Raw genomic sequence first — 137,178 nt, forward strand, 5'->3', positions numbered from 1 at the left:
TGGTGAGGATGGGTGGGGGAGGGAAAAAAAAAGAGGAAATGGGAGAGACCTTGGAGGACAAGTAGGAGGGCACCCAATCGTTTCTTGGGGGAACTGTAGGAGGTCCAGGAACAAGCTGAGACATGGCCTTGTTTCTAGCCCTTGTGACCCCAGCCAGATCCGGGATCACATCCGTCTCCCTTCCTGGCTGACCTCTGGGGGCGGAGGCACAAAGAACCGCAGGTGTCATTGTGTCCTGTAATCCTCACACAGACCTCAGGCCTGGGGATTTTGATCCCTCTTTTACAGATGACATTTCTGAGGCCCCGTGTATGGACGTGACTGGCCAACATGCCCACACAGCCTCCATCACAAGAGCCTACGTAAGACCAAGCCCTTGCCTTCAAAGGACAGAAAACACAAAAGCAAACAGAATATGGTGAATTAATTATAAAAGTACTGATGAGCTGATGTGAGGAGTGGAGACCGTGTATGGAGAAGCCAGGCTGACCTTTCTGATGAGTTCATGTTTTAGCTGAGAAGGACCTAGCTGTAGGAAGGCTGTCCCAGAGAACGGCAAGTGCAAAGGTCCTGAGGTCTTACAGCTAAGCACAGCAGAGTCAGAATTTGAATGGAAGCTTGAGTCTCTGCACCCAAAGTCTGTGCTTGGCTCCAGGAATCACGATTCCAGGTTCTACTGCTGACTGAGGAGAAGGCAGGAATCAGAAAGATGATAGGGTACATGCAACATATAGCATTCAACCTCTTATGTATGTGAAAAGGACAAGGGATAGGGGCTCATATTTCCTGAATCAGTACTAGGCCATGTGGTATAAGGAAGATTATTGCACTGATGTATGAATTTACACCAGTGAAAAGCCTCATAAAGTATTAAAATTCAGCCCTGTTTCTCTGTACGTTTAGTAAATTATCTTTATGAAAACGAATGACCTTTTAGCTGGAAGGAACGATCAATTCGGTGCAAATATAAAGCCTATATTATGGAAAATGATCTAATTGGTTGTTTGCGATTAAAGGTTTCCCAGAAAATCTGGATTGCCTGAAACGATAGGTCAGTAAACAAGATGTGGTTCATGGGGGACTGGGTCATTTCTAGTGTGTAGAGGGAGAGGCCTGAGGCCACCAGGGCAAGGAACTTGTTCATTGAACTTTTCCCTGTCCTGGGGGGGGGGGGGGGGGTTGGCCAGTGGATGAGCATCTCCTGTGTGACAGTTTGTTTCACTGTCTTTGCTTTGATTCCATGACAAAGATAATTTGCTACTAGTTATTGACTCACCTCTTGTGTGCCCTGACTTTTACATGTCTATATATCTTTGAGGTGGGGATTAGTCTCCCCTTTTTACAGAGGAGGCAACTGAGGTCCAGAGAGGTTAAAGAAAATCTTGACTGAGGCCGCAAGTTAATGGGGTGCTGCCACCAACTTCTGTTTGATTCCTTTTTTTTTATGTTTATTTATTTTTGAGAGAGAGAAAGAAAGAGAGCGAGCAGGGGAGGGGCAGAGCAGAGTGAGAGACATAGGCACAGAATCCAAAGCAGGCTCCAGGCTCTGAGCTGTCATCACGGAGCCCAACACGGGGCTCGAACTCACAAACCGCCAGATCATGACCTGAGCCGAAGGCGGATGCTTAACCCACTGAGCCACCCAGGCGCCTCTCTGCTGATTTTCTCTGAGGTGACTACTGTGTCAAAATCCCCCAGGGAGCTGATTAAGAACACAGGCTTCTGGACAACCTCGTATTCAGCTTGGACTCGCTGGGGGTGGGGGGTGGCCCAGGAATTTGCAGCCCATATCCTGAGCTTTACTCTGTGTACAGTCCACCCCGTGCTCCCTAAGCCCTCCTGCACCTGCCCGATCTAGATCCCCAAGGATCCCAGATCCGAGATGGTGTTACACAGACTCACCCCAAAGGTCTGACCCCACAATGTGGCCGATCTCTGCAGCATAGTAGGACCCTGGTTCCTGGCCTCCCTCTGCCCCAGCTCGCTGTAACATCAACCTTTCCCCGCTCTGGTTCTCAGATGTACCAAGTGAAGTCACCCTTTCCAGTGACTAGATTGTGTGCCAACCCCAGGGGTAGGGAGGAAGGAAAGGCTAGGGAATGAAGGGTCTTCCCCCACCCCCACCCCCACCCCCACCCGCACTCTTTTCCAGTGGGTAGGAAGAGCTGGTTTACAGGAAGTGTGGCCACAGATGCCGACCCTCTGACCCTCACCCTACTGGCTGGGAGGAAACTAGAAGCTACGGGATTCACCAATCGGAAGGCAATATGCAAATATAGCCCTTTGTTAATTGCTGATGGACGGATGTGTAGCGTTCATTCATGCGCCCTGGTGGAATTTACATTCTCCTAAACTGATAAACCCAGAAATGAACAATAGAATTTCAAGCGGGGTGAGGCCAAGAGGACAATGCACCAGGGAGCTGTGAGCCCCGCACTATCAACATCCTCTGGGGGTATATTCTAAGTGCTGCAGGGGAGGGCAAGGCCAATTATCCCGGTGGTGAACTGAGGGGTGAGAGAGAGGAGGTGCCCGTGAACAGGAAACCAAAGTAGGAGCAGGAATTTCCTCCCCAAGAGAAGACAGTATGTGGGAAGTAGGACTTGGCTGGAGGGAAGGGTGTGCAGGGCAGGAGAGAGCTCAGCCGGGCGACTTCGGGCAAGTCACTTCACCTCAAGTCCTGGCTGGCGGAGGATTAGAGATTACATGTACCACACCTAGCGTACCGTAGGCACTCAATAAATGCTAAATTAAAGAAAGCTCTAAATGGTAACTATTGCTGTTATACGGGGAGAGGCTGTTATATCAGTTCTCTACGTTTAGGGTTTGGGTCCTATCCGTTTGTCCTTTCCTTCCCCCCAAAGCTTGGACCTTCAAGGTATCTGTCTTCACCTCTCCCTCCGGAGCTCTGCACACCCGTGTTTTTGTCTGCCTGCCGGAAATGGACTCCAAGTACAGCAGGAAAGACTCGGATAAGCTCCAAGACAGGACTTCCTTGTCTTTCTGTTGGAGTCGCAGCTGTTGGGAGGAGGGGGGCAGGGCACATTTCCCACAGAATTCTGGAGCTGGAAGAAGTCTCTGAGGTCATTTATCTAATCCAGGCTTTTTCTTTTTCTTTTCTTTTCTTTTCTTTTCTTTTTCTTTTCTTCTTTTCTTTCCTTTTCTTTCCTTTCCTTTCCTTTTCTTTTCTTTTCTTTTCTTTTCTTTTCTTTTCTTTTCTTTTCTTTTCTTTCCTTTCCTTTCCTTTCCTTTCCTTTCCTTTCCTTTCCTTTCCTTTTCTTTTCTTTTCTTTTCTTTTCTTTTCTTTTCTTTTCTTTTCTTCCTTTCTTTCTGGGACAGATACCCAAAGTAAGCAATGCATGTTACATCAGGACAGGGTGAACTCGAGTTTTATGGAGACTGAAGTTTATAAAAATTTGGAGACCTCATTAAAATAAAATAACATAAAATTAGGTATTCATGGAGACTGAAAAAACACATTCTGATAAATGACAAACTTTAAAAAGCTGACAAATACCATAATCGTAAAGTCAGAGCAATAAGACATTTTTTCTTAACTGCCTGACATTCCATGTAATACTTTTTTTTTCTTTTTCTTTTCTACAATTTGGGCTGCATGCTCTTCAGAGAGCAGTGACTTTATTATATTTTCTATAAGGAGAAAGTAAGGTCAGGCTTCCAGCATGTTTGATCGAAAAAAAGTTTTTCATTTTATTATGTTAGAAAAGTTTTTCTCGGGGCACCTGGGTGGCTCAGTGGGTTGAGCGTCTGACTTCAGCTCAGGTCACGATCTCGCGGTCTGTGAGTTCGAGCCCCTCGTCGGGCTCTGGGCTGAGGGCTCAGAGCCCGGAGCCTGCTTCGGATTCTGTGTCTCCCTCTCTCTCTGCCCCTCCCTGGCAGCTTGCACTCTGTCTCTCTGAAAAATAAATAAACGTTAAAGAAATTTAAAGAAAAACTTCCCAGCTTTATAATCTGTTATTGGTAATGTCACATAAATCTCAAAGTTTTTTTTAAATTAAAAAAAATTTTAATGTTAATTTTTGAGAGAGAGTGCAAGCAGGGGAGGGGCAGAGAGGGGGGACCGAGGATCCGAAGGGCTCTGTGCTGACAGCAGCGAGCCCAATGTGGGGCTCGAACCCACGAACCCCGAGATCATGACCTGAGCTGAAGTCAGACACTCAACCGACTGAGCCACCCAGGTGTCCCAAAAGAGTTTTTAAAAAAGAATCTCTACACCCAATGTGGGGCTCGAACTTACAACTCCGAGATCAAGAGTCATATGCTCTGCCGACTAAGCCAGCCAGCGCCCCCACCCCCTCAAATCTTAAATTTTTAATATTGTCACATTTGGGGAGGCCAAATTTTCTGTGCTGTTTCATCGGGAGCTGCAAAATTTTGTCAGAACAAAATGTGTCCTGCTATAGAAAACGTCTGGCATGACACACGGACGCACTCGCTGTTTGCACTGCTACGGGCGTGTGTCCTACGACTAGAGGTGTTCTGATCCATTCTGTTCTGCGGGATTCCCAGCAAAGAAAATCGTGCGTGGCACATTTACAGTTACATATGCTGTGTGGTCGACTGTCCTCCCAATGGTGCCGAGTTCTCTTGTAACCAGGCATCGGCGGGAACTGAATCCACCCCCCCCTTGTGATTCCACATATCTGAAAATTGGAAGAGGTTTCCATACACTCGCTTCTGGCTCTGCACAATGCAGACCTTGGTTCTCCTCCATTGTCCACCTTCTTCCCACATTGGGTGCCAAGGGTACATATCGTGGTGACGTGGTGATATGACCTCTTTCCCTGCCCCTTTGTGTCAGGACACCAGCTGAATCTGGAGCGTGGGTATGGGTGATAGGAGTGTTTCTGGAAACCGTTGTCTATACTAGGACAGCTAGCAATCACCTAACTCTTCCTAGAAGTGACTGTGAGCATTATAATTATAACCCACTAGGGGCGCCCGGGTGGCTCAGTCCATTGGGCGGCCGACTTCGGCTCAGGTCATGATCTCACGGTCCGTGATTTGAGCCCCGTGTCGGGCTCTGTGCTGATGGCTCAGAGCCTGGAGCCTGCTTCGGATTCTGTGTCTTCCTCTCTCTCTGCCTCTCCCCTGCTTGTGCTCTCTCTCTCTCTCTCTCTCTCTCAAAAATAAATAAACGTTAAAAAAATTTAAAAAAAAAGACCTTCAAAAAGAAAAATAATTGTAACCCACTAAAACTCAAACTAAATGCATGTCCAAATCAGATTCCCCTTAGTTGGACCTCAAATTAGACCTAGCCTTCAAAAAGAAAAAAGCAGGGGCGCCTGGGTGGCTCAGTCAGTTAAATGTCTGACTTCAGCTCAGGTCATGATCTCAGGGTTCGTGGGTTTGAGACCTACATCGGGCTCTGTGCTGATGGCTCAGAGCCTGGAGCCTGCTTCAGATTCTGTGTCTCCCTCTCTCTCTGCCCCTCCCCTGCTTGCACTCTCTCTCTCTCTCTCTCTCTCTCTTTGTTTCTCTCAAAAATAAATAAACATTGAAAAAAATTAAAAAGAAAAAAGAATTTTAGTTACACGGAACAATCTCCAAGATATGTTGTTAAGAGAATAAAACCAAAGTGTGGGACAGTATGTATGGCAGGCTCTCACCTGAGAGGCATGGAACATATTTCGGGAGGGAAGTAGGAGAATAGTATCCCCCTCTGGGTGGTTGTGGGAACTTGGGTAGGAGGAAGACTCGCTTTTCCCTGCACAACCCTCTCAAGCTCTATGAAGTATCTTATTTATTTATTTTTATTTTTGAGAGAGAGAGAAAACGCACGAGTCGGGGGAGGGACAGAGGGCGAGGGAGAGAGAGACTCTTAAGCGGGTTTCACCCTGAGCACAGACCCTAACTCGGGGCTCAATGTCAAGACCGAAATCAAGAGTCAGATGCTTAAGGGACCGAGCTACCTGGGTGCCCCTATGAAGTGTTTTTTCAATCACATGTATGTCTTCATTTTTCATTTTTCTGAGATAGATGCTTAACAACTGACAAGCTATTTTTCTTGGTAATTAAAAAAAATATCTTTTAATGTTTATTTTTGAGAGAGAGAGAGAGAGAGAGCATGAATGGGGAAGGGGGGTGGGGACACAAAATCCGAAGCAGGCTCCAGGCTCTGAGCTGTCATCGTAGAGCCCGACATGGGGCTCAAACCCACAAACTGCGAGATCGTGACCTGAGTCGAAGTTGGACATTCGACTGACTGAGCCACCCAGGCGCCCCTCTTGCTAATTTAGAGTGTTCCTTTAGTGGCCAGCAGGAGGAGACAAATTCTTTCTCTCCTGGAGAGAGGTTACCCCCTTCCACAACCTCCTAAAAACACAGTGGCTGTGCCCTGCGGCTGGAGCTCAGACTCCAGGTGGGGCCTTAGGAGGAAAATAAATTAAATAAGTTGTCATTATGAAGTCCAGGGAAGCTCTGATTTTAAAATAACTCAATTGTGGGGCACTCTGCTGGCTCGGTTCGTGGAGCATGTGACTCTTGATCTCGGGGTCGTGAGTTTGAGCCCCACGTTGGATGTAGAGGTTACTTAAAAATAAAATCTTAAAAAAAATAGCTCTATTGATATATAATTCACATACCTGTGACTCAGCCATTTAAAATGTACAGTTCAAGGGGCGCCTGGGTGGCTCAGTTGGTTGAGTGTCCCATTCTTTTTTAAAAAAAAAATTTTTTTTTAACGTTTATTTATTTTTGAGACAGAGAGAGACAGAGCATGAACGGGGGAGGGGCAGAGAGAGGGAGACACAGAATCCGAAGCAGGCTCCAGGGCTCTGAGCCGTCAGCCCAGAGCCCGACGAGGGGCTCGAACTCACAGACCGCGAGATCGTGACCTGAGCTGAAGTCAGACGCTCAACCCACTGAGCCACCCAGGCGCCCCGAGTGTCCCACTCTTGATGTCAGCTCAGGTCACGATCCCAGGGTTGTGGGATCAAGCTCGGTGTTGGGCCCCGTGCTGCATGTGGGGCCTGCTTAAGATTCTCTCTCTCCCTCTCTCCTTCTGCCCTTCTCCCCCACTCTCATGCTCTGTCTCAAAGATTAAAAAAAAGTGTACGGTTCAATGTTTTTTGGTATACTACTAATTTTTAAAAATTGTAGCAACTCATGTATAACATAAAATTTCCATTGTAGCCATTTAAACATTTTTTTAAAGTTTATTTATTTATTGTGAGAGAAAGCAAGCATGAACGGGCGAGGGGCAGAGAGAGAGGGAGAGAGAGAATCCCAAGCAGGCTCTGCACTGTCAGCATGAGCCTGACGGCGGGGGGGGGGGGGGGGGGGGGGGGGGGGCTCAAATTCACAAACCGTGAGATCACGACCTGAGCCCAAATCGAGAGTCAGACACTTAACTGACTGAGCCACCCAGGCACCCCGAAATCTGGATATTGAAAACCAGTGGGTTAGTTGTCTGCCTTTTGCCAGGAAATGGACAGACTCTGGTGAGCAATCCCTTATGCTCTTTGCAAATCAACTTCTGGGGGCTGGGCTGACCGTGACCTGGGGCCTGAAGGCTGGGGAGGGCGGGGCTGGGGGGGGGAACCTCTAGATATCTGCAGGGGAGAAGGGCTTGTGAGTCCACAGGCAGGCCCCTGGAACCTCCAGCTGACAGGTGGGTGGCCAGGACAGGGAGGAGCAGCAGAGGGAGAAACCAAGACCCAGAGATCTCTGGACATTGAGCTGGAAGGTCATCGCTCCCAGCCCCTCCTGCCGCAGCTGGGGACACCGAGGTTGGGGGCTGTCCTATGCTCACTGGAGAGGAGGGTTGTCTGCGGAGCTTCTGCCCTGTGAAGGCCCCTGAACACCTCACAGTGAATCTAATGATGTAGGTGAGGGGCCTCGCAATGGTCCGAAGCATGGAAAACACTCAGTGAAATGCCAGCCATTAGCTATTAATTACAGAATCATAATAGCCGAGCTCCTCTGATGTGCCAGAGTCTGTATGTGAAGCCCACCCCATATGTCCTCTCGTTTAGCCCCGTGGCAATCCTGTGAAGTAGAAATCTTTAAAACGACTTCTTAGGAGCGCCGGGGAGACTCAGTTGGTCCGAGTCCGACTCTTGGTTCCGGCTCAGGCCATCATCTCATGGTTTGTGGGGTCGAGCCCCGTGTTGGGTTCCGCACTGACAGCACGGAGCCAGATTGGGATTCTCTCTCCCTCTCTCTCTCTCTCTCTCTCTCTCTCTCTCTCTCTCTTTGCCCCTCCCTGCTCATGCTCTCTCTCTTTCTCTCAAAATAAATAGATAAACTTAAAAAAATAAAATAAAATAACTTTCTAGGTGAGGAAGCCGAGGCCACCTGGCCAGCCCAAGATCACACCGTAAGAGGCAGGGTCAGGACTGGAGGGTGATGTCATCCCACTGAGGCCCCAGGGCAGGGCAGCTGTTCTGGACTTGGGGCCACCGTCCCCGCCGGTGTCCTCAAGTGGTCTCCTCTAGCACCGTGCTGGCAGCTAGTGGTCCCCTGAGAGGCCTCTGGGAGTTGCACGAGGGCCCACGACTGCTCTGGGTGGTGCCTCTCTGAATTGTGAAGTTGACCGTAGAAGTAGGATGGGGCCCGGGTTCTATACCCCTTCTGTCCCCCTGGGAGGCAGAGCATAGTGCCCGGGTGCTCCATGGATTCTGACTAAGGGATGGGCACAGAGCTGAGCTCTCTGTCAAAGTAAATAAACATTAAAAAAAATTTTAATACAAAAAAAAAAAAAGAGCAGCGGTGGAAGTGAGGGCTGCTCCCCCTGGAGAGAAGCGGGCAGGGGTGCCCCAGGCGTCCTTCCAGGACAGGCATTGTTAGGGTGGTTGAGCAGGTGTTCTGCATGGCCCAGGGCAGATCCGGGGCCAGCTGGGCATGGGGAGGAGATTGTCCCCGGGGAAGATGTTGACTCCACTGGAGGGAGGTCTGTTTAGCGGCTTCGTGGGTTCAAGGTGGACTGCAGGCCTTGGGAGGGGGTGAGCTTGCTCCGGTGGGGGGGTTCCTCTGCCATTTACCACATCAGGGCAGATAAATGCCTGTCCCCCTTCCCTTACAGACACAAAAACTGCCCATCTGCCCCGAGGCAGATATCGTCCTGCCCTAGAGTTTGCCAGCAGCTCTGGAGCAGGCTGGGAATGCCAGGTTGGGGGTTATGATCCAGATGTTTCTGTCCCCCAGGGATCTGCCCCATCAGCTGTGACCAGGAATCAGAGCGGACCAGACTCCATTGTCCACAGGAAGATTGAGTGGCCTCGGGGAAAGGGGGGGATGGGGCACAGGGCTGAGGTCTCCTCTCCCCCAGGAAGAGCCCTGCAGGACCACCCCAGGAACAGAAACAGTTTGATTTACTTGTTTAATTTCTAGAGAGGCTTTCTGTATGGAAAATGTCCCTCTTGCTGCTTGTATGAAGCCAAACACAGAACATGATGGCCTCTTCTGTAAAGCCTTCCAGCCCCGTGTGTGCATAGGTAGGTGTGAGCCTGAGAAGGAGCCTCCCTGGTCCAAAGGGCCTGGATAGTATTCTGGGTGTGTGTTGGGGGGGGAGGGGAGGGAGGAGGTGATGGGGCCGTGCTCCACGAGATTGGAGCTCTTGCTGATGATTCGCCATCCAGCCACCCATCCACCCGGCACCCCCCCTCCCCACCTTTGAGCTGAGATGGACACGTTAAGGCCCATCCAAAAACTGGGGAGGAGTTCTAGGTGGAGGAAAAAGGCAAGGACAAACGCTTGAGGCTGGAATGAGCTTGGTGAATTCAACGGTCAGCCTGGCCAGGGGACGTGGGGGGTGACTCAAGGCAGCAAGGTGGACAGGACCAGGTGAGGTGGGCCTCATCGGCCAACAGGCGAATTTGGATTTTGTTCTAAACGCCGGAAGAAGCCGCTGGAGGGTTTAGACCAGGAGAGTGGGGGTGTTTTCACTTCCATTTGTAAAGATCGCAGGGGATGGGGAAAGGGTTGTGGGGCAGGAGTGGAGGACGGGGGTGGGCGGGAGGGGTAGTTAAGTGGCTGCAGCCCATCCCCCACTTCGCCAAACTCCTTCCTCCTTCAAGGTCCCTCCCCAATTCCAGGTGAGGCGGGGATGATCCAAGGGCTTCAGTGGACCTAGGTGATCCCGGAGGGACGCCAGCCAGGCGTGTGGCCAGGAACAGCCAGCAGCTGGGCTCAGAGTGGAGCCGGAGAAACTGGTGGTCAGGTTAAATAAAGAAGATCTCTGAGCCAGAGGAGGCAAGAGCTCTGTGGAAGTTTCTTGAAGGACAGACGGTCAGCTGGTCAGAACTGGAGAAGCAAGACTGGACATCCACTGGGGCAGAGCCCGAACACCCCAGCAGGCCTAAAAACTAATATTTAATAACAGCAAACGCTTACTCAGCTCTGAACACGGCTCAGGACTGCGTTTAGCACTTTGCGTACATTCTCCCTTAAGGTTCACGAATGCCCCGTGAGGTGTGACAGTTCCCATACTACGGATGGACAAACGGAAGCCCAGAGAGGTTACGGGACTTGCCCAAGGTCACACAGCTCGAGAAAAGCTTCCCTGTGCCTGAGGCTAACACATCTGAAGGAAGACTGATGGGGCACCTGGGTGGCTCCGTCGGTTGAGCGTCTGACTTCGGCTCAGGTCATGATCTCCCGGTTCGTGGGTTCGAGCCCCGCATCGGGCTCTGTGCTGACCGCCTGGAGCCTGGAGCCTGCTTCGGATTCTGTGTCTCCGTCTCTCTCTGTCCCTCCCCCACTCACACTTTGTCTGTCTCTCTCTCACAAATAAATAAAAATTAAAAAAAAAAAAAAGAAAGAAAGACTGAGGCTAGGAGGGCTTTGATCTATATGGAGACCAGAAAGCATACATCATGAGCCCCCAGCGCCGTCCGGGAGATGGAACCCCTAACCTGGTGCCGTGAGCTCCTGGCCACCTGGTGGTGGTACATCTGGCTGTCACCAGCATCTTTCCCCTCACCCGCCACATGTTCCTGTCCAAGCTTCCCAGGCTCTGGGAGAAGGGACATGGCTTCCCAGGGAGGGCTGTCCTCCCAAGGGGGCAGAGGAGGGAGTACGTTCACCAGCCACAATCCATGTTGTTCGGTGCTGCTCACTGCAAATTCACCCAAGCCTCTTCTCTGTCCTCTCTCCTCCTGGACACTGGGGTCGGCAGCACAGGTGGAACTGTCACCCATTTAGGGAGTCTCCCAAGGGAAGGAAGACATCTGTTTATTTATCTTCTTAGCATCTATCATGTGCCCACATGCTACATAGGTTAAGGCTTTAAAACAATTTTTAATGTTTATTTATTTTTGAGAGACAGAGCATGAGTGGGGCAGGGGAAGAGAGAGAGAGAGAGAGAGACACAGAATCTGAAGCAGGCTCCAGGCTCCGAGCTGTCAGCACAGAGCCCGACGCGGGGCTCGAACCCACGGACCGTGAGATCATGACCTGAGCCGAAGTCGGACGCTCAACCGACTGAGCCACCCGGGCGCCCCAGCATAGGATAAGTTTTTAAATTAAATTAAAACACTTTCACGGTCACCCTGAGAAGAAGGTGCTATCAGCTCCCTTTCACAGATTAAGAAACTGCAGCTCAGAGTGATTTGCCATGGCGACTCAGCTTGTAGGTGACACAGCCAGGACACTTACCCATCTGATACCGGTGCCTCTGTGCCCCTGCCCTGTTCCCTCTGCCATCCGAAGGAGGATGTTGGGGAGGGGGTGAGCAGGGAGGGAAGCAGGATGTGTTGGGCTGTTTGTTCTTTAGGAGGAGAAGGACAGGACAGGAGATAGACAGGGATCTCACAGGCCTCGGGATCAAAGTCTCCCAACAGCAGAAGGACCAGGGGGCAACAGTCACCAGAAACCGGGGGCTGACTCCCCACCAGGCACCCAACGCACTCCAGAGGCTCACCGAAAGGTTTGGATTTCTTATAAAATCAGAAGAAAATGAACTTTTGGGTAGAAAAAAGTGTGGGGCTTTTTGCTTTTGTTTTTGATTGAGATATAATGGACATGTCATATCATGTTAGTTTCACGCATGCAATGTAACAATTTGATACTTGCGTATGTTGGGAAATGCCCACCATGGTTAAGTCCGGTGACCATCCAGCGCTGTGCAGAGTCGCGCAATTTGTTTTTCTTTCTCTTTTCTTGCATGAGGACTTTAAAGATCTACTCTGTTAGCAGCTCTCAAATATGCAAGAGTATTATTAAATATAGCTACCATGCTGTACCTCCCATAATTTATTTATTTTATAAGTGAAAGTTCGTACCTTTTTTTTAATTAAAAAAAATTTTTTAATGTTTATTTTTGAGAGAGAGAGAGAGAGAGAGAGAGAGAGACAGAATGTGAACAGGGGAGGAGCAGGGAGACAGGGAGACACAGAGTCAGAAGCAGGCTCCAGGCTCCAAGCCGTCAGCACAGAGCCTGACGAAGGGCTCCAACTCACAAACTGTGAGATCATGACCTGAGCTGAAGTCCGACGCTCAACTGACTGAGCCACCCAGGTGCCCCTGAAAGTTCATACCTTTTGACCCCTTCACCCATCTCACCCACCCCTGAGAAAAAATGTTTAATATATAACATTTTTTAAAAGTTCCATTATAGCTAACATACAATGTTATGGTAGTTTCAGGTATATTAATATATAATGTATAATTTATTATATAGGTGATATATAATATATAATATATTATACCTATATAATATATAACTTAAATATAATAATTATAATAGAATTTACATATTATTATAAATTAAATATAACATATTACATATTGTACATTATATATAGGTATATTATATATTATATATAGGTGCATTGATAGATTCATTCAGTGCAGTTGTAAAATATAATTATATATATGTGTATATAAAAATATATGTGCATATATACATATATATATATATTAATGTAAGAAGGGGCCCATGAAGGCAGAAGTGCCTTGAACCCGCAAAAGTCATAATGGGGCCCTGGGGGGTTGCCAGAACATTCCCACAGGCCTGGGGACTCAGATGCACCTGCCGGGTAGGGGCGAGCCACCTTCCTCACAGCCAACACAGGTGGGGCACTGGGCTCCTGGTCATAATAATAAATAATATCTGTTAACTATTAACAAAGCTCCAGGCTCTATCTCCCTTAATCCTTATAACACGTATGGTCTCATTTTACAGAGGAAGAGATCGATCTGAGAGGTTAAATAACTGGTCCCGAGGTCACATAGCTGGGAAGTGATGGCACCCAGATTCCAGTTCCAAATGATATCCGAGGACCTCTTCCTGCCCCAGGATCCTGGAACTTTCTGCAGCCTTTCATTGGTGGGGGTGGGGGGTGGTTTGTAATTAATCGTGTTTTGGTTGTTTCCCGTGCTCAAGCTCGTCTCCCCTCTTAGGCTTGGTCTCTTTAAGGCCTGGCTGTGTTTCTACTTTTCTTCTTGGAAGCTCTCAATCCCATGCATTGAACAAAGTCCTATGTACCCTGTGTGGCCAGCTCGGCGATGTCCTTCTTGGCACCCTGGAGGGGTGCACGCTGGCAGTTTTGCTGTGGCTGCTCCTCGCTGCTGCCTCTTAGGGCAGCCTGATGGCCTCATGCACAATTCAGGGAGGGCAGCTCTGTAAGGCCCATCGCGTAGCCTGGGAACCTGCTTGCATTGCCACTTCATTCACTTAACGCTGTACCACGAGCAAGTAACCGTGGCCATGGAGGGTCTCCAAAAAGTGTGATTTAGAAACAATTTTTTTTTTTAATTTTTTTTTTTCAACGTTTATTTATTTGTGGGACAGAGAGAGACAGAGCATGAACGGGGGAGGGGCAGAGAGAGAGGGAGACACAGAATCGGAAACAGGCTCCAGGCTCTGAGCCATCAGCCCAGAGCCCGACGCGGGGCTCGAACTCACGGACCGCGAGATCGTGACCTGGCTGAAGTCGGACGCTTAACCGACTGCGCCACCCAGGCGCCCCGAAACAATTTTTTTTAAGTTCATTTATTTATATTGAGAGACACAGAGAGAGTATGTGAGCAGGGGAGGGGCAGAGAGAGAGAGAGAGAGAGCGCGCGAAGGAGAGAGAGAGAATCCCAAGCAGCCTCCATGCTGTTAGCGCAGAGCCTGGTGTGGGGCTTGAACTCACAAACTGTGAGATCATGACCTGAGCAGAAATCAAGAGTCAGACGCTTCACCGACTGAGCCACCCAGGCACCCCCAAAAATGTGATTAAAAATAAAAAAAAAATTTTTTTTTAATGTTTATTTATTTTTGAGACAGAGACAGACAGAGCATGAATGGGGGAGGGTTAGAGAAAGGGAGACACAGAATCTGGAGAAGGCTCCAGGGTCTGAGCTGTCAGCACAGAGCCCGATGCGGGGCTCAAACCCACAAACTGTGAGATCATGACCTGAGCCGAAGTCGGATGCTTAACCGACTGAGCCACCCAGGCGCCCCCAAAATGCAATTTTTTTTTTTAACTTTCTTTCTTTATTTTCAGAGAGAGAGACAGAGCACAAGTGGGGGAGAGTCAGAGGGAGAGGGAGACACAGAATCCAAAGCAGGCTCCAGGCTCTGAGCTGTCAGCACGGAGCCCGATGTGGGGCTCAAACTCACAAACCGTGAGATCATGACCTGAGCCAAAGTGGGACGCTGAACTGCCTAAGCCACCCAGGTGCCCTGGAAGGTAAGCAATTTTATTTTTTTAACGTTTATTGATTTTTGAGAGACAGAGAGAGACAGAGAACGAGCAGGGGAGGAACAGAGAGAGAGGGAGACACAGAATCTGAGGCAGGCTCCACGCTCCGAGCTGTCAGCACAGAGACCAACGCGGGGCTCGAACCCACGAACTGCGAGATCATAACTTGAGCCAAAGTCAGTTGCTTAACTGACTGAGTTACCCAGGCGCCCCAGGAAGGTAAGCGTTTTTAAGAGAACCGGGCTGGAGATACAAATGTGGGTGATTTTGATTTTTTGTTTCTTTTCTTTCTTTCCTTCTTTCCTCCCTCCCTTCCTTCCTTCCTCCCCGCCCCCCTTACCTTCCTTCTTTCTTTCTTTTAAAATATCTTTCACTCATATCACATACATACGCAGAAAAGCGTCCGATTCAGAATGTGGTCGTGTTCCCCCGCCTTTAAACATTCTCCCAAAACAAGTGAACGTGTCCGTTCTTTCTACTTTGTGCATTCTCTGAAACCTTCCACAGTGAGCCAGGATGACTATTATAATCAGAAAAATACCACCTTTACAAGGGGTAGTTTCTGTTGATTAGGGAGTTTCCGTTTCCAAAGCACTTGGAGACTCCTTATCTCGCTTGGGCTTTTTACCGCAGCCCCGGGAGAAAAGCCGAAAAGGGATTGATTTCCCTGTGGCTTAAGAGGAGGAAATCACCCTCCTCCGGGGGCGGGCAGGGGACTGGAGGTGGTGTCCCGTGTAAGCACTGGGCAGCAAGCCACCCATCAGCTCCTGGCACCAGAGGGTTCTGAGCAGGGCTCGCCTCCCCCCCCACCCCTTCCAGAGTGGCCATTGCCAGCTCTGATGGAAACCGCTCTGGCTTGGCCAAACCAGGGCTCTAGAAAAATCCCGCTTCTGGGAATCCACCCTCAGTAAGTTGTCAGGAGGCAGTCAGATTTTATATGCAAATAGATTTAATGCAGCAGGACTTTTAATGGCATCCGTTGAGAATTAATGTAAGTGTTCAGCGGGAGGAAATTGGGCCAATAAATTGAGTCATTGAAAAGTGGCATATTTCACTGCCATTAAAATCTAGTTCTGAAATATAGATTTGTGGGTTTAATGTTTCCTGAACGCAGCAGAATAAACAATTGCACAGACAGAGGGATAAAAATCCACTGAAAACCGTGAGGAGTGAGTGAAGTGTGCCATAAACAGAACAGGTGCCCTCCGGGTGGTAAGGTTATGAATGTTTGCTTATTTTTTTTTTTTTAAATTAAAAAAAATTTTTTTAATTTATTTTTGACAGAGAGAGACAGAGCATGAGTGGGGGAGGGGCAGAGAAGAGGGAGACACAGAATCCGAAGCAGGCGTCACCGGCTCCAGGCTCCGAGCTGTCGGCACAGAGCTCGACGCGGGGCTCGAACCCACAGACCGTGAGATCATGACCTGAGCTGAGGTCAGACGCTCAAGCGACTAAGCCACCCAGGTGCTCCTAAAAGAAATTTTTTTAATGCCTATTTAATCTTGAGAAAGAGAGACAGAGTGCAATCGGGGGAGGGGCAGAGAGAGACAGAGACACAGAATCGGAAGCAGGCTCCGGGCTCCCAGCTGTCAGCACAGAGCTCGACGCGGGGCTCAAACTCACAAACTATGAGAACATGACCCGAGCTGAAGTTGGACGCTTAACCGACTGAGCCACCCAGGCACCCCTATTTTATTTTATTTTAAAAATATTTTTATTTATTTTTGAGACAGAGCAAGAGCAGGGGAGGAGCAGAGAGAGAGGGAGACACAGACTCCCGAAGCAGGCTCCTGGCTCTGAGCTGTCAGCACAGAGCCCGACGTGGGGCTTGAACTCATGGACGGAGCGGTGAGATCATGACCTGAGCCGAAGTCGGACGCCCAACCGACTGAGCCCCCCAGGCGCCCCAACTGTGTATCATTTTTAAGACTTACACGTACAATCAGAAAAACCATCGGGTGACGGGAGATGACAAAACAGAAGTCTCTCAAAACGAATCTCGACATTGCAGAGAACGAGAAGCTTCGAGCTCTTTAAAAAAAAAATTTAATTATTGTTATTATTTTAAAATTTATTTTATTAATTACTTATTATGATTATTTATTTATTTATTTTTAAGATTTTATTTTTTTAAAGCTTTGAGCTTTTTAAAATTTTTAATTATTATTGTTATTTTAAAATTTATTTTATTAATTACTTATTATTATTTTATTTATTTATTTATGTATTTTTAAGATTTTTTTTAAAAGCTTTGAGCTTTTGTAAAATTTTTAAATATCATTATTTTAAAATGTATTTTATTTACTTATTTTATTTATTTATTTTTAAGATTTTATTTATTTATTTAAAAAAAATTTTTTTTTTTAATTTTTTTTTCAACGTTTATTTATTTTTGGGACAGAGAGAGACAGAGCATGAACGGGGGAGGGGCAGAAAGAGAGGGAGACACAGAATCGGAAACAGGCTCCAGGCTCCGAGCCATCAGCCCAGAGCCTGACGCGGGGCTCGAACTCACGGACCGCGAGATCGTGACCTGGCTGAAGTCGGAGGCTTAACTGACTGCGCCACCCAGGCGCCCCAAGATTTTATTTTTTTAAAGCTTGGAGCTTTTTAAAAAATTTTTAATTATTGTTATTTTAAAATTTATTTTATTCATTACTTATTATTATTTTTTTTATTTATTTTTAAGATTTTATTTTTTTAAAGCTTCGAGCTTTTTTAAAATTTTTAATTATTATTGTTATTTTAAAATTTATTTTATTACTTATTATTATTATTTATTTATTTATTTATTTATTTTTAAATTTTTTTTTTTAACGTTTATTTATTTTTGAGACAGAGAGAGACAGAGCATGAACGGGGGAGGGGCAGAGAGAGAGGGAGACACAGAATCGGAAGCAGGCTCCAGGCTCTGAGCCGTCAGCCCAGAGCCCGACGCGGGGCTCGAACTCACGGACCGCGAGATCGTGACCTGAGCTGAAGTCGGCCGCTTAACCGACTGAGCCACCCAGGCGCCCCTATTTATTTATTTTTAAGATTTTATTTTTTTAAAGCTTCGAGCTTTTTTAAATTTTTAATTATTATTTTAAAATTTATTTTATTTATTACTTATTATTATTTAATGAATTTATTTATTTTTAAGATTTTTTTTTTAACGTTTATTTATTTTTGAGACAGAGAGAGACAGAGCATGAACGGGGGAGGGGCAGAGAGAGAGGGAGACACAGAACCAGAAGTAGGCTCCAGGCTCTGAGCCATCAGCCCAGAGCGCGATGCGGGGCTTGAACTCCCGGACCGCGAGATCGTGACCTGAGCTGAAGTCGGACGCTTAACCGACTGAGCCACCCAGGTGCCCCAAAATTTTATTTTTTTTAAAAGCTTTGAGCTTTTGTAAAATTTTTAAATATTATCATTTTAAAATTTATTTTATTTACTTATTATTTTATTTTATTTATTTATTTTTAAGATTTTATTTTTTTTAAAGCTTTGAGCTTTTAAAAAATTTTTAAATTATTATTGTTATTTTAACATTTATTTTATTTATTACTTATTATTTTATTTATTTATTTGTTTTTTTTTTATTTTTTTTATTTATATATGAAATTTATTGTCAAATTGGTTTCCATACAACACCCAGTGCTCATCCCAAAAGGTGCCCTCCTCAGTACCCATCACCCACCCTCTCCTCCCTCCCACCCCCCATCAACCCTTAGTTTGTTTTCAGTTCTCAACAGTCTCTTATGCTTTGGCTCTCTCCCACTCTAACCTCTTTTTTTTTTTTTTTTTTGTTCCCCTCCCCCATGGGTTTCTCTTAAGTTTCTCAGGATCCACATAAGAGTGAAACCATATGGTATCTGTCTTTCTCTGTATGGCTTATTTCACTTAGCATCACACTCTCCAGTTCCATCCACGTTGCTACAAAAGGCCATATTTCATTTTTTCTCATTGCCACGTAGTACTCCATTGTGTATATAAACCACAATTTCTTTATCCATTCATCAGTTGATGGACATTTAGGCTCTTTCCATAATTTGGCTATTGTTGAGAGTGCTGCTATGAACATTGTGGTACAAGTGCCCCTATGCATCAGTACTCTTGTGTCCCTTGGATAAATTCCTAGCAGTGCTATTGCTGGGTCATAGGGTAGGTCTATTTTTAATTTTCTGAGGAACCTCCACACTGCTTTCCAGAGTGGCTGCACCAATTTGCATTCCCACCAACAGTGCAAGAGGGTTCCCGTTTCTCCACATCCTCTCCAGCATCTATAGTCTCCTGATTTGTTCATTTTGGCCACTCTGACTGGCGTGAGGTGATATCTGAGTGTGGTTTTGATTTGTATTTCCCTGATAAGGAGCGACGCTGAACATCTTTTCATGTGCCTGTTGGCCATCCGGATGTCTTCTTTAGAGAAGTGTCTATTCATGTTTTCTGCCCATTTCTTCACTGGGTTATTTGCTTTTCGGGTGTGGAGTTTGGTGAGCTCTTTATAGATTTTGGATACTAGCCCTTTGTCCGATATGTCATTTGCAAATATCTTTTCCCATTCCGTTGGTTGCCTTTTAGTTTTGTTGGTTGTTTCCTTTGCTGTGCAGAAGCTTTTTATCTTCATAAGGTCCCAGTAATTCACTTTTGCTTTTAATTCCCTTGCCTTTGGGGATGTGTCGAGTAAGAGATTGCTCCGGCTGAGGTCAGAGAGGTCTTTTCCTGCTTTCTCCTCTAAGGTTTTGATGGTCTCCTGTCTCACATTCAGGTCCTTTATCCATTTTGAGTTTATTTTTGTGAATGGTGTGAGAAAGTGGTGTAGTTTCAACCTTCTGCATGTTGCTGTCCAGTTCTCCCAGCACCATTTGTTAAAGAGACTGTCTTTTTTCCATTGGATGTTCTTTCCTGCTTTGTCAAAGATGAGTTGGCCATATGTTTGTGGGTCTAGTTCTGGGGTTTCTATTCTATTCCATTGGTCTATGTGTCTGTTTTTGTGCCATGTTTGTTTGTTTTTAAGATTTTATTTTTTTAAAAGCTTCGAGCTTTTCGCACAGCAAGTCTCCCTGTTCGAGGATGAGGAAGTGGGGCTCAGGACCTTGGGTGGCTTGCCAAGCTCACCTGCTGGTTGTGCTGGCTTCCGATGCCCGGCTGGGCGCTGGTCCTGTGCTGGGCCGGGCACGGGGCAGGTGGCTCCGGGCTGGGCTGGGTGTGCCCGGACGAGGAGCCTGTCATCCGTCCTGGGAGATGTGAGGGGGGCAGACACCCGGGCAGGAGGGACCAAAGTCCTCATGTACGGCCTTGGGGGAGTTAATGTGTAATATTCTAGAATATAAACTGGGCTGTGAGGCGTGATCTTGAGCGCAGACCTCCAGGAGTCACCGGGAGCCGCACCGGGAGCTGCCACCATGTCGGTGAGGATGCCGGGTTGCCCACTGACCACCTCTTCCGTTTCCCACATCTGTGCTTCAGTGGGGCAGCTGGTAGGGGGCGGGGGGAGGGCAGCTGGAGGAAAGCCACTGCCCCTCTCCGGGCCTCGGTTTCCCTGTCCGTAGACTGACCAAGGCGGTCACACGGCGTCCACAGCCCTCTAGGGTAGATGTTCTCTGCTCCCTCCACCACCACCCTGCTGGGGGAGCCGAAACCTACCTCTTCCCCTCTCTAGACTCCGTTTCTCATCCGTAATAATAACTGCCAACATCTACTGGGCTTTAACTTTTTTTTTTTTAAACGTTTATTTGTTTTTGAGAGACAGAGAATGAACAGGGGAGGGCCAGAGAGAGAGGGAGACACAGAATCTGAAGGAAGCTCCAGGCTCTGAGCTGTCAGCACAGAGTCCGATGCGGGGCTCGAACTCACGGACCGTGAGATCATGAACAGAGCCGAAGTCGGATGCTTAACCGACCGACCCACCCAGGCGCCCCTATTGCGATTTATAAAGATGAAGAAACTGAGGCTCAGAGGTTAAACCACCCAACATTACGACCTGTACGTTGCAGGCGTTTGAGTGGATCCCCTTTGCAATCTTTGATTCCAAACCCGGCGCTATCACAGCTCGCTGTGTGGCTTCAGATAAGTCACTCTCCCTCTCTGAGCCTCAATCTCCCGCATTTGTGGAATTGGATCACAATTCTTCTGAGGATTAGACGGTGTCTTAATTTCCGGTGGCTACGGTAACAATATTCCCTTGCAGTTTTGGGGGGTGGAGGCCTGAAATCAAGTGGTTGGCAGGGCATGCTTGCTCTGAAGTCTCCAGGGGAGGATTCTCTCTTGTCTCTTCCAGCTTCTGGTGGCTGCCGGGAGTCTGTGGCATTCCTTGGCTGTAGCTGCACGACTCCGATCTCTGTCTCTGTCTTCGCATGGCCTCTTCTTCTGTGTGTCTGTGCCTCCGGGTCCACGTTTCCCTTTTCTTTTTCTTTTTTTTTTTTTTGAGTGTATTTATTTTGAGAGAGCGCGCGCGCACAAGCGAGCAGAGCGAGCATGAGTGGGGGAGGGGCAGAGAATCCCAAGCAGGCTCTGCGCTGTCGGCTCAGGCCCCGATGAGGGGCCCCGAACCCGTGAACTGTGAGATCATGACCGGAGCCGAAGTCAGGAGTTGGACGCTCAACGGACTGAGCCACCCAGGGGCCCCTCTCTTCCCTTTTCTTATAAGGACACCAGTCACATTGGATTGAAGGCCCACCCTAAACAAGTCTTAAGTTGATTACGTCTGCAAAGACCCTGTTTCCAGATAGGTCGCATCCGTTAAGTTTCAGGTGGACGTGACTTTTCGGGAGACGCTGTTCAAGCCAGTCCCTGTAAGGTGCAGGATGTGACCGTGACTGGAGGGGTCAGTGTGGCGGGGATGATGCACTCCCCACCCCCTGCCTCCCAAGGGCAACTTTGTGGCCCAGAGGCCTTCCCGTCTTTCCCCTTCTCTGGTGGTCCCATCCCTGCCCTCTCTTTCCTCCTTCTCCAGAGATCACCTAGTCCAAATATCCTACATTAATGATGGGAGAACCGAGGCCCAGAAAGGGAGGCAGCTGGCCCCAGGTCACTCAGCCAACCAGGGGCAGGGTCGGGACTCGATCCCTGACCACCGACTCCTGCCCCACTCCCCAAACTGGCTTTGCCCCCCGTTGTCTGTCTCAGACTTTGCTGAGTGAGGACAGGGATCCTGGGTCTGCACGCTCCCACCGGCACCCTTCTCTGTCCAGAGGCACCTGTCCCTGGCCTTTCTGGTGCTCCCGTCCCGTAGCAACCCCCACCTCTATCCTTGGGGGCTTTGCTCCTTCTGTTTCAGCCAGGCAGCTCCCAGGAGGTAGTAAGGGAACGGGGCTGCTCTTCCCTACAGGCGGGCCCCAGCCTGACTGGTCCAGGGTCCTGGAGGGAGTGGGTGGGCAACTGGGGGGAGACGAGAAGACTCAGCCCGCTCACGAGGTCTGGCTGTAGCCGTGTATGTGTCTCAGAGCGCCCGTCTGTGACAGCTTGCTTTGTGGCAGGACATCTATGTTTCTGGTAACGTCTGAACATCTTTGGGAGGGACCGGATAACCTTGTCTCTGAGCGGCAAACTTGTCTATCTGTGAGACGCTGGAGGAGAATTTTAACCCAGCCTGTCTGGTTCTCAAGACGGCAATCCAGCTGTCACACCAAGCGTCCCTCGGACCGGTGAGGCTCTCCTGCCTCTAACCCCCGTTTTCTCAACGGCGGGGAGGTTTTTCCCACCTGGGGGCATTTGGCCACATCTGGGGACATTAGCGCTTGTCACAACTGGTGGGGAGGGTGCTACTGGCATCTGGTGGATACAGACTGCCAGTTCCACACCCTCGGATGCACGGGCCATCCCCACGACAAAGAGTCATCCCGCCTCACCGGTGTGGGGGCTGCTGGCTCCACTCTCCTGGGCTGCGCACAGCCTCTTTTCAGACCTGCCTTTTGAAATGTCCCGCCCTTGGGACAGCTGGGCAAGCCCGCCGTGTGTGTGTGCACGCTGGATCGCCTTCCCCCTTGGTAAAAAGAAGGCAGCTGCCGGTGGGGGGAGCATTGACTATCCTCCCAAGGACGCTGCCCTTGCCTGTCAGCAAAGCGCCCCAGGCCTGTGAGTTTCAGGCGTGCGGGCTCCAGGAAAAAACCCAAAAATCTGTGAACAGAAATTGCACAACGTAAACGTGTTCTCCCACGAGAAGTTGGAGATCTTCGGTACCTGCTGCGTGTGTCCTCTCCCCCCCACCCCCCACCCCCCACCACACGCCTTCCGAGCATGGATGTGGAAAAAGGGACATTTTGTAAGTGTTGGGTAATGAGCTTTGAAAATAGCTTCAAGGGGCGCCTGGGTGGCTCCGTCGGTTGGCTGTCTGACTCCCGCTCGGGTCGAGATCTCACGGTCTGTGGGTCTGAGCAAACCCACCCCGCCCCCCTCCCCGGGCTCTGCGCTGACAGCTCAGAGCCTGGAGCCTGCTTCGGGTTCTGTGTCTCCCTCTCTGTCTCTGTCTCTGTCTCTCTCAAAAATACATAAATAAATAAGCATTTAAAAAAATAGCCATCCTCCCTCCCCATTAAAAAAAAAAAAGAGAGATAGCTTCAAGACCCTTCCTTTAACCACGGAGCAGCTGTGGGAAACTTGTGCTATATAGAAATCTAGGCGCTGTTAAGGTCCTACGGAAAAAGGAGTGAGTGAATCATAACAGCAAGTGATCATAATGGTATCCGTCCCTCGATTTGCCTGTAGCTCATGCCAGCCTCTATGTCTGGGGCTCTGCAAACGTGACCTTGCCCCTCCCAACGGCCTGAAGGTGGGTGCTATTGACCTCAGGGCCCCCCGGCAGTGTCTGTCACAGAGGGGGCGGCTTAGCACTGGCTGTGAATGGATAAATCAAATGAGCCCATTTTATAGATGAGGAAAGTAAGGTCTGGAGAGGGACTTTGATAGGACATGTCAAGACATGTGACTTACAGAGCTTTATAGTTCCTGGTTTTGGATGGGCCAAGCCCTGCACGCCTCTGATACAATCACTTCCTGTTAGTAAAATGGCTCCAAGGTTTTGCAGAAGCTGAACACATCCTCATTTGGGGGGTTCTGCTAAGGGTGCCTTCATCACCTGAACCTATTTGGGAACTGTAAGGTCAGCACAGACCACAGTACCCACTTCACAGATGGGCATACTGAGGATCCCCCAGCTGGGCCCCATGTGTCTACATTCAGCTGTTCTCATCAGGCTGGGTGGATGAGAGTGAAGCAAAGTAGGGAAGAGGGAGTTCTAGAAGGCTCTGACCAGCGCACTCTAGCTTTTTCCCTTCCCAGCTCAGTGCCCTCGAGGGTGCAGAGGGTGAACGAGACCTGAGGCCCCGTGAGAAGGTGCCGGTGAATGGGGGCCGCCAGCAGAAGGGCTCTGGGCATGTGCGTGACGTGCTTCTCCGTTGGCACAGGGAAATTTTGAGATCGTGAACATGGACATGAAGTTGGGCTCAACCCTGAAGATCAAAGGCAAGATCGCCAGTGACGCCGTTGGGTGAGCAAGGGGAGAGGCCAGGTGGGCCCGACACGGGGAGGGGGGCTGTCCACAGGCCTGGAAGGTGGGGGCAGGCAGGGCAGCCTTGTGAGATGGTCACAGGGGAGAGCGACCTCAGGGGCCTTTTTTTTTTTTTTTAAATCCTTTGCTCGTGCTCACATCCCTGCCATGCCCCCCGCTGGCTCCCCTCCTGTTAGGGGCCTGCCTTCACCTCCGAGGCTAGGTTTGGGGACCCCCCAGAATTTCACAACTCGTGCTATTTGCTCAACTCCGTGGCCCCCAAAGACACTGAAGGGGGTAGGTAGGGAAGCCCCTAGAGATCTGCCCAGCCCCCTGTAGGTCAGGTGTCTCTAGGGAAAGCCAATTCCACGCCCCCCCCCCAGCCCTCCTCACCCAGCTGAATGGGCAGAGGCCAGCCTTTCACACACATTACACCAGAGAGAGCCACCAGGGGGCGCCAAGTGGACTCTTTTGTATCCTCTCCCTTAGAACTAGCCGCACTTCTAATTCCGTTGTTAACAGCTCGGCACTCGGGCTCTCCCGTGGGCAGAACACGGTTACAGAATTTCTTGGGACTGATCCGCAACCGCTTTTAGTTGAGGAGAGGCGGGCAGAGGCGTAGGGTAGGAGCCAAGAGGAAAATCACTCCTTTCTCCTACTTGGGTTCCCTAAGTATACGGTCATGGTCTGAGCCCTCCCAGTGAAGGCACCCTATTCATGACTCAGAATGTTCTACTCTCAGGGACCTTGGCGGTCTGACCCAGGCTGTAGGGATCCTGTCAACAGGTCACACGGCCCCTGATTGAATACCTGGAATGACAGGGAGCTCGCCACTTGAGGTTAGCCGTTCATGGCCAAACTCAGCGGACCTTCAGATACCTAAGGACAATTCTCTCCCCCAAGGACAGGTCCCCCGAACTCCTGAGATTGTCACTATCAGTCACCCTCCTGTCAAGAGCCTTAGTCCCTGTGCCAAATGGAATGACGCTCCAGTGCTGAGTCCGAGCAGGTTGTCACCTCCTTTGTTTTAAGGCACAGGCCTCTGTTAACACTTTTCTTTTGTGATTTCTTTCAGCTTGTGGTCAACCAAGACCCCGCGACCCGAGCAGCTTTACCCAGGGCTGGCCCCTAATCCTTGTTACCCCCTTTCCCTGCAGATTTGCCCTTAATCTGGGCCAGGGGTCATCTAAAGTGGACCTGCATTTCAACCCACGCTTCCATGAATCTGTCATCGTCTGCAACTCACTGGATGGCACCTGGGGGGAGGAGCAGAGGGATGGTCACATGTGCTTCAGCCCAGGGTCAGAGGTCAAGGTGAGGTCAGAGGGGAGAGGCGCCCGAGGAGGATGTCAAAGAGAGAGCCCAGGTTGGGGGGGGGCACCCTGGCCTAGACATGGGGTTTGGCACTGTTGAGGCCAACCCCGGGGCTGCCGTGGCCCATTTTCCAGGGCCTCCGGCCTCCCTGACACCCTCCCTCCTGCCGCAGTTCACCGTGACCTTTGACAATGACGGATTCAAAGTGAAGTTGTCAGACGGGCACCAGTTGACCTTTCCCAACAGAATGGGCCACAGCCACCTGAGCTACCTGAGCATACAGGGTGGGTTGAGCATCACCTCCTTCAAGATCGACTGAGCGGAGAGCACCTCACCGGAGTCAAAGAGCCCACTGCGGATTCCCGATCCTTCCCGATCCTGAGCTCCCACTCAGTCACAGATCAGCGGCCGCTGAGTCCCGGCTCCTGATCAGCAGTTCCTGCCCCTGGGACCCTACTTCCCTCCCCTGAGGCTAAGACCAGACAAAAGAAGCCACCTTTACCTAGTCTTCCTGCGTCAGTGCTTGTGGTGATTTCCATAGTGCTCCCAGCAGCCTCATGCGACAGGGAAGCAAACTGAGGCATAAGGTCGGAGGGCTGCGAGGTGGGGGTTGGGACATGCTCCCAAACACCTCTAAGCACCCGCTGCAGCCTCTCGGTCCCCAGTTATCACCGGGGCAAGTGATTCGTGATTACGGAGGGGGGATTACGGAGCAGGCCCCCCGTTCCAGGCACCTGGGCCAGGGGCTGTTCCAGGAACTGTAGATAAGGGCTTCCACCTGGGCCTCTTATCGCTGGAACATTCATTCCAGCCTGGTTACTCATTACCCCCTGCTTTGGCCCCTCCCCTCACTGGGGGCCCTGGGGGTGTGGGTTTGGGGGGGGGGGAGAGATTCTTTGGTTTTCCAAACCCGATACTGAAAGTATTTTAAGCAGGTGGAGCTGACTTTGTTCTCCCAAGTCCCCAAGCATCTTGCAGGACGCCTTTTATCAAAAAGCCTTTTTTAATCAGGACCCAGAAGCAGGTCTGGGGTGCACAGGAAGGTGGGATTCCTCCCCTGTGAGGTCGCACCTGACTTTTCTCTGGGGTTGGAATGTTGGGGAAGCAGCCTTAGCAAGGGGTGGGGCTCTGAGGGGTGCAGGAGGGACCCTGCTGGGGGCAGCTCTGGGATGAGCTGGGGCAGGATGTCCCTTAGGGAGAGGAGACAAAGGCCCTGTGTGGTATGCTCCCCGCCCCCCCCCCCCCCCAGCAAGGACAGCTTTTCCAGCACAAAGGCTATACTGTGAGGTTGGGCTCTCCAGCCAGTGGGGTTGGCAGAGGGTGGGGGGTGAGCCTAAGGAACGGCCCTGGGTCCAGAGTGGCAAGGGGCTAGGTAATGCAGCCCAGCAGGGCCCACGAGAACACCCAGGTCCCAGAACAAGCCTGGTCTCCTCCGGCCTCCCTCCCATGTCTGTCCTGCAGAGGCGTGGAGGGGCTTGGGGGCAACTGGGTTCTCCCATCTATCGTGGGCAGGACCTAGTTATTCGGTGCTGGCTCTGCACTGTTCATGGGCAGTGCCCTGAGCCCTGGCAGGGTCCTGAGCCCACGGCCAGCTGGTCACACCTTGACTTCATCGTCCTCCTCAGCATCAGCAAACTCAAAGGTGTTTGCTTGCACCGTGCTGGGCACGGGGGCCCTGCTGCCCGCCTGGGGTGCCCCCCACTCTTCGTCCAGGCTCTCCCAAGAAGCCCGAGCCTGGGGCAGGACCCCCGCTAGCTCTCGCCGGGCATCGATCTCAGTATAGCGGTGGCTACCCTGGCCGCCCCCCCAGCCTGCTCCCCAGTGCCTGCTAGGGGCCGTGTCAGCAGGTATACGGGGACACTCTCCCACCACACTGGCCCTCACCTCAGCCAGAGGGCTCAATCCAGCAGTCACCCCATTGGGGCAGTGTCCACGTGGTTGGGGGTTTGAGGCAGGGGCTGGGGGTCTTGCGGCAGGGGCTGGGGAACTTGAAGCAGGGGCTGGTGAACTTGAAGCAGGGGCTGGGGTCGTCTCAGCTGCAGAGGCTTCTGAAAGGCTCATGACCCCCAGCAGCTCGCTGAGGAGAGATGGCCCCAGGTCGAGGTCCAGGCGGAAGGACAGGAGGGAGTCAGAGCGGCGAAGCTCGGGCTCGGAGGGGAAGGCACTATCACGTTCTCGGTCACGAGGCTTTTCCGGGCGAGGCAAGCGGGAGATAGTGCAGAACCCGGAGTCCGGGCCTAGAAGAATGGGGAGAAGGGTCATAGCTGGGGTCCCTAACCAGGAATCGGGGCGGGGAGGGCCAGGACCGACCCTAGCTTGCTGTGTGGCCTCTAACACGTCACTCTCTCATCCGGCCTCAGATTCTCCCATCTTTCCAATATAGTGAACCCTGAAGTTTCTCACGGGATCTTTCTATCAACCCAGAAGTTGAAAATGGACACAATTCTCATTCCCACTTTGCAGACGTAGAAAGGGAAGGCTCAGTCTGGGACAAGGGGAGAGGCTTGCCCAGGGTCATAGGGTCTGAAGGGGGCAGAGGCAAGCCTGGAGCTCAAAACGTCCTGACTCGCAGTCCCAACTGATGGCCTCTTGCATGACAGTGGCCGAAGGCTGCAGGCGAACCCATAGCACGTGGACGGGTTTGTGGGCACGGGGACGGAGCTAGCAAGCTGGGGTCTGACTGCACAGAAATCACAGACTCAAAGGACAGGCGGATGCCCTGCAAAGGACCTCTGGTCCAGCCTCTGGCTCCAAAACTACCATGCCTGAGGCACAGTGTGGTCACTGTGGACCAGCCCTCAGCGGAGTTTTGAGCTGCGTTGCTGGGGGCGGAGCACCCACGGAAGCCCCTGGCAGTGGGGCAAAGCCACAGGGCAGAGAACGGCCACCAGGTGGCAGCAGGGGCCCTGCTTCCCAAGGCGAGCTGTCCAGCGGAGCTAAGGTTGCACCTGCCGCTCCCCCACCACGGCCGGGAGGGCCCCCTGGCTTCTGTCCGCGTGAGTGGTTTTTCCAAATTTCTCACGTTCTGTCCAAATAACAAAAACACAGCAACAGCCCCGATGTCCTGTCGCTGAGTCTTAGCAATGACCCTAATGGACCCATTACACATACAGGCCAGGATTGAGCCTGCAGAGCTCAGCCGGCGTGCTGGAAACCGGGGAGAACCAGGATTCTAATCCAGAGCCCAGACTCTCAGCCTCGCCACCGTGTCATTCTGACACGAGGGGGCTGCTTCCGTGGAAGGGGACGGGCTGGTTCAGCCATGGGCCCGGACACAGGGAGGCGAGTTAGAGTCGGGGAGAGCTGGACCGCCCTCCCCTCCCCTCCCCTCTCAACCTCAGCGCGCTTTGTGGAGTGAGCTGGTTTGCGACCCTTGTCCCCGCCCCACCCCACCCCCCCAACCCCTTCCACGGTCTGGGGTTCGGGCCTGACCTCCACGGTGGGACCAAACTAACGCGGGGCAAAGAGCTCACTTGGTGGCTCGGCCGTCCCACCGAACACCCTGGGCCTCGGCACCTGACGAACAAGTGGCCAGCCCGGGCCCTCACCGTAACCGGAGTGGCCGTCTGTGGAGCTGGCAGGGTTGCGGTCGAAGGTGAGTTTGCCGACCACGAGGCTGTCGTAGGCGGCCTGGTTGAGCTGGGGCAGGGAGATGGCGTTCTTGATGATGGGGGACACGGCGGGCGGAGCAGGCGAGGGTGCGGGCGGGGAAGCCATCCGCCGGGGCGGTGCCCCTACCCTCCGCACCTGCTGTAGCTTCTTGGCCAGGAAGCTGCGGGGTGAGCGGTGAGTGCTCGCCGAGCTGCCACCGTGGTTGCTGAGGAAGGACGTGTCGCCGAAGACGTCCCCGCCGCGGCCCACGTGCATGGTGTGGCGGAAGTCGCCGAGTGGGGGGCTGATCATGTCCGCCGTCAGCCGCCTCTTCCCCTGCGAGCCGGACACCCAGCCAACCGGCGAGAGCTTGCCCAGGCTCATGGCAGGGGCTCCTCCGGCCCCCTGGGGGCCTGGCATCAGCTCCCGCTCTTCACGGTGGATGGTCCGGGCCCCCCCCCTCCCCGGGGCTGGGGCTCACGATCCACTTCTCAGCTCCTTCCTTCCCAGAGGAAGGGGGGTGGACGGAGGCTGCTCCTGTGCGCTCCTGAGGTGCTGCCCCCTCGCCTGTCCCTGAGGCCTGGCTCCCGGCCCCGTGGAAACCGCTACGGATGCCTGTCCCAACACAGAGAAGGTACCAGATGCACCCTCAAGCGCCAGCTGCCCCTCTCTGCCCGGCGGTGGAGACCTGAAAGAAAGACAATGATGGTGATCCTGGGTCACACGGCGAAAGGGAACAAGTGACTATACCCACCAACCCCGATGGGGGATACCGCCCACGTGCTGAGAGGGCGCGCAGACGACAGGCCGGACAATTCCGGGAGGAGGACGACGCTTAGGACCAGGCAAAGCAAACAATAGTGACCCAGTAGGAATTGTGGCTGTTGCCTGTGAACAGGTATGGACCGGAGGGGGGCACGAAACAATTCATCGGGCTGCACGCTTGAGACGTCTCTCTGCAAAAAGCATGACTGGTCCTTCTACGGAGGCCGTTTATGAAGCACCTACTAAGTGCCAAGAAGTGACCTGTTACTCGTGTCATTCACACGACACCCCGGAGGGAGGCGCTATTTTATTTTGTATTCTTTTATTTTATTTTATTTTTTTTTTTCAACGTTTATTTATTTTTGGGACAGAGAGAGACAGAGCATGAACGGGGGAGGGGCAGAGAGAGAGGGAGACACAGAATTGGAAACAGGCTCCAGGCTCTGAGCCATCAGCCCAGAGCCTGACGCGGGGCTCGAACTCCCGGACCGCGAGATCGTGACCTGGCTGAAGTCGGACGCTTAACCGACTGCGCCACCCAGGCGCCCCTTATTTTATTTTTTAAAGTTAACTTATTTTGAGAGCGAGTGAGTAGCGAGGAACAGAGAGAGAGAGAGAGAGAGAGAGAGAAAGAGAGGGAATCCCAAGCAGGCTCCATGCCATCAGTGCAGAGCCCGATGTGGGGCTCAAACTCACAAACTGCGAGATCGTGACCGGAGCCGGTGTCGGGGGCGCTTAACCGACTGAGCTACCCAGCCACCCCAGGAGGCACTATTTTAGGGAGGAGAAACTGAGGCACAGAGAAGTGAAGTGACTTGCTTGAGGCTACATAGTAGAAATGGTGAGGCAGAGCCCTCCCGACCCTGAGCCCTTGAGCCTCAAGCTACATTCTCTTCTGCGGGCACGTTGAGCAAATCACCTCCCTTCTCTGTGGGTGAAATTGTCTTTCACTCGGAGAGGCCAGGAGGGAGGAGGTGCTTGCCACAGGCTTTGTGCACTGCTGTGTAAACAGCCTGCGCAGTGGTTCCTTAGAACCCTCCGCCTTCAAGGTGCTTCCTGGAAAAAGGATCCTGTGGTCAAAAGTGGCTTTTTCCAGCTGCCTACTGCATGCCTGAGCAGATTCAAGGCTCTGAGAAGGCCCGCAGGAAAGACCTTTACCATAATTTTTCAAATTGACGTAGGAGCCTTGTTGTCAGGGAACAAGTTTTGGAAAGAGCTCAGCAGGTGCCAAAAGCGATTCCTTCCCCACTCCGTCCCCTCCTGATCTCCCCCACCTCCTCCCCAGCCCCAACCTTCTCTAAGCTTCTTCTGGTCTGACCCTATCCCTTCTAGCATCATAGAAAGTGCAGTCTGGAGGACACCTATGAGCCTACGGTCTGACCTCTGGTTTTCCTGTGGCCCACAGAGGGTCCAAGTTTGCTCCAGGTCCCAGCAAGAGAGCTAGTTGAGACTTGAACTCAGAGCCTCTGACTCATGGCCCTTTGATCAGCTCCTGGAGCCCCGTCTTGTCTCCCTAGATTGGCAACACACTCTGAAGGTGGGGCAGCTGTCTGGATTTTCCTGCCTTCCCCCCTCCCAGCACCCAGCCTGGGCTCCGCACCGGCCAGGTGCCGAATCAACAGGGGTTCAATCACAGGGGATCTTAGTGATGACCTTCATACCAAAGGATCACCCTTTGCCACCTTCCCAGTGAGGGTAGGTGGGGGATTCAAAGGCCTCGCAGGGTGACCTTGAGCAAGTCACTTACCTCCACAGGTGTGGGGCCTCAGCTGATAAAAGCTGATAAGACCTAGATGTGTGCCTCAACTTTTTTTTTTCCGCTTGTTTTTAAATACCGCTGCCACCTCCAACATACAAAATCTCAATACTGCCCTTTGAATGTTATTTGAAATTCAAAATCGGTTAAATAACGAGATAAAAAACAAAGAAAGCAATAAAACAAAGCCAGCTTTGTTCTCGGACTGCATTCTCGTCCCTTCCCACCATCTGATCCACCCCCCAGCCCTAACTCCTCCCCCTTGGGGGGGGGGGTGTCTGAATCATCCCTTTCCCTGGCACCCCCAGCACCAAGAAGTCCTCGTGGAATGTTTGCTGAAGTTACGAAGCACTCTGCAGTTGGCCACCCATTACATGATGTCATCCGACTCCAAAGGCCCCGCTGTTGAGGTCATGAGGGTGAGCCCATTTTTACAAGCAGAGCCGAGGTTCCGAGGGAAGGGACTTGGCCAAGGTCACCTGGCAGGTGCATGGCATGGGCCAGGTTTCCTAGCTCTGCAGAGACGACGGATGAATCTCTGGGCGGGAAAGGAACGGGCCGGGGGTCGGGGCGTCACTCCGAATGCCACGTGAGGGGTCACTGTGTCTGCCATGTGGCTCCACCCACCTCTCTCCCAGCGTCCACCTTGAAGGAGCCACTCTCCTCTCCACCGAGAGGACTCTGGCCCCCACCTAATCCCCATGGCCACCTTAACTCTCGAGACCAGCTTCTGCTCCAACCTTGCGACGCTCCCACCTCCCCAGTGCCCCTGGGCGCCTCTGAAAGGTCTCTCCTTACCTCTCCACCTTGCCCTGCGACAGAGAGACACTGCCGGGTGGTGGGGCCAAGGACAGGGCAGTGCTACTGGGGACCCGTTTTCCCACGTGGGAAACAATAACAGCATCGAAATCTGGTTTTTTCCCAAAGGAGCGGGAAGAGCGGAAGGTGCTGTAATTAAACCCCCAGGTCCCGGAGTCAGGCGGCCCCGGTTCAAATCCAACATATGAACACGAGCATCTCTGACTCTGGGCGTCCTTGGTGGGAGCTATTTGGCACCTGACACTGACTTCAGGGTATCGCTGGCAATCAGGTGTGTCCCATCTGGCCCTGGAGGAAGAAGGGCTCCAGGCGTCCTGGTGCAAAGCCTACCTCCCCTTACCAACCCAGCATTGCTGCCTGTTGATGCTCATGACACCCATTTTACAGGTGAAAACGATGAGGCGTAGAAAAGGGGACCGACTTGCCCCGAGTCACAGAGCAAGGAAAAAAAAAAAAAGTGGTGTGGCTGGCAGCCTCCCCAGGATTCTGTCACCATCACTAGTAAATGCCAGGGGAGGGATAGGACCACAGCGGCGGGGCGAGGGGCGGGGGAACAGCTGTGGCAGGAGGCAATGCCCAGCTGCCGAGCTCCAGAAGGGCAGGCCTGGGAAGCAGGAGACTGAGCTGTGCGGATTCGGTGCCCGTGACCAGGCAAGAGTGGTCACCAAGGGGCCTGGGTGTCCTAGCAGTCCTCATATTTACCCTACAGAAGACAGTCAGGCGGGGGCACTTGGTAAGAGGTTACTCAATGGTGGTAATGACGCAAGGACAGGGTTTGAGGCCGAGGGCAGGGACCACGCGTTAGGAGAGGCCAACAGGGGCCGCTGTGGAGGCACCTGTGGTTCAGAGGAGGCTGGGGGCTGTCTGACATTGGGGGAGGGGGCAGAGGCTGGGGCGGCTGCACCCCTGCGCTCACCTGGGGGTCACCCGCAGGTACTGGTGCCTGCCGGCTCACCACCTGTCATCCAGGAGGCCACTCACACGCACACAGCCCCTTCCCCACCAGTGTCCAGCTGGTTAACATCCCAGACCGCTGGACAGCGTGACGGTGCCTGGATGAGGGCTGCTATGGCCCTGGAATAACACGTCAAGTCCCTGGGGCCTCTCATACCCCTGGAAGGCACACCCCATCCCCCAACCCGGTCAAGGTGGAGACATGAGCAAAGTGAGGCCAGAAAGGGGCAGCAAGCTGTTTGCAGGGGCAGCGCGGACCCTGGGACAGGACTCTGAGGGGTTAGATGGGAGCACCAGGGGCCATGGGGGAGTAAGAGGAAAGCAGGTTAGAGCCCAAGCCCTCCACTCGGTGAGGCGGACCGGCCGCGGCCCAAGTGTCGCACAGTCCTGGGTTCCAGGCCCCCCCCAACGCGTTTGCTGCGGCCTCGGGGGGGGGGGGGGTAGTCCCGCCGCCTCTCTAGGCCTCAGTTTCCCGGGCTAGCAAATGGGCTTCAAGCTGGGCGGACCTTGCGTGGTCGAGGCAAGAACAGAACAATGTCGAGGCCGTTCGAGATTGGAAGTCCGGGAAAGACTTTGGCCAGAAAACGTTCCCTCTGGGAGGCAAGGAGTTCGGATGGGGAGGGTCGCTCCACGGGGGAGGGGAGAAGGGACAGCCGGCTGTCGTGGCCCGAGGGGAACCGGACGGGATGACCTCATCCGTGCTCGGCCTGGAATGCGGCGGTTGGGGAGGGGGCAGGGTGCCTGGTCCATCTCCCCTGCGGTCCCTCCCGCCCCCCACTTCCCGCTCACCGCGCCGGCCTCGCCAAGGGGCCCAACATTCCGGCACTTTCGCCCCCTCCCCGTTCCTTCCCTTCCTTTCCCAGGGCAGGAAGGAGCGTAGACGGCCCTCCGCGCGCCCCCTCCTCCCGCAGCCGGCTTCACCGCTCGCCCGCTCTGCGCCCCTCCGCTCGCCCGGGACCTTGCAAAACCACCCCCAAACTCGGAGGGTCCCCGCGCCCTGCGCGACGGGCCTTCCTGTTGGCACCCGGGGCGCCTTGGGCAGGCTGGCCTCCTCCCTCCCTCCCCCCCCCACTCCCCGCCCCGGTCCCCGGGAGCCTAAGAGGGTGCCGGGTCCCCCCCCCACCGTCCCGCCGGCGTCCACGCCCACCCGGGGGAGGGGGGCGCTGTTACCTTCGCTCCGCGAGCCCCGGGGGCCCGGGGCCGGGGGCCGAGGGGCGGGCGCGTCGGCCCGGGCGGCGGCGGCGGCGCGTCCCGGCGCGCAGCCCGGGCGAGTGGCTGGGCCGGTCTGCGCCGCCCTGGCCGCGGGCTCCGCGGGCTGGCTCCGGGGGCGGGGGCGGGGTGTGGGCGCGCTCCCTCCCCGCGCCTCGCCCCTCCCGCCTGCGGGCGGGGCCGGGCCCCCTCCGGGGCACCGATCGGGCCGCCCCGAGTGGCGGCGGGAGCTGGAGGGGGGCGGCGGGGGCGCCGGGCTGGCGGGGCGGGGAGCCGCCGAACGTGCGGGGAAGCCCCGGCGAGGCGACTCGGGTCGTGTGCGGCCACCCCTCCCCCACCGGCGCCCCGCGTGGCCTTGGGGCTCCGGGACCTGACAACTCCGGCTCCTGCGCTCTCCAGCCGCTCCCTGTGGGAGTTTGGGAGAAGCCAGAAGCCCGCCCGGGGCCTTGAATGCCGCAAAGACTCGCTTGGACCCTGAGCTCTCCACGCTGCGATGCCCGCTGTCTTTCTCCCGGTCCACCTGGCTCTCAATCCTCTACAGGCCACAGGGGTGTCGGGGGCGCAGACCACAGCAGGCTACTTGCCGAGTGGTGGGTGGTGCGGTGGTCAAGGACGGGGGCCCTAGAACCCCACAGCCTGGTTTCCCAGCCTGCCCTAGCTCCTGCTTAGCCTTGCGGTGCCTCGGTTTCCCATCCGGAAAATAAGATAATAACAGTTGGCATCGGATGTCACGTTCTTAAGTGCTCTCTGCTCTGTCAGCACCTAGGAGGCTTGCGGAACAGGTAGATGAGACCACACCTCAGATGGATGGGTTTAGAAAGCATTATTGAGCACCCCCCCTCCCCGACACCCCACCCAGGAGGGGCAGGGGACAGCTATGCACAGGCACCTGTGTCACCCTCAAGGAGGGGAGACAGGGCTCTGATCCCTGCCTCATGTTTTTTTTTGCCCTCCTCGGATACTCCCCTCAGACTGTGAGCTCCCTGGGGACAGGCAGAAAATCCGGGGGCTGTCCTTGCCCGGAGACACCCCTAACAGCCTGCAGGGGAGTGGAGGGGCCCGACAAGTTTTCCCAGAGAAGGTGATACCTGACTTAAGCTGTAAAGGACACATAGGCAGGGGGAGGGCCGTAGGAGTGCACACGCCTGTGTCGTGCGGGGAGCCAACCCAAGCAAAGACTCAGAGCTAAGGATCCACATGGAGGAGGCAGGCGCGGCTGGCGGAAAGCCTCTGAATGCTGTCCTGGCTGGAGACGAGGGCCATATTGACACACAGGGGGAGGAGACAAGGTTTGGCTGCTCACGGAGCGCTGGGCCTCTTTCAGTGGTTCCCCGAATGTTCATGCCACCCAGGGACGGGGTTATTTCCCCAGCTAGAGAGATGGACAGATGGGGAAACTGAGGCACAAAGAATTCCGGCACTTGTTCAAGTGGCACAGCTGTGGGACTGAGACGCCCGTCGGTCAGAGCTCAGGCTTGGAGGGGCTTTGTCCTGGAGAGAATCGGGGATGGTCTCAGGGGTGCTGCAGAGCATGGGTGAGGAAGAAGGGCAGGGATGGTGGGGAGCACAGTCAAGGGCTAGGAGAGAACTGGGCCAGGTGTTGGGGGCTTAACCTTGGGCCAGGTGTTCAGCCTCGCCCCTGCCGGGATGGGGAAGCCAGCAGGCGGCATGAGTCAAATGCGTATTTGTTTTTTGTTTTTTAACATTTATTTTTCAAAGACAGAGAGAGACAGAGCAGAAGCAGGGGTGGGGCGGAGAGAGAGGGAGGGGACACAGAATCCAAAGCAGGTTCCAGGCTCTGAGCTGTCAGCACAGAGCCCGACGCAGGGCTCGAACTCACAGACCGCGAGATCGTGACCCGAGCCGAAGTCGGTCGCTTAACCGACTGAGCCACCCAGGGGCCCCTCAGATGTGTACTTGGAAGGTCTTACTCTTAGCCAAGAATGGACTGGAAGGGCAGTGATGGAGGCAGAGACCAGTGGCCACTGTCACTAACAGCATTAATAATAACCTGCCTTTATTGAACATCGAATGAACCCCGGGCCTTCCAGTCTCTTACCGGCACTGTGACATTTAGTCATCGTGAGAGCCCCATAGGGACAATCCCGCCCTCGTGTCTGCTTTGCAGAGAAGTGTAATGACTTGCCCAAAGCCTCCTGCTGTGGCAGGATGGCCACACTTCCCTGTTTGCCCAGGTCGGTCCCAGCATGACTATTAACAAGTCTTTCACTCTCGAAGGTGACCTGGTTAGACGATACATTACTTGGTGGTTCTAGTCAGAGGGTCCCCAGAACAGCTGGCCTTCAAGGAAGCAGTTTAGTGCCGTGTCAAAGGCCCTGACCTCAGATCTTGGCCCGGCGGCTTCCCGGGCATCGTGTGACTGTGGGCAAGTCACTTGGCCTCTCTGAGCCTCAAGTTTCTTCTGTCTATAAAATGGGTATAATGCCAGTGCGGGCATCTGCTAGTTGTTGCCAGCCCGGAGATGGCTGAGAAAGCAGTCTGAGTGGAAAGGGTTACCACCCACCGCACGCTCGCTCCGTCCTCTCCAACTTCCAGCCGGGGGCAGGGGACCAGTGCCTGAGAACCTTCCCACAAGGTGCCAGGCACTCTGTCTCCACTAACTCACGGTGGAGCAATCCATGAGTCAGGAATTCTTTGCCCCATTTTACCGACGGGTAAATTGACGCTATGAGCAACTCGAGCAGCTCTCTCCCTTTTATTCAAAGCCTCTCTCCAGACTGAAATACCCTCTCCACGGAGACTGATCCAGCTCAGTGTGTCCCTCTGGAAAATGGGAGGAGTGGAGGGGTCTTGGCACCCTTGTGAAGGCTGCAGGGATGGTCAGTCCCCCATTTCCCGTGCTTTGGTCCTCCACTGATTTCTCGCGGTCCCTTTCCCTTCCCTGTGGAGGGGCGGTGGCCAGGAGCGCAGGGGTTAACCCTGGGGAGCCATAATAACCGTGTAGAATGCAGAACAAATGTCTCCCAGCTAGTTACTGGGAGCCCCTAGCTCCTCCTCTGTCCTAGAGGAACCGGGCCCCTTCGGCCTAATCACAGAGCTCAGCTGCCCCCTCCACTCACCCCTGCAGACCGGGTGGGCTGAGGCTTAGGGCTTATGGGAAGGAGGCAGTTTCTGGGCAGGGAGACCTCTGTGGACTAGAGCAGGACACAGCTAGAGCGGGGCACTTCCCCCTTGGGGACTCAAGAATGCTACCGGCTGTCCACCCGGCTCCAGGGAGGTCTGGAGTGGGATCCTTGAGCTGAGTGAGTTGGCTTGGCCGTATCTGTCAGCCCTCATCCCGGCCTCCCCCTGGGGAGCGGAGCGGGTACCCTTTCCCTCCCGACGTCTGGGTGGGGGTCTGGGCAGTTTGAGCAGATGCTCAGTGGCCCATTGATTGGTCTTCCCCGCCTTCTCTCTCCTGAGTGTTCAGGGGTCCGTCCACCCATGGATGCAATTACCAACCCATCTTTCCACACACTACCCACACTCCTACTTATGCGTCTACTCCCCCTCTGCTCATCTATTTACCTACCCATTCGTTGACCTCCCACCCATGCCCACGCAATCACCTAATTACTTCTTACTTCCGTTGACCCACTGCCTACACCCCCATCCGTTCATTCATCCACCCCTCCACCCGTCTGTCCTCACCCATGCATCCTTCCACCCCCGTCCATTTATACGCCTATGTGTCTACCCACCCATTCTATCCATCCAGCATCCTTTGACCCACACCCATTGGCTCACCCACCTGTCCCTTCATGCATTCACCCATTCTTTTCCCTGTCCCTCCGATGAAGCGCTGGCCTTGACCCCCACCCGGCCTCTGTCGACCTTCACGGGTCTCTGGGCACGTCTTCCTTTCTCTCGCACTTACAGACCTCACTCACCTTCTTCAGTGGGTCACCCTTGGGCAAAACGTCCTTAAAGGCTCCTTTGAAATGTCCCCTCCTCCTGGAGATCCTCCTTCAGAGCGAGCCTCTCCTCTACACCTGCTCCAGCCTCCATATTGGTATCTGTGAATCCTCCCACGAGACGGTGATGTCTGTACTTCTGGCGCGTTTGGGGAACGAACGGTCACGGCGTAGGAGAGGAGTCCTTGTCTAGGATTGCCGCCACCATCAGGGCAGGTGCCCTCCTCCCGGGACCACTCTAGGGAGAGTCCCTGTGGGCTAGCCCCCTGGCAGGGGCTCGGACACACACAGGCATCGCAGGGGAAGGGGACAGCATTGGGTTCTCGAGGGAGTTTGTGAGGCAGATTGGTTTGTCAGCTAGGGTAGACCAGCAACGGGGCCAAGGAGACTATCGCCCACGCGATACCTGGACGACCCAGCGTGTATTTGCAAGTCACACAAACTGAGTCCAAATCCCGGCTTTGCCGCTCCCTAGCAGAGTGACCTTGGACAGGCCACTTTGCCTGCGCCTCATCTGCGTCGTCTCCGATAAGCCGTAAGTCTCGCTGCCTGGCCTGTAACTAATGGTCAAGAAAGGGTGGCGAGATCACTATTGTTATCATCCTCCTTTCCCCTGGAGGTGATTTCATTGAACACATATTAAGTAAATTCCCTCTGTGGGTCAGGCCCTAGGGTGAGGTACCTTGTGAGGAGGCAGCAGTGAGTAAAGAGTGTAGTTCCTACACTCCAGAGACTTCTGGTCTGGGAGGGAAGATATAGGCCAGGATCCTGGTGGGGATGAAGGGCCAAAACAGTGGTAGAAGGGGCCAGGGAGCCAGAGGACTAATGGAGGAGGTCTAGGGAGGCTTCCTGGAGGAGGTGCTATTTGAGCTGGGCTTTGTATCTTGGGGTAAGATTGCCCGCAGGTGAGCTGGGGAGAGGACAGGGCTCAGGAGGGTAGGAGATGAGCTGGGAAGGGTCTACTATGGAGGATGGGAGAGAGGCCTCGAACGCCGGGCGCTCTATAGTGTGGCCTGGGCTAGCCCGGGCCACTGCTCTGCCCCCCCGTGATGGCTGCCCTCAGGAGTGGGGTGCCTTGGGATCCCTGTTGGGGTTTCCTCATTAACAGACTAGATTGCAACCTAGCCCCAAGTTTTTCTCCCCTGGTTGACCTTGAGGACAGGAATGTGGTCTGAGGGAGCCAGGGGATGGAGACCCTTCTGGAAGGAAACTGCAGCCCTCCCATTCCTTCCTCTTTACAGCAGAGCCCCAAGAGTCAACACTGGTTGTGGAGTGTCAGGGCCTCAGAGGGGCTGTGGAGACACTGAGGCCCAGAGAGGGCAGGCCTTGTCACGGGGCTGCACAGCCGGTCTGCCGGAGAGCTGGCAGTCCCCGCAGCCACCCACCCCGTGGCCGCCTTCAGTGTGGGTGAGCATCTGTGGAGTACCTACTGTGTGCCAGCTCCCAGCCCGATATGATGCAACAGACAGGCTCACAGACAGACAAGGCTCAGACAGAGCACAGACCTGGCAGGGCTTCCAGGAAGGCTCCCTGGAAGAGGCGGGCGGACGCGTGGAGCTGTGCGAACCCGAAGGCAGGAGAGCCAGGCTGGGTGCACCAAGTGTGTGTGCCCCACGGGGAGTCAGCTGGAGTGACAGCTGAGTAATGAGGGGAATCGGGGCCCGGCCCGGGGCTGGCGTGGGGCCGGAGGACGAGGTGATGGCAGATTAGTCCCTGGCCGCCCGGCCCCGGCTGTTTTCTGGAGGTGATGCCTGGGTGTGAGTGGGTTGTTGGGAGCAGTGGGGTCGGGATGGCAGTTAATCCCAAGGGTATTTTGGAGGGCGTGGCCGTGAGGCCCAGAGGGAGAGCGTGGCTCCCGGAGGCAGGCAGCTGTCAGGGCCGGAAACGCCTCTGGGGACGGGGCTGGCCGTATGGAACAGTTTTCTCAGCGGGACCCTTCCAGGCCAACTCAGCTCTGATTCCTTGTTCACTGCTCTACAGGGAAATGGGGGCGGGGAAGGGCCTCCTCCCCCCCCCACCCCCCCCAACCCCCCGCCCCCAGGCACGAGGCTCCCTTTCTATGGGAGAACAGGACAAGAAGTTGCTTCGGGGACTAGGAAGGATGTAGGGTCAGTTCCTCCAGCCCCACCCCTGAGGAGGACAGTCAGGTGGATGGATGGAGGCGAGGGTGGGGGGGGTCTGAGGCGTCTGTCGTTGCAGGAGGCGGGGAGGGACAGGGTCAGGGCCAGGTGACCCTGTCGTCCCAGGGGTGATGGAGCCAGGTTCTCCAGAGCTGGGCCAGGCGTCCAGGAGCCTGGATGGAAAGGCAGTGAGGAGGGGTCCTCCCGGAGACCTTTGTTCTCGATGTTGGGGGCTGGGTGTGGAGAGAGGAGGGGCCAGGGGGACAGGAAAAGTATTTGAGGAGCAGAGACAATAGCCCATTCTCTGCCGTCCAGCCTGGCCCGAGAGATAGGCCCGTGGGCTGGAGGCCAGTGCTGCCTTGGCCTGACCATCTCCAGCATCCCCCCACCCCCGGCCTAGCCCGGCCCTTGGGGCTTCGTGTGGCCCTGTCTGGATGGGGCTGGGGGCTCCTTCCTCACCCTAGAGGCTCATTCCTGGGTGCGTGAAGGGCGTTCACATCCGTGGTCTACAGAGGAGAGACAGGCAACTCATTCGTGGCACCTGCCTGTTCCCCTGGAGCTGGGAATCGAACCCGGCGGTCCTGGCTCTGAGTCTTGGGTTCACCCAGTGATTCTCCTCCCTGCCGCTGCTTCTTAGCTCCTGGTTTCTTCCTGCCTCTCCTGGATGGATGGCCAGAGGGCGATCATCAGAAGCCAGGGGAATATTAATTAAGCACCTCCTAAATGTCAGACTCGAGTTGGAGCTCCGGGCCTGGTGCTTGTGTTTGCTGTGGTCCGCGCAGCACCGTTCCGCAGGCGAGCGAACAGGCCGAGGAGGTAAAGTTACTTCCTCAACCTCTCACAGCTTGGAAGTGTTCCCACTGGATTCGAGCCAATGCCTGCAGTGTCCCCAGTGCCCTGCTGCCTCGAGGGCAAAGGCTCTGAGCCCCCCAAGAGACCCTGTTCCGTCCGTCTCAGTATGTGGGAAGGAACCTCACGTGCCACACGCACATCCTTGTGGGGCCGGACATGCTCAGAAGCATCCCTGACTGATGGGTCGTAGCCACTACTTTTCTGGTCCCTGGGAGCTCACCCCCAAGAGGACAGCTCTGCCGGTCAAGAACTTCTCTCTGAAACGGAACAGAAATCAACTCTCTGTAACCCCCGCTCACCGTTCCTCCTTCCACCTCCTGGTGCTATACCCAGATGCCCCCAGAGGTTCCCCCTTTCCAAATGTCTGCCTGGGAGTCAGAAGGCCTGGTTCCAATCAGTCCCAAGCTGCGGATCTTGGGCCAGTTCCTTGGCTTCCCCAGGCCTCAGTTTTCTCATCTGTGAAATGGGAATAATAATGCCCGTGATCAAAGAAGATGCCTAGGGAAGGAGCTTTGCAAACACAGGCCGGGGGAGGGGGGGGGTGTCATGACGATCACAGATGTTTAGGCTTCTCGTACTTTCCTGAGTCATTCCACGGACTCAATGGTCACATCACAGCAAGTACTCATTAAGCACCTGCTTGTTGGCCCTGGCAATGGGGCGCCACTCTCGCCTTTGAACCCAGGAATCCCTCCTCCAGCTCGCAGAGGAGAGACACAGTGGCTGGTACACTTTTATGTGCAGAATGGTCTTTATTCATTCATAAAGATTCCAACAACATCCTCAGGGGTAAGGAGAGGATCTCACGGGTGAGGCCACTGGCCCAGAGAGGTGGAGTGACCTACCTGAGGTCCCACAGCGCCTCCCTGCAGGGTGATGGATCAATTGATTCTTTTTAAGCTTTTTTTTTTTTTTTAACGTTTATTTATTTTTGAGCCAGAGGGAGACAGAGCGCGAGTGGGGGAGGGGCAGGGAGAGAGGGAGACGCAGAATCCGAAGCAGGCTCCAGGCTCCGAGCGGTCAGCACAGAGCCCGACGCGGGGCTCGAACCCGCACACCGCGAGATCGTGACCTGAGCCGAAGTCGGACGCTTCACCGACTGAGCCACCCAGGCGCCCCGATCGATTCTTACCACCAGGCCGTTCCCCTGTCAGGCCCGCAGGGGTTAACTGGGCTGGCTGGTGCCCAGACCAGGAGCAGGGCGGGTGGCATGGAGAGCGAGGGATGGGGTATGGGGTATGGGTATGTAGGTCTCTGACTCCACCTCGGTGGGCAGCTTGAGCCCCTGCCAACCTCTTGTTGACTCAGCCCGCCTCTCCTCTGCCAAGGCCTCTGGCCAGAGCTCCCACGGGGAGGGTCAGGCTGCATTCTTCTCTGGCTAGAGCCTGGGGGTGTGGGGGGGGGGGAGGAGGAGGCTGGTACCTCCTGGTGGAGTCTGTGTGCTGCTCTGTGGGTGCCGGAATAGATGCTGGGGGGGGGAGGTAGGGAGATGGGGGAGGTGGTCAAGGTGGGGGACCCCAGGAGCCACTGCGGGGTGAATGGACTAGTCTGGGGACCAGGCTACTTGGGCCCATGGCTCGGTTTTGCCGTGAATGAGCTAGGTGATCTCACCAAGCCACCACCACCGTCCTGGGCCCACCCCCTGACTCAATTTCCCCATCCATCAAATGGATACAGGGATAATAAACCCTGCCTGCCCTACCTCATAGCTGTTGGGAGGCTCAAAGGGGAAAACAAGTTGGGCCAGAGTGAACGCCCTTTGTAGTCCAAGGGCCCACGCACATCGGCCGGCCAGCCTGCCATTCTCTAGGTGGAGGAAGCCAAGGGGAAGGGATTCAGGGACAGCTATCAGCCTTGGCCTGAGTCTGCCTGACATTCCTGTCTCCTCCCCATACTTGACATAATGACAATAACAATACCACTCGGAAGGCCAAGTGCACAGCCCTCGAGAGTCTGCAAAGTCCTCCCCTACCCATTATCTCAGGTCATTCCTGCCCCAGGGCCTTTGCACCGCTATTCCTTCGGCCCAGAACCCTCTTCCCCAAGAGGAGTGAAAATTTGCCTTCTTCTCAGCCCCCAGTCACCCCTTCCAAAGCCTACAAGACCGCTCCTCTAAATTCACTTCTGCCCCCGCCCCTGATCCCACCAGCACCCTCCTTCCTGTCCCTCTGTGTCGTGTCTTGATTGACTGCCGTGACCTTGTTCATACAGGGGCCCCCCTCCCCCTCCTTCCCCCCCCCCCCCCGCCCCAGGACATTAAGCTCCACGAGGACAGGTCCCATGACTGTCTTGTTCGCTGCTGTGTGCGTGCGATGGCCCACAGCCTTTTGTGGTATCTATCATTGTCCCATCTTACGGGGGAGGAGCCTGATCTCAGAGAGGCTGAATGACTTGCCCAAGGCCACACAGCCTGGAGGGAGCTGGGGACTTCTTTCACAACTGCTTCACAACTGGCCCACCTGTCGCCCCCACAAGGTCGAGCCTGTGCCTCCTTCCTGACGCACAGTAGGTGCGGCACACACACGCGTTCGTTTTTGGTGGAATGTGGGGAGACAAGATACGCTGTCTAGAAGAACATGCCCCTGGGCTTAACACACAGATCTGGTGGCTGCCTTAGGGGGCCTCTGGGCTGACACCTTGGGCCCAGGGTGGGGGCATCCCAGGGGCCTCCTTACTCTGCCTGGCAGGCTGGCTGGCCTAGAAGTCCTCCCGGAATTGCCTCGGCAGCTGCGGGGTGGCCGGATGCCCCACCCCCAGCGCCTCTGGGCCCTGAGCCCAGGCCGCAGGCGGATCTGTGGCTGGCACGGCTCCTTCGGTTTGGGGTGGGAACACCGCAGGGATTTTAAAAATAAAGGGCCTTGAGACAGTGGCCTGGCCCAGCCAGCAATGGGGTGGGGTGGGGGCCAGACAGGGACAATGGGATGCTGAGTCTTGGGGGCTGTCCACCCACAGGCGCAGCCGGGCCAGGGGAGCCCCTTTGTCCCCTTCCCCCAGTAGTGCTGTCCCCCAAGAGCACCCCCTCCCTGCCTATCCAAAACATAGGTGTCATATACTTTCTGTGCACCTACTATGTGCTAGGCTTCAGTGAGGGCCGGGGTGGGAAGGTCCAGCCTCTCTCTAACTGTGCTGTTTTCCCCGGGGGCGGGGGGGGGGGTCCCTCTCCTCCCTATCCAACCGCAGCCTAGGGCATGTTACTTCTCGAGTGCCTACTATGTGCTCTGACCCTTCAGCCTCACTGTGCTCCTCTCTGCTCTCACACTCCCTCAGGCCTCTCCCCATCTCAGGCCATTTCTGTCTCGCTCTCTCTCCTCTGGCCCAGCTAACAGGAAGCAGCCGGAGAGGTCAAGGGCCGCTGGGCCTTCAGAGCCCGGCCACGGTACACACAGGGGCCTGTCTGCGAGGGTGGGGGGGGGGACTTCCTGTTTATGAGAATCACAAGGACCCCCGGGGCGGCGCCTGGGACAGGACTCCCGGGCAGCAGCCCCTCTAGCCCAGACCTCAGTCCCTCCCCCCCCCCCCCCCCAGAGGCCCCACGCTGCTAGCTCAGACCCAGGCCACTGCCCTCCCCCTACACTGGGGAAGGCGAGAAGGGAGGAGGAGTGAGGAGTCTTTGGAATGGCCAGGAATGTGGGAGTCCAACGTCCCGAACGTCCGCAGGAAGCATCCGTGGCTCCAGGGCACAGCCCCCTCCAAGTCTGGACGACACGCCCCATTCTCTTCCCCCAACCGTAGGGCCCTCCCTTTGCTTGGATAGGGGAGGCTGTGGGAGCCTGGAGGGAGGAGGCCAGACCCCATCCTGCCCCGCGGGGGCCACAAGACTTCAGCTCTGGCTTGACCAGCCTCTGGCAGCCACAGTCTCTCATCTGCGGGCAAGGGCCACGGGCCAGCAACTCCGTCAGCCTTCTTTTTCCTTCACCGTCTCCGGAGGGTGGGGCGGGGCTGCCTGGAGGCTCAGGACCACTGGAGAGACCTCAGACCAAGACAAGTCTTCAACACCTCACAGAATCCCTCCATGTTCCAAGTCCCAGGTCCGAGCAGAGCACAGGTGCCGCCGGGGGTCAGGTGGAGGGGAGGAGCTGGCCAAAGTTGCCCCTCGGGGAGCAAACAGCCCTGCCCTCCTCCCCCACCAGTCAGCCTCTCCCAATCTGTCCTTTGGTTGCCCAACAGGTATTGACCCAGGGCCTGGAGGTCACGGCCAGAGGAAGAGTCAGGGCAGGGAGACTGGCCCTGTCCCTCTTGCCCTCCCTCCCTAACCCAGAAGGAGGTGAGCGACACCTGTCCTCTGTCTCTGCCAGACGCCCCCTTCCCGGCCAGCTTAGAGTACCTGGAGATATGGATCCTTCAGCCACAAGGTCATGACTATTTGAGGCAGTCATCCTCTAGACAGTGGCGGGGGCACGGAGAAGCCAGCTAACCCAGAGCCGGCAGTCAGGAAGGGCTTCCTGGAGGAGGCCGCCTCTCAACATGGAAGTCTACCATCAGGCAGGAAACGGTGTGCCTGACCCAGGAACCAGCCTGGTCAAAGGCACTGCCCTTCTAGAGAGGTGCTAGCGACATGATGGGGCTGGAGAAAGGAGCAGGTGAGGGAGTGAGGGGAGATCGTGTGGGGTGGGGGGTGCCCCAAAGCCTGGACTTTCCTTGGCTCTGGAGCACCCGCTTTTGCCCTCGTCCAGGAGGCGGAGGGGAGTCTGGTAAAGGAACCAGCAGGATTCGGTATGGGTACGTGGCCATGGTGAAGAGAAGGTCCTGGAGACTGGGACTGAGACCTTGGCCTCTAGCTCTGTGCAGCTGCCCAGAGAGGCCGCAGGCTCCCAAGAGGCTTGCCCCGGGGCATCTAGGCACCTTCTCAGAGGACCTGGGGCTATTGGCACAGGCCACACTGTGGCGGCGAATAGAGCCCTGGCTCTTCCAAGTTCCAGCTCTATGACCTTGGGACCCAGGTCTCTGGCCTCAGTGTCCGCCTCTGTAAAATGGGGCTAAAGAGAGAACCGGCCTCAGAAGGCCGTTGGTGGGTAGAATTAATTTAGCAAAGCACCTGGCATGAGTGAGGGCTTAGACCAGTTTACGAATAGTGGTATTACTAATTGGGAACAAGAGAAAGTTGGTTTTCCCCCAAGGACAGGGTGACAGGTGGGAGGAAGGTGTATTGACCAGAAGCATCTTCAAAAAGTGACTTGACTTCCCAACTCTTTTGGGATTCCAGACTTGGCTGATTCAAGGAACCCCTGGGGCCCTTATTAAAGATATCAGCTTCCCACCCCCGGACTCTGACCTGGCAGGTCTGGGGGGGGGGGGGACCAGTCTCAGGATTTATAAGGAGGCCCCAGGCCTGAGCTTCTCCCAGACAGGTGTGGGGAGCATTCCTCTCTGATGACAAGGATTCACTCCACATGCTTCATTCTTGGAAAGGGAGTCCTTCAAAAGACCCTTTAAAGGGGCGCCTGGGTGGCTTGGTTGGTTAAGCGTCCGACTTTGGCTCAGGTCATGATCTCACGGTCCGTGAGTTCGAGCCCCGCGTCAGGCTCTGGGCTGACAGCTCAGAGCCCGGAGCCTGTTTCGGATTCTGTGTCTTCCTCCCTCTCTGCCCCTCCCCTGTTCATGCTCTGTCTCTCTCTGTCTCAAAAATAAATAAACGTTTAAAAAAAAAAAAAAAGACCCTTTAAAAAACAGCTACAGTTTGGAGAGTATCGCATCACCGGCTCTAAACCCTTTCTATGTTATTCATAGGAGTCTCACAACAATCCTGTGAGGTGTAGGTACTTAGAATCGCTCCCATCTTATTGACCTGCCTCGAGCCCCTGGAACACTTGACAAGCGGCTTCTAGACTCTTGGGGTAGGAGCTGGGAACCCCTCCTTTGTCCTTTTAAGAGTAGGACCTTGGAATCAAGAACTGGCTGGTCTTGCTTTAAACCCCTCTGGGGACGCCTGGGTGGCGCAGTCGGTTAAGCGTCCGACTTCAGCCAGGTCACGATCTCGTGGTCCGGGAGTTCGAGCCCCGCATCAGGCTCTGGGCTGATGGCTCAGAGCCTGGAGCCTGTTTCCGATTCTGTGTCTCCCTCTCTCTCTGCTCCTCCCCCGTTCATGCTCTGTCTCTCTCTGTCCCAAAAATAAATAAACGTTGAAAAAAAAAATTAAAAAAAAAAACAACAAAAACCCTCTGGCAGGCGGAGAGCTGGAATGCAGCTTCCCATGTCCTCCTTACCTCCTATGGGTGCTCCGTAGTTCCTTCTTCCTGAGGTGGGTTCCCTACCTCTCAAATGGGGGTGCTGCACCTCCCTGGGTGTCATCAGTGAGTCGCCAGCCCCGGGATGGGAAACGGGTTTGCAAGCGTTCTGGTGGTAGGTTCACTGGAACCTGGGAGTGGCCGAGTGGAGGTGAGGAGCGGGGACAGTCTAGGAACTGCTCAAAGTCACCTGCATCCAGGGCTAGGCCCTTTCCACCTGGCGTCGCCCAGGCTACAGAGGCTCAGGAGGTCACTCGCACAGTGATGACGGGGCTGGGGGTGGCAGGGGTAGGATTAGGGGAGGTGGATGGGGCACCTGGTTTCTCCCTTCCTGCCCGACACCCCAACAGGCCCTGGCTGGTGACTGTTAGTGATTCACCAGCTTTAAGCTCTAGTTTCGTCTGTGATCAGGAAACGGGCCACTAGAGAGCCTGGGGCGTTTTCTGGAGAGCCCAGTGCCCTCCCAGAAACCAGGGGAGGGGGGTTGGAGGAGGGAGAGTGGGAGGGAGAAGGCGAAAGTTCTGGCTCCAGAGATTTGCATAACTTATTCTTGTCTTTGAGGAGGGTGAAAAATTCCTAGGACCTGGAAACCATTCAGTGGCTCACTCCTCCCTCTGGTTTATTGAACCCCTTACCCCGCACCGGTTACCGCGGGCCTAGGGAAGCAAAGAAGGTTTTTGGGTGCTTCCTGGTGGGGTGACCACCGCGTCATCGGGTCCCTCCCGCTCAGTGCCGTGAGGGGTGTGCGCACAAAGTCCAGAAGCCACGGAGGGGACAGCGATGAATCTGGGGTGGGGGGCCGCGGGGTGAATGAGGGGAGGCTTCAACAGTGTGTTCAACAGCTCTGAGGCCCCCACCGGGAGGAATGACAGCGCAGACCTCTGCCATTTCTGATCTCTTCTTCCGTCTGGGCCTCAGTTTTCCCACCTGTGACGTGGACACAGTAACGGTGCTTTTTCTCCCGGGGTTGTTATGAGAACTCCAAGGGTCCACACGTAGAAAGCACTTAGATGGGCACCTGGTGGGTGGTCAGTCCGAAGATGTTATAGCTGTCGTCGCTGCAGACTGGTGGGTATTGCAGAGAACGTGGGTCAGAGCATTCCTGTTATACGGGGAGGGGGCCTCCCAGGGCACTGCTTATGCCAAGGCACAGAGGCATGTAGCACAAGGGCATGTTAGACATCGCTGGGGTGGGGTGCGAGGGGGGGAGAGGCATGTGAAGTACCTTTTTCCCTTTGGGCATCATCCTTAGGGCAGCGGGGAGCTATGGAAGGCTTTTGAGCAGCGGAGTGACAAGATAGATCGAAGCACCAAGAGCGTTGATAGACTGGAGGACCCGCTTGGGGCAGGAAGACCAGCGAGGAGGTGGCACAAGGGTCTGGTAAGAGATGGGGAGGCCTGAGCTAGGGCAGTAGGTGGGGGGGGGGGGGGGGATGGAGAAGGCAGGAGATAAAGGTGGGGGACCCATAGCTGAGCTGGCTGTGATGATACATGGGTGAGTAGGCACAGTGGCTGAGGGGAATGGAGGGGAGCCCAGCTGTGCTGGGAGTCAGGATACATGAATATACTTAGGAGAGGATGTTTGGGGAGGGCTTTGAAGGGTGTATAGGAGTTCTACAGGGGACCCAGAGGGAAGGGCACCCTAGACAGAGCACCAGCGAAAGCAAAAGTGTAGAGGTATGAAAGAGCCCATGTTTGGAAAGCAGTGGGTAGGTTGGAGTTGGGATCTGGGGAGCAAATAGTGGGGTCAGGAGTTGGGGGGGGCTCGGGTACCATCCTGTAGGCTACTGGGGGTGGGATCCACAGGCCGAGCAGCAGGGGGAGATTTTAAACATCCGTGTTGGGGCGCCTGGGTGGCTCAGTCGGTTGGGCGTCCGACCGGCTCAGGTCATGATCTCACAGTTCGTGAGTTCGAGCCCCACGTCGGGCTCTGTGCTGACAGCTCGGAGCCTGGAGCCTGTTTCGGATTCTGTGTCTCCCTCTCTCTCTGCCCCTCCCCAGCTCATGCTCTGTCTCTCTCTGTCTCAAAAATAAATAAACATTAAACAAAAATTAAAAAAAAAAAATCCGTGTTAATTTCCTGGGTCTGTTACAACAAATGGCCACAAACGAGGGTGGCTTGAAACAGAAATGAACCCTCTCACAGTTCTGGAGGCCAGAAGTCTAAAAGCAAAATGCCGGCCGGGCTGTGCTCCCTCCGAAGGCGCCAGGGGAGAATCCTTCCTTGCTTCTTCCAGCTCTGGCGGCCTCCTTGGCTAGTGGCCGCACCCCTCCAATCTCTGTTCCCACACGGTCGGTGTCTGCTCTCGCAAGGACGCTTGTCATTGGTTTTGGACAATCCAAGATAATCTCATCTCTAGATCCTTATCTTGATGACATCTGCCAAGATTCTTCCTCTAAATGAGGTCACAGTCACAGGTTCCAGGCGGGACCTATCTTTTTGGGGGCCACCACTCAACCCGCGGGCAAAACCCTAAACAAGATCCAGATGGATCCTGTTTCCCCTTCTCCCTCCTTCCGGGGAGGCCAAGCCCTCCCGCCCTGCCTCCTTGAGCACAGCCACCCTCCGTCGCTCCCCCCTTCCACCCCCAGGGCCCAGAAGTGCGCGATCGCGTTAGTCCACGCGGATTTCCCTCCCCCTACTCCCCCCCCCCCCTTCCCTGCAGGAGCCAACGCCCTGGAGGCTGGGACCTCGCGGGACGCGCGGGGGGAGGGCGCCACCTTGCGCCCCTTTCGGAGCAGTGCGGACGGAGGCTCCGGCCGGGTCCCCGCCCCGCCGTCGGCTAGTGGCGGCCACTTACAGAGCTCCTGCTGTCCGCGGCCGCTCCGCCCCCGTCCATCGGTTCTGCTCGCATCAGTAGGAAGTGGGGGTTGTTACCGCCACTTTTCAGGCTAGCGGACCCCGGCCCAGAGGTCACACCACCTTCCACCCCCGTCTGACTCCAAAGCCGCAGCCGCTATCCACAAGCGGAAGCTAAACCTGAGCTCGGGACGGGGGCGGACGGGGCCGAGCGGGGCTGTCGCCTTCTCCTTGGGTCTCTGTTTCTCCATCGGCAAAGGGGGTCCGGGTGCACGTGTGAGCACCCCCCCCCCCGCCCGGGGCTCAGGCGGCCCCCTGCAGTTCTCTGATCCCGACCGAATCCCCCCCAAAAACTCAGAGCTCAGCCTTTCCCTGAGGTACCCTGTTGGGCTTTTCAACATTTTTTTTTTTTTTTAGGTGTCCATTGTTTTTTTTCTGTAAATACTTCCAAGTGTGTGCGGACTAGCTTCCTAGTTTTGAAAATATACTTGAGCAAACTTCACGCAGGCCTCCAGCTCCCCCCCCCCCCCTCCCCCGCCCCGGAAAGGCAGTCAGCCGATGGCAGCTTCTTCCACTCTCTTCGGCTCTTCGGGGGATTACAGAAGTGCACGTAGACACGCCCACGCGCGTATATTCGCCGCCGCCCCTCCTGCTCTAAACGCACGGTGGCCACGCAATGTACCTTGTGCATTTACCTTTGTCCCTTAATTACGTGTCTGCATTTGATCCATACTACTGCATAAAGTCTGCTGTTTGGGGTACAATTTCCTTTTTTTTTTTTTTTTTTTTTTTTTGCTTTTAAGTTTATTTATTTTGAGAGAGAGAGAGAGCTGGCGAGCAAGGGAGGGGCAGAGAAAGAGGAAGAGAGAATCCCAAGTGGGCTCTGCGCTGTGGGCACGGAGTCCGAGGTGGGGCTCGATCCCACGAACCGCGAGATCAGGACCTGAGCTGAAGTCCGACGTTTAGCCGACTGAGCCACCCAGGCGCCCCACAAGTAGAAACTTTTTACTGTATATGTGTATTGCAAATATCCTCTCCCACTTTGTGGGTTGTCTTTTAACTCTTCTAAAGTATATATATATATATTTTTTTAATTTTTTTTAACGTTTATTTATTTTTGAGACAGAGAGAGACAGAGCATGAACAGGGGAGCGGCAGAGAGAGAGAGGGAGACACAGAATCCGAAGCAGGCTCCAGGCTCTGAGCTGTCAGCACAGAGCCTGACATGGGGCTCGAACCCACGAACCACAAGATCGTGACCTGAGCCAAAGTCGGATGCTAAACTGACTGAGCCACCCAGGTGCCCCTATATATATCTATATATTTTAATGGTTAGTGCTTTTGTTTTCGGTTTAAGAAACCTTTGCCTGTTCTAAGATCGTGAAGATGTTCTCTTGTATTTTCTTCTAAGGCTTTATTATTTGAATCTTTCTCACTTAGGTGTAGAGTTTATTTCTGTTTATGGTGTGAGGTAGGGGTTGTGGTAGGCTTAAAAGTGGGCTCCCAAAGACGTGCACATCCTAACCCCTGCAACCTATTCCCTTATATGACAAAGTGTTTGCAGATACGATGAAGTTAAGGATTTTGAGATAGGGAGATTATCCTGGATTATGTAGTTGGGCCCTAAATACAACCACGTGTATCCTTCTAAGAGGAGGGCAGAGGGAGATTTCACACACACACACACACACACACACACACACACACAGAGTCACGTTTTCCCCAATTCTGTCCAGTTGACCCAGCACTGTTTACTCAAAAGATCATCTTTCTGCACTGCAGTGACATTTTGTCATAGATCAAGTGTGTGTTGTTTCTGGACTCTGTTCTGTTCCATTAGCCTGTTTGTTTGTTCTTGTACCAACACCACACGGCCTGAGTTTCTATACTTAAAATAGTTCTTGTTATCTGGTATAGTAAGTTCTCCAGTTTTGTCCTTTCTTTCTTTCTTTTTTTTTTTCCTTTTTTAGAGAGAGAGCAACAGGGGAGAAGGGCAGGGAGAGAGAGAGAGAGAGAGGGAGAGAGAGAATCTCAAGCAGGCTCCTTGCTCAGCATGGAGCCCACTGTGGGGCTCGATCCCATGACCGCAAGATCATGACCTGAGCTGGAAGTTGGCTGCTTAACTGAGTGGGCCATCCAGGTGTCCCTTGTTCTTTATTTTTGTATTTTAGGGAAAACACTTTTGCTTTGCATCTCCATATAAGTTTTGGAATCAGCTTGTTAATTTCAGGGATTTTGATTGGGATTCCGTTGAAACTGTAATTTGAAAGGAATCAATATGTTTACAATATTGAGTCTTCTCGTCCATAAAAATGATATATCCCTCGATTTATTCAGGTCTTTTTTTTTTTTTACTTTAATGTTTATTTATTTTTGAGAGAGAGAGAGAGATAGAGAGAGAGAGGGAGAGAGAGAGAGAGAGAGTGATCAGGGGAGGGTCAGAGAGAGAGGGAGACACAGAATCTGAAACAGGCTCCAGGCTCTGAGCTGTCAGCACGGAGCCCGATGCGGGGCTCGAACCCACAAACCGCGAGATCATGACCTGAGCCGAAGTCAGATGCTTAACCAACTGAGCCACCCAGGCGCCCCTATTTAGGTCTTATTTAACTCCGATTTGTTTAGATCTTATTGTAACGACACAAAATTGTTCTTTAAAAATGAGAAATTGAGATATAATTCACATACCGTAAAACTCACCATTTTAAAGTGTACAATTTCGTGGCTTTTTAGTACTTTTACGAAGTTATAAAGTCATCACCACCAATTCTCAAATATTACTAACATTCCCCGGAGAAACTCCATACCCAGTAACGGTCATTCCTTATTGTCCCCATCCCCCGCATTTGACAACCACTGGAACCTTCTGTCTCTATGGCTTTGCCTCTTCTGGCCATTTTGTATACACGGAATCACACAACGAATGACCTTTTGCGTCTGGTTTCTTTCACTTAGCATCACGTCTTCAAGGTTCATTCACGTTGTAGCCTGCGTCAGGACTTCATTCCTTTTGGTGGCTGAATAATATTTAATTGTACGAATATACACATTTTGTTCATTCGCGAATCAGTTGATGGACATTTAGGTTGTTTCCACTTTGGGGCGATTATAAATAGCGCTGCGGTGAACATCACGTGTAAATCTGTGTGTGGGCAGATCTTTTCAATTCTCCTGGGTATATGATACCTGGGAGTGAAAATTGTTGGGTCATATGGTAACTCTACCTTTAAAGTTCTGAGAACCTGCTAAACTCTTTTCCAACGTGGCTGCCCCTTTTTGCCTTCAGCAGTGTGAGAGAGGGGGTTCTAATTTCTCCGCATCCTGGCCAACCCTTAGTACTGTTTGTCATTTTGATTACCGCTATCCTAGTGGCCGTGAAATGGAATCTCACTGTGGTTTTTTTTTAGCATTCCGCAGTGGTTTTTCAAGGGGCCGTCACAGAGGCCGCATGCTCCCTAGGCAGGAAGAGGGGCCCCGCCAAGCTCCTGCCCCCAGAACCCCACTCAGCCTCAAGCCGCCGTAGCTTTGAACTGTGTCTGCGAATCGATGCTTTGTCTGGATTTCTTTGGTGCGTCTATTAGCAAGATGTGTCCTAAGGTATCAGCAAAACCTGAGAGAGGTTGTTTTTTGGGCCTGGGAATGTTAAAAAATGTTTCCGTATAAACGAAGGGTAATTGTTGTTCGCTTTATAGCATTTCAGCTTACAAAAGTTTCATAGGTACACTTGCGGATAGCAGGAACCTGTATTTCTAGGAAGTTGATGTTTTTGACGCTCCCATAGATGGTTTGGTTTAATTCTCTAACATAGATTTTATTTTCTGTAGAGCGGTTTTAGGCTCACAGCAAAACTGAGTGGAAAGTTCAGAGAGTTTCCACGTGTTTCTTACATGCAGAGCTCCCCCCACTGTCAACATCCCGGTTTATCGAGCAAGGAAACTACGTTGACACATTGTTACCAAAGTCCGCTGTTTACATTAGGGTTTGCTCATGGTGTTGAATGTTCTATGGGCTTGGACGAATGTGAGATGATATGTGTCCGCTATCACGTACCCCACAGAACAGTCCTCACTGTCCTAAAAATCCTCTGTGCTCGTCTATTCACCCCTCCTTCCCCTGCCCCCATCCTAGGAAACCATGGATCTTTTTGCTGTCCCCACACTTTTGCTTTTTTTGCAGAGTGCCGTAGACTTAGAATCCTATAGTACGTAGTCTTTGGTTTCTTTCATCTACTAATATGCATTCGGGTTTTTCATGGCTCGATGGCTCGATTGTGTTTGGCATTGAACAACATTCCATTGTGTGGCTATGCCACGGTTTATTTACTCATTGACTTACCGAAGGGCATTTTGGTTGCTTCCAAGTTTTGGCAATGGTGAATGGAGCTGCGCAGACGTCCGTGCTCAGGTTTTCGTGTGGACTCACATTTTCAACTCCTCTCGGTAAATACCCAGGAGTGCGACCGCTGGGTCTGATGGTAAAATTGTATTTCATTTTCTTAGAAACGGCCAAACTGTGTTCCCAAGTAGCTGTAGCGTTTCGCGTTCCCACCAACCGCGAAAGAGCGTTCCTGTTGCTCTACGTTCTCATCAACGTTTGGTGTTGTCAGTGTTTTGGATTTTGGCCCTTCTAATGGGTGGGTAATCTCATTATTGGTTTTTTTTTTTTTAATTTTTTTTTTTAACGTTTATTTATTTTTGAGACAGAGAGAGACAGGGCATGAACGGGGGAGGGTCAGAGAGAGGGAGACACAGAATCCGAAACAGGCTCCAGGCTCTGAGCCGTCAGCACAGAGCCTGACGCGGGGCTCGAACTCACGGAGTGTGAGATCATGACCTGAGCCGAAGTTGGCTGCTTAACCGACTGAGCCACCCAGGCGCCCCCTTTTTTTTTTTTTTTAATTATCTCATTATTGTTTTAATGTGCCGTTCCATGCTATATGCTGAGCATCTTAAAAATTTTTTTTTTTTAACGTTTATTTATTTTTGAGAGACAGAGAGAGATTGAGAGCAGGGGAGGGGGCAGAGAGAGAGAGAGGGAGACACAGAATCGGAAGTGGGCTCCAGGCTCCGAGCTGCCGGGGCAGAGCCCGACGTGGGGCTCGAACTCACAGACCGTGAGATCATGATCTGAGCTGAAGTTGAACGCTCAACCGACTGAGCCACCCAGGCGCCCTGATGCGCGTCTTTTTTTTTTTTTTTTAAATAATTTTTGGGGCGCCTGGGTGGCGCAGTTGGTTAAGCGTCCGACTTCAGCCAGGTCACGATCTCGCACTCCATGAGTTCGAGCCCCGCGTCAGGCTCTGGGCTGATGGCTCAGAGCCTGGAGCCTGTTTCCGATTCTGTGTCTCCCTCTCTCTCTGCCCCTCCCCCGTTCATGCTCTGTCTCTCTCTGTCCCAAAAATAAATAAACGTTGAAAAAAAATTAAAAAAAAATAATTTTAGGGGCGCCTGGGTGGCTCAGTCGGTTAAGCGGCCGACTTCGGCTCAGGTCATGATCTCACGGTCTGTGGGTTCGAGCCCCGCGTCGGGCTCTGTGCTGACAGCTCAGAGCCTGGAGCCTGTTTCGGATTCTGTGTCTCCCTCTCTCTGGCCCTCCCCCGTTCATGCTCTGTCTCTCTCTGTCTCAAAAATAAATAAATGTTAAAAAAAAATTAAAAAAAATAAATAAAAGGACAAAAATTAAAAAAAATAATTTTACTTCTTGTTTGTTTTTAAATATCTTGGAGTAATTAATATCCGTATTAATTAATTAATATCATATTAATCCATATCCACATCCATATTAATTAATTAAGCAATTATCCAACATCAGTATATATAGCTCTACTCCACCTTCAATTTTTTTTTTAAGTTTTTTTTTTAACGTTTATTTATTTTTGAGACATAGAGAGACAGAGCATGAACGGGGGAGGGGCAGAGAGAGAGGGAGACACAGAATCGGAAGCAAGCTCCAGGCTCTGAGCCATCAGCCTAGAGCCTGACGCGGGGCTCGAACTCACGGACCGCGAGATCGTGACCTGAGCCGAAGTCGGATGCTTAACCGACTGAGCCACCCAGGCGCCCCCACCTTCAATTTTTTAAAATGTCTATTATTTAAAAAATTATTTTGAGTTTATGTATTTATTTTGAGAGAGAAAGAGAGAGAGAGAGACAGAGCACGAGTGGGGTAGGGGCTGAGAGAGAGGGAGAGAGAATCCCAAGCAGGCTCTGCACTGTCAGCAGAGATCCTGATGTGGGGCTCAAACTCACCAACCGTGAGATCATGACCCGAGCCACAGTTGGACATTCAACTGACTGAGCCATGCAGGTGCCCCGAGTTTATTTATTTATTTAAATATTTATTTATTTATTTTGAGAGAGAGAGAGAGAGAGAGAGAGGGCGCGTGAGCAGGGGGAGGGGCAGAGAGAGAGGGAGAGAGGGAGAGAGAGAGAGAGAGAGAGAGAGAGAGAATCCCAAGCAGGCTCCGTGTCAGCACTAAGCCTGATGTGGGGCTCGATCTCGTGAACCGTGAGATCATGCCCTGAGCTGAAATCAAGGGTCAGACGCTTAACCGATTGAGCCACCCAGATACCCCAAGTTAATGAATTTTTTTTTTAGTAACCTCTACACCCCACCTGGGGCTCGAACTCATGACCTAGAGATCAAGAGTCGCATGCTCTTCCAACTGAGCCAGTCGGGCGCCCCAGGAGCATCTTTCCATGCGCTTCTTTGTCAGTTGTATGTCTTCTTTGGCAGTGTCTGTTCAGATCTTTTGTCCCTCCTCCCCCCCTCTTTTTTTTTTTTTTTTTTAGTTTTTATTTGAATAATCTCTACACCCAACGTGGGGCTGTAACTCATGACCCCAAGATCAAGAGTCCACTGACTGAGCTGACCAGGTGTCCCTGCCCCCCCTTTTTAAGTTGGGCTGTCTGTTTTCTTTTTGTTGAGTTTTAAGAGTTTTGTATAGTTTGGATACCAGTCTTTTATCGGATATGCCTTTAGGACTATTTTCTCCCAGTTTGTGGCTTGTCTTCTGATTCTCTTGATGTCTTTTCCAGAGCACACGTTTTAAATTTTAATGAAGTAACACCTTGGAGTAATCACTTCTCTCATGGATTGTACCTTTGGTGTCGTATCTAAAAAGTCATCACCGAACCCAAGGCTGTCTAGATTTTCTCCTATCCTATCATTTGGGCGTCTAATGGTTTCAGTTTAAAAATGTTTTATATTTGTGGCAAGTGGACAGAAATGTAAGGTGATTTTGTATATTGACCCCATCTTAGTGACTTTGCTAAATTCACATAAAGTTGTTGAGAGATGTGTTGAAGTCTCCTTCCATGACTAGTTCGTCTGGTCCTCCTGTTAGTGGTTTTTTTTTCTTTTTCTTTTTGAGTTGGTTTTTTATTTTGAGAGAGAGAGAGAGAGAGAGCGTGCGAGTGTAGCAGGGGAGGGGCAGAGAGAGAGAGGGAGAGAGAGAATCTCAAGCGGACTCTGCATTGTCAGCACAGAGCCGGATGCAGGGCTCGATCCCACAAACCGTGAGATCATGACTTGAGCCAAAATCAAGAGTCAGACCTTTTACCGACTGAGCCACCCACGTGCCCCAAGTTGTTGTTGTTTTTTTTCTTCCAACGAGGTCTTTTCTTTTTCTCTTTTCCTTTCCTTTCCTTTCTTTTCTTTTTTCCTTTCCTTTCTTTTCCTTTCCTTTCCTTTCCTTTCCTTTCCTTTCCTTTCCTTTCCTTTCTTTTCTTTTCTTTTCTTTTCTTGTAATCTCTACATCCAGCATGGGGCTGGAACTCACAACCCTGAGATCTAGAGTCGCACGGTCCACCCACTGAGCCCGCCGGGCGCCCAGTTCCATTAAGTTTTGCTTCTATTTTGAAGCTCTGCCCCTGGGCGCATATAAATTCGGGATGATGATATCTTCCTGACTGAGATGTCCCATTTATCTCTAGTCATGATTCTTATCTAAAAAAAAAAAAAAAAATTTTTTTTAATGTTTACTTATTTTTGAGAGGGACGCAGTGTGAGTGGGCGAGGGGTGGAAAGTGAGGGAGGCACAGAATCCGAAGCAAGCTCCAGGCTCCGAGCCGTCCGCACAGAGCCCGGCGCGGGGCTCGAACCCACAAACCCGCAAGATCATGACCTGAGCCGCAGACGGACGCTCAACCGACTGAGCCACCCAGGGGCCCCTGTGTTCTTATGTTTAAATCGTATTTATTGTAGGTATGTATGTATGTCCTTATTTATAGCGCGAGCAGGGGAGGGGCAGAGACAGAGAGGGAGAGAGAGAATCCCAAGCAGGCACTGCGCTGTCCTTGCAGAGCCCAACGCGGGGCTCGATCCCCAAATCAAGAGCGGGACACTCAATAGGTTGAACCATCCAGGCGCCCTGAAATTGTGTCTCTTGTAAGCAGCATGTCTTTGGGTGGGTTATTTGTATCCAGTCGGCCATTCTCATCTCTCCCTTGGAATATTTGGAGTGATGGAAAAAAAAAAACCCAAAAACTACATATTTCAATTTAAGCAGAATGAACCGACTCTTTGAGGTGGAAGATGGAATGACCTTCCCAGTTAATTTTGTTTGTATTATTTTTGCTCTGTTGGCGTTTATAACACTTGAATTTTGTGTGTGTGTGTGTGTGTGTGTTTCCGCCGTAACCTCTTCCCTTGTTTAGTTTTAATTCTATACTGAAGTGCACTTCAGGCTGGCCCCAGTCCCCACAGCTTCTCCATTTCTGAGCTCATTTCTTTAGCGACGTCCCTGGGGTGACTAGGGTCGCGATTGTCTGCAGCGTTTGCTTTCGCTTTACGTCTCCTTTCATTTGTCTTAGGAACTGGCTCGTGGTGAGACTTCACTCGAAAAAGTGGTTTCCACTTCACCTCCAGGGGGTTGGCTAGAATTAAACTTACTGCCGCCTGTGTTCGTGGGGATGTGGAACTCACTCGTGTGGCAAGACTGCCTGGCGGGTGGCTGGGGACCGAACAGAGGCCCCTCCCTGTGACCGAGCAAGCCCACCCTGGAGTAGGAATCCGGCAGAAGTGCCTGGATGCGTGTAGCGCGAGAAGTGGCCCCGAATGTCCACAGCAGCGGCCGTCGGACAGCGCCCCCAACGGGATCTACCGCGATGCGCGCCCGACGGTATAGTCCCACGAGGCAATTCTCTTCCGGAGCAAGAACAATCTATAGGCGCATGTGCCCGCATGGAAGGTTCTCTCTGACACGCGGTGACCGAAAGACTCCAGGGACTAAAGAGCAGACGCCGGGTGCTTCCATTCGCGTGAAGGACAAAAATCGTTGGAACGAATCCCTGGTGATGAACGACGGAAGAGTTGTTGCCTCTGGAGGTGGTCTTGACTGGGCCATTGGAAACGCTCCGTCTCTTGGTTTGGGTCGTGGTCACCTGGGTGAACACCTAAGGGAAAAATCGACTGAGTGTTTGCTCAGGATCTGTGCCCCTTAGTGTGTTTTATATCTCAGTAAGTAATCTCTGCCTCCATCGTGGGCTTTGACCTTTTTTTTTTTTTTTTTTTTTTTAACGTTTATTTATTTTTGGGACAGAGAGAGAAAGAGCATGAACGGGGGAGGGGCAGAGAGAGAGGGAGACACAGAATCGGAAACAGGCTCCAGGCTCTGAGCCATCAGCCCAGAGCCCGACGCGGGGCTCGAACTCACGGACCGCGAGATCGTGACCTGGCTGAAGTCGGACGCTTAACCGACTGTGCCACCCAGGCGCCCCTCCATCGTGGGCTTTGAACTCACAACCCTGGGGTCAAGAGCCAGATGCTCCTCTGAATGTTACCAGTCCTTCGTCGAGAGGTGCAGTCCGTGCTCTGTGCCCGCCCCCCCACCGCCCCGTACCTGGGTGAACGTATGACTGCTCTGACCAGCGGAGGGTGACCGAAGGGACACTGGCTGACTTCCAAGGCTAGGTCGTAACGTGTGATGGTTTCCCCTGACTCTCTTTAGAGTCTTTGCAACCACCATGTAGGAAGCTGGCTGTCCTGAAGCCACCGTGCTGTGGAGACAGACTGTGCAGGGAGACCGCAGGTGGAGACGCCCGAGGGGCCCCAGCTGTCCAGCCTCTTCCACCCTTTCGTCTGTCCCAGCTGATGCCACGTGAGCAGAGACCAGCTATAGGTTCGCAAACTAAACAAGCTGGCTGCTGTTTATGTGGGGGTGGGTTGATATGCGCCAATAGGCAACTGGAACACCTAGTGACTTCATTCCCCAGGGCTCCCTCCAGGCCCTCTCTGCTCCACCCATGCCAGCTGCACCCGGGCACACTCAGTTCCTTGCTGCGGGAGCCAGCTCCCCAGTCTGTGCGCACAAATCTGCTCCACTCTCCCAGGCTCAGCCTCTGCCCTGCCTCCTCCGGGAAGCCTTCCTCTCTGCAGCGTTGGACAGTGTTGAAAAGCAAGCTGATGATAATGGGGGGAGGTGGGGGGGGTATATGGGAAATCTCCGTACCTTCCAGTCAGTTAAAAAAATTTTTTTTTCTAATGTTTTTGTTTATTTTTGAGACAGAGACAGAGCATGAGCAGGGGAGGGGCAGAGAGAGAGAGGGAGAGACAGAATCCGAAGCGGGCTCCAGGCTCCGAGCCGTCGGTGCAGAGCCCGACGCGGGGCTCGAACCCGCAAACCGCGAGATCGTGACCTCAGCCGAAGCTGGACGCTTAACCGACTGAGCCGCCCAGGCGCCCCAACCTTCCACTCAGTTTTACTGTGAACCTAAAACTGGTCTAAAAAACAAAATCCATTTTTTAAATGTTTATTTCATTTTTTTTGAGAGAGAGGGGGGAGTGAGGGAGAGAGAGAAAAATCCCAAGCAGGCCCCACCCTCGGCACAGAGCCCAACATGGGGCTGGAGCTCATGACCGTGAGATCATGAGCCGAAATCAAGAGTCAGACACTCACCCGATTGAGCCACCCAGGCGCCCCTAAAACAAAGTCTATGAAAAAGAAACTCGGGGCGGCTGGGTGGCTCAGTCGGTTAAGCGTTCAACTTCAACTCAGGTCACAATCTCACGGTTTGTGGGTTCGAGCCCCGCGTCGGGCTCTGTGCCGACGGCTCGGTGCCTGGAGCCTGCTTCGGATTCTGTCTCTCCCTCTCTCTCTGCTCCTCCCCTGCTCGCACTCTGTCCGTCTCTCTCTCTCAAAAATAAATAAATATTTTTTGTTTAAAAAATTTTTTTTCAACGTTTATTTATTTTTGGGACAGAGAGAGACAGAGCATGAACGGGGGAGGGGCAGAGGGAGAGGGAGACACAGAATCAGAAACAGGCTCCAGGCTCTGAGCCATCAGCGCAGAGCCCGACGCGGGGCTCGAACTCACGGACCGCGAGATCGTGACCTGAGCTGAAGTCGGACGCTTAACCGACTGCGCCACCCAGGCGCCCCGAAATATTTATTTTTGAGAGAGAGAGAGAGAGAGAGAGACAGAGCACGAGCAGGGGAGCGGCAGAGAGCGCGGGGGAGACACAGAACCGGAAGCAGGCTCCAGGCTCTGAGCTGTCCGCACAGAGCCCCGTGCGGGGCTCGAACCCACGAGCCGTGAGATCGTGACCTGAGCCGAAGCCGGGCTCTCAACCGACTGAGCCACCCAGGTGCCCCGAGATGGCTTTAAAATAAGAAAAGGGGGGGCTTTTGAAGGCAGGTAGTCTGCTTCCAGGGTCCGCGCCATGGGACGGGTTCCTTTCGTTCAGGCCAGCCCCACCGCATGGGTAGGGAAAATGAGGCCAGGAAAGGAGGTTCCAGCTCCCCGGAGTCCAGTAACGAATGAGGGGCAAAGCATGGGTTTCAGCTGGGTTTCCTCGTCCACACGGAGGCTGCTCCTTCTCCCCAGGGCGTGTTGACGTCAACGGTTTCCTGGTTGGGATGGGACAGTCTGCCCATAGCCTTACCTGAGCTCGGCTTCCTCATCCTGGGAGAGCGACAGGCCTCCCCTCTGGGTTTGCGTGAGATGGAATGAGCTCAGATCACGGCACAGGGTCAGGGCTCCCTGGGTGAAGCCAGTGGGATGATTATTCACCAGCCTTCTGGGCAGGACCGCCCACTCACCTCATCTCTACCCCTGGGGGGGGGGGGGGTTCTGAGTCACAGGGACTTTGGTGAGCAGGACCGATGGCTTGGAATGGCGCAAGTTGGAGCAAGTGAGGGGAACGAAGGGCCCTTGGGAACATAAAGTGAGATTTCCCGCCCCTGGGCCTTTGCACCGGCTGTTGCTTCTGCACAACCGCCCTTTCCGGTCATGCCTCTTCCTCAGTTTTGGTTTTTCCCTATTCTTAGTGCTGCAAGCAATTTAATTTGAGGTGGTTAGCCCAGGGCACCGAACAGGGCTGCTTGCTCCAAGAGCCTGGGGAGGCAACTGTGCTGGCAGGTGGCGGGGTCTCCCGCAGGGCAGGGCAGACTCCCCCCTTCCCCCCAGGCTTAGCAGGGCACCACCGGGATCACCCACGTGGCTCCCTATGTTTTCGCTGTTTCCTCACCTGGGAAATGGAGATAATAGGAGAAGCGACCTGGCGAGGTCGTTGATTCAAGGAGCTCGAGTCTGGAAAACGATGGGACACAAATAGGTTCCATACATAATAAGAGCTCAAAACTGTTTGCTCTGGTTGCCACTGAGTGCCAGCTTCGTGCCAAACACTTTACAAAAATTCTTTTATTTACCGGTTTATTGCCCCCCCTTCTCAGTCCCGCCCCGGGATGATGACTTCCCCGAAGGGTCAGGGTCGGGATGTGCCCCCTCCTGGTCTTCCCTCCCAGCAGGCACCACGGGCAATTTCTAATTCGTGGAGAGATGATATCACATGTGCCAGTCGATTGGGTATCGACTTTATCTTGGTAAGTGACCATGAGTTTCCCAAGGCGGGACGGGGGGGAGGATGGCCGCAGTGTTTCTCAAATTTACTTGACTTTGACCGCAGAACCACTCCCAGGCGTTTCTGAATCCAGCCTCTGGAGGCACACCCTTTGGGAAACATGGGGCCCCTGGCCCCCCGTGTTCTTCGATGAGACTTCATGCCTGGGACGGGCGTTAGTAGTAGTGGTGTCCTGAGAGTTCAGACTCCCATCTCTGAGGCGGCCTTGACCTCCGTCCTTTGGTGCCCACCCAGGGGCTGCCCTGCAGCTTGAGGGAAGGTGCCAGAGCTGGCAGTCTCTTTGGGGACACTGAGGTACGAGAGGGCAAGCGCTTGCCCGCTTGAGCAGGAGGCGGTCAGAGAGGGACGCTGGTGGGAACGAGGAGGGAGTGCTCCCAGGCGGTGCTCCCGCACCGAGGGCCTCGGTGGCCCCACTCTAGCCCCGGGAGGGCTCTGGGGCCGGGGGGCGGGGTTCTGTCGGCCGCGAGCCCTCGCCCCACGCTTCACGGCCATCGCCGCGGAGCACACAGGGATTGGGACTGGGTGCGCGGGTGCGCGGGTGCGCGGTGGAGGCTGGGTGGGACCGTGGCGCCGTGGGAGCCCCGGGAGAGTATCCGCCGTGTGCGGGCGGGACGCGGGCCCGCGTGGCCGCGGTGCGGGCTGCGAGCCAGGGTCGGCCGATGCGGCGCGCCGCGGGGAAGGTGTGTCGCGGCGTGGGCGGGGGGGGGGCGGTGAGCGTGCGACGCCCGCCCCCGCCCCGCCCGGAGGCCGGGCAGGTGTGGGCGGGCCGCCCGGACCCCGCCGAGCCGGGGCCGGGAGCGCCGGCGGGAAACAGGAAGCGGGGGGGAGGCGCGCGGCCGGAGGGCCGGGAGGCAGGGCGTGCGGGCGGACGTGCGGGTGGCTGGCGGGCCGGACGCTCGGGCCCGGGCCGGGGCGGCGATGTGGGGGGGCCCGGGCAGCCCCGGCGGCCGCGGGGACGGGGGCGGGGCCCGGGGCGCCGCGGACGCCGCCCCCCTGCGCCGGCGGAGCCGCCGCCCGAGCGCGGAGCCGGGAGCCCGAGGCGGCGGCGGCGTGCGGGGTGAGTCCCGGGGGCGCGGGGCGGGCGGGCCGGGCGGCCGGTCCCGCGGGCGACGCCCCCGAGGCGGGGATCGGCCGGCGCACCCCGGCCCGTGGGCGACCCTGCTGATCGGCCCCCTCGCGCCTCCGGCCCGCAGACCCCGAGGACGCGGCCATGCCGGGCGGGGCCGAGGCTGGCGAGGCGGAGGACGAGGCCGGGGCCGGCTCGGGGTCCGAGGCGGAGGAGGACGCTCTGTGGGAGCGGATCGAGGGCGTCCGGCACCGGCTGACCCGCGCCCTCAACCCGGCCAAGCTGACGCCGTATCTGCGCCAGTGCCGGGTCATCGACGAGCAGGACGAGGAGGAGGTGCTGAGCACCTACCGCTTCCCGTGCCGCGTCAACCGCACCGGTGAGCCGCGGGGGGCGCGTGGGGTCGGGCCTTTCCCCCGGGGCTGACTGTCCCCCGAGCGCGGCGCACGGAGCCTTGGAGCCGGAGGCCAGGGGTTCTGGTGCCCCCCCATCCCGCCTCCGCCTGAACCACCATCACTACCCGGCGGATCTTTGGTGCCCAGACGGGCATCTGGGTTTTGTCTGCCTTGCAGTTGCCTCCCGCTTCCTGGGCCCGCTCTGGAGCAGGGAACTTGGATTGTGGTTGCCAGCCGCAGTCTAGATCTGGGACCTAGTGGATGGACAGGGCATCTTTCTTGTGCCCTTTGATCTCTTGGGTTCTCTCTGCCCCCTCCTGCCGTGTGCCACGCATTCCTTGGAGAGTTATTTCCCCCTAAGTGCTCAAGACCCGTCACAGCTTTGTGAGGGTGCCCTCTCCCACAGGGTTGTGTCCTTGAACCAGAGCTGGCAAAGGGATGAGGGTCTAATGGTGGCATTTCAGGCCTTGGCCGGTGGGAGAAATACAGTGTATTACTTTGCGTTTGGGGATGGAGGGGACTCCTTTGTGCCATTGAAAAGGCAGGGAGTGTTCGCTGGCCCTGTATCTGTGTGTGTGGGGGGGGGGGGGTGGGGGGGGGTGGGGGTAGGCTGGGGGTTGGGAAGCTGTTGCAGCACAGGTACCCTGGCGGGAGGGTCCTGGCTTTCCTGGCTGTGGCAGACAGGCTCTCCCCACCGATGTGTCGAGACAGGCCCCCGTGTGTGTCACTGACTCAAAAATCTGGGGAAATAAAAAGTCTGGGGAACGTGGGCCCTGGAGCATTGGGGAGGAGGGAAAGGGGGAGGAAGTGGTTAGGCACTGGGGAAAGTCCTGACCTTGACCCCTGGGTATCCCCTGCCACTCCCCAGGGCGCCTGATGGACATCTTGCGCTGCCGCGGCAAGAGGGGATACGAGGCCTTTCTGGAAGCCTTGGAGTTCTACTACCCCGAGCACTTCACGCTGCTCACGGGCCAGGAACCTGCCCAGCGCTGCTCCATGATCCTCGGTGAGTGAGTCCACAACAGGTGCTGGTGCCTCGGACACCAGTACAGAGTTTCCTTACTCCATCCCTGTCGGGAGGCACTCTCATTATTCCTGTTGAACAGATAGGGAAACCGAGGCATGGGGCGACCTGAAGCAGTTTGCCCAAGTTGGGATTCAAATCCATTTAGTCTGAACTCAAAGCCTGAATACTTTTATTTTTTATTTTTTTGAGAGAGACAGGGTGCGAGTGGGGAAGGGTCAGAGAGAGAGAGGGAGAGAGAGGGAATCCCAAGCAGGCTCTGTGCAGTCAGTGCACGGAGCCTGACACGGGACTTGAGCTCCTGAAACCATCAGATTATGACCTGAGCCGAAGTCGGATGCTTAACCGACTGAGCCACCCAGGCGCCCCAGTGTTTTTGTCTTTAAAGTGGATGTAATAGCAGTACCTACCTCATAATCTTGTCATGCAGTTAACTAAATTAATTTCTTTAGTGCAAAGAATGAAGCTAAACGTTAGTGGCTGTTATTGTCACCATTATGATTATTATTGCTGGTGAGTTGGAGCATATTTTCCTTTGTTTATGAACCGATTTTGTTTTGGAACTTGCCTATTAATAGTTGTTCCTCATGTATTTGTTTGCTTTTTCTTATTGATTTGTAGGAGCTCTTTATATATTGTGGCTCTGAATGCTTTGCTGCATTGATTATATTTTCACCTGCTCTCCTTCTTACGTTTTAACTTTGTCATGGTTAGGAGCTTAACATTTTTTTACTTGTCATGGTTAGGAGCTTAACATATTTTTATATGGATTTGTCCATTTTCTGTTATAGCTCTTATTGATTTGTAGGAGCTCTTTATATATCGTGGCTCCCAGCTCTCTGTTATATTGGTTATACTTTCTCCCGTTCTGCTGTCTGTCTTTTAACTTCTTTGTTACATCTTTCACTGTTCAGATCTTCAACAGACTTTTGTATGGACTTGTCCAATTTCTCTTTTCTAGGTTCTAGATTCTGTACCTTCTTTAGGAAGGCCTCCTCCACTCCAAAATTATCAAACTACATGCCCGAATCTCCACCTCGTGTTTTTGTGGTTTGGGTTTTTCTGCGCAGGCTGCCGTCCCGCTGGATTTTTATCTGCTTGCCCTGACTTTTCTCTCCCCCGTCCCTGGCAGATGAGGAGGGGCCCGAGGGCCTGACCCAGTTCCTGATGACGGAGGTGCGACGGCTGCGGGAGGCTCGCAAGAGCCAGCTGCAGCGGGAACAGCAACTGCAGGCTCGCGGTCGGATGCTGGAGGAGGAGCGGGCCGGACTGGAGCAGCGGCTGCGGGAGCAACAGCAGGCACAGGAACGCTGCCAGCGGCTGCGGGAGGACTGGGAGGCGGGCAGCCTGGAGCTGCTGCGGCTCAAGGACGAGAACTACATGATCGCCATGCGCCTGGCACAGCTCAGCGAGGAGAAGAACTCAGCCGTGCTGCGCAGCCGGGACTTGCAGCTGGCGGTAGGCCCTGGGGAGGTGGGCAGGGTAGAGTGGGGAGGGGGCAACCTTTGCAAAACAATGACGGCACTGCGGCACCCGGCGTGTGTCCCCGAGCCACCGTGTGCCAGCCGTCGGACAACGGGGCCGGTCCCTTCACCGTCCCGTGCCTCCGTTTTCCCATCTGCGTCATGGGGATGTTGGTGGCGTTTCTTTCATTGGGTCATGGTGGTGGCTGTCAACCAGGGGTGATTCTGCCCTCCCCTGGGAACGTGTGGCCGTGTCTGGAAACGTTTTTGGTTGTCGCGACTAGGAGTGTGTTAGTGGAGCCCCGGGACGCTGCTAACCAGGACGGCCCCCACACCCGAGAATTATCTAGCCCCAGATACCGGCAAGTGCCGAGGTGAAGAAGCCTTGGTTAATGACGGTTCCGTGAGTTGAAGACCCAGGGTTCTAGACGCATTGAGTGCCTGGTGCTGTTGGTGTTCCAACCCGTATCGTCATCAGTCGCTGATGGCATTAAGCGCTGCTCTGCGCCACGCAGTTTACACGCGTCGCGTCATGTGACTCCGCTGCGCGCAATTTCGTTTTGAAACATACACCCTGAGGCTTGGAGCATGGAGGCCCTTGCTCAAGGTCACAGAGCCCGGAAGCGGCACAGCCTGGCTTTGCACAGGTCCGCCTGGCACCGGGGCTGGCCTCCGGCCCCTAATGCTCTGCTTGCTGCCTGCTCCCATCCAGGTGAGAGCTCACCAGTCCCCCCTGAGTGGCAGGTGAGGGGGCTGAGAAACCAAGCCTCGCTTTCTTGCTTCCTTCCTGGGGCTTAGCGGAGGAGGTAAAGCCGGTGTTTTATTGCTTCAGGGAGTTGTCCAGAGGACTTGCTGAGTTCGTGCTCGTGGAGGATTTAACAGGTGCCAACGGCACACGGTTAGCTCTCTCCCAACAATACTGTACGAGGTTCCCTGGGGTGGGTTCTGACTGTGTGATTTGAAGCCCCCCCGATCTGTGAGCCTCAGCTGTCGCCGTGATGCTGCAGGTGGTGGGTACCCGGGGACGGAGGGTGGCCGGTGGGAGGTGCCGGTGCCTCATTGCACCAGAGCCCGTGGCCGTGCATGCTGGTGGGTGGACGTCTGGGGAAGAGAATCCTGATCGGAGGCATCGAGGCCACAGGTTGAAAGGCAGCCAGGCCCGCTTAAGGGTGCAGGTGGCCGATGGGAGGGTGTGAGGTGAGGTGGCTGGGAGGCGGTCGTCTGAGGGTCTGCTTGGTGTTTAGCAGAGATGGGCCAGCTGAGGCCTCGGACTGTTGGCAGATTGAGGAAAGGCTGGCACGTGCAAGGCGCCCCCGGTTGCCTTATCCTGGTGGGAGGTCACGGACGAGGATGCCCTAGGAGTGGTTCGGCACCTCCAGTCTCCGGGCTCAGTCCTCAGCGTTGGCCCTGTACCAACTCCGTTACTTTTTCAGTAACTCTCTTGGGACAGGGTGGGGGGGCACGCCGCTCTTGTCCCCGTTTCTGGATGAGGAAACTGAGGCACGGAGAGGCTGGCTGGAGCATTTCCCAGGATCCGAGGAGCGAAGAGGGTGGCCTAGGCTCCCCCCACGCTTCACTGCGTCTGCTTCCTCTGACATGGATGTGGGGTTTGCTGTGAGGTTTTCCTAGAAGAAAGTTCTGCTTCTCAGAGAGGAAAGTGTGACGGCCACCGGTCCAGCAGCGTCAGGAGGGGCGTGGCCTGTGTCACCGTTGGGTTGGGTCCCCTGAAGTGGCAGACGTGTGCCTGTGACTGGGGCGGGGGGGGGGGGACGTCCTGTGTGTGCACAGCTGTCTGGGATCCCCTGGGGGGGTAGAGGGTTGGAGAAGAGGTTCAGAGGTGCCTCCGTGTATCTGCACGTTGGCTGCAGGTGCGTGTTAGCATGGCCCCCTCGGGGCGGGGGGGGGGGGCAGGTAATCTGCCACCTGCCAGATAGGGACTGCTTTTCCCTAGTTTAGGGGCCAGAGGGTCAGGGCTGAATTCCGATGAACAGATAAGATTTTCTTTGGACATAGCTACCGTACATTTGCCTGAACTTTTTGGAGCTTTTCTGCCCCAGAATTAACAGAGGTGTTGCAGGTGGAAACGAACAGAACAGCTGAAGGTGCCTGTCTTGGCCGCTCGGGTCGCCTCCCCCTCCCTCCCCCCTCCCGGGGCAGGTGTGTGGCAGCCGGGATTTAATACTGTGTTTTATAAGGTGCAAATTTAATGAGCTGGTATTTCTGAACAACATCAACTTAAGGACCGAACGCTATAATTTTGTGCTCAGTGAGTTTGTACACCGGGATTAAATGTATCCCTGCTTCCTGGTGCTCGGGGAGGGGGTGGGGGGGGGAGGCTCCCCAGGGCCCCGTCCTCTGAGCTCATCAGGGGCGCCTGCTGGCCGCGGGTCAGGCCGGAGGCTGCGGTGTGCGGCTGCAGTTCGCTGGAGAGGGTGTGACCACACTTGGCCCTCGGAACTAGCTGTCTTTCTCTGGCGGTTCACAAAGCGTGTTTTGTGAGGGGAAAGGAATGTGAGAGTCATGAATTTCTTTCTGAGTCCTTTGTGGAGGAGGAGTACAGCTGCTTGACCCGGCATCCAGCCCCTCATGGGGGGTGTGTGTGTCTGTGGGGGGGCGTGGCATTGCCTGGTGCTCGGGGGTGGGGGCGGGGGGGGCTGCAAGCCATTTTCCAAGCGAGGCCGGGGCACTCCCGGGGCACCAGACGTTGACACGCCTGCGCGGGGGACCAGAGGTCATCGTGCCCTTATCCCAACGGTGACTTCCTTTTGCGGCTTGCCACCTGCTGCTGCTCTTGTCACCGTCCAGACGCCTCAGACCCCACGTGGAAAGGGGCTCTGGCCAAGTGCACCGACAATCCAGCAGGCTGCCCATGCAGCCCTCTCTGCCAGGCCACCACACGGCCGTCCGCCGCCCACCCCGGGCCGGCTTCTGGCTGCACACACTAAACTGGTGGCAGGTTGGGGCTCCAGGATTTTACTTAAAGCTGTGAAGACAGCCACTGTCACACCCCTGGCAGCTCTGGAGGCAGCCTCTGGTGGTTTGAAGGCTTCTACCCACCTACCGTCTTGTTGAATTCTTTTTTTTTTAATGGTTTTTTTTTTTGAACTTTTTTAAATGTGTATTTACTTTTTTTTTTTTTTTTTTTTTTTACGTTTTTTATTTATTTTTGGGACAGAGAGAGAGCATGAACAGGGGAGGGGCTGAAAGAGAGAGACACACAGAATCAGAAACAGGCTCCGAGCCATCAGCCCAGAGCCCGACGCGGGGCTCGAACTCACGGACCGGGAGATCGTGACCTGGCTGAAGTCGGACGCTTAACCGACTGTGCCACCCAGGCGCCCCGATGTGTATTTACTTTTAAGAGAGAGAGAGAGAGAGAGAGAGAGAGAGAGAGAGAGAGAGAGAGACAGGGCGCGAGCATGGGCGGAGCAGAGAGGGAGACACAGAATCCGAAGCAGGCTCCAGGTTCTGAGCTGTCAGCACAGAGCCTGACGCGGGGCTCGAACCCACAACGGTGAGATCGTGATCTGAGCCGAAGTTGGGCGCTTAACCTACTGAGCCACCCAGGCGTCCCATGAATGTTTTAAATTTACTTTGAGAGGGAGAGAAAGAGAGAGCGAAGAGCGTGCGTGTGCCACACACACACACACACACACAGACACACGCGGGGCTGTGCCAGTGGGGCAGGGGCAGAGAGGGAGAGAGAATCCCGAGCAGGCTCCACGCTGTCAGCAGGGTCCGACGCGGGGCTCAAACTCAAGAACCGTGAGATCGTGACCTAAACTGAAATCAAGATCATGACTTAAACTGAGCCAGCCAGGTGCCTCCCCGCCTCCCTGCCCCCTGCCTGCCTCCCCCCCCCCCCCCCCGTCTTTGTGGAGTTTTACAGTGACTTTGGGAGGTAGGATGTGGAACAGGGGGATCAAAGGGGCCCATCTTACTGGTGAGGAGATTGAGGCACTGAGAGGGGCCACGACTTGCCCAGGTCATGCTGGGATAGAGGCAGCGCCAGGCCTGGACCCCGGCTCCCCCGATTGCTGGCATGGCCCTCCTCCTCCGTCGTGCTGGCACTGGGCTGAATTGCCTGTGCTCTGTGTCCCAGCTGTGGGGCAGACGAGCCGGATGGAGGACACCCACCCAGAAGTCCTGGCAGCAGATTCCCCGGGGACAGCCCAGCCCAGCCCCAGCTGCTCAGGGAACCCCAGAGGCACCAGGAGTCAAGAGAGCAGAGCCTCTCCCCATGGCCTTGCCGGTGGCCCCTCCCTGGGCCTTGTCCCTCCTTGGGCTGACCCATGTCTTGGGCCCCAGGTGGATCAGCTCAAGCTCAAGGTGAGCCGGCTGGAGGAGGAGTGCACCCTATTGCGGAGGGCCAGGGGGCCACTCCCCGGGTCCGAGGACAAAGAGAAGGACAAGGAGCCAGACGGCGTGGACCTGGTCTCGGAGCTGCGTGCGGAGAACCAGCGACTGACGGCGTCGCTCCAGGAGCTCCAGGAGGGTCTGCCGCAGGTGTGAGGGCTGGCGAGGGGGAGTGGAGGGGGGGGTCAGACCGCCTGCCGCTCACCCATCCTCCTGAGACCTGGAGAACGAGGATTCTAGAACCAGAGGCGGAACCCCGGCTAGCCTCTTGTCTCCAGCTCTGAGCGGAGGGCTCTCAGCGCTGGGCCCTCCCCGGGTGTTTGGTCTGGGGCCCGTGGGTGACCCCAGGAGGTCTCCGAACTCCCCGAAACGGTGCATCTGATTTTGCGTGTGAACGTTTTTCTGGGGAGAGGCCCCCAGCTTTCCTCAGATTTGTAGAGGAGCCCGTGACCCTGGAAAGATTCAGACCCCTGAGGTCTGGATGGCCCTGGGGCTGGCTTGGGTGGCCCCTGGCCAGTCAGCGGGCCTATTGCCTGGCTGGTGCTCCACACAGGAAGTGGGGGATGGGAGCCAGGACTCCCACAGGGTCGGGGTGCCCAGCTGGGGTGTGGCTCTGTGGGCTGGATCTCGGGCCCATGGGCCACCTGCCTGGGCCAGGCTCAGCCCCCAGTGTCAGTGAGGAACCAGTGTCAGAGGGGTGGGGCTAGGCTTTGGAAAAGGCACCCATCTGCTGCCCTGGGCGGTCTGGCCGGGGGCCGGAGCGAGAGCGAGCGGGCCTGGTTCTTGTTTAGGAATAAGATCCAGGCCAACTTGTGCAGGCACGTCCTCATTCACTTCATTTCCACCCCAGATGTTCCCTCGAGGGTGCGGGGCTGTGGGCCACACCTCCTCCACAGACTGGGAAAGGGAGGTCCAGAGAGGTCAAGGCCCGTGGCCACGGTGGCAGAGCTAGTGAGGCAGGCCTGAGGGGGCGGGGGCGAGGGCTGTGTGTCCCCCTCCCTCCTGCCACAGTCAAGGTGGGCCCTGGGCCGGAGCTTGAGGCGGCTTCTGAACTATGACCCTCAGGAGGCCAGCAGGCTGGGGGCCCCAGGCTCGGAGCGCATCCTCCTGGACATCCTGGAGCATGACTGGCGGGAGGCACAGGACAGCAGGCAGGAGCTGTGTCAGAAGCTGCACGCCGTGCAGGGGGAGCTGCAGTGGGCCGAGGAGCTGCGGGACAAGGTAGCGTCTACCTCACACCCTACCCTACCCCTGCCCGGTCCCTGCCCGGTTCCCGCTTCCTCCTTGCTCACAGACCGGCTCCTGGGGAGAGCAGTGGGGAGGGTGGGCATCACCTTCTCTGACATCTACTGTGCGCCAGGTGCCTACCAGGCTAAGAAAGGCGCACTCGTCTGTTCTCAAATATTGAGGTCATTAGCAAACAGAACAAAGGCTTCTGCTCCTGCAGAGGCTAAATCCTAGCAGGGGAGACCAACAGCACTCTGCTCACACGATCCCGGGTCCATTACTTCACGTAGCGGAGGGTGATAAGTGCTGTGCATGAAGGAGAGCAGCAGGGGGAGGGGGCAGATTGCAGTTTAAATGGGGAGGCCGAGGGGCGCCTCGGTGGCTCAGTCGGTTGAGCGTCCGACTTCGGCGCAGGTCACGATCTCACAGTTTGAGGGTTCGAGCCCCGCGTCAGGCTCTGTGCTGATGGCTCAGAGCCTGGAGCCTGCTTTGGATTCTCTCTCTCTCTCTGCTCCTCCCTGACTCACGCTCTATCTCAAAAATAAATAAACGTTAAAAAAAAAAAAGATAAATGGGGAGGCCGAGGTTGGCTGGGAAGGTACCATTGTTATGGTCGCCCCCGTTTTACAGGTTGGGCAACTGAGGCCCGGGGTGGTGAAGTCGGTCGGTGGCCCAGGCCACTCAGCCAAGGGAGGTGGGGCGCTTGTTATTGTGGCTCAGGCCTCTCTCCCTGGACCTGCCGGGCACCTGCTGGTGAGCTTGCCCGGGGTGGGGGGGGGGGGCCCAGGCCTGTGGTCTGAGCCGGGCACGCCCCGCCCTGCCCCCTCCCGGCCCCGCAGTACTTGCAGGAGATGGAGGACCTGAGGCTGAAGCACCGCGCGCTGCAGAAGGACTGTGATCTGTACAAGCACCGCATGGCCACTGTCCTGGCCCAGCTGGAGGAGGTGGAGAAGGAGCGCGACCAGGTGAGGGCGGCCACCGCTTCTCCCCCCGGGGAGACAGGGGGGAGTGGGCGGGGCCAGAACCGTAGCCGGAGACTTCCGCCCGGCCCGGAGCGCTGATTGGTTTAGGCGGGGCGAGTGGGCCGAGGTACCGGAAGCACTCAGATAGGCCAACCTTCCCCCCCCCCACCCCGCACCCCCCAACACACCTGCCTCACCCCAGCTCCTGGTCGAGGAGAGGGGGTCCCGGCACTCATCGCTTCCGGAGCCCTTGTTCCCTTCACGTCGAGGGCAAGGCCTCCACAGGGCCGTGCTTGCTAATATTTGCCGGTGAAGGAAATTCACCGAAGTTGTGGCTCGCGGGCCCTGGGTGCCATGGCCTTCACCTCCTGAGGCCACAGGGTGAGCTATTCCTCCAGGTCACCGGCCCTCCTTGTACGGGGCTCCCCGCGCGGGGAGGGGGGAAGGGCGGGAGGTGCTGTCCTTGCACCAAGTTCGAATCCTACTAGAGGAGTGGAAGTCTACATGTTAGAATGGGCCTCGGGGCCCCCTGCTGGGTCGGGTGAAGGTGCAGGTGACCCGGGTGGTCCGGAGGAGGGGGGGGGACCCAGGAATCTGCACCATCTCTGGCTCCCGCTCCTTTTGAGACATTGGGTGGCAGGTCCCGGCCATGGCCCAGCTCCCAGGGACCCTGGTCTTCCTGGTGGGGAAAAACGCTTTGGGTGGAGTGGGCTGGGTTTGAACCCTGGTTCCCCCGGGAGCTGGGATGCTGTGAGTAAAGGCCGAGGCACACAGGACGTTTCCCAGAAGGGGCTTCCGTTGCTCTTGGGAAACAGTAAGAGCCTGGACCTGACTCTGGATCCCAGCTCTGTGCCCGCTGGCTGGGCTGTCTGTAAAATGAGGACAAAGAGAATCTCCACCGTGGAAAGCTGGTGCGAAGATTGAGTGGGCAGCCTGATACTTAGCACAGGGCCCAGCGCCCAGGAAGCGCTTGATAAACGTTAGCGGCTGGTCTTGTGCCGCCCCTGTCCGAGAGGGCAGGACGGTTGGGTCAGGGCGGCCCCTGCACCCTCCCTCTCTGCCCGTTCTCCCCAGGCCATCCAGAGCCGTGACCGGATCCAGCTGCAGTACTCACAGAGCCTCATCGAGAAGGACCAGTACCGCAAGCAGGTGCGGGGCCTGGAGGCCGAGCGAGACGAGCTGCTGACCGCGCTCACCAGCCTGGAGGGTGCCAAGGCCCTGCTGGAGGCGCAGCTGCAGCGGGTCCAGGGGGGCTCCTGCCTCAAGGTGAGCAGGGGGCAGGAGCACGAGAGTTCCGGTGGGAATGCTGGGATCCTGGCAGGAGCTCTTGGCCGGGGCTGGGAACAAGCAGGACCTGGTGGGAGACCTCAGTCTGGGGGGTGGGACCCCCTGGGATCCCTCAGCTGGGCTTGGGAAGATGCAGGTTCCAGGAGGCAATGTGTGGGTCCCTGCTGGAGCCCTCACCCTGGGTCAAGAGCATGCTGGTCTGAAGGGAGCTCTCGGGCAGGATGGAGAATATGCAGGCCTGGTGGAACTTTCAACTGGGGTGGGTGTGGGTTGGTGCGTAAGGGGACAGGAAAGGGTCTCTGAGTTTCTGGGGTTGCTCCTGGGGCACTAGGAATAGTTTGAAGTTAAAAAAAAAAAAAAGAAAAGAAAAAAGAATGGTTTCAAGTTTGCTTTTGGATATTCTTGGAGAAGCCCGGCTGCATGAGGCCTGAAGGCCGCTCAGAGACCAGATAGTTCAGTTCCCTCACTGTATAGTCAGAGAGTGTCAGGGGCTTGCCCAAGTTCATACAGCCAGCCAGCACCCCTTGTCAACCAGATAGGAGTCCTTGGACCTCTGTTAGGAGCTCTGCCTTTTCCTCTCTTGGGTTTGCTTGAAGATGATCCCTTGGCCAAGCATTTGATGCATGGAGCCTGGAGGAATAGAACAAAGGAAGCATGAATCTGTCATTTGTCACTTTTTCAGATCCTCAGTGGCTTTTTTGCTCTTAGGTAAAGACCAGAGCCCTTATCAGGCCCTGGAGGCCTGAAGGCTGGGCCCCTTCCTACCTCTAGCCTTGTTCTCTGGGTCACAGTCTTTTAATTCCTGGACTTTGTCACAGTCCTGCCTCGGGGCCTTTGCACATACCATTCCAGCTGCCTAGACCATCCTCCCCAACTTTATCTGCTTAACACCTACTTATCGTTGAGTCCTCAGCTCAAACCACACTTTCTCCGGAGAGCGCTCTGATGCCCCCAGGCTGGGTGGGCCCTTGGGAGTGCCTTCCGCGCACTAGGCACCTTCCTTCCCTGGTCTCTTGGCAGTTTGGGGTTATTTCCTTAATCTGCCTGTGTGTTTATGGTCGGTCTCTGCTGGGCTGTGAGCTCCATGAGAGCAGGGATCCAGCCGTCTCATTCTCTGCCGGGTCCCCGGTGCTGGCCCTTGCCCTGCACCGCTCACCTCCTCCCTCCCCCTTCTGTTGCCAGGCTTGTGCCTCTTCCCATTCCCTGTGCTCCAACCTGAGCAGCACCTGGAGCCTCAGCGAGTTCCCCCCGCTGCTGGGAGGCCCGGAAGCAGCTGGGGAAGCAGCCGTCATGGGGGGATCTGAGCCCCACACCTCGGTAAGACACCTGCCCTCCCTGAGCGTGTCGGGGGTGGGGTGCGGATGCTGACAGCATTCGTGTAATGTCATTACCGACCTGTGGGTGCTTTCCAGTTCGCCGACAGTCCCATTTCTCATGTGAGGACACCGAGGCCCATGAAGGCCAAGTCCCCTACTTAAGCTCGCCCAGAGCCAGCTCCGCGCTAGGCCTGGGTGCCAGGAGCCACGGGATCCCCACTGTACTCGTGCAGAGCCCACGCCTCCACCCCGGGCCCTACTTGTCATCTGGGGAATGGACACAAAGTAGGTGCGTTGAGGTGGGGGAGGCAGATCGGAGGTGACCCAGGCCCTGTCGTGGCGTTGGCAGGAGGAGGCCACAGATAGCGAGAAGGAGATCAATCGGCTCTCCATCCTGCCCTTCCCCCCGAGCGCCGGTTCCATCCTCCGCCGGCAGCGTGAGGAGGACCCCGCACCCCCTAAGAGGTAAGCAGGATGGGGAGACAGCAGTAGAGGCTCAGGGAGATGCTGTTGCCGTTTCTGAAAACAGCCACGTCCCAGAATCCCTAGCGCCAGCACCAGCATCGGAGCTAGGTGGGCACCTCCCCTTACCGCCTTTAAATGGCCGGGGCTCCGGGGACCCGGGTCCGCAGAGTCACGGCCATGACCCAGGTCGGGGGCGGGGGGGGGCGGTGATGAAGTCATAGTCTGGTATGGGAGCAGACGTGGGAGCCACGAATGACAGAGGCAGAAAGCAGGGGTGAGTTGAGGGGTGAGAAGTCCAGGGAGGCTTCCAGGAGGGGGTGGCGTTCAGGGACAGGCCAGGGCATTCTAGGGGGAGGGGCGTGGGGCAGAGGTTGGACCGTTAGCTTCTCGCCCTGTGAGTTTAGGGGAGCTGGTTGGCCCAAGTGCCTAGTGCCTGGGACCCCTGCCTTGGCTGTAGCCTACCTGTGCTTGGGGGCAGCAGGACCTCTTGGTGGCCAGGCGGCAGGGGAGGAGGGACGGGGGCAGAATGCCCCCTGTGCCTCAGCTCCTGCCTCCCCTGCCCTCCTCCCCCCAGGTCCTTCAGCAGTATGTCGGACATCACAGGTAACGGCCCTCAGGGACTCCGTGGGGAGGGCTCATTGCCGGGGTGGCTTTTTAGCCCACCTGAGGTCTGTGCTGCCTGCTCTGCCCTTGCCTGCGCCCCCCCTTCCTGAAGCCCCCCCACCCCGTGCCCTGACCGGGCAGGGCGGCTGTGCCCCGGAGGCCCCTGGGGAGTTGGGCCACGCAGCTCACCCGTTGCCCCGGCCTGCTCCTCTCTCCTGGGCCTGGCTTCACTGTACCGGCTCCTCAGTCCCAGCCCTCCCTCCAACCCCTCCCAGGGAACCGAAGGGTCACCTTGGCCCCGGCCCAGCCCCGAGCCCCGTGGGTGCAGTGTGTTCCTGGGGTGTCAAACCTGCCAAGGTCCTGGGAAGGCCCTGGGCTCGAGCACCTCGCCCCCTTCTCACGGGCCCCAGCTTGGCCTGGTTGCTTGGTCTGGAGCCCCGGAACCACCTCCTTTCTCCCCACCCAGGGAGTGTGACGCTTAAGCCCTGGTCTCCTGGTCTCTCCTCGTCCTCGTCCTCTGATAGCGTGTGGCCTTTTGGGAAGTCGGATGGCCTCCTGGCCAGAGGCTGTGGTCTGGATCTCCTCAACAGGTACTGCGGCTGCCTGGGGTGGTAGAGATGGGCCAGGCGGGGCTGGGTGGGGGTGGTGTCAGACCCCTGGAGCAGGGCGAGGGGGTGGGAGGGAACAGTAGCTCAGCTTTAGCCTCAGGCACCCGTAGAATATTCGGGCTTTTAGACACCTGGCATTCAAATCCTGTCACTGCTGCTTATCGTCTGGGTGACGGGCTGGTCACTTCCCCTCTCGGCGCCTCCGTGTTTCCTCATCTGTTGAAGGTGGTCAGCGATCTCTTCTGCGTGGGGGTGTTTGGGGGTTCAGGACTCGTGTCAGTAAGGCACCCTGCTTTGCTAGCTGTTAAGTAGGTGCTCAGTAAATGGTCGTCGTTACTCGTACCCCCCTCTGCTTGCCGTCCTCCCGGCGCTGAGCCCCCAGCAGGACCGAGCCTCCCTGCAAGGCTTCGCGCTGTGGGTGGGGTGGGAGCCCCGCCGCCGGGCTGGCCACAAGCCCGTGACAGGAGTCGTGAAGCAGACGGGCCCAGCATGCGTTGAGGTTCTGTCAGTGTTGGTTGACGAGTCACCTCCCCAGTCGGGCTCGCGGGTGGGTCCCAGGAGGGCGGGCGATAGATGAGTTGAGAATGTGCACTTCGAACTCCAGATAGGGAGGGCAGCTGGGCGAGTGGGGAAGAGCAGAGGGCAGAGGCTGTCCAGGGATGGCCCGGAGCGTGGCGGTGACTGGAGCCGGAGGGGGAGGGGGCCAGGGCGGGCTTCATGAGTCAGGCTGGCCGTGTGAGTCAGGCGGGAGAGTGTGGACTTCGGCTTGTGCCCGCTGGGAAACATAGCAAGATGTGGCTATGGCTAAACGCGAGGCCGGCTGCTGGCTGCCTCACAGCGTTCTCTCTGTCCTGGGAGGTGGGTGTTATGATCATATCCCTGTTTTATAGAGGAGAAAGCTGAGGCTCAGAGAGGTTGAGCGACTTGCCTGAGGTCACACAGCTGGAAAGTGCCGGGGCTAAGACCCACAGTGACCTCAGCAGGTTTGCGTTTGGGGAAGGGGCCTGGGGAGCACTGAATGTCGACAGCCGCAACGCGGGGGTGCTGGATACAGAGGGCAGGTCACCCGAGAAATAGGGGCAGAGCAGGACCAGGGGCCTGAAGCAGCTTGACCAGGCCCAGGTCCAGGCCCCTGCCCCCACTCTAGCCCTCCGGCAGCGGGGCCAGCACGACATTGTTTCTCCCTGTGCAGGACGTGCTTCTAGGGGAAGGGGTGGAGGCACCTCCCTTCCTGCCTGCCTTGGCCCTTCCTCCAGCTCGGTTCAGCCTGCAGCAGGGGTCCTGGCTGCTGTCCAGGGGGCACCGGAGCAGGAGGTTCTGGCCCAGTCCCTGCCCCCCCCCATGTGATCATGGGGCCACCTCTGCAGTTCCTGGGCAGGAGGGAGCTGGAGGGAGGACACACACTGGGGCGGGGGCAGGGATGGGGGACTGAGACAGCAAGATGTGGACAGATGCCGGGGGGTGGGGGGGGGTGGTAGGGAGAGCCTGGCTGGTGCGTGGGGTGGTGCCTGCGTGCGTCCTGGGGCAGTGTCCCCGCACAGAGCACAGTGGGAAAGAACAAGACACTGGAGCCCTGTCACTTGCTACAGAGGGGCTTGGGGCAGGTCACTAAATTCCCCAGGGCCTCGGTTTCCTGCTCTGTAAAATGGGGTTGTCACGGACTTCCGGTGTTCCCCTTAGGGGGTTTTGAACAGTGCCCGGCTCAGAGTGAGCGGTAGTGTTAGCCCTTTGCTGTTTTTATCGCTGCTGTTGCTTAGGTTCCCCGAGTAGCCCGGCAAGGCTGGTGTTTTTAGCCTCATGATGCAGATGACCAGAAGGAGGCCCAGGGAGAGTCGGGAATTTGTCCCAAGGCCACTGGGCAGTGGAGTTGGGGATTCCGATGGACCTTCCTTCTGGCTAAGCTGCTTTCAGCTCCCGCTCGTGGTTCGACCTCACCGTGCGCTGGGCCTTTGCAGCGGTCTGGCCTCCCCTGCCCTTCTGGGCTCCTAGGGCCTTGGGGCAGGGCAGGGGTTGCTGGGGCGGGCTGAGGGCTGGACGGACAGACGGACAGGTGGGAGAGAGAGTGAGGAAGGGCCAGAGAATGCAAGTGGGGCGCTGAGGGGCGAGTGCTGGGTGAGGGTCACTAGGGGAGGGTCCGTGTGAGTCTCCCTGGCAGGGCCTGCCCCCCGGTCACTCAGACTGTGTTGCTAGAGACCCAGGAGTCCAGAGATTGGACTGCCCCCCCTCCCCCCCCGGCCTTGTGTTCCTCTCTTTTCCCTCATCCACTTGTCTGCCGAGGCCTGGTGCTGAGAGGGACCCAACTGGACCTGGCCCCAACTGGACCTGGGAGCTGCCAGGCGGACTCTCCCCCCTTCCCCAGGGGGACTCTGGAGGCCCAGAGAAGCCACTGGGTTCCTCAGGAAGGTGGGCAAGGGTGTCCTGAAGGAGGCGGTGCCTGAGCTAGGTTGGCAGGGAGAGCCTGAAAACTTGGGGTGAATGGCGGGGCTGGGGGTGGGGCTGGTGTGCCAGGGCAGGGGGTAGGGGGCAGGGGGCCGATCAGCTGGTACCAGGAAGGGCTGAGTGCAGGCTGCCTGCTGGGCTGCCTCCTGGGGGAGCCCTGATGCTCGGTTGTCTGTGGCTTCGAAACAGGTGGGGGAACTGCCGGCCACGGAGAGGTGACTTTTCCGAGTCACCCCTGGTAACAGTAGCTGTGTAATCTCTCTTGGGCACCTAGTTAACGTGGCACGGTTCTAAGAGCGTCCCACGCTTAATTCCCTGAGTCGTACGTACGATGAGGGAGGCGGAGGCCGATGGGGCTCTTGAGGACCACAGGCTACGCAGCCAGGCCGTCTGGCCCCGGAGTCCCCACAAGTGCCACTTTTCTCAGAGTCCCCCAACCGTACCCCACCTGACAGAAACTCAGGACACGCACCCGGAACAAAAGGATCACGAGACGATAGTTGGGTTTACTTGAGGGGAGGCTGGTGTGCGTTTTCTAAATTTTTTTTTTTTCAACGTTTATTTATTTTTGGGACAGAGAGAGAGACAGAGCATGAACGGGGGAGGGTCAGAGAGAGAGGGAGACACAGAATCGGAAACAGGCTCCAGGCTCTGAGCCATCAGCCCAGAGCCTGACGCGGGGCTCGAACTCACGGACCGCGAGATCGTGACCTGGCCGAAGTCGGACGCTTAACCGACTGCGCCACCCAGGCGCCCCTGGTGTGCGTTTTCTATTCTGTTCCGATAAAACACTGCGCTGGCCGTGACCTTGTGAATTTCACAACCCTCTTAGGGGCCAGGCCTGCAGTTGGAGGTTTCCTGGAGGCCTCTGGTCTTCACCTCCACCTGCATCATCTTTGCGTTGGTCCGACCGTCACACCCACGGTGGGAGACAGTGTCCTCATTGTCCTGGCTTTATGGATGTGGTGACAGAATCAAGCGGCCAGCTCGCTTGTCCACATCTAGGGCACAGTTAAGGCTGGGGTCTGGAGTGGGACTGTGTTTCTCCAGCCACGGGGCAGCATGGCCAGGCCCAGCTTTGGGCCTCCCATCTCTGCTCTGGCCCATCAACGCAGCCCGGACATTCCTGGGGCTGGGGGAGCCTACAAAGGTAGGCTGGCACCCGTGTCCTGTCACAGCCCCGTGGGCGTGGCTGTTTGTTTTGACTGAGAGGGTGGAAGCCGAGAAAGGCTCCTGGGGCCAAAGATTCCCCCCCTCCACATGCACGCAGACGGTGTTGAAGTCCTTATAGCCTTGCCCACCCTGGGCGGACAGCAGGGGGCAGTGTGGCTGCGTGGGCAGCAGTTGCCAGGGTGGGTGGGGAGGCGGGCGATGGTGGGGGACGCTTGGGCTTCTCCCCTGCGGACTCTGGCCTCCCCTCTTCCCTAATCCTCCGGCCAGGGGGGCTCACAGAAGGGAATTTCAGGCGGCTGTGTCTGCGCCGGCTGCAGGGCCTCACAGGTTCTCATCCAGGGACAGGAAGAACCCCGCCACGATGGGGATCTGGGTGACTCTTTGTCTTAACTGTCAGTGGTTTCCACTGCCCACAAGAGGAAGGCCAGACGCCTTCCTTGTGTGCCCTCCACAGGCTGGCTCCAGCTTGCCTTTTCTGGGAGCCGTTTCCCATGATGTTCAATTAGCTAATTAGGGCAAAGTGCTTAGCATGGTTTCTGGCACATGGGGAGCACTCGGTAAGCATTTGCTGCCGCTGTTATTACTGTTGTTATTAAATCCTTCCGCACATCCTGTATTCTGTCCTCCACACCTCTGCCCCTGCCAGCCCTTCAGCCTGGAGCACCACCTTCCTCTCTGTCTATTCCTGAAGCGCCTCTATTCGTCACCGCCGGGTAGCCCCGCTGCCTCTTCCTCTGGGAAGCCGCTCCCCTCGGTGCTCCCACGGCCGCCTGTAGCCACCTCTGGTCTGTGTTGTGTCCTAACGGTGACCTCCCCCGCTAAACTGTGAGCATAACGAGCTTTTATTTGTCATCTGCCATGTGCCGGACGCTGTGTTTGGGGCTGGGGACCCAGAGCTGAGCCCGATGGTGGGCTGGTCCTGAGGGTGTTCTTTCTGGGCAAGCGCAGAGGGTGCGATCCTGCAGGAAGCTTCGCCTCAACCTCGTGCCGGGGTCGGGGAGGGAGAGGTTGCTTTGGAACTGAGCTTTGAAGGATGAGCAGAATCTGCCAGGCAGAAGAGAGGGGGAAGGGCATTCCGGGCAGCAGGCACAGCGGGTGCAATGGCCCTGGGGTGTGTTGGTGGGCGGGGGGGGTTGGTGAGAGTCATGGCTCGGTTGGGGAATTGCTGTGGTTCTCCTGAGAATGTCGCACTGAGTCGAAATACTGACTGAACTCTAATTCCTGGTTCCCTTCTCTTTTCCCAGGTCTCTGGCCATCCGAGTGTCTTGCCGGAGCCCCCCGGGGGGGCCTGAGCCCCAGGACAAGGGCCCAGACGGCCTGTCATTCCTTGGGGACAGCTGGTCTGGGGCCGTGGTGCGGAGGGTGCTCTCTGGGCCAGGGTCTGCCAGGGGGGAGCCGAGAGAGGTGAGACCCCCGTCCCTCTGAGTTGGGGGTGGAGCCAATGCATTAGCTGGGGCTGGATGCTCTCTGATTGGCGGGTCTAGGTCACTGGGCGGAGTTTCTGGGGGTTGACCCAAAGCAGAGGCAGGCTCAGAGATGACACCCAGGTCGGCCTGCCTCAGCCAGCAGTAAATTAAATCTGACTGGGCAAGGGGCTGGACAGATCCCCACCCTTAAGCATGGAAAAGAACAGACACCCTGGGTGAGGACGATGCCTGTTGATGGGGGAAGGATCTGATTGGCTAGGTGCCCTGTGAGGTGGGGTATGTGAATTACCGGGATATGTCACCACCACCCCAGTCTCCCTTTAGCCCCAGGGCTGCGGTGGCCTGGGAAGCTCACTTCCTTCCTTCCCTGCCTGCCTGGGTTTCTCTCCCAGCCAAGGGCAGAGGCTGCTGGCCTGGAGGGGGCAGGCCTGGAAGGTGAGGCCCAGCAGAGAACCCTGCTCTGGAGCCAGGCGTCCACACTCCCCTTCCTGATGGACTTCAAGGGTAAGTCTGGCCGAGGGCCGAGGAACTGGGGACTTCCGGGTCCCAGAAGGTCAGAGCTGAGAGCCCACAAGAGGGCTTGTCCAGCCCGTGGTGCGGGTGGGGCAACCGAGGCCTGGCTGCGGCCTGGCTGTCAGCAGTGCCCTTCCCTCGCCCACTGTTCGCCCTTGCTGGCTGTCCTTTGTCTCCTCCGTAAGGAGCTTACCATGACAGGAGTCCAGAGACCCGGGTTCAAGGCCTGGTTCTGTTCCTAGTGGGCTTGGTAGCCTCGGGCAGGTCCCTGTCCTCTCTGGGCCTCAGACTCTCACTTTAAGAGGGGGGAGGTAGGGTTCTGGCAGCTCAGGCCTTGAAAGGGGAGTGATGGAGCCTGAGGCCGATCCCTGACTTACTTAATCCTCCTCTTGCCCTCCCTCCTGCCCCCGCCCTGCCCACATCCAGCCTGTCAGTCCTTCCACGAGGCCCTAGATGCCTGGACAAAGGGGCTGAGCACTGAGCCCTTCTATATTCGAGCCAACCTCACCCTGCCCGAGCGTGCAGACCCTCATGCCCTGTGTGTGAAAGCCCAGGAGATCCTGCGGCTGGTGGACCCGGCATACAAGCGGCGGCAGGAGTGGTTCTGCACACGGGTCGACCCCCTTACGCTGCGGGACCTGGACCGGGGCACTGTGCCCAATTACCAGAGGTGACGCAGAACCGGGAGCCTGGGTCCCGCAGGGAGCCAGGACCAGGATAGGAGGCTTTTCCCCTCCCCCTGCAGTCCCTCACTATGCTCCGGGACAGGATAAGGGGGCTGGAGGAGAGGAGGTGAGGGGCTCCCTTTCTCCCTACAGATGCACCATGTGACCCCACCCCACCCCCATCCCTACCCCGCAGAGCCCAGCAGCTCCTAGAAGTTCAGGAGAAAGGGCTGCTCTCCAGCCGGCACCGAGGGCCCCGAAGTAATGTAAGCAATGCTGGGCAGGCTGGCAAGGGTCCGGGGAGAGGGCCTGCCAAGGGTGGGGTCCAAAGGGGGAGAGGCCAGGTTCCGTTGTCTGACAGGCCCTGGGGGAGGAGAGGAGGGAGGCTCGCATCCCGCTCCTTCACCCGGACACGGTTGATCATCTCCTACGTGCCCAGCATACAGGACAACGGCAGGGCTCACGGTCCAGGGTAGTTGAGAGGATTAAACGAGGCAGCTCAGGAGCAGGCCTGGCCACGGCCAGCACTTGACAGAATGGCAGTCACACCCCCTTTTCCAATCCCTGGGTAGGGGCTGGGCCGGGTGAGCCTCCCCCGGCCGCCCTACACACGGGCAAAGTGAGGCTCAGAGAAGTGAAATCACTCAGAAGGCCAGAGGGGCTGAGAACTTGGGCTCTGGAGCCAGACTGCCTGGGGTGGAATCCCAGCTCTGCCACGAGCCAGCCAGCCCGCCGCGCCGCCTTGGACAAGCACCTGACCCTCCCTTGAGGCTCTGTTTCCTCATCTGTAAAACTGGGGAAGTTACGTTGCCTGCCTCGTGGGTAGAAGGCTTCAGTGAGTTCGTGACATCTGGGGCTCAGTGTCTGTCACGTTCCCTGCTGGCCGCTGGTGTCATCGGTGCTGTCATTTGTCGGTGCTGTTTTTTTTTTTTTTCGTACCCAGGGTCATGTTGCTAATTCATTGGAAGAGGTTCCAAAGGTTACCTCTCAGGCGACATTAGGTCGCTCTGGTCTCTGGGCCTCAGGTTCCCCATCTGTAGACCTAAGGCCCCTCTAGCTCTAACTGGCTCCCACAGGCTCGCTTCCCTGGGCCCATAGGGATGGTTACCCTCAGCTGCCGGGGGAGAGAGGGGCTGTGCTGGGCCGGGTGGGGGCAGGAGAAAGCCTGGCAGGGAGGGGGCCTCTCGGGCTGACCCAGGGGGCAGCCGGGCCCCCTCTGCCGGGGTGGGGGGGGTCCCATTCATCTCCTCCCCGCTGAGGGTGGGATGCAGGCTGGGCCCTCAGGTGTTCCTCTCTCCGTGCCCCCCTCTCCCCCCCCAGCTGAAGAAGCGAGCCCTGGACCAACTCCGGCTGGTGAAGCCCAAGCACGTGGGAGGTTCTGCCGGAGATTGTCCGGAGCAGCTGCTGATGGAACCCTGCTCAGGTGAGCACACAGCTGCAGAGGCACGTCCTATGCTGGTGTCTGGGAGGGTGCACGTCTGGGTGTCCTTTGGCCCTGGCGGTCCATTCTGCCTGCAAGAGCCTGTTGAAGGGCTTCCGGTGGGGAGCAGGGCATCCGGGGCCTGAGACACGGGCTCCCCCTGGTGGGAGATGGGCCACCGGGATTGAGGGAGCCAGTTGGGGGGAGGCACCGGTGTGAGAGTGTGACCGTGGGGGTGTAGGACCCCGGGGCTCACGCGGGCCCGGGTCTGTTCTTGTCTGGCGGAGCAGTTGTAGTGGTGTTTCTCACGTGTGTGTGCCGGCCGGTGCCAGCGAGATCCCCGAGCGGGTGTCTGGAAGGCAGTAGGGGGGAGGCCTTGGGTCAGATCGGGGAGGAGGAGTTGGCAGAGCCCGGAGGAGGGAGTCGCAGGTCCGAGGGGCAAGAAGGCGGTGGTGAGGGAAGACTTCCCGGAAGGGAAGTTGCCCGAGGTGGGGTTTTCGGGGATGAAGAGGAGTTCGTTCCCGGCACAAGGCGCAGCTGTGCAAAGGCACAGAGGTATGGCTGTGTGTGACGCGCGTGCAGAACACTGAGTACAGCAAGTGCGAGCCAGACGCCAGGTCTGTCACAGAGTGTGCTTGGTCCAGGGAACACAGTGGTACCTCCCCTTGGAGCATATGGCCCCGGGGGGGGGGGGTCAGGGGGAGGCAGCTGTCCGCCAGTCAGATCATTGTACCCGTAAACATAATTTTGAAGCGTGACACGTGTAATAGAGGAGAGCTGGGTGCCTTGGAGCGCACGCCAGAGGCCCTGCACGTCTGGGAACCAGGGAAGGTGTAACCTGGGCTCTGAGGGGAGCGTGGGGTCTAACTGGGCCAGAGCTGCCGGGCTGGGGCTCTGGCTTCCCCGAGTCACACAGAGGCCCTGTGGTTGGAGGCATTCGGTCCGTGTGCTGGGGCACGTGACTCGCTGCCCCTCTAGGCTCTGGCAGGGCTGGGTCACCCACGTGGGGGATGCGCCCTCTTTCCTGAGGGTCGCGGGAGGTCACTGGCACGTTGAAAGCAGGGGACTTCCGGGATCTGACTGTAGGTTTAAAGCCTCTGTCTGGCTGTTGAGAGGAGAAGGACCTGGAGTTGGTTGGGCAAAGGTGAGGCGGGCAGGGGATTGGGGCCAAGGCTCCTGCAGGGGGCTGCTCTGTGTGTGTGTGTGTGTGTGTGTGTGTGTGTGTGTGTGTGTGTGTGTACATGCATGCATGTGCACAAAGGAACAGCAGCAGGTCTTAGGGGAAAAAAAAGGGGGGGACTTGAGAAGAGCGGATGGGGTTTTGAGGCTCGAGGGGCTGGCCACCCTAGGACGGAGGAGCTGGGGCCCTGCCTGCACCCTCACCTCCTCTGCCCCCCACCCTGCCGTCGTAGAGCCAGAGCGGAGCCTCAAACCCTACAGCCTGGTGCGGCCGCTGCTGGTGTCCGCCCTGCGGCCTGTGGTGCTCTTGCCTGAGTGCCTGGCGCCCCGGCTCATCCGCAACCTGCTAGACCTGCCCAGCTCCCGGCTGGACTTCCAAGTGTGCCCGGCGGGTGAGCCTGGGTGCCCGGGGAGGGGAGGGCCGGGTGGCACCCATGGGCGGCCAGGCCCACGGGGCCCTTCACCCCTGCCTCTCGCCGCTCTGCAGAAAGCCTCTCTGGGGAGGAACAGTGCTCGTCCTCAGCACCGGGAGCCCCCAAGGCCCAGCCTGCCGCCCCTGGGCTGGGCAGCAGGATCCGCACCATCCAGGAGTCTGTCGGGAAGGTAGGTGCTGGGGCAGCGGGGAGCTGCCCCTCTGGGGTAGAGAGCTGGTCTGAGTGTGGGCCTGAGCCGCGCTCTCACAGAGCCGCCGGGCGAGTCCCGTCCCTTCCACGGGCCTGTCTCCTCCCCTGCGGATGGGGGGGCCGGGGCGGTGGAACGCGGGTCCCCTTTGAGGTGTTGGGCTGGTACACCTCACCTGTCCGTCCCATCCCAGACTCGCTGCTACCTTGGGGGCCGGCTGGGGGCTGTCAGACATGGGAGCGCCGGTGGGGTCCGCTCCATCCCGTCGATGGCGAGGCTGAGGTCCAGAGCGGGCACGTGACTTGTGTCCCCAGGTCTCCCACCTTCCCCTGGGGTACTTTCCTTGTTGCCGGGGCCCTTCTGGTGGGGGACACGGGACTCTGTAGGGGGCTGTGCCTGGAGGGCCTAGTGGGGGCAGGGAGGTCAGCGTCTCTGGGCTGAGAGTGAAATGTCGCCTCCGTGTCCTGAGAAGAAGCACTGCCTGTTGGAGCTGGGCGCACGGGGCGTGCGGGAGCTGGTCCAGAACGAGATCTACCCCATTGTCATCCACGTGGAGGTGACGGAGAAGAACGTCCGGGACGTCAGGTGAGGGAGGGTGAGGCCAGCGTTTCCTCCCCCTTGAGGAGGTCCCTGTCTCTCCGCCTCCGTCCGCCTCGGTGTCTGTCCCCTCCTCTGACCGCCGCCTGTCCCCTCTGCCGGCAGGGGTCTGCTGGGCCGGCCGGGCACCCGGGACTCGGAGCTGCTTCGGCAGTGCCGCAGCTCGGAGCAGGCGCTCTGGGAGCTGCCCTGCTCCTGGGTGCGGGTGCCGGCCCACGCGTGGGGCCACTCGGAGGAGCTAGCCAAGGTCGTGCGCGGCCGCATCCTGCAGGAGCAGGCCCGCCTCGTGTGGGTGGAGCAGGGCAGCGGCAGCAGCATCGGCGGGAGCAGCGAGGCCTGAGGGGCCCCTCCGGATGCCCGCTGCCTCCTGGCCCGCTTCAGAAGCCGTCGGCGGCGGGGACCCCGGTGTCCGCGGTGGAGCTGGGGCCCTGGCCCATCCCGAGCCCTCCTAGACCCTCGGACCCTCGCATGTGGGCTCTCACCCGAGTGGATCTGTGGAAGCCCTCAAGGCGGAGCCCCCACACCCCCCCCCCCCCCCCGTACTCGCTGCTCTGGGCCTCCCGAGTGCCCCCGTGTCCCCGCGATTCCACTCGCGGGCCCCACGCGCGCGTCCGCGTCCTCAGCCTATCGCTCACCCGGAGCTTCCGAGCTCTCACTCCTTCGCACAGGTTTACACGCCCAGGTTCTCAACGCAGGCACCTGAGGACTCCTGGGTTCTCAGCCAGTTCTGCTCAAGGAGCCCCGAGCTCGTCCCGCGTGCCCCCGCCTGCCACCGGCCCCCCCCCCCCCGCCCCTCTCGCGTTTCTGCTGTGTACTTCCACGTGTGGGCGCTGCGGCGTCCCCGGCCCTCCGTGCCCCTCGCGTCTTCCCGTCACACGTGTGTCTGTGGTTCTCTCCCGTGTAAATGCCCCACCCCACCCCACCCCGTGACACTTGGGCACTGACACTCCTGTGCTCCTGGGGAGCACACCGAGGACCGTGTTCTCACAGCGCCAGCTCCCTGCGGTGACTCACCTCTCAGAGGCACGGGTGGGGAGAAGGGCCGCTGCTCCGTCACCAGAATGTATGGCTCGTTGAGTTCTGAACGGGCCTTTTTCACTCAGAAGCTGCACGTGACGTAACATTAAACGGTTTGTCATAGAAGCTGGTGGCCTCTTGCTTGCTTGCCTCCCTGGCCCCGGGGCCCCCTCTCCACGCTCCCGACTTGTCCCCACCCCCGATCAGGCTGATAACCACCTCTCAGGCCCCTGCTTGCCCACGGGGAGGGTCAGATTTCGTTCCTGACTCATCCCAGAGCCGCCCGCCATCTGTGCTGGCATCACCTTACCTGCCCCCGAATGACTGGAGAAGGGCCCCACAGACGGGCCATCTCCATGCTCAGCCCTGCCCGTGTCTGATCATCAAAGGAGGGTCCCCTGGAGAGGGGACACCAAGGCTAGCAGGGTCCGGTCTTGGCTTAAGGGGCCCAGCTGCTGAGTGCAGGGGGCCAAGCGCAAACCCCCCCACGTGCACAGTCAGGTCCCTGAGACAGTTGGACCAGAGAGGATGGTCTAAGCAGGATCACCACGGGGGCTGCCGCTTACGCCTAGGGTCTGGGATTCCTTTCTTCAAGAAGTACTTACTGGACCTGTGTGCCAAAGTGCTGTCCTTGGTCATCCTATGACCGTCCTCTGTCACAGTGATGAACTTGGGTCGGCCCCTGGCGATTTCGGGGAATGTTTACTAGGTGGAAGGAGCCTCCAGAGCAGAGTCTCAGAGGCCGAAAATGCATTGAGTGTGGCCCCCTGGGGAGTGGTAGGAAAGGAGGCTGGGAAGTCCCAAGTTCAGAGGTAGGGGCTGCCTAAATCGTAGTGTCCTTTGAGGTCTGGCTCACACACCGTCTCCATGAAGGCTGCTTGATTCTCCCAGGCCTTGGGACTTCTCTGTCATGCCGTGTTCTCTGCCTTGTGGCAGGACGGTGGGTGCCTGTGGCCCCCTGGGTGTGGAGACTGGGTAATGATGCTCATCTGGGTCAAGGAACCTCCCCACTTCCTTGCTGTGTGTCTGGCCCAGTGCTTGGTCTATGGACATAGGAATCTGGGTGACGTTGCAGGACCTCGGTAAGGCAGCTGCCTTTGCCTGGTCTCATGTTAGGTGTCCTTCCACTGGGGTGGAGGAGCCCACTAACCCCTTAATCCTCACCGGGTCTTATTTTTGTCCCCACCTTATAAATGATGAAATTAAAGTTCAGAGAGGTGAAGCAACTTGACCGAAGTCACATGGCTAGTAAATAGCCCCGTCAGGATTTGAACCTTGGTCTGTGTGGCCCAAAGCCTGGGATCATCCCCCGGAGATGCTGTTCTGGGAAGATGGGCCGCGAAAGGGGCTTGGCATGGGGCCAGCCCACAGGAGGGTGATTCCCAAGGGTTGATTTTCTTTTCCTCTCCCTCAACAGCCACGGTGCAGGGGTGGGTCACAGCAGGCCCAGGCTAATTCACCAACCATCTGGTACTTTCTTGTGTTTGACGAATATTTCTTGAGCTCCTACTATGTGCCAGGCACTATTCTAGGCAGTGAGGATTCAGTGAAGAAAAAAGAACTCCCTGTATACACTCAGCAGAAAGACAGACAATAGAGAAGTAGAATATACAGGGTGTTGGGAGATGAAAAGTGCTGTGGAGAGAACATAGCAAAACAGGATAGGTCTGGGGGGCTATGAACGAGGGGAGAGAAAATATTGCAATTAAAAAATTTTTTTTTAACATTCATTTTTTTTTTTTTTTTGAGAGAGAGCGTGAGCAGGGGAGGGGCAGAGAGAGAGGCAGACACAGATTCCGAAGCAGGCTCCAGGCTCTGAGCCGTCAGCACAGAGCCCGACACGGGGCTTGAACCCATGAACTGTGAAACCATGACCTAAGCCTAAGGTGGACACTTAACTGACTGAGCCACCCAGGTGCCCCAAACATTGCAATATTTTTTTTTAGTTTTTTTTTTTAAACATTTATTTATTTTTGAGACAGAGAGAGACAGAGCATGAACGGGGGAAGGTCAGAGAGAGAGGGAGACACAGAATCGGAAGCAGGCTCCAGGCTCCGAGCCATCAGCCCAGAGCCCGACGCGGGGCTCGAACTCCCGGACCGGGAGATCGTGACCTGAGCTGAAGTCGGACGCTTAGCCGACTGAGCCACCCAGGCACCCCATTGCAATATTTTTTAGTGTTTATTTATTTTTGAGAGAGAAAGAACATGACTAGGAGGGGGCAGAGAGAAAGGGAGACACAAAATCCGAAGCAGGCTCCAGGCTCTGAGCTGTCAGCCCAGAGCCTGATGTGGGGCTTGAACTCACAAGCCGTGAGATCATGACCCAAGCTGAAGTTGGACGCTTAACCGACTGAGCCACCCAGATGCCCCCTCAAACATTGCAATTTTTAAAAAAATGTTTATTATTTTGAGAGAGAAAACACATATGTGTGCAAACAGAGGAGGGGTAGAGAGAGAAAGAGGGAGAGAGAATCCCAAGCAGGCTCCACACTCTCAGCACAGAGCCTGACACAGGGCTAGAACTCACGAACCGTGAGATCATGAGGTCATGATCTGAAATCAAGGGACGCTTAAGTGACTGAGCCACTCAGGTGCCCTGACATCGCAGTTTTTAAAAAGTGGCCTGGGAATGCCTCATAGAGAACATGACATTTGTGTCAAGAAATGAAGGAGGTGAGGGAGCGAGACATGCAGACCTCTAGGGAAAGGTCCAGGCAGGAACAGCACGTGCAAAGGTCCTGAGGTAGGTGTGCATCTGGACTGGCCAGAAGCCCAGTGGGTCTGGAGCGGAGGGAACAAGGGGAGAGTAGTAGGAGGTGGGGTTGGGGCCTGCAGGTTGCTGTATGTATGATCTTTGGCTTGTGTTCTGAGGGAGATGGGGACTCCGTCAGAGGAAGGATGAGACGTGAGTGGCCTTGTGTCCAGCATGATGGAAGCGGTGGCTGGAGAAGGCCCTCTGTCCACAGCGGGCCGGGAGAAGGGCGGCAATACAGACTGCTGAGTGAGATGGGGTGCGGTGGGCTACAGCAGGAGAGATACGCTTCGAGGCCTCCTGTGGCCCAGACGAGGCCCAGAGACCTGGGTTCCACTGGCTCTGTGGCTGTGCCGCTAGATCCTTCCATGCCTTTTGTGCTCAGCGATCAACTGGGAATAACTATCCTAGCGCCGGCGTGAGGAGCAAAGGAACTGAGCCACCTACGGTAGGTGCCCCAGAGACAGGGAGGGGGGCAGCAGGGAAGGCTTTGTGGCGGAGGGGACCCTTCCTTGAGCTGAGCCTTGACGTCCAAACGGCATGAAGCTTGGCCAGAGGAACCTGGGTGACAACGGGGAGGATGGGGGAGAGCACGCAGGAGGAGGTGCATACAGCGAGAGGACTCGCCGGGAGGCTGGCGAGCGGGAGCCCCGAAAATAACGGGTGTTGAAGGGGCTCAGCCGACAGTCTCCGGGGAGTGGGGAGGCTGGGACGGCCCCTCCCTTCCACGGGGCGTGGAGGGTTTGTTGTCGCCCCCACCCCCGCTAGAGCAGCTGGCCGGGGCCGGGGGCTGTCCCTTCCGCGGTGCCTGTGTCGTTTCCAGCCGCCTCGGGGGCTCCCCAGGGCGGGCCCCGCCCCTCGGGCTGAGCTGGAGGCAGGGGCGGGGCCTGGCCCGAGCGCCGGGGCGGGAGCGCGGCGGGAGCAGGTGGAGTGGCCGCGGCGGCGCGGCGCTGCCATGGCTCCGCGTCCCGGCCCAGAGCACCAGCCCCCACCTCGGCCCTCCTCGCCTGCCCCTGGGGCCCACCAGACTTTGGCCTTTGCCGGCGCCCCAGCCTAACCAGCCTCCCCTCGCTGTCCGGTTTGGGATTTGGGGGCTGAGCCGTCTGGGGTCCCGGGGCCAATGCAGTGCCGCCTCCTCCGGGGCCTGGCGGGAGCCTTCCTCACCCTTCTGTGCACGGGGCTCCTCTCCCTGCGGTACCACTCGAGCCTGTCCCCCGACGGCGCGCGGGAGGCTCCCGCGCTGGGCCCGCCAAGCCCTCTGTCCCCTGAGCTGCAGTTGCGCGATGTCTTCATCACGGTCAAGACGACCCGAGCCTTCCACCACTCGCGCCTGGAGCTGCTGCTGGACACGTGGGTCTCCAGGACCAGGGAACAGGTGACAAGTGGGCAACTGTAGGCCCCCAGAGTGGCCCCTGACCTGAGGGACTCGTGGAAGCCTTTCCATTGGGCTGGGGTCCCTGGCAGCCTCCAGGGAGAAGCTGCCTGCCCACCTGCCCTGTCTGGACTCCACTCCCGGCTCCTCCTTCCTCCCAGGATCAAGGGCTCCTGCGGCCCCTGCCTGTGCCCCTCACTGGCTCTGGAACCAGGTGGTCCTCATGCCCACTCCTCAGTCCCTCCTGGGGCGGGGGCGGGGGGGTGTCCCTCTGTTCCCTGGCTGTTCTCCAACAGGCTTTCCTCCTGCCCACCTTGGCCCAGACCCGCGATGGGGACAATGCGGGGGTGGGGGTGGGGGTGGGGTGTTGGGCGGCTGGGGTAGAGGCCTCTGAGAGTCCTGACTTCTGACATGTGCCCAGGCCAGGCTGCACCCAGTCCAGGCCCCGGGTGCTGTCCTACCACCCTGGCTGGGAGAGTGGAGGACAGGGGCTGAGCTGCCGAGGACACGGGAAGGTCTAGGTGGGGCCTGTTTGGGAGGGAGAGGGGCGGGGGGCATCCTTTCAGAATTGCTGATGATCCCTGTCCCCTTGCCTCTGCTGCCCAGGGTGTGTCCAGGGCAGCGGGCCCTCATCTCCTGTGCTCCTTTCCTGTGGGGCAGTTTCTGAGGGAGGGAGGGAGGGAGGGAGGGAGGGAGGTGTGCTGTGGGGGTGGTGGTTGAGGCTGCTGTGGGGGAGAGATCAGAGTGGGGGCCAGCTGTGGGATCGTGTGTGTGTGTGTGTGTGTGTGTGTGTGTGTGTGTGTGTGACGGGGGCATGTGGCTTATGTCTTTCCGGGCACAAGCTGAGTCCCTTCTGGCTCTTGCCCTCCCCAGACCCGGTGCCCTCCCCAAGCAAGGTCAGTGATTTGGGGTTGTTGGGGAACCATCTCTGGGAGAGGTGGAGGGGCACGTTTACACACACACACACACACACACACACACACACACACACACACACTGTCCCTACAGCTCAGTGGGAGGAAGTGACTGAGCCTTGGGAGGGGGTTGGGGGCTCCCGGGACACTGAAGAGCCGGGAAGGTGATGTCTGCAAGAGCCCAGGGCCTTCTGGGGAGAGGGCACCCCCACCCCTGACTTCCTGGCCGTGATGTCCTGGCACCCTATTTAAACCTTTCTCCACTGGGACCCCAGCACCCAGGTTCTTCCCTGGGGCGCCCCCACACACAGCTTCTCCTCTTGGGGAGAGTCTGGTTCCTCCTGCGGAAGCCGCTGAGCCTGGCCCTCCCCGCAGACCTTCCTGTTTATGGTGCTGTGTCTGTGTGTACCCGGGAGCGTGCCTCACGTGGTCTGAGGCCCTTTCCTGCCTTGTCTTGATCGCCATGGTGGTGCCCTTGCCCCGGATGAGGAAACTGAGGCCAGAGGGAGGAAGTGCTTGTCCGCAGCACCCTGAAGGCCTGGGGGCGCAGAGCCCTGGTCCCACCTCCCGGTTGGGACCCTTCCTTCTCTGTTGAGACCCGGGATCTCAGGGCTGCCTGGTCACTGGGCCCCAGGAGAGGGTCCTTGGGTGCCCAGCCTGGGTGGCTGGCCCTGGCAGGACCAGGTCTGCAAAGAGAGGAAACAGCTGCCCACTCCCTGCCTCGAGCTCAGTCCCAGATGCCAACTAGGCAGCCAGAGGGAGTACCTGCCGGGTAGCTCGGCAGCCAAGGGGCCGCACATGCCTCACTCCGTTTAACCCTCACAACAGCCCCCGAGGGGCAGGCACTGAGGGTCCTGTTTTATAGGCCAGGAAACTGAGCACAGTTAAACAGAGGTAGGAGATGAGTTCACTCAGTTGCACACTCTCACCTTCTGCCCCCAGCACGAGGGGCAGAGGCTAGAAACCTCGTCCTTTGAGGCAGAGTTGAGAAAAGGCAGGATGCTCAAATTGAGGAAGAGGAAGGGAGACCGGGGGACACCCTGCCATCCCGCTGCCTCTGGGTCCTCTTTGTCTCCACCCTTTGAGCCCTTTGGCTTACCCGTCTCTGTGATCTTGGCCAAGGCTCTCTCCCTCTCAGGCCTCAGTTTCCCCGTCTGCACAGGAACAGGAGGGTCTCGGAGCCTCTCTCAGCTCTGCCAGCAGGAGCAGGCCTGAGCTGGTTAACTCTCCAGGGCTGGGCGCCCGCCCCAGCTGGTTAAGGGCGGCCGGGTGGCAGGTGGGCCTTTGTGGCAGCTCGCGTGCGGCCTTTGTCCCGGGGAGAGGGGGTGGGCTGGGGGAGGCCCTTTTTTGTGATCCATGGGGAGCCTTTCCCTTCCCCACAGTCCCCTCGAGGGCGGTGGGTAGGGGTGGGGGGAGCGCTGTGGGCCCCACATCTCCCCTCCCCTGCAGCAGATGGCCCCCAGCCGCCCCCTCCCCTGACCCCAGCAGGCTGACTGTCCTTTTGTTTTCCTGTGAGGTTTTAACCATTGTCAGAGTCTCCTCCTTAAACAAATTAAATGCAACCCTTGGCCCAGAGGAAACTCTGCCCACTGCTCTGTGCCAATCTCCGGGTTCCCAGGGACGGGAACACGGGCCTCATGCGCCCCGCCCAGCCCCCCGGCCCTGCTGCGGGACCCTCTCCTTCCCCCTCCCCCCACCGATTCCGGCTTATTCATCCATCGGCAAACATCCCTGACCCATTTGGCCCACGCTCCCAACTCGAGAGGGTTCCACTATCTGGTGGAAAGTTTGCCAAGGAGCAGGGCAAGAAAAGCCTGATTTATTTTACTGGCTCTCTGGGGGCAGTGTGGAAAACAGGCTCCCGGTGGGGGCAGGACCGAGCAGGGAGACCAGGGGAAAGGTGACTGCAGCCAAGCAGGCAGGAGTGGGCTGGGCCGCTGGGTGGCCGTGGAGGCCGGTGAGGAGAGGTCGCATCCTGGGTAATTTGTAGGTTGGGTGAGCAGAATTTGCTGACACGACTGGATGTGGGGTGTGAAGGAAAGAGAGGAGGCATGGTGACCCCAAGGTGCTGGGTCCCAGCCAGATGGGGAGGGCCCAGAGGAACACAGGTGGGCGGGGGGGGGGGGCGGTTCCGGCACTGAGTGTGAGGCACCTGCTAGCCTCCCCCCCCACCCCCCGGAGAGGTCTTGGATGAGGTGGGATTTCATGGTTTCTTGATGGCGTTTAAAGCCAAGAGGCTCGATAGCATCCCCGAGGCAGCGGATGGGATAGAGAAGGGGACCGACACTTTCTGCGAGGATATCCAGGGACCTGCAGTGTCAGCTAAATCTGAAAAGGTGGGGGGCAGACCCGAGGGAGAGGGGCTCAGAAGGTGGATGCCACCCAGGCCTCCCGGAGGTGAGCCAGTGCCGGGACAGGGGGGCGTAAATCAGACCAGGCCCGTGCCCTTCAGCGTGTCACTGTCTGGAGGGAGAGACCAAAGGGTAGATTTCCATAACCGAGGGGCTGCTGTTACCATAAAGAGGGACAGGAGGCTGAGGGGCACATGGGAGGGGGGTCGGGCAAGAAGAGGGCACAGAATATGCAAAGGCTCAGAAGGGTGTGCGTGTATGTGGCACATTTGGGGAACTGAAAGGCCTTTGAATTTAAGAGAAGAGGTGGGGCAGGAAGTGATGAGATAGGCTGCATTAGGCACAGGGACTGGGTGGCCCCTCATGGCCGCACTTAGGACGCTGGCCTTTGTCCCAGGGGCAGTAGGGAGCCACAGAAGGTACCAGGTAGGGTGGTGGGTAGGGGGTATTATCTGGTTTTGGTCCTGACAGGAAAAGAGATCTGAAGGTCTTGCAATAATCCATTGAAAGATAATAGTGGCTCAGAGCAAGGGCCATGGGTCTTGGGGAGATAGGACTGGTTCCCTCCTGCCCCTTCCTGTGCCCAACCCCTGGCTTCTGGCCTCCTGTGCCTCAGTTCCCCCCTGAGATAAGAAGCTGAGCCTGACTTCACTGCCAACTCTTTCTCGTTCTTTCTCACGCTATTTCACTTTGCCCTCACAGCTACCACTAGTCCCCATTTTCCGGCTGGGTAAACTGAGGCTCAGAGCAGGCGCTGATCTGATCTGAAGGGCTGGTTCCTGGAAAGCAGGGAGGTGTTTGTGGCTGAGCGGGGAGGGGCGTTGCGGTCAGAGGCCCTAAGTCTGGAGGGAGGGCAGGGCTAGCGTGGCCAGAGTGACAGATGGGGGAGTCGAGGCCCTTTAAACGGGTGAGATGCTTTCTCCTTGGTCCTCACTTGGAAAGAGTTCAAAGTTGTCAGGACCCTGGGCAGGGCCACCTAAGCGTCAGAGGAGGCCCTCGCTGTGCTGGGCAGGTGAGGGGACCTGCTGGAGCAGGGAGAGGCGCTCGTGCTCTGCTCGGTGTGGAATGGGGGTCAGACCAGTCCCCGGCCGCCGGTCTCTGTCTTGCCATCAGCTGCCCGTGGAGGGTTTGTCTCTGCAGCTCATTCGGTTTGTGTTCAGTTTCTTTGGGGGTTGAGCGGCTTCTACCTGCCTGGGAGGTGGGGAGGAGAGGTCCAAGGCCTGTGGGCTCGAATCCCAGCTCAGCAGTCGCCAACTGTCCGACCTTAGTCTGTCACTTAGCCTCAGTTTCGCCATCTGCGAGGGAGACAGATCACGACACCTGTCTTGAGGTTAAGTGAGGTCCTCAGGGACCAGGAGCGTGCAAGCTGCTGGTGGGGCGCCTCTCCAGTCTGGGAGAGAGCTGGACTGGATCACGATGTAAAATTTCCGAGCTGCACAAGGGCCCTGTGCCCGCCCAGAGAGCTTCCGTGGCCCTGAAAGCCGCGACTGTCTCCCCAAGCAGTGCGGTGTCCCCGTGCGTGGGTCTGTCTCCTGTCAAAGCGTCTAGGGTTGTGTACGTGTGGTTAGGGAGGGGCCACGTGGGACTGCAGTGTGTGCATGTGTGTGAGATAGAAGACGGTGCGACTCCGGTAGGGTCCCCGTGGGTGCTGGTGTGCACCATGAAGTCGTGTGGCTTTGACAGCTGGGTTGTGTGTGTTGGGGGGGGGGGGGGGCGTAGCCGAGAAAGTCATGTTGTCTTAAAGGCGCGTGTGACGGTGGGAGGGGGTGTGTCTGTCACTGATGGAGGACAGAGGTGTGGACAGGTGTTTTAGCAGGGGCTTGGCTGTGAGCGACCCCCGGGGCCTGCCCTTGGCTGACTCTAGTCCTGACTCCCCTTTCTCCTTCTTAGACCTTTGTCTTCACCGACAGCCCAGATGAAGGCCTCCAGGAGAGACTGGGTAATTCTGGGTGGGGTGGGGGCCCCTCAGCTGTTACCAGGGAAAGGTGGGGTGGCTGTCCCCTGGCCCGGGGCCCTCAGGAAACAGGGCTGCCCACCCTTGGCATGTGGGGATCCCCCTTTGCCCAGGATGAGGGGCAGGCTTCTTTGCTGGAGACAGGTATGGGTTTGGGGAGGGTCAGCTCTCCCGGGCCTCAGTTTCCCCGTGTGTAGAATGAGAATGCTCCAGGCTGTCTGAGGTCTTGCTCTGTATTCTCACAGTGTGCGGGGCTGTGGGAAGGACCTGGGCAGGGTCCTCTGACTCGTCCCCACTTCTCCAGGGTCCCACCTCGTGGTCACCAACTGCTCCGCTGAGCACAGCCACCCCGCCCTGTCCTGCAAGATGGCTGCTGAGTTCGACACCTTCTTGGCCAGCGGGCTGAGGTGAGTGTGCCTGGGTCTCTGGGGACAGCTGTGGCCTGTGCCTCAGGCTGGTTCCTGAATAGGGTTTTGTGTCAAGAAAGTGAAGTTTGGCTGGGTCTTGTGAATCTCATCACGTAGGGCCTCCTGGGGTCTGTCTCTGGGCAGACTGTCTGGGTTCAAGTCATGCCATTTACCAGCTGTGGGATCTTGGGCAAGTGTCTTAACCTTGCTGAGTCTTGGTCCCCACGCGTTAAGTGGGCACACTGTTCTCGGGAGCTCACACGAGATGCTGTCTGGCTCAGACCGTGTGCCTTAAATGTCAGCTACTCTCCCTGATTTTGTTGACTTATTATGGGGGGGGGGGGCTCAAGGGGAGCCTGGTTGGCCAGCAGCCCTTGGGAACCCTCCTCCAAGCTTAGCATCCCCCCCTTGGATCCCCACAGGTGGTTCTGCCACGTGGATGACGACAACTATGTGAACCCAAGGGCACTGCTGAAGCTGCTAAAAACCTTCCCACAGACCCGCGACGTCTACCTAGGCCGGCCCAGCCTGAACCGGCCTATCCGCGCTTCGGAGCCCAGGCCGCACAACCGCACGGTGGGTCCCTCCCTTCCTCCTTGTGCAGCGGAGGCCACGGGTGTGGGCTGTGGCCAGGCCGGGGGGGCGGGGGGATGGGGCAGGCAGGGGCAGGGCTCGGAGCCCCTGGTATCGTCATGTAGTTGTATATCAGCCGTTCAAGTGCCCAGCGCTGCTGGGCCAGCTGGCCGATTGCGCTGCCCGCAGCCCCTGAGCCCCTCCCCTGCGCACCCCTCCTGTCTACAGACTAAAGAGGTGACACCTGGCCCAACAGGGTCCCCAGCTTCAGCTCCAGACCTAGATGGGCACTAACGAGGACTGTCAGATTTAGGGAAAAAACCAAGCCCCGAACCAGGATGAAAGTTGCATTCGACTTTCAGATAAATAGGGAGGCATTTTTTTAGTAGAAGTGCGTAGCATGGTTCTCTCCGGGTCCCCAGGCCCCGCCAGGCCCCTAGGGGGCTCCCTTGGCCCCAGGGAAAAGGCTAGTGAGGGGGTCCCCCTCCCTGGAGGCAGCGTATGGAGCAGGAGCCCCAGGCTGTAGGGCTCTCTGCCTCCCCGGCTCACCATCTGCTTCATCAGGGAAACCAAGAGCAGGAAACACAAAACCTTAATTATCAGCGGCTAATGGGGCCTCTGAGCCCTAATTAAATCCTCCCGGGCCCTGGGTGTGTGTGTGTGTGTGTGTGTGTGTGAGAGTCGGCTCCAGGTGAGCCGAGGGGTGCCCCAGGAGGCCCCCGCACCACCACACGCTTGGATGGAGGGGTTGAGAACCCTGCTCTGGAGCCCGACTCCCTGGGTTCACGGGCCACCTGTGCCGCCTCCTGGTTTCGTGACCTTCGCTGAAGTCATCCCGCCTTTCTGTGCCTCAGTTTCCTCACCGGTGAAATGGGCGATCAGCGTCCCCACCTGACGGGGCGGTTGTGAGCAAGATAAGAAACAATTTAGCGAGGTCACCTATCCAAGTGCTTGGGATGGGACCTGACACGTGATGACACTAGTAAGTGTTGGCGATCGGTACCCAAGCCAGCTCGGCCTTCCTCTCTGAGCCTCATGCTTCCTGAGCAGGTTCAGTACTGCTGGGCCCACCCAGGCCCCGACTCCAGGACGTGCACGAATATTCTTCTTGCACAGACTCCTAGGCGGGATTCCCTAGACTCCTCCCCAAAGTGTCCTAGCCTGTTCGGATTCTGGGGTACCGTCTGGGTTGTGGGGGGGGAGGGCAGCAGAATCGGGCAAGAGCTCCGGCTTGGGCTCAGTCCCAGCTCTGGGACCTCGGTTCTCTGCACCTCACTTCTCTGTACCTCGTCAGCTCATCTGCAGCACAGGACCCCATATATCCGTGCGCAGGGTTAAGGCACGTATACTTTACTTTAATTGTTGTTGTTACTTTAATTATCTGGGAGCAGAAGCCCTGAGCCCACAGTTCACTAAACAAGCATCAATTGGACACCTACTGTATGCCAGGTCCTTAAGAACCTGTTTACCCTGCTTTATCTAAGAGAGCGGCATTTCCAGAAGTAGCTCATGGAGGTGGTCAGGAGGAGGACACAGGGCCAGGAGAACCCTTGGGTTTCACAACCGGGGCAGATGCACTCACAGGTGACAAATCTGCGATCCAGAGGGGAGCAGTGACTTTCTCAAGGTTACACGGCTGTGCGGTGGAGGAGGCCGAGGCCCCAGACGCAGGCTTCCTGACTTCCTGCCCAGGGTTCTCACTGCTGCATCAGGAGGGATAACCCCCACCCAATGCCGCATGCATCAATTAAGCACCAACTGTGTACCCGGGAGAGGGTAACCTCAGGGAACTTGTTAGTCACGAGCGGGTGTAGCCGAGAGGGTATGGTGTTTGCCGAAAGCCTTAGAGAAGCTCAGGAGTTCTGGCTTCACAAATCCCCACGGAGGAGGGGGGGCAGAGAGTGGTTTACACCCCAAAGGTACACTCATGATTCCTGAGATGGCGATGTCAAGGGGTTTGCTGGCCTCGGGGGCTCGCGGGCCCGTCTGTCCTTCTCTCTTTCCTCCATGGGAGGCCCCCTTCTCTCCTCGTGCAGAAAAGCTTTCTCCCTCCCAGGAGCTGTAAGTGGCGAGGCCAGTGCCCCTGGCCGGTGATCGTGGTGTCGGGACTATCGCTCCCAAGCCTGGAGCCATGCTGGTTGGGGGTGAGGGGTGGTCTGGCCGTTGCCCCCACCCCCCAGGCTCACCCTGAACCTTGGCCCTCCCCTACCTCTCCCCGCAGAGGCTGGTACAGTTCTGGTTTGCCACTGGGGGCGCTGGCTTTTGCATCAACCGCAAACTGGCTTTGAAGATGGCCCCGTGGGCCAGGTAAGCAAAGCCCCAAGGTGGGGTGGGGGGGGAGGGGGCAGGGGGAGGGGAGGGCCTGGTGCGGGCGGCCTTCGCAGCAGGAAGGGCTCGGGAGTGAGCCCCTGAGGAACTGTCTGGCATTCATGCTGTGTCACAGAGTTACACAGTTAGTGGTGAGCAAGCCACCTGCCTTCCTGCCCTCAGGGATACACTGCCTAGGGCACTGTGCCACTCACAGGCGAGTTGTGTCATCTCTGGGAGCCTCCGTGCCCCCCCTCTGTTAAAACCTAATAATATAATAGCTAAGGGCTGTTGTGGGGGCTAAATGGGGAAATGTTTGGGTCGGCACCTGGTCTGAGCCAGGCAAATATTAAGTCCCACGTGCAGCCCTGTTCTTCCGGGTAAACGTCACAGGGGAGGTGAAGGCCAAGTTTAGGGGCATTCAGAGGAAGGAAGATGTAGGGCCTTCTGCCTGGAGATGGGAGGAGGGCTTCCTGGAAGAGGTGGTGTTTGGACTGGGATAGCCCTAGGGGCCCCCAGAGTGGGGTGGGAGTACTGGTTTTCTGGAAAGCAAGCGGCAAAGGCCTGGCCTCTCGAGGTCTGCTTGGAGAGGCTGCTGAGAGAGGCTCTGAGCCAGGCCTGTGCTTCCCCAAGAGTAATCACAGCCCCTGGGAGGAAGGTGTGTTAGCCTCCTTTCCACAGCTGAGGAGACTGAGGCTGTGAGAGGCCGAATAAGTGACTAGTCCAAGGTCACTCAGCTGCTGGCTCTGGCTCCAAGGTCTGCACAACCCTGGCCTGCTCTGATCTGGATGGGCGGGGTCAGAGCGGTCCTCCAAGTGCGGGGGGGGGGGTGGTGGGGGGAACTCAGGTCCCGGTTAGAGGTGGTAATGCTGTCCTCGGGCATGCCGACGGCAGATATGTACTCGTGACCAGGGGACATCCCTGTGCCTGGTGCCCCCATCTGGGCTTCTGCCCACCTTTACGGGGTATTTGTGTGAATTGGGAAAGGTAACCCCTCCGGGCAGGTGCAACCCTCGGGCACGGGCTGGGATGGGGAGGGAAGGCGGGCCTTCTGCACCCACTGGGCCCCCTGTGCAGTGGGGCAGGCTGGCCCCCGGGGGAGCTCGTGGGGTATGCAGTCAGGTGGTGCCCTTAACCTGGGACACTGCTCCTCCCCTCCTCGACATCTGGCTGACTCCAGAACACCCTGTGCGACTCCGTTTAAAGACTGCCACTGTCAGGGTGACATAAAAAGCAGAGCAAAAGACTGCCACCTCCTCTGGGAAGCCCACCTTACCCTCCCGGTGTCTCCCAGGCCTCATGCTTCCCTCTTAGTGCCAGTCTTAGTCTGAAACGACCTGTCCCTCCGTCTCCCTTCAGAAGAGGGCAGCAAGCATTTCTTTCTCATCTCTGTATCCGCAGCCCTAGCATGGCACCTGGCACCAGCTAGATCCTTAAGCTCAACAAAGAATGAATGAATGAGTGAATGCATATAAAGAAAAGAAGGGATACATTTAGAAGGGGGCTGCTTCTTACCACTCTTCCTCTTAATCTACACAATGGCCCAGTGAGGGCAGGGCCGTTATCACGCCCATCTCACAGAAGAGGACACTGAGGCTCCCCAGGTTGGTGGCTTGCCCGAGGTCACCCAGTGCACAGGAGGCAGCTGGCCCTGGTGGAGGGAGGGCCTTCTGGGAGGCAGGGAGAGCTCTAGGTGCCGAGGGCCTGGGCCGGTGGCCACAGCACGGCTCTGTCTCTCAGCGGCTCCCGCTTCGTGGAAACAGCCGCGCTCATCCGGTTGCCCGACGACTGCACCGTGGGCTACATTGTCGAGTGCAAGCTGGGTGGCCACCTGCAGCCCAGCCCCCTCTTCCACTCCCACCTGGAGACCCTGCAGCTGCTGGGGGCCGCCCAGCTCCCAGAGCAGGTGAGCTGGCCTCGGGGCAGTGGGGGAAGGGTGCGGGTGGGGCTGTCCCCTACTGATGGGGAAACCGAGGCCCACGGTGGCAAAGGACCCTCAGAAGGGCACACAGCGACTCAGCCCTGCCCACCTCCAACCCTCAAGGCAGGCTCGCCCCTCATGCTGGCGGGGTGGCAGCCCCAGGGTTCCACCGCACCCACCAGAGGAGAGCTCCCCCTTCCGCCCAGTCCCGGGGCTGGTGCTCGTCGGTTGGAAGGCCTGCTTGGGTCACACCTGTCTCCTACCAGGGCCAAGACTTAGTGTTGATTCTGCCGGCAGGGTTGGTCCCAATGGGACTGCAGGGCCTGAAGCCAGGAAGAGGGGGACAGATTTGGGACAACCGAAACCAGGTACCCTAACGGTTGGGATTTCCAGAATCCTCACTGTGCCAGGCACCAGGCCGGTGGCTTTATCTGCTGTACTCTCTGGTTCCTTACAACGTTCACGTGAGGAATGTTCACTGACATTCCCATTCTGTAGGTAGGGAAACTGAGGCCAGAGAGCTGAACTAACCATGGCACGGGGCATGAAGGGGATTTGAGCCCTGCCTGGATGGCCCCTAAGCCTACAGTCTTTAACCGCTGCGCTCTGCTGTCCCTCGACAAGGGGCATCATCTCATGTCCTCACTGCGAGTAGAGTGACCTGAAGCTCCTGGAGGAGAGGGAGGGCCATGGCCCCGCCGTGAGTCTCAGGAAACCTCTGTCCAGGCATGGAATTTGCTGGAACTCACTTCCCTTTTCGCGACTCAGTTTCCTAGTCTGTAGGCAAGGGACTCATTCCAGCGTCACAGGTAGGGTGGACTGTTGGGCACCCAAATGGAATCCGGGCATGGCCGTGCCCTACAAGCTTGAAGAGCCTTGTGGAGTGGGGTGGGCTCCTCAGCGAAGCTGTCAGGGCTAAGGGTGGGGTTTCAGGTACAGAGGCAGGCTCTGCGTGCCCCTCATGATGTCTTATGTGCCTTCCCTGCTTCTGCGCAAACACTGCCCCCTTGTGGGGTCCCCTGAGGGACACCTGGCCAACCTGAACTTCCTGGCTCGCTTTTCTCTGCCCAGGTCACCCTCAGCTATGGCGTCTTTGAGGGGAAGCTCAATGTCATTAAGCTAGAAGGCCCCTTCTCCCCTGAGGAGGACCCTTCCAGGTGAGTCCGGGGGCCCAAAGTGTAGGATTGGATGACAGGGAGCTGAATCCAGGCGTCCAAAGATGGGAGAGCCCGAAGGGAAGGAGGGCCCTGGCGGCTGAGAGCAGAGAACCGGGAGCCGAGGGAATGCATTTCAGTCCCTGCTCTGCCCCAGGATTGCTGTGTGACCTTGGGCAAATACCTTGCTTTCTCTGGGCCTCGGTCTCCCCATTTGTAACACAGGGAGGCAGCGTGTTGTGGATCTGAAGGGCTCTCCCCGTCCTGATCCTCTGGGATTCTTCAGGAGCCCCTGGAAGACTGAAATGTCTTCGCTGAGCAGAGGAGATGCTCTAATGGAAGAACTTCAGGCCCCGATGGGAAATTTTTATTTGAGCTTTTGTAGGCTCTGTGTTTCCTTGATACTCTTCCGTGGTTCTCTTCAGTGGGTAGATGGTTGGAAAGAAGGCTAAAATGCCCCCGAGGCACCTTCCGGTTCTGCTCTCAAACAGGCCACAGGAACATTAGGCCTGTGAGAACACAGCCTGTGACTCGATGTGCTGGGAGGGCGGGCCTGCTCAAGGAAGCCGGTGTGGCTGACACGCAGAAGAAAGGGGAGAGAGTTGCCCAATGTGGTTGGTTGGAGATGGGGCAGAGGACTCCCCAAGGCCTTGTAGGCTCGGTCTGGACTTTGGCTTGACCTGAAATGGAACCCCTGGGGGAACCAGGCTGCCTGGCTCTGAACTCGTGCAGAGCGGTCTGCGTGGAGCAGAGGGCTCACAACCGTTCAAGGGCCCTGGGCCCAGGGCTGCATCGAACAAGTTGGCCATTACAAAGAGGCAGAGTTTGGCTCAACATAGGGAAAAAATTCAGATTTCTAAGATGAAGGGAGCAGCTGCCTTCTAATGGGGGTGGGCTCCTCATCAGTGAGGGTGTACGTGCTGTGGCTATATCTCTCTAAGCCTGAAGATTCTAGAATCCAAAGGTTCCTGCCTAAAAGAGCTGGAGCTGACTGCGGGCTCAGGTACATGTGATCGGATAGTCTAGCCTCGGCTGGGGTCTCCTCATGGCATCTCTGGCCCTTGAAGTCTCTCTAAACGGTTGGTTTTCAGTAGGGGCTGCCGCCCCAGGGACATCTGGCAATGTCTGGAGACATTACAAAAAACATTTTTTTAATGTTTATTTATTTTTGAGAGAGAGAGAGCAAGCATGAGCAGGGGAGGGGCAGAGAGAGAGAGGGAGACACGGAATCCGAAGCAGGCTCCAGGCTCTGAGCTGTCAGCATGGAGCCTGATGAGGGGCGTGAACTCACGAGTCTTGAGAGCATGACCTGAGCTGTAGTCGGACGCTTAACCGTCTGAGCCACCCAGGCGCCCCAAGGAGACATTAAAAAAAATTGTTTTCAATGTTTATTTATTTTTGAGAGAGACAGAGAGAGAGAGAGAACGGGGGAGGGGCAGAGAGAGAGAGGGAGACACGGAATCCGAAGTAGGTTCCAGGCTCTGAGCTGTCAATGCAGAGCCTGATGTGGGGCTCAAACCCACAGACCGCGAGATCATGACCTGAGCCGAAGTCGGACGCTCAACCGACCGAGACACCCAGGCGCCCCTCCAAGGAGACAGTTTTGATTGTTATGAGTCAGGGGGATTCTACTGGCTTCTAGCGGGTAGAGCCCAGGGGTGCTGCAAAACATCCTACCATGCATAGACCACCCCACAACAAAGAATTATCTGGCCCTAAATTTTAATAGTGCCGTGGTGGAGAAGTTCCTCTCCAAACCATCTCTGAGACATGTACCCCCCCCCCCCCCCCCGCCCAGGAGCCCGTGGACTGAGCCTGGGGGTCAGGGTGACCATCTTGCCCATTTCTGGTCTCTCCACAGGTTTCGTTCCCTCCACTGTCTCCTCTACCCAGATACTCCTTGGTGCCCACAGCTGGTGGCCAGATGAACCCTGAACTGCTGGGCAAAGATTGGGCTGAGGCCTCTGGTTATCCTTCGCCTCCCCAGGCAGCCCTGGGGACCTGTGGCAAGTGCCCTTTGGTGGACAGTCCCTGGCATGGCCTCTGAGCGGTGGGCCAGCCCAGGGTTGGATGGTGGCTGGCAGTGAAGGCATGCTAGGCCCCCGGGAAGTGGATTGGACAGCCCGGGGAACAGGTGCACCAGGTGAGGGCCAGAGAGGCCCCAGGGACTGGGCTTCTGTGGGTCTTGAGTGGCTGGATTGAATAAGCATGGGGGAGGTGGGGGGCCCTTGAGCCGGGCTGGGGCTCAGGGGTCCTAACCCTCTAGAGAATTACCTGGGCCCCTGGTGGGGTCTGGCCTTCCACCCCCAGCTCTGGTCTCTGTCGTTCCCCCTGGGGCCAAGCACTGGGCCGGCCTACTCCCGGCTCCCTCGGCTGGAGTCCCAGCCACGGAGGGGACCCAGGTGGAATAGTGGCAGAATCCAGGGTCTGTGGCAGATACGGGTGTTGCCGACCAGTCTCCAGCTCCTTGCTCCCACCCCTTGCTAACAGATCCCATTTTGTCTGGAGAATCAGCCTGCCCAGACTCAGATCCTGGTTCATGAGGGACCCCCGCCGGTCGTGATGATCTTTTTGGTCATTTTCCCAGCCTCCCTTGCTCAGTCTATTAGTATGAACTAAACGAAGCCAATAGGGAGGCTTCTGGAGAGGCTTCTGGGGAAGACCAGGCCCGTATCCCCTCTTCCTGCTGTGAATGTGGGTGCGATGTCTAGATCCGGAGTGGCTGCCTTGTTATCACGAAGGAAAGGCCATGACAATCATGCACGCTTGTCCCTTTTGGCATCTGGCTCTGTAAGAAAATTAAACCCTTATTTGTTTAAACCTCTCTTGGTCTAGTTTCCTGTTAGATGTGCAGCCACTCTGTTCCTGGCTGGGGCGGGGTCTTTGCTCTGCCTGTCACAGTGGGGATGGTGGTGTTGGTTTGGGCCCTGAGCTACATGTCTCTGCTCTGCCTTTGCCGGCTGTGTGACCTTGAGGAGCCCACTTGGTCTCTCTGGCCTGTTTGCCCATTTTATAGATAAGAAAAGGAATACCTTCTTCGTGGATTGATACCTGCGTGAAATGCACAGAGCCGGGCGCAGGGAAGAAAGGGCTCAGTGAACAGTGAACGGTGACCGTTACTAGTGTGTGCTTGGGTCACGGTCAGCCGGGGCGTGTGAGGGTGTGCATGGGTGTGCGAGGGTGTGTGTGCGGCACGTCCCCTCTCTACACAGGTCTGCGCAGAAGGACACGTGTGTGCCATGAGGTGCTGGTGTGCGGGGGGCTGCCCCTTCTCTCTGCCCTCAGAGCCTGGGTTGGGGGTAGCCAGAGAATTGGGAGAGGCCGAGAGGAGACTCAGCTGAGGGAGTCAGCCTCTGGTGTCAGATAAAGGGACAGTTTGACAGCCACGGTAGGAGATAAATCAATGCGAGGACCCTTAGGATTGCAGGTCCCAAAGAGGTTGCATGAATGAACGAAAGTGATCATGGTGAAATTTCAGGAATGCCAGCGCAAAGGTTGGGGAGGCTTAAGGATGCGAGGCCTCTTCTCCCCACGCATCCTTCCCGGTGATATCGGGCCACCATGGGGCTCTGGGCTGGGGGCAGGCGGGAAGACAGAGGAGAGATCCTGAGGCATGGAGGGGCCTTGAGCCAGACAGCCAGGGCTGGGGGCTCCTTGGAGCACACCCTCCAGCCCTTGAAGAACCTTGTCCCTGATGCCACTCCGTCTGGGGTCTTGGGAACCACTGAACGCCAGTTCAGTGCCTCAGCCCTGGTTTCCGCAGAGGAGCTTGAGGCCCAGAGAGGGACTGCCGTGTGCTTGTGGTCACACAGCAGGTCAAGTGCAGAGTCGGGCTGCTTGGGCCCTTCCAAGGCCTCCTTTCTTTCTGGGCTAACCCAATGCTGGGTTTGTGGGACGTGAACCGAGTAGGGGTGGGCCTGGCCCTGCAGCCCTGGTGGGGGATGGAGGGATGTGCTCCACAGCTGTTGTCCCCTCCACCCTGTATGTGGAAGGCTGCCGGCCGGCCTGCTTTTAGAAGCAGCAGCAGATTTGCGGGTTGTTCCCAGATCCTGGGGGTCGGTGGAGGGAACAGGGCTCGGGCCATCTGCTGCCTCCATTGTCCCAGAATAGCTGTGCTAGGGAGGGGGAGCAGAGTCAGCAAGGATCAGAATTGGGATGGAGGAAGGGGGTGGGTGTCTGGATTTAACCCTTTGTATGTTTGTGTGGGAGAGTATAAAGCTGCCCGCACTCTGGACTAAGGTGGCCCGTGTGGGCCCCACGGGCAGGATGGGCAGGATGGGGGAGAGGGGCAAGGTTGGGCCACCCTGTACTGGTCTTGGGCAAGTATCATTCCCATTTTGTAGATTAGGAAACTGAGGCCCAGAGAGGAAGAAGGCCGTGGGTCCGGGTCCCAGGGCTTAGAGGTGCCAGAAGCAAGGTTTGGAGCAAAGTGCGGGACAACTCCGGAGACTCCTCTCCTCTCCGTCTCTGGCTCTGTGCCTTGGGCAGGTGACTTCGCTATTCACTGGCCCCACCGGTGGGGTAGACACAGTGACTTTCACATTGAGTGCGGAGCGGTTTCGAGAGGCTGCAGAGAAAGCTCCTCGCTCAAGTAATGCCTGCTCAAGAAACAACAGCTCCCCGCCCTGAGTTCAGTTGTTCTCGGCTGTGAAAGGGGACGGCAGGGGTGCTGGAGCGGCCATCACCTCCACTCCGCCATCCGGGTCCGGGCCACTGTCAGTCTCGCCTGTGTTACCGCGGTGGCCTCCTCGTCTCCCCTGGTGGATGCCCAGGTGGTTTCACCCAGGTGGGTGATCAGCCTGGTGACGCTCATCATTTTTAGTATCACCCCAAGGGGGGAAATCTGACCTTCAGTGCTCCTGATAATGATGCCATAGGAAAGGAACAACACCACCCAGGAAGTCGGCTGGCCCAAATAGTTGACCCTACACCAGCCAACCTTCTGGATCTAAATACCAGTTTGCAGGAAATGGGGGGACAGTGGAACGTGTTAAATGACACCATGAGGGTTCAGCCCACCACAAAGGGGATTCTTCTCCAGGATGGACTTTGTTTCTTCAAGTAAAGATAGCATCAAAGGCAGAAGGAAGGACTGTTACGGATGATAAGAGATTGAAAAGGCATAGGAACCAAATGCAACGCATAGACTTTGTTAAGATCGTGGTTCAAATAAATGGACACTAAAAGGGTGTTTTTTTAAAAAAAAATTTTTTTTAACGTTCATCTTTGAGAGAGAGGCAGACAGACAGTGAGCCGGGGAGGGGCAGAGAAAGAGGGAGATACAGAATCCGAAGCAGGCTCCGGGCTCTGAGCTGTCAGCACAGAGCCTGAGGCGGGGCTCGAACTCACGGACTGTGTGTGAGATCATGACCTGAGCCGAAGTCGGCTGTTTAACTGACTGAGCCACCCAGGTGCCCCTAAAAAGGTGTTTTTGCGAAAAGTGAGGAAACTTGGACATGGGCTTTGTCGTAGATGGTATTAAGAAATTGTTAATTTTATTAGGTATGATCATGATATTGAGGCTCTTTTTTTTTTTTAAGTTTATTTAAGTGATCTCTACACCCAACGTGGGGCTTGAACTCATGACCCCAAGATCAAGAGTTGCATGCTCTTCCAACTGAGCCAGCCAGGTGCCCTGAGGTTCTTTTTTTTTTTTTTTTAAATAAGAAATGTTCTAATATGTAAGAGATACATTCTGAAATATTTTTGTGTGAAATGATACAACGCTGGGAATTTTCTTTAAATTTTTTTTAACATTTATTTATTTCTGATACAGAGAGAGAGACAGAGCATGAACAGGGGAGGGGCAGAGAGAGAGGGAGACACAGAATCGGAAGCAGGCTCCAGACTCTGAGCCATCAGCCCAGAGCCCGACGCGGGGCTCAAACTCACGGACCGTGAGATTGTGACCTGAGCTGAAGTCGGACGCTCAACCGACTGAGCCACCCAGGCGCCCCGGGAATTTTCTTTAAAAAGAGCTTGAGGGGAGGAATGAAATAAGAATGGCTAAATAGGGGTGGTCTTTGAAGTTGTGTGATGGGAACGTGGGGGTTCGTTATGCTATTCTTTTGACTTTGGGGTGTGTTTGAAACTTTCCATAATAGAAAGTAAAATAAAGTGGGTCTGTGGATGTTCCATTTGTTGGCTCTGGATCTCCCCCTTCTCTTTCCCCCTTCCTTTCCCCCTCCCCCATGTCCCACATTCAGGGCCAGATAACATCTGTTCTCATCAGACACAGCCGTCCTGGTTCCACTTCCTGTTCTCCCCAAACACCCAGAGAAAGGAGAGGCAGACCTTGACCGGAAGCTGGCCCTGCCTGAATGGCATTTGGCCCATTGCCTGGTTTCCCCAAGGCCGACCCTGATTTCTTTTGGTTCTGAGCACTTGTTCCAGCTGCTTCGTAACCCAGTGGCTTTCTCCCTGAGCACAGCCATTGGGCACATTCCCCCACCCACTTACCCCTCCTCCTAGCCACCCATCCAATAAGAATTTACTGCTCACCTCCTCTAGGTGAGTAGGGGGAGGCATCCCTGTGTTAGAAGTTACACAGGGGAATCAGGTGCAAGCCCAACCCTTGAGAGGGAGCTCAGATCCTAGTTGGGACATATTGAAACCATGGCACATCATGTAACGATGAGGAAACAAGACCGCGGAGCACAAGGAGGAAGGACTCGGATTTGGGGGGCCTACAGGGCAACAGGGGTCAAGCAGACTTGATGTGCGAGGTGATGGTGGATCTGGGTCTCGAGCCATGAGGAGATCAGAAGGAGGAGAATGTATCACACATCGCCTTTGCAGATAAGGCTGGGGAGACCCCAAGGAAGGACACAAATGTTGGTTATGGTTATGGGTACTACTGTTTTCAGGTGACTCCTTATCACACCTTGCAGGCTAAAGGTGAGGTATGGACCTACCCCAGTGTCCACATAAAACAGAGGGAGTACTTTCCATCCTCGCCTCCATCATCTCCTCCGGAATGCTTGGTAAGTTTCTCCCAGAGCAGAGACTCTGCTGGGTGCATTTCTGTGCCTCACAGTATCTAGTGCAGCGCTGGGCACATAGCAGGTACTTCATCAGGACCAACGACCATTTCAGCGAGTCAACTTTAGCCGGTATCAGAACGGCTGCATTAGAATCATGGGTACTTGGTACAATGGGATTCCAGGGCCCCATCTAAGATCCTCAGAATCCCAGTCTCCAAAGAAGGGGCTCGGGAATCTGTACGTTCACCTGGTTCCCCAGGAGGCTGTAAGTTGCCGCTGGGCTAAAGAACGAGATGGGACCCGAGGTGGGTTCAGCACCATGGACAGAAACCTCGCTGTCCCCTCCGTCTATTCTTCCTGGGACTAGCTGGGGCAGAGCATTCTACGTGTGTATGTGTGGGGGCTCACGGTCTAACCCAGACGCGGAAGAGGCGACACCTGTGGCCTTGGCCTCCTTGTCACGCAACCCTCATATGTGCTTCAGCAGTGAGTTTCAGGGCAAGCGCTGGTCCTGCTGTCAGAGACAGCTCTGACTGCGCAGAGAGGGGTCATAGAATACATATCCCCTCCATTTCTTGTATAAGATGTAAATGACCCCCATACTGTGCAAGCAGCAAAGCATGGAGCCTGAGCCCATGGTTTGAGTGCCTACTGTGTTCAAGGGCTGTGCTGGTAGCCAAGGGGCACGTAGGGATGAGCAAGATGTAGCTGCCACCCCAAGGAACCCACAGCTTGTCAAACACGGTTCATTGATTGTTAGAAAGGAGAGTGGCCTTGAAGATAACCTTGAAGATAACCCCCTGATAACAAGTCAGCAAGTGTGTGTACTGAGAGGCAGCCAGGGGAGTGGAAAGGACAGACATCTAGTGGCAGAGGCTTTCTGGGTCTAAGACCTGCCCCTGGCACAGACTAGCTGCGTGGTCTTGTGCATGCTGCCTAGCTACCAGAGCCTCAGTTTCCCAATCTGAGAAATGGGAGTGACGACACCTCCCCCTCCCCCATCCCAGGGCATTTACAAGGAAAGTGCTCACTCAGTCCAAGGCCCATGACACAGCTCAAGCACCACTGATTTGCTGACAGACTCCAAATTTATGCCAAGCATGATGTCACATACCATGAGCTGGGTGGATGCGAGCTGGCATCCAAGGATCTTATACTGGGGGTGTAGGGCAGAGGGGGTACTTCTTATCTTTCTGGCCCCAAGATGGACTCCATTTCCAGCCTCCCTTGCAGTGAGAGCAGCCATGTGACTGACTTGGGCTGATGGATGTCCTCTACTTGTAACACCCTCCCACACAAGAGGTCTCTGTTCTCACTGCTGGCTGGCTAGGGAGGACCATGGGTTAGGGGAGGGCAGAACATGGAGATGGGAGGAACCCAGGTCCCAGGATCTCCCCATGGAGGCCTGTCCACCAAAGGGCTGCACTGAATTGTCAGAAGAACCAGAAATGAACTTGTGTCGAGTCGAGCTCTTGGGTTTGGGATGCTTATTACAGTGCTTAGCGGACCCTGACTAATACAGGGAGATAAAATAAACAGGTCAGCAAACAAGCAAGAGTTCCAGAACACGATGGTGTGATGAGGGACATACACAGGGATGGAAGAGTGGGGCACACACTATCCCTTTGTTTTTAACTTCTTCTAAGTTTACCTAATAAACCTTTTGCCCTTCAATGGTCCTGATTAGAAATTCTCTTGCTTTGGCCGTATAACTTCCATCTCAAGCTTCTCGAAACCCCCCCTTGTGTGATACGTACATCACTCATATAACTTCTCCACCTTCTGTATTTTATTTCAAGGACCTGCTGGCCGGGTTTGTCTTTGTTTAATGTTTTATTTTATGAGAGAGAGAGAGAGCGCAAGTTGGGGAAAGGGGCAGAGGGAGAGAGAATCTTAAGTAGGTTCCACACTCAGCACGGAGCCCGACGCGGGGCTCAATCTTGTGACCCTGGGATCACGACCTGAGCTGAAATCAAGAGTCGGACGCTCAACCAACTGAGCCATCCAGGTGCCCTGACCAAGTTTATTTTGAGTTTGGCCCTACTGAGTTGGAAACATGTCCCTTCATACTACGTAGTTCCAGCAAACTTTGTCTTTCCCACCCATATCCTCGCCTTCTGGGGTAAAGATCCCAGCCCGAGTGTGTTCCTAGTCGGCTATGTCTCTGCAGCCCATCGACTTCCCCGACTTCGTTCAGTATTCAGGTGAAAGTATCCTTGCACCTTTAATGGCTTTATAGATGCGGCATACAGACCACGAGAGAGAAAATACCCAATTTACCGGCTGGTTGGCATGAGACATTTTATGCAGTCTAAATCTGTCGTATTTGTATCTGATTATTTTTAAATTAAATCGAAATAAACTCTAATACATAAGGAATATGTTTACTGTTCCATTTACTCAGCGCTGCATAACAAAGTACCCCCAGCACCTAGTGGCTTAAAACAGCGACAGCACTTACTTCGCTCACGGATCTGCAGTTTGAACAGGATTCGCGGGACAGCTTGTCTCCGCTCCACTTGGTGCCAAGCGGGGCGGCTCAGGGCTGAGGCTAGGGTCATCTGAAGGCTCTCTCACGTGGCTGACACCTGCTGGCCTTGTCCTCTAGTTCTGTCGAGGTCTCTCTGGCCTGACCTCACTGCGTAGTTGGGCTTCGTACAGGTTGGCTCAGGGCTCCCAGACAGGACCGCTAGGTAGATGCTGCTTTGCCTCTTACGACCCGGCCTAGGAAGTCGGGCAACATCACTTCATTAGAAGCCAGTAACCAAGGCTGACCTCTAATCAAAGAGGAGGAGTTAGGTCCCTGCACCCCTTTACAAAAATGCCATCATTAACTGAAAAAATTGTGTTAAAACCTACGTGACATAAAATTTGGCCTTTTAACCATTTTATTTTCTTATTTTTTTTACATTTTGTTTTAGGGAGAGGGTGGGGGAGAGGGGCAGAGGGAAAGAGAGAGAGCAGAGCCCACGACGGCGGGATCGTGGACCCGAGTGGAAATCGAGAGTCGGGGGCTCAGCTGACGAAGTCCCCCAGGTGCCCGTTAACCAGTTCAAATGTACGATTTAGTGACGTTCATCACGTTCACAACGTCGCACGACCGTCACCAAAATTTTTTCATAATGTTTAAGTATAATGTGTTCAAGGCTCATCCGTGCCGCAGCGTGTATCAGACCGCCTTCCCTTTTACGGCTCCAGACTATTCTACTGTCGGTGTGTGTCATTTTGTTTATGCATCCGTCCACCGACGCTTGGGACTCTTTTCATCTTTTGGCTGCTGTGAATACAGGTGATGTTTGAACACAGGTGTCCAAATATCTGTTTGCATCCCTGCCTTTAATTCTTTTGGGAATATGCTCGGGGTGGAATGGCTGGATCATATGGTAATTCTACATTTAATCTTCTGGAGGAACTGCCATACTGTTTCCACGGTAGCTGTGGAATTTTCCATTCCCACTTGCAATTCACAAGTGTTTCATTCTCTCCACACCCTCGTCAACACTTGTTATTTTCTTCCTTCCTTCCTTCCTTCCTTCCTTCCTTCCTTCCTTCCTCCCTCTCTCCCTTCTTCCTTCCTTCTTCTTTCTTTCTTTTTTTCTCTCTCTTCTTTCTCTCTCTCTTCTTTCTTTCTCTCTTCTTTCTTTCTTTCTTTCTTTCTCTTTTCTTTCTTTCTTTGTCTTTTCTTTGTCTCTCTCTTTTCTTTCTCTCTCTTCTTTCTTTCTCTCTTTTCTTTCTTTCTTTGTCTTTCTCTTCTTTCTTTCTCTTTTCTTTCTTTCTTTCTTTCTTTCTTTCTTTCTTTCTTTCTTCTCTCTCTTCTCTTTCTTTTTCTTTCTTTCTCTCTCTTCTTTCTGTCTCTTTTTTCTTTCTTTCTTTGTCTTTTCTATCTTTCTCTCCTTTCTTTCTCTCTTCTTTCTTTCTCTCTCTCCTTTCTCTCTTCTTTCTTTCTCTCTCTTTTCTTTCTTTCTTTCTTTCTTTCTTTCTTTCTTTCTTTCTTTCTTTCACTAATAGTCCTCCAAATGGGTGGGAGGTGGTAGCTCATTGTGGTTTTGATCTACATTTCCCTAACGGTTAGTGATGCTGAGCATCTTTTCATGTGTTTATTGGCCATTTGTACATCTTCTTTGGAGAAATGTCTTCTCAAGTCCTTTGCCCCATTTTTAATTGGGTTATTTTTTGTTGCTGACGAGTCTTCATTCTTTTTTACAGCCACGTGGTGTTTCAAAGCTCGGCTATCCAGGTTTTTATTAACTGGCCCTCTGTTGATGGATATTCAGGTTGTCTCCAGTCACGTGCTCTGCAAATGACTGCTACAGTGAATTATCTTGTACACATGTTATTATGTTCAGGTGTTGAGGATTTTGGAGGATAATTTCCTAGCAGCAGGACTGGTGAATTAGAGAGAAGGTGCATTTATCATTTAGATAGATACTCTCCAATTGTCCTTGAGAGAGGATGTACCGATTTATATTCCCTGTAGCCATGTAAGAGAGCAAGGCACAGCTTTAAAACTAACACGTATGTTTTCAGCCTCGTGCCAAAGATTTCTTCTTCCTTGGGGATGCTAATCTGACATTTCCTAATACCGATTAAAACATTGGCCCAACACCGCACTCTGTTAAGGGATTTGCAACTTAATTGCATTCGTTCATAAAACGGAATTAATATCGAATAACTTGCCATCAACAGGACTAATTTTTGACCCCGTGCTATGACAAATCTATTCACATTTTATGTTTTACAAATCCGTTCAAAGTTCAAAAAAAAGATAGGGGGTATCTGAATACCATTAAACTGATATAAAAAATTAGACTCAAATCTCAATGTGTATGTCAATCTTTGCAAATAATACAGAATTTATTTCTATCAATTCTTTCCCAGAGGAATAGCCATGAAAATTCACGACTGGAAACTCTTTTTTCTTATTAATAGTATCTAACAGGGGCGCCTGGGTGGCTCAGTCGGTTAAGCGTCCGACTTCAGCTCAGGTCACGATCTCGCGGTCCGTGAGTTCGAGCCCCACGTCGGGCTCTGGGCTGATGGCTCAGAGCTTGGAGCCTGCTTCCTATTCTGTGTCTCCCTCTCTCTCTGCCCCTCCCCCGTTCATGCTCTCTCTCTGTCTCAAAAATAAATAAAAACGTTAAAAAAATTAAAAAAAATAGTATCTAACAAGATAACAACTCACACATCAAATATGAACTCAACCTGCGCTTTCTAGACTATGTGTAGCTTTGGAAGCAAACAGCACCTCTTTACAAAGCCCACCCCAAACCTCTCACTCCTTCAACTTCTACTCAACAAAGTAACTGAAAATTGTTATGAGGAAACCAGGATCCAGTTAAAACAGATAAACAGATTATAACTACATTAACTACCTTACGTTGATAATTAACTAGTCACAGTTTTCAATAAGGGGGGGGGGGTTCTGTTTAAGGGGAGAAACTTCCAATAAATGAAAATTTCAATAAGTGAAGAGCTAACGTGTCAATAAACTTAGGACAGAAAATTCTCTGTGTTCTGAACAGCAATTAATGTAATACTGACAGATAGTAAAGACACATGCTAAATAAAATATGATATGCAGGGTGAATAAATGAGAAATAATTAGCCATTATGTTACAGTCATAGTAAATGCACAACAACTTTTCACATTGTGTTAGTTTGAAGTACTTTACATAAATATAAGCTCACTTCTCTTCCCTTGAGTGATAGCGTCAAGTTCGTCGGGGCCGACCGTTCACCCATCGAGTGGATCCCAGGTCGCCAAATGTGGCTTGCTTCCTCTGATGGTGGCAGTTTCACCGTCTCCAATGGCAGTGAGGTCAGGCTGCTCCTTATATGGTGCCCAAACTGAGTGCCCAAGCACACGGCTCCCTCCTCAGCCACCTGATCGTCAGAGACACATACCTGCCCAGAGATGCTTTTTAAAGCAGGTGATTCCAACATACAGCCGAGTTTGGGACCCATATACTGCTCTATAAGACCATCCACAGTCTGCCTGGCCGTGTCTCCATTCATTAATTTATTACACTAGCATTAATCAAACACCTCTTTGCTGGGTCCTGAGGATACCCACATGTTTTTTACCTAAAGTTCTTTTTTTTTTTTTTTTTTTTTTTTTTTTTGCATTGGCCCCTTTTGTACCTAAAGACATCTGTTTTATATTTGTTTGTTTATGGTTTTTTAGAGAGAGAGCACGGCTGGGGAGAGGGGTAGAGAGAGAGAGAGAGAGGGAGACAATCTTAAGCAGGCTCCATGCTGCATGGAGCCCAGTGCGGGGTTTGATCTCGCGACCCCAGGATCGTGACCTGAACTGAAATCAGAGGTTGGACGCTCAACCGACTGACCACCCAGGCGCTCCGACGCGTCTGGTTTAAAAATACACTTGATACAATTAATCGGATGGGCCAGATACATTATAAGTAACACACGTAAAAAGAAGTACATTGCTTTTAAATGAGTTAATCAATATTATCTAAACATCAGCCTGCTTACTGATAGTGATATTCGCACCACCTTTTAGGAAACAACGAATTCATTTATTCACTCATCCGCTTATTCTTTTTTTCATCCATCCCACATCTCCCGAGCGCCTCTGATGGGCCACGCTGGTGCTGAACATCTTTCCTGCCCTCTTTCTTGACTGTGCTTGGTGTCCACCTGCCACCCAGGGGCCTTCGTGCTGCCAGCTGCTGGAACAGGGATGGAGCCATTCGCAACTTCCTCAGGCCTCGGGTCTTTGTGCTTCTTCCACAGATTCCCGGTCTTCCCTTCGCCCCGACAGGCGGGCAGTCGGGGAGGTGTGTGTGGGGAGTGAGGCTCGCTAGACCCCTGGCTGGAGTCCCAGTGGGCGGAACAGGCCATCACCACCAGGGGGCACTCCTGCATCACTTGCTGGCTTCTTGCCCAGGCCAGGCTCAGGGCAAGGTGGGCCGGGCAGGAAGGTTAAGACGCTTGGGTGGGGGGAGCTGCCATGGGGGGACCAGGCCAGGCTTGGGAAAGGCCTAATAAGGGGGCATGAAAATGGACCACCCGCGCTCAGATGCTGAGAACACCCGCACCGCTCCCTGCCAGGGAGGAAAAGCACACGGCACATTGAACGGGCTCGGCAAACCGTGACCAGCTGGGGACAGCAGCCATCGATGAAATAATCTTGTCGTTTGCTGCAGGGCAAGGTCACCCCCGTGCAGATGCCAAGCCCACCGCGAGCCCCAGACAGCATGCCCGTGTACCTCAACCCTTTGCCGATTATTTTCAGGGAGAGGAGAAGAGCAGCGAACGGGACGGAAAGCCATCGGGGACCTCTCCCGGGGACTGGGGCCACCCTGATCCCCGCCTTCAGCCGGGAAGATCCGGCCTGTGGACTGGACGCGCTCTGAAACCGTTCTTCCCCATCCCCTGGGCCGCAGTCGCTTCTTCTATAAAATGGGACTGAAATCACCTCCGCCCCGTCTGCCTCTCTTGGGCGCACTGATGTGAAAGCTGCCGCAAACTCCTGCCCCTCCCTGGCTTTGGAATTTGTGCCAATCTGTCATCTGTGTGAGTGAGTTTGTGCTTCACCCGTGTCTTGCCGGCCCTGGTAATTGGGTGTCGTGGTGGCTCCTGCCTTGCCCTCTGATGACTTTTCTCTAATTGATCTAATCTCTGTTGTCACACGCTGGCTGGGAACGAGAGGAGCCACCAGTGGCTCCCCAAGGGGGGGAGATGAGGGGGTGAGCCCTAGGCAGGGGGAGGGGAAGGTTGGGGCCCTGTACCTCCGTGCGTAGCCCTGTGGCGCAGGCGGGGGAGACGAGGGCAGACGTGGTTCTTATGCCTGGGTTCTTACAGTCCCAGGGCTAGGAGGGGGCGTTAATGGGGGAAGTAGGGGGGGGTGAAAAGATTCCTGGGGGGCCTTGAGTGCTGGGAAAGGGGATGAGTGGGAAGGAGGACCCTGATTGGGCTTGGCTCCCGGGGAGAGGATATGGGGCTCCTGTGGAGGAGGGGAGCTGAGAACTTCTGGGGGTGCAATGCCTGACTAGGAGCAGGGATGAGGGGGCACCAGAGGTGGGGGGCGGGGAAAGATCTGGGTGGGAGCGGTCCTGTCTGTGCAGCTGCCTTGTTTCTGGGAGCACACAGACCAGAGCCTCCTCCCGGACGGGACGGTTGTGTGTGGCCTGTCCCCCTTTGTCACACCTTTGGGAGGACAGTTCGGTGCGCCCGTGTCTCGCGTGTTGCCTCCGACTGTGCGTCTGGGCATGACTGCGTGTGCGTGAGAGACAGAGACAGAGAGAGGCTGTGTGTTACTGGCAGCTGACTGGCTCTGTTGAAACCCCATCAGCCGCCAGCCCTGAAGATGTCCCTTGCTGAGCCTCTGGGAACCGAGCGCCTCGGGACAGAGGTGACTGGTGCAGCTGGGGGGGGGGGGTGCTAGCCTACATAGCCGCTTAAGCCCCTACTGCTGGGGTAAAGCGATTATCAGTGTGTGTGTGTGTGTGTGTGTGCGCGCGCGCGCGTGCGCGTGCCATGTGTAGGTGGGTGAGACTGAGCTCACAGCCTCTAGAGGCTGCAGTCTTCTCGCACTGCCCCGGGAAGATCCAAAAATTCGCCTGCGGCGTTGCCCTCCCTTTCCCTGCCGAGACTGCCTCCCCGACGCTGACCTGAGTACGTGCATTTACTCCAAGATGCTGTGCTTCTAAATGGCTTCTCCTCCCAGGGGTCCTCTGGCTCTAGCGTGGAATTTCAGTCAGTGTCGGAGGGGAGATCGTTTGGGACGGAGGGAGCTTCCTGACGCTGCCTCAGTGGCACGGACGCGTTGAAGTTTCTGCCCTGGCGCTTGGCAAGCGAATCGCCTACAATCACGCTTGGGTTTTGCTCGCGTAAACCCAAGCAAGAGGAAAAGGTCTGGGGTCCACCTCCTGGGCCAGGAGGCTCTTCCCGGGGTTGATTCCAATAAGGGCAGTGAGTATGAAGCGGGGGGGGGGAAGGAATGTTCCAAAACTGGAGAGTAAGTTCAGTTTCGTGTTACAAGCAGACGCAAAGAGAGTTCTCGGGGCGCCTGGGTGGGCGTCCGACTTCGGCTCAGGTCACGATCTCGCGGTCCGTGGGTTCGAGCCCCGCGTCGGGCTCTGCGCTGATAGCTCGGAGCCTGGAGCCTGCTTCGGATTCTGGGTCTCCCTCTCTCTCTCTCTGCCCCTCCCCGACTTGTGTTCTGTTTCTGTCTCTCAAAAACAAATACATGTTAAAAAAAAAAAAAGACAAAAAAAAGAAAGAAAGAAAGAAAGAAAGTTCTCAGCACGAACGTGACAACCGTGGCTGACAGTCTCGAGCCCCTCCTTTGCACCAGGCACCGCTCCAAGCTCTTCCCAGGTCGGGCTCTGTATTCCTCACCCTAGGGCGCCCATTTTACAGGCGAAGAAACCGAGGCACAAAGAGGGCCGCAGTTCGTGGAGCAGGGATCTGAACTCAGGCTGTCTGCTGCCCTTGCTGAGTTCCCAGCCCCCGGGCCCTGCAGCGCAGGACGGTCATGTAGGGAGGTCACAGCGTGGCTGAACAGTGCCCCTTCTTGTGGGAGAACCGCAAGCCTCGGTTTCACCGGGGAGCTTCTTGCCAACTACTCTGCTTCACGTGGCAAAGCCAGAGGAAGACCATTTGAAAGGAGGATCTTACCCCATCCGGCGAGCGTTTCATTTGTTGGTGTGTTTGCTTTTTGGGATGTGCAAACGTTCCTGCGCTCCAGGCCAGGAATCGCAACCTTGCAGGGCTTTTGTGTATCAGTTCAGGGTTGCTTCCTGTTGCGGATAACAGAGAGTGGAAGTCATGGTGGCTTGAACCAGACTGAGGCTTACTTCTGTTTCACGCAGAGGACGTCGGGAGGTAGGAGAGTCCAGAGGTGGTGGGGGACCCAGCAGTGTCGTCAGGGACCCAGGCTCCTTCTTTCTCTTAGTTTCACCAACTTTGGCACGCGGCTTCCGCCCTCAAAGTCCCCTCATACTACAAAGTGGCTGCTGGACCTCCATCGTCACATCTGCTCTCTGGGGTGGTGGGTATAGACCGGCTGAGCGTTTCCCTCGGTCCCGCCTGACAACACATGTTTCCCTCACTGGCCTCGCCTCACCGCAGGGGAGGCTGGGAAGTGGAACCTCTCGGCCGGGCACATTGCCACGTGAGTTCATTACTAACGTAAATGGGAGACAGGACACGAGAAGGACACTTTGCCACCTCGGCCCCAGAGCACAGTAGTGTCCTATACACCCCAAAGTGGAGCCTGTGGCTTTTTTCAGGTGCTGTGACTGTTTCAGGCAAGACAGCTGGACAGGGTGAGGGGAAGGAGCCCTGCCTGCGAATGCCGGGACCCAGGCCCTTCGGGGCCTTGCTAGTTTGGGGGTTTTATCTCCCCCTCAGTGTCCTATGGTAGTTCCAGCTTTGGGGGAGGGGTTCGGCCAGGCAACAATGGCAGGGCAAGGGGGAGAGAGGAGAAGGCCGTCAAGCAGGGGCTCTGTGCCTTGCAGGTATGTTCTGGAAGGAACCATGATGACAACAGTGATGGTATCGTTTAGCACTGGGCTGGAGGTCTGGATGGTCTACCTGGGAGGGCAGGATAGGAGTAGCCTGGAGTCTTGAGGATGTGGGTGGCCAGCAAATTGTAGCCTGTCTGGGAAGACCTCTTCACACTCCTTCAGGCCCATCCCCAGGCAGCCCAGGTCCAGGGACCAACTTCATGCACCCTACCCCACCAATTTCTGCCAGGCCCTGAGAGGGGGTCACAAGGGTTGTGACAATCCAAGATAACATTTCGCCTCTATTTTCACACGGATCCTCCCCACAGACTGGGGAGGTTATTGGAGATTCTTTCCTTTTTATGGATGGGGAAACTGAGGCTGAGTCAAAGCCACGCTGTGGCAGAGCTGGGCTGGGTCCTGGGTCCTTTGAGCGCCAAAGGGGAGGGGGATGGTCTGAGTACATGTTTCAAATATAGTGTCTTTTCATTTCTTTTTTACTGTTGTTGAAAAAATATTGAGGTATAATTTGCATCTAGGAAAGCAAAGTGCGGGTTTTACGTGTACAGTTCAGTGAATTTTTACCTATGTTTGTGGAACATTCCTGGCACCCCCAGAAGGCTTCTTACGCCCTTTCTAGTCACTAACCTTTCCTCTCTCAAAGGGCAACCACGATCCTGACCTGTATCCCCAGAGACTGGCTTTGCCTGTCCTTATATTTCATCTAAACAGAGTCATGCAGATGTTCTCTTGCTTTTGACTTCTTGGACTTAGTGTGATACTTGTGAGATTCGTCCAGATTGTGGTATGCATATCTATAGTTGATTTTTTAAAAATTTTTTGACGTTTATTTATTTTTGAGACAGAGAGAGACAGAGCATGAATGGGGGAGGGTCAGAGAGAGGGAGACACAGAATCCGAAGCAGGCTCCAGGTCCTGAGCTGTCAGCACAGAGCCTGAAGCGGGGCTTGAACTCACGGACCATGAGATCATGACCTGAGCTGAAGTCGGATGCTTAACCAACTGAGCCACCCAGGAGCCCTGATTTTTTTTTTTTTTTTTTTTTTTTTTAGTGCTAGGTAATATTCCACTGTGGGCTATGCCATCATTTGTCTATTCATTTATTCTGTTGATGGACAGTTGGGTGGTTTCCTGTCTGGAGCTATGAGTAGAGCTGCAGAAAGTATTCGTGTTCAAGTCTTTGTGTAGACATATACGTTCACTTCTTTTGGGCAGATACCCAGTTGTGGAATGGCTGGGTCATAGAATAGATATATGCACAACTTTGTAAGAAACTGTCAGGTTGAAGCATTGCTACTCCCACTAGTCGCATATGAGAGTTGATCCTCGTCTCTCCTATATTTGATATTTTCAGTTTTCAATTGTGGTTGTTCCTGTGGGTGTGAATGATAGCTTGTGGTGGTTTTAGTCTGCATATCGCTCATGGTTGATAACATTGAGTGTCTTTTCATGTGGGTATGGGTGATTCTGAGATTTTCGTTTGTGAAATCCCACTTCATATCTTTTGCCTATTAAAAAAAATGTTTTTTCTTATTAATTTGTAGGAGTTCTTTATATATGCTGTGTACTAGTCCTTTGTCAGATATATGTATTGAAATAGCTTTTCTGCATCTGTGAGTTGGCTCTTCTTTCTCTTAGTGGTGTCTTTTGATGACTATTACTCTTAATGGCAATGAACCACAACATATCATTTCTCTTTTATGTTGTTTTGCAATGAAAGCTTGGCTTCTCCAAGTGGAGTCTTTTTAACACGTGATTCCAACCTAGCCTTACCCCATCCGTTTGCTCTCTCTGCCTCCTCATCTCCTATGAGGAGTGCCTCTCAGGAGCCAGGGGTGAGGAAGGCAGAGATGGGATAAAAGATCCGTGATGAAATGCAGGGTTAAAAGCCTGGATTACTCTCCTCGCCAGGACAGGAGATTTGTGTCCCTCCCTCCCCCTTCCTTCCACCCCCACCCCCCCCCCACCCGTGCGGATTTGGGTTTATGCTGGGCTGCAAGATTAAAGCCAAAGAGATTAAAAGATTACCTCTGGCAGGGAAGGCAAATTCTGCCTCTTTGCTCCTGGAGTCAGTGGGGAAGGTTGGGGAGGAGGTCGCACACACTCCCCTCCCCGGGCCTTAGTTCCCAAGTGGTAAAGGGGGTGGGGCAGCTGAGCTGGGCAGTGAGCACTGACATGGGCTTCAGTTGTTCTCACCAGACTAGCAGTCCCAGCCTTGGCTGGTGATGTGTTAGACATGCAAACTCCTGGCCCCTCCCAGACCTACCGAGGAAGAAACCAGAAACCCTAGGGAGTGGGGATGAGAGGGCAGCAGTGTGGGTTTTAAAAGCCCTCCAGGGCATTCTGATGCACACTTGGGTCTGTGTACCAGCATCTTTAATTACGGTAGCAGTTGCTAAGGTTTAGAGCATTTGACTGTGGTCCTCGGTGACTCTTCTTTTAAAAAAAATTTTTTTAATTTATTTATTTTGAGAGAGAGAGAGGTGGGGAGGGGCAGAGAGAGAAGGGGAGAGAGAGAGAGAATCCCAAGCAGGCTCTGCACTGTCGGCGCGGAGCCCGGTGTGGGGCTCGAACTCACGAACCGTGAGATCGTGACCTGAGCTGAAACCCAGAGTCTGACTGACTAAGCCACCAGGCGCCCTCACCAGTGACTCTTCTAAAGGGTACGTGCCCACTCACCTATGATGGAGGTACTATTCCTCACTCCACTTTACCCAGAAGGAAACTGAGGCACAGAGAGGTGAAGCAGCTTGCCCAGGATCACACAGCTACTCGGAGAGGCTGGCTCCAGAGGCTGAGCGGCTAACCACTGTTCGTGTGGTTTTGAATTCCCAGCGCTGTGCGCCCTGGACCTTTTCCGAAGTCCAGTGTCTTTATCAGCTGTTCCGAGGAGTGATAGCTCCAAAGGCCTGACCACCCTGGGGGGCCCCTGGCTCTCAAGGTTCTTTCCCGGGCTGCCCCCAGGGCCCGCTGAGTCTGCTTCGACCACGCAGGGGTACCTTCCCGCTTCCTCTTCCTGCGTCCTGGGGAGGTGGTGGCAGCTGGGAACCCCCTGGGCTGAGACCGAGGGAAGTGGGTGCTGTGAGCTGACCCCAGGTGCACTGTCCGCCGGACCCAGAGACAGAGGGCCCACGGCGCGCTCGGTGAAACTCATTCATGTCTCGGGTCATTTCCTCATTTGGTATTTAGTGATCCCAACCGGAGAGAAGCAGAGGCCAGCGGAAAGCCAGGCGCAGAGAGAAAGGGGAAGACGGGAGGAGGAAGCCCGTCCATTAATTTTACGAGTCCTCCTGTGAGTCCCCTCCTGCACGGGGGATGGTTGAAAATAACAACGCCGGAGCTGGCTGGCGAGGGATCAAGGAACAGCCAAGGCCCAGATGGGGAGGCTGATTTATGGGGGCAGCACTGGGGGGGGGGGTGAGCATGCCGGGTGGAGAGAGCAATCTATCACTGCTCCCTAGGAGAGCGGAAAGGCCCCCCACCGGCCTGGCCCTTACCGGGGTGCGGGGTGAGGGGTGCTGCAGGCCCGCCCTGCTCTCTGCCGGGTCATCAAGGCCCCTGCTCTCAGGGGGAGGCTTGGGGGCCCTCCTGCTCCCTCTCCCACTCCCCCCCCCAACTTTCTTGGGTCTAGAGCCCTTCAAACCTTTGCGTGGGTGGGGGCAAGTGTGGCTGCGAGGAGGAGGAAAGACGGCCGGATGTAACCTCGGACAAGTCCCTTCTGTGAGACTCAGCTTGTCTGTAAAACGGGGGGGCCTCGGCCCAGCCGGGCCAGCCTCGCAGGGCTGCTGTGGGGGTCAAGCGGTGTGGGCCGTGAGCTGCAAAGCTCCGTCCCACCCGAGACGAGTGTGAGGTTGGAATGAGGACCTTGCCTCCTAACCGCTGTGCTCCCGGGCGCGCACTGGGCTCTGCGGGGGGGGGGGGGGGGGGGAGATACGTGCGGGGCACGCGCACACAGGGGCCGCGACAGCCCAGAGTCTGTGTGTGCAGGCACATCCACCTGTGCGCATGTATGAGGCTTCCAAAGCTATAGCTATATGCGTGGTGCCTGTGCGTGTGTGTGTGTGTGTGTGCGTGTGCTACACTGATGGCCTGAGCTGCCCGTAATCCCTTCACTCCTGCCAGCTTGGGAGGACCCCTCGGGGGTACTGGTGGGGGTGTGGCCGGGTGCTTCTGCCCAGGCCCCATCCAGCTGGTTATTTATTGATTAATTCTGCTGCCAGCTGATGGATGCCAAGCCTGTGCCGGGCGCAGGCCCTGGGCTGATTTACATAATTAAAAACCATCAGTAACGGAGCCAGGCCTCACCCGCCAACTGCTTCCTCTAGCGTGACAACAGGCTGAGCCTCCCTCCTCCCACCCCCACCCCGTCCTCTGCACCCCCAGGCTTCCTCGCCTCCCTGACCGCCCCCCCCCCCCCCCCCCCGCTCTCCTGGCCTGCCCTGTGTCAGCCCGCCAGCCTGGGCCGCTCCGCGACAGCAGCCACTGCCCGGTCCGTGATGGAGGGATGGTGGCGTGCCGGGAGTCTCGAGTCACTGACTCCGAGGTTCTCTTAGTCGATGGTCGTCAGGCGCTTTGATGGAGAGTCTCAGGTTATAAGATTCAGCTGTGATCCTCCAAGTATGTGATTTTTCAAGAGTCTATTACTCTATGTGACAAAGGGGAAAAAAATGTTTGCTCTCGGCAGTCCTGCCTGCCCTCGAGGAGGTGGGGCCGCTCGGGGGAGAGCCGCCAGGCTTTCCGGGGAGGCCGCCGTGGGGGGTGGGGGGTGTCAGCCACTGCTTTCCAGAAGGAGCGGTTCATCACCGCCAAAGGCTCCGGGCAGGGGTGGGTGTTGAGGAGTCTGGGCAGAAGGACGGAGGACCCAGGGACACCTGGGGAAGGGTCGGGAAGCTATCCCCGGTAGACTCCGGCCCTCTGAGAGGGGCTTCGGAAAATACCGGATTCTGTGCCGTGTGTGACGTCAACCTCCTTGCCGGTGTTGCTTTCGGTGTCTTCGGGGAAGGCTCTCGGATTTAGAGAGGCCGTTTGGGGCGACCGGCGTGGGCTCTTCCAGCTCTCAGCTGTGTGACGTTGGGCAGTGACACAGCCTCTCTGAGCTACAGTTACCTTCTCACCTGTAAAACGGGGGTTGTCGTCAGGATTGGGTGTGAATCCGTCTGACGTGCTTAGTAGGCCCGTGCTGAACTCTTCATGGACGGTGGCTCTTACTGCGTGGAGGTGCGTGTTTTGGGGGAGACCTTCAGCAGGCTGGTCGCACCTGGCGAGAGCAGAGACTCGTGGCAGGGCTGGGGACTCAACACAGGAGGGCTGGGTCTGCCTGTGTCTGCAGGCCGGCTCGCGGTGAGGCAGGTGTTCAGAGGACGTTTGTTGAATGAATGCCTGATTTTCTCTTCTCTCGGCCCGTCCCAGGCACGGTGCTGGCCGTCTGTCAGTTTAGGCAGGGTACGCGGGATGCGTGGCTTCTCACAGGTGGGTCCCCGGGCCTTGCTCTCTCCTGTTCCACTTGTCCTCATGCTGTTCCACCTGCCCCCACGCTGTTCCACCAATCTCCACCTCTTCTCCACGCCCACGGCCCGGCCCCAGCCACTTCGCCTCCAGCTGCCCTTCCTCCGGAGCAGTTTGGGGGAGACACAGCAGACTGACCCCACGCCCAACACCGTGGCCTGGACGTGCGCCCACAGACCCTCTCACACAGCGCCACACATCTTAGTCTGAGCACGACAGGACCTTAGAAGCTCAGGTTTCTTTTTCTCTCTTTTCTTTCTTCACATTTTTTTAATGTTTATTTATTTTTGAGACAGAGAGAGAGAGAGAGAAAGAGACAGGGCGTGAGCTGGGGAGGAGCAGAGAGAGAGAGAGAGAGAGGGAGACACGGAATCCAAAGCCGATTCCAGGCTCCGAGCTGTTGGCACAGAGCCGGACGCGGGGCTCGAACCCATGGACTGTGAGATCACGACCTGAGCCGAAATCAAGAGTCAGATGCTGACCCGACTGAGCCACCCAGGCGCCACCAGCAGCTGGGTTTTCTGATCCAGACCCACAAAACTGAACACCCGCAGGGCAGTCTCGCTCCCCAGACTCCATAATGGCACAGGTGAACCACCAATCTTCGGTAATTAGGAAAAGATCTGTCGTAAATAAACAAAGCTAAATAAAATATGTGTATAGTTAACGGTAGAACGTAAGATCGGGCACCGGCTGTGGAAAACAGTTTGGCGATGCCTCCGAAAGGTAAATGTAGAATTACCATGGGATCTGGTGGTTCCGGTCCTGGGTATAGACCCAAAGGAATTTGAAAGAACTCTGAAGGCCGAGACTCACATGTGTAAACGTATCAAAAGTATAAGATAAAAGGGTACCTGGGTGGCTCAGTCCGTTAAGCGTCCGACTTCGGCTCAGGTCGTGATCTCGCGGTTCGTGGATTCGAGCCCCCACTTTGGGGTCTGTGCTGATGGCTCGGAGCCCGGAGCCTGCTTCGGATTCTGTGTCCTCCCCCTCTCTCTGTTTCTCCCCTGCTTGCTCCCTGCCTCTGTCTCTCTCTCAGAACTAAACATTAAAAAAAAAAATTTTTTTTAAGTATAAGACGAACACATACAATGGAATATTATTCAGCCTTAAAAAAGGAATAAAGTTCGGATCCGTATTATCACAGGGATGAACCCGGAAGACATGATGTTAAGTGAAAAAGAAGCCAGACCCCAAATGACAAATTCTGGAGGATTCCCCTTACGTGAGGCACCTAGAAAAGGGCCTTCATGTCACTGGAAGGGATAAGTATGTTTGTAATTCTCCGTCTTTTATTGTTTTTATTTTTTAATTTTTAAAGAGAGAGAGAGAGAGAGGGAGGGAGAGAATCCCATACGATGCAAAACTCGAACCCACAAAGCATGAGATCATGACCTGAGCTGTTCCCATCCAGGCAGCTGTTGTCTCGACTTCACCATCGCTCGGCCACGGGTTGCGGGGCGGACGGGCACAAGCGCCTGGTGGCGGTCAGGTGGTCCCGGACCTGTGAGGATTGGACACAGCCCCTGAGCGGATGAAGAAGTGATGTCACAGGGCAGCCTCTTCCCGGCACCGTCAGAAGAGAAGGCGCCGCGTTCAGCACACTCGAGGGCTGGGATGTTGTCGGGCCAGCCGCCCGGGCCCCGCTTTGGTTACATTTCACACCGGAAAGCATTCCTTCTTGTGTGGTGACAGCTCTCGGATGGGGATTTTAATATGCTTGTTGCCGTGTCATCGATTTCTCCCCCTGAGCAGTGGAGAAAATCGCCCAGTGCTGGGACAGACTCAGGCCGTGGGGGAATCAAGAAATTTGTCCCACAGTCGGTCTTTCAAAACCCTGGTATCTTTTTATCAGATGTGAAAATGGGAATTTAGCCCCAAGGCGACAGAATCCGATTATCCCAGGCGCTGACTTGTATGGCCAACTCATGTTTCTTAAAATCAAAGGGATGGGTTACATTGGTTTTGTCGTGTCCACGGAGGAAGACTTTGAATCTTGTCCCCCATTTTAGTTTATTATCATTATTGAAAATACTAGTTATAAGATTATAAAAATATTGTACGATATAGAATTATAAAATTTTTTTCACGTTTATTTATTTTTTAGAGACAGGGACAGAGCACCAGTGGGGGAGGGGCAGAGAGAGAAGGAGACCGAACTCGAAACAGGCTCCGGGCTCTGAGCTGTCAGCACAGAGCCCGACGCGGGGTTCGAACCCACGGACCGTGAGATCATGACCTGAGCTGAAGTCGGACGCTTAACCGACTGAGCCACCCAGGCGCCCCATATTTTTATTATTTTTTAATGTTTATTTTTGAGAGAGAGAACATGCGCATGAGCAGGGGGGTGGGGAGCAGAGAGAGAGGGAGACGGAGGATCCAAAGCAGGCTCTGCATTGACAGCACGGAGCCCGACGCGGGGCTCGAACCCACGAACTGCGAGATCATGACCTGAGCCAAAGTCGGACGCTTAACCGACTGAGCCCCCCAGGTCCCCCCTCTTGTCCCTCATTAAAAAAAAAAACTTGACGTGCCCCTTCATTCGACAGTGAGAGTTGCTCAGGTTGGCAAGGCAGACTTTTGTTCGGCCCATCTCTGCTGACAGCTGGCTCAAAAGACGTCCACTCGGTGGCCTTGGCTTGATCGCACTTGTAATTTTCTCAGTTTCTCTCGGCACCAAATGAAGAGCAGGAAGCACATTGTCGCCTGCCAGCCGCTCGGTGTGAATACGCTGTGAGAGCTGGCATTCCCCAGCAGGCACCTCCATCCACGTAGGTTGCACCCTTCCTTGCAGCCTACGTGGTGGCCGAGAGTCAGTCCTGATCTCAGCGGCCCCTTCCAGTCTGCGCCGTGGCTTGCGAAGTTATCATCGACGTAACCAAAAAAACGCCCTCCTCTGCAGCACCCGTGTTGAGTAATTTATTTGGGGCCCAAAGACATTATGGAGGACATTTCCCTCACATAGGGGCAGATCAGGCTGCGGGTGTTGGAAAAACTCGAGCCACAGATGCTTTCGTAAATTAAAGATGCGTTCCTGAGGACACAGGTGTGCTATAACAAGAGCCTGAAAAACCGTGACTGAGATAAGATAGAAAGGTACTTTTCTCCGAGACAACAGTCTGAGCACGATGGGACCCACGCTGATAGGCTGCAGCTTTTTATTGTATTACCTGCCTTCCTCAACCTGCCGGTGGCTCGCCTGCCTGGTTTAAGATGGCTGCTGCAGCTCCTGCCATTGCAACCACATTCCAGCCCCGGGGAAAAGGGCAGGAAAACAAAAGGAGAGGCACGCAGGAATAGGAAATGGCACCGCTTGTCTCTGCTCTCATTTCCTTGGCTAGAATCCCGTCACATGGCCACGCCCGTCTGCACGGTCAACTGGGGGTCAACTGGGAAATAAAATGTAGCCTTTATCTGGGCATGTATCCAGGAAAGTTTCTATCTCTGCAGAAGAAAAAGAGAGAAGGGGGAATAACTACCAGCACGTATGTGCGAGAACTACCCATCTTCTCCATCGTTGGCCACTAACTGTCCCGACCACGCCCGCACTCCCTAGAGTGTCACTGGATGAAAGATAACGTCATTGAACCTGCTCTCTCTGACTTGTCATTCACCGTGTGGCTAGGTCTGTAAATTTCCCGACAAAAGAATGGCTTCTACCTGGCTTTTCCACGAGGCGAGCGTCTTTGAATAACGCCTCTGTGCTCTTGGTCCCTTCTCTGCCTTTAGTGACGGAAGTCATCAATTTCGTGCCGGAAAGCTTTATTTTGGGCTTACTCCGGAAACACTCCCGTGGGTTCCCAGAGCGACGCCTTGATTGCTTTGTGGGGAAAAAGATGTGCAAACTTCAGAGGCTCGCCCCCGGGCACCTGGCCGGACAATGTGACATAAGAGACCCCACACTGGCCCGGGGTATGACGCAATCCCACGTGCAGGTATTTAAGGGCTGTATTTCCCGTTTTTACTTTTCCTCTTTCCTTGTGCGAAATCCTACGCCTCCACACCAGCACATTCCACAGGCGTAATCAAATTCCTGTTCACAATCGATGGTTACGCCTTATTCTGAAGTGGAGAATTTTTGTTAATACCTTCACCCCTACTTTAGTGTTTCAACAGACCATTTTGTATGACCGGCCCATTTTCGTCATGTGGGGCTATGATCCAACAGCAAACGCGTTTAAGTTCTTCCTGGGTGCCCAGCGCTGTTCCAAGTGCTTTGTGTGTATTGTGACAGGGTTTGTTTGTTTTTTTTTAACGTTTATTTATTTTTGAGACAGAGAGAGACAGAGCATGAACGGGGGAGGGGCAGAGAGAGAGGGAGACACAGAATCAGAAGCAGGCTCCAGGCTCTGAGCCATCAGCCCAGAGCCCGAGGCAGGGCTCGAACTCACGGACCGCGAGATCGTGACCTGAGCTGAAGTCGGACGCTTAACCGACTGTGCCACCCAGGCGCCCCTGTGACAGGGTTTTTAAAAAATGTTTATTTATTTTCGAGAGAGAGAGCATGCGTCAGGGCAGGGCAGAGAGAGAGGGAGACACAGAATCGGAAGCGGGCTCCAGGCTCCGAGCCGTCAGCACCGAGCCCGACGTGGGGGCTCGAACTCACGCACCGCGAGATCGTGACCTGAGCCGAAGCGGGACGCTTCACCGAGCGAGCCACCCAGGTGCCCCGTATTGTGACGGTTTTGAAACCCGCTCCCAAGTTTCTGGACACTTTTATTTAAGGAGCAGCATCTGTGTCTTTTCCCCTTCAATCTGGGCCAGAGTGAAGTGACGCGCTTATCACCAACGGAAAGCCGTGGAAGCGATGGGCTGTGATTTCTAAGGCCAGGTACGAAAAGGCCGCGGAGCTGCTGGTTCCCGGGACACTCGTTCTGGAAAAAGCCCAGCTGCCGCGATGGCGGTAAGCGCATCGGTCACCGGCTCTAGCACGGCCGCCAAACTACGGCAGGCACCAGAGGCCAGCCGTGTGAGCCAGCCGCCCCGGACACGCCACACAGCCCCGCTGTGACGGCGACGGCCACCCCAGATGGCATCTGACTGCACCCACATCAAAACCCCAAGCGAGAGTTGCCCGGCTGAGCCCTTCCGGGCTTCCTGCCCCACAAAACTGGGAGCAGAGTCAGACAGTGGTGGGTTTTTTTCCCCACCGCTAGAAGTTTTAAGCCAGAGTAGTAACCAAAGACACGGGGCCAATTCAGTCTCGAATGTTCGGATGAGGAAACTGAGCCCCAGAGAGATGCCGTGAGCTCCACGTGTTTTCCTGACAGAGGTAAGAGATGTGTGCAGGCCGGCTGACGACTCTAATGTCCTGCCTCTTGACCACAAAGGGGTTGGGGAAGCAAAGTTAACAAGTGAGCAGGAATGGCGGCGCCTGGGGGGCTGAGTCAGTTGGGCGTCCGACTTCGGCTCGGGTCAGGATCTCGCGGTCCGTGAGTTCGAGCCCCGCGTCAGGTTCTGTCCTGAGCGCTCAGGAGCCTGGAGCCCGCTTCAGATTCTGGGTCTCCCTCTCTCTCTCTCTGCCCCTGCCCCGCTCACGCTGTCTCTCTCGCTCTCAAAAATAAACATTAAAAAAAATAATAATAATAAAATAAATAAAATGACACCAAAGGAGGAATAAGGTGCGAAATGTAAAACTGGGCCAGCCAGGCTGATGAGCACCCGGTGGAGGGAAGGTTGGGACCCTTCGGACCCACCGTCACAGACCGACGGGCTTTGGGAGACACGTGGCACTTTTGAAGAACCCAGCGATTTCCACAAAGACCCACAGTTAATTTCACGTTTCAAATTTGCAAAACCACAAGTGACTGAAATCCTTGCCACAGTTACTTTCTCCTCTAACGCCTGCGCCCTGCCTGGGGACGGCAGGGATTTCGACACCACATGAGGGAAGCCCTGACCCCATGACTCGTGGCATCTTAGACACGGGAGCTCGGAAGCTTCCCGACAGAAGATATTAAAGCCATAAAATTAAAGGACATCAGATCGAACGGTCGGGAGCACCTCGGAGTTCACCTCACCCAGCCTTCCGCCCAGGGCGCGACAAGGACAAATCACGTGAGGGCAGAACAGCCACGACGGCCCCAGCGGTGCCAGGGATTAATGGCCAAAAGACCGAAGAGAAAATACGGCCATCAGATCGCCGGGTCAGGGTGGTCACGGAGGGCTGGGAACCGGCTCAACTTCCTGGGCATGTGAGCTGTGCCGTCACCCCCCACCTTGAAGGACCCCGCGCGTGGTGTCGGGTCCTGCCTCACCGTCCTGAAAGTCTTAATCGTTTTTGAACACGGGAAGGGGTTCCAGATTTTCGCTTGTCGCTGGGCCCTGCGAAGAATGTGGCTGGTCCAGCATGGAGTGGTCCGACGGCAGGTGCCGGAATGAGCATTTCGGGGGAGCAGGGCAGGCAGAGCCCGGGAGACAGAAAGCCCCAAAGCAGCTTGGGAGGTGGCCACTTGCCCAAGACCCCTCTTCAGGCGGCCGTATGCAAGAGACCGAACCCAGTCTTGTTGGAGGCTACCGCCCACGGTTTTGTAAACACTTTGCTCTCCCCGTCTCGCGCGACAACCCTCGCACTTAAGCTGCCTTCACTGTCCTCAGCCTTCTCTTCCCGGGAGCCTTCCCGGATCGCTGTGGCCTGGTCATACTTACCATTCCCTCCCCCCTTCATTTTTCCTACCTGGCTGAGCCCCTGTCTTTGTGCCAGCCTGTCTCCTTTCTCTGCCCCTGCTGGCTAGAGTCTCCGGGGGCCTCCTAGGCCCGTCCCCACAGGGCCTCACACCTGCAAGAAGAATTTTTTGTTTTTGTTTTGAGTGAGAGAGAGAGTGCAAGTGGGGGAGAGGGGCAAAGGAGGGAGAGAGAGAGAGAGAGAGAGGGAGAGAGAGAATCTCAAGCAGGCTCCATGCTGAGCAGGGCTCGATCCCACGACCCTGAGATTGCAACCTGAGGCGAAATCAGGGGTCAGATGCTCAACCGACTGAGCTACCCAGGTGCCCCGCAAGGAGAATTCTTGGTCTCTGTCTTCTTGCTCCGAGCCTCAAGAAGATTCCGCGGTGAGCCCTTCTCACCTTCCCACGCCTGGAGCTGGGCTCCTGCCTCAGTTTCCCTGTCTAAAACTCCTGGGAACTGTGGGATAGTGGGAGCCAGACAGGACTGGTTGACAGTCTGTCTCACCACTCATTCTAAAGCAAGCAAGCCGCTTAGCCCTTCCAAGCCTCAGTTTCCCCCTCCGTAAAATGGAGGTAAGGCCCCACCTTACCCAAGTGATCAAGGTTGGCATCGCCAGTCATGTGGATGTCACGGACCCCCCAATAGACAGCGGGTGACAAGGGCGTCACAGCTCTGTGCTCTTCTCCCCGCCCCATGACCCACGGTGTGAGAAAACATCAGCTAAGCCCCAGTTGAGGGACCTGCGACAGAACACCTGATCGGCACCCTTCACAACTGCCAAGGTCATGAAAAGCAAGGGAAGAACGGGAACCCGCCGGGAGAGCAGAGAAGACTCCGGGGACGTGAGGACTGAATGCAATGTGGTCTTGGGGTCGGGATGCTGGAACAGAAGAAGGACGTCAGCGGACAGACGGGCGAATCTACGTGAAGTCCGGAGTTGGGGCCGCAGCAACCTACCAGGGCTAATTTCTTAATTTTGACAAACGTGCTGTGGTTACGTAAGACGTTAACGTCAGGAGAAGCGGGGGGGGGGGGGGGGGGGGGAGGGGGGAGGGGGAAGGTATACAGCAAAGCCCTCTGTTCTCCTTTTGCATTTTCCCCCCTCCAACTCTAAAATTATTCCCCAATAAGATGTTTATTAAACACACACAAAACCGGCCCTGCTGCTCTCGCTTGTGTCCGCCCAGTGTCCCTCCCTCCTCCAATTCTTCTGCTGACGGGCCCTCCCCTGGTGACAAGGGTGCGGATGCCTGACCCAGGCTGGGCCATTAACTTGCCCTCCTCGTCCTGGCCACAGCGATTGGTCCAGGGGGTAAGCAGGTGACCCACGCTGGGCCAATCAGAGTCCTCCCCTAGGATTGCTCAGTTTGGAAGGGGAAGCGAGGCTCTCCCTGTCTCCCCGTGAATCTGGGAGGCTGTCAGCCCGGGGCTGGGGGGACTCCGTCCCGAAAGAACTAAACGAGAGAGAGAGAGAGAGAGAGAGAGAGAGAGAGAGAGAGAGGGAGAGAGAGGTGGAGAGAATGCTGATGGCATTCAAGATGGCCTCTCCCAGTCCTCCCCAGGCCGAGCCTCCCCAGCCCGCCCTCTTATGGGAGCCCATGTATCGCTCCTTTCCAGTTTAAGCCAGTGCAGCCTGGGCCCGGGGTTGGGTTTCTGTCACTGGCAACCAATGAGTCCTGACTAATCCCTTCGCTTCATAGTCGCTTTATAGCAGCCGTGCTATAAATGGTGGGGGGGGGGGGGTGTTGGTACCCTCCCCAGGGATCCGGGGCCTGCCCGGAACGCAGCCCGCTTGGCTGTGGCCTTGACACGTGCCTTGCTCCCTTCCCGGCTCCCACACGGCCCCCTGACTTCACACATACCTTCCCACCCCCAGGCCCTGCGCAGGGGGGCCTCTTTCTCTGGGTGCTGGGGGCCGAAGGGCAGAAGATGCTCTTTTATCTGAGGTCTGGGCTGTGGTCCAGGAAGGGAGAGACACCACCAGGGAAATCCGGGGCGCGCGCAGAGCTTATGCTGCCCGGGCGCCTGGACCTGGGCTGGGAAGGACCTTGCAGAGTCCCAGGAGGGACGAGACAGGGTCCTGGGTGGCCTTCCCGCGTCCCAGTTGTCCCCTGCCGTCCTGGCCATGTCACGCCTCTGTATCTTGTCCCTTCCAGGTGTCCTGCTTGCATGCCCCTGTGCCCCCGTCAGGCTGGCAGGGAGCGGGGACAGCTCTTCCTGTGTGCCAGTTTCCCCTAGCCCAGTGCCCCGCCCCTGGGCCCCAGGGCAGAAGTGAATTCACTCACCTTCCTGCCCTCCCAGACAGCCGCTTTCCTCCTCTGATGACGCTTCCTTCCCACCCTCATTTGTGCCCTCAGCCATGAACTTGATCATTTTCTTTCCCAAACGTTTTGTGACGTGCCTCCCGCATGAGAGCTTCTGGGTGAACAGAGAGGAGGGACCCTCCCCTTGCTGTGTGGCAATGGTGGGGAGGGAAGGGGCTGGGTGTAGGATACACTTGGGAGGCAGAGCTGACAGGAGTTGTTGAAGGATCCGGTTTGCGGGGAGCCCAGGCACCATCAAGGTGGCATCTGGGTTTGGGTCTGAGAAACTTGGTACGTCCCGTTTCCCACAGAGCCTTGGGGCCACACAGCTACTCTCTCGCCCACAGGGACCTCGAGACACCCAGATTTTAGGCTGAGAGAACATCAAGTATAAAGTCT

General features: G+C 55.8%; 4 protein-coding genes and 2 long non-coding RNA genes across 11 annotated transcripts; 5 read left to right on the forward strand and 1 right to left on the reverse strand.

Annotated features, from left to right (window-relative positions):
- Positions 1-19,917: 19,917 nt before the first annotated feature.
- LGALS2 (galectin 2) lies at positions 19,918-25,945 on the forward strand. Its single transcript, XM_086712330.1, has 5 exons — positions 19,918-20,047; positions 24,041-24,123; positions 25,281-25,437; positions 25,610-25,799; positions 25,835-25,945. The coding sequence occupies exons 1-4, from the start codon at positions 20,042-20,044 to the stop codon at positions 25,754-25,756; spliced, it is 393 nt and encodes a 130-aa protein (XP_086568456.1). The 5' UTR covers positions 19,918-20,041; the 3' UTR covers positions 25,757-25,799; positions 25,835-25,945.
- A 476-nt stretch (positions 25,946-26,421) lies between these two features.
- CDC42EP1 (CDC42 effector protein 1) lies at positions 26,422-34,645 on the reverse strand. Of its 2 annotated transcripts, XM_086712328.1 has the most exons (4): positions 34,493-34,612; positions 29,783-29,984; positions 28,986-29,716; positions 26,422-27,674 (listed from the first exon to the last, which is right to left on the reverse strand). In XM_086712328.1, exons 3-4 carry the CDS (start codon positions 29,446-29,448, stop codon positions 27,034-27,036), a joined length of 1,104 nt encoding a protein of 367 aa, XP_086568454.1. In that variant the 5' UTR covers positions 29,449-29,716; positions 29,783-29,984; positions 34,493-34,612; the 3' UTR covers positions 26,422-27,033. The 2 variants fall into 2 exon arrangements, with proteins under 2 accessions (XP_086568454.1, XP_086568453.1); XM_086712327.1 differs by lacking the exon at positions 29,783-29,984 and having other exon boundaries at positions 34,493-34,645.
- Positions 34,646-44,741: 10,096 nt separating this feature from the next.
- On the forward strand, positions 44,742-59,893 carry LOC147578905 (uncharacterized). 3 transcript variants are annotated; one of them, XR_015253317.1, is made up of 5 exons: positions 44,742-45,997; positions 48,894-49,022; positions 53,846-54,006; positions 54,800-54,877; positions 59,252-59,893. It is a non-coding gene; the product is annotated as an uncharacterized LOC147578905 (long non-coding RNA). The 3 variants fall into 3 exon arrangements; XR_015253319.1 differs by lacking the exon at positions 53,846-54,006; XR_015253318.1 differs by lacking the exons at positions 53,846-54,006; positions 54,800-54,877.
- A 3,868-nt stretch (positions 59,894-63,761) lies between these two features.
- CARD10 (caspase recruitment domain family member 10) lies at positions 63,762-89,248 on the forward strand. 2 transcript variants are annotated; one of them, XM_086712331.1, is made up of 21 exons: positions 63,762-64,356; positions 64,493-64,744; positions 65,629-65,766; positions 66,917-67,242; positions 71,556-71,753; positions 72,669-72,824; positions 73,670-73,795; positions 74,867-75,058; positions 76,262-76,396; positions 76,745-76,860; positions 77,405-77,463; positions 77,930-78,053; positions 82,928-83,087; positions 83,503-83,614; positions 84,050-84,293; positions 84,485-84,554; positions 85,609-85,711; positions 87,121-87,279; positions 87,375-87,490; positions 87,981-88,093; positions 88,211-89,248. In XM_086712331.1, the coding sequence occupies exons 1-21, from the start codon at positions 64,218-64,220 to the stop codon at positions 88,443-88,445; spliced, it is 3,273 nt and encodes a 1,090-aa protein (XP_086568457.1). In that variant the 5' UTR covers positions 63,762-64,217; the 3' UTR covers positions 88,446-89,248. The 2 variants fall into 2 exon arrangements, with proteins under 2 accessions (XP_086568457.1, XP_086568458.1); XM_086712332.1 differs by having other exon boundaries at positions 63,765-64,356; positions 77,435-77,463.
- Positions 89,249-92,762: 3,514 nt separating this feature from the next.
- MFNG (MFNG O-fucosylpeptide 3-beta-N-acetylglucosaminyltransferase) lies at positions 92,763-107,653 on the forward strand. 2 transcript variants are annotated; one of them, XR_015253321.1, is made up of 9 exons: positions 92,763-93,251; positions 98,404-98,452; positions 98,772-98,874; positions 99,297-99,450; positions 101,669-101,754; positions 103,495-103,660; positions 104,747-104,832; positions 106,691-106,972; positions 107,320-107,653. XR_015253321.1 is itself a non-coding variant. In XM_025926969.2 (8 exons), exons 1-8 carry the CDS (start codon positions 92,997-92,999, stop codon positions 106,755-106,757), a joined length of 966 nt encoding a protein of 321 aa, XP_025782754.1. In that variant the 5' UTR covers positions 92,763-92,996; the 3' UTR covers positions 106,758-107,653. The 2 variants fall into 2 exon arrangements, 1 of the variants encoding a protein (XP_025782754.1); XM_025926969.2 differs by having other exon boundaries at positions 106,691-107,653.
- Positions 107,654-117,725: 10,072 nt separating this feature from the next.
- LOC147578906 (uncharacterized) lies at positions 117,726-119,249 on the forward strand. Its single transcript, XR_015253322.1, has 2 exons — positions 117,726-118,609; positions 118,979-119,249. It is a non-coding gene; the product is annotated as an uncharacterized LOC147578906 (long non-coding RNA).
- Positions 119,250-137,178: the final 17,929 nt, after the last annotated feature.

Source organism: Puma concolor, chromosome B4 (genome assembly GCF_028749965.1).
Source record: "Puma concolor isolate L17-30 chromosome B4, mPumCon1.1.hap2, whole genome shotgun sequence".
Classification (NCBI taxonomy): domain Eukaryota; kingdom Metazoa; phylum Chordata; class Mammalia; order Carnivora; family Felidae; genus Puma; species Puma concolor.

Bases quoted from the DNA above. Each gene is read 5' to 3' on its own strand.
- CARD10 (XM_086712331.1), top strand. From the start codon at position 64,218: ATGTGGGGGGGCCCGGGCAGCCCCGGCGGCCGCGGGGACGGGGGCGGG. The intron at 76,397-76,744 runs GTAAGACACCTG...TGGCGTTGGCAG, and splicing joins GATCTGAGCCCCACACCTCG to GAGGAGGCCACAGATAGCGA. The intron at 88,094-88,210 runs GTGAGGGAGGGT...CTCTGCCGGCAG, and splicing joins AAGAACGTCCGGGACGTCAG to GGGTCTGCTGGGCCGGCCGG.
- LGALS2 (XM_086712330.1), top strand. The intron at 24,124-25,280 runs GTGAGCAAGGGG...CTTTCCCTGCAG, and splicing joins ATCGCCAGTGACGCCGTTGG to ATTTGCCCTTAATCTGGGCC. The intron at 25,438-25,609 runs GTGAGGTCAGAG...CTCCTGCCGCAG, and splicing joins GCCCAGGGTCAGAGGTCAAG to TTCACCGTGACCTTTGACAA.
- CDC42EP1 (XM_086712327.1), bottom strand. From the start codon at position 29,448: ATGCCAGGCCCCCAGGGGGCCGGAGGAGCCCCTGCCATGAGCCTGGGC. The intron at 27,675-28,985 runs GTGAGGGCCCGG...CCATTCTTCTAG, and splicing joins AGACGGCCACTCCGGTTACG to GCCCGGACTCCGGGTTCTGC.
- MFNG (XM_025926969.2), top strand. From the start codon at position 92,997: ATGCAGTGCCGCCTCCTCCGGGGCCTGGCGGGAGCCTTCCTCACCCTT. The intron at 101,755-103,494 runs GTAAGCAAAGCC...TCTGTCTCTCAG, and splicing joins AAGATGGCCCCGTGGGCCAG to CGGCTCCCGCTTCGTGGAAA. The intron at 104,833-106,690 runs GTGAGTCCGGGG...GTCTCTCCACAG, and splicing joins CCTGAGGAGGACCCTTCCAG to GTTTCGTTCCCTCCACTGTC.